The 102,639-nt window shown below is 37.5% G+C and overlaps 1 protein-coding gene across 10 annotated transcripts; it reads left to right on the top strand.

The window, feature by feature from the left end:
* The first annotated feature begins 3,339 nt into the window (after positions 1 to 3,339).
* On the top strand, positions 3,340 to 101,247 carry KLHL5 (kelch like family member 5). 10 transcript variants are annotated; one of them, XM_043553316.1, is made up of 13 exons: positions 8,448 to 8,531; positions 13,185 to 13,282; positions 27,895 to 27,993; positions 40,754 to 40,936; positions 42,343 to 42,479; positions 43,014 to 43,210; positions 52,794 to 53,006; positions 69,950 to 70,136; positions 76,863 to 77,087; positions 82,244 to 82,406; positions 91,370 to 91,582; positions 95,840 to 96,011; positions 100,106 to 101,247. In XM_043553316.1, exons 2-13 carry the CDS (start codon positions 13,233 to 13,235, stop codon positions 100,160 to 100,162), a joined length of 1,896 nt encoding a protein of 631 aa, XP_043409251.1. In that variant the 5' UTR covers positions 8,448 to 8,531; positions 13,185 to 13,232; the 3' UTR covers positions 100,163 to 101,247. The 10 variants fall into 10 exon arrangements, with proteins under 10 accessions (XP_043409262.1, XP_043409265.1, XP_043409257.1 ...); XM_043553300.1 differs by lacking the exon at positions 8,448 to 8,531 and adding an exon at positions 26,317 to 26,790; XM_043553310.1 differs by lacking the exons at positions 8,448 to 8,531; positions 100,106 to 101,247 and adding exons at positions 26,317 to 26,790; positions 98,496 to 98,966.
* The last annotated feature ends 1,392 nt before the right edge of the window (positions 101,248 to 102,639 follow it).

Genomic DNA, 102,639 nt, shown 5'->3' with positions numbered 1-102,639 from the left:
TTAAATCTTCACAAATAATGGTTTCTTTGTATGAAACCATACAAAGGTATAAAAGCGGCCTGCTTTGGTTACATCTTTGAGCCTCATATTTCTATGAGCGCTTGTATATATGAAATTAATTTTTTTTTCCTATTAATCTGTCTTGTGTCAATTTAATTATTAGAGCAGCCAAAGAATCCAGGAGGGAAAAAAAGGAAAAGTTTTCGTCCCCGCCACTCCACACAGGCTTTTTGCTGTTTTAGAAATGGAGATTACTGAGAAAGGGACTGGAAGACTGGGCCAGAGCTTGAACTAAATTGAAAAGAAATTCAGAGAGAGCCTTAGTTTAGGCAGGAGGAGACCAGACCAGAGCCTCATCCCTGCCTGCCTTCGGTGGCTGTGGTGAGACTGTTGCAAAGAAACCCAGGGCATGAGGCCACACAGGAGGTCACGTCTTCAGCAGCCAGTTCAGCCAGGTCAACCTGGAAAGTACACCCAGCCCCTCAGAGAACCAGAGAAGGTGCTCAGCATTGCTCAGACTACAGGCTATGGTTCACTAAACTGCCTTCTCTTTGTTCACCTCCCCGCTGGGGAATATCTGGTTTGATCTGCCACCACTGTGTTTAGAAAGCTGGAGACTGGGTAGAGTTCACCCGAGGCCTTCATGCACAGGCCTCCTCAGAAGTGTCTGGCCTTCTCACACCCAGCCCATACATGGCTGCTTTGCCTACACCGTTCCCACTCCCAATCACCTGTGGCAGGGAAAAGAGTCTGTTTTCACTAACAAAACCTGCTGCCCTGAGATACCAGCCTATGCTGGAAAGAACATGGTGGGGCCACTTTCCTTAAAAGGCCCATGAGGCAGGTTTGTCTGTCCCCACCAGTATGCTCAGAGAGGGCAAGCAAGAAGGGAAAACCACCCTGGAATGGATCCCTATAACCGCTGCAGTTTTTTGGCCTCCAGGAACAGTTTCTGGCAACTAATTTTGACATTGAAATGGACTCTCTTGTTAATTACACGAATAAAGAGACAGAAAAGCACAGATCGAAACATTCTTCATGATGCTAGAATACAAACAATCTTTGACTCTCTAGGAAATAGAGTGAAATCAATTGTTCAGAGTCTGAAAGTATTAGGTCCAATAGGTTCAGCCTGAGGTAAAAAGAACTGAGTGTAACAAGAGGGCATTTCAATGTCAAATTATGAATGCATTTTATTCTTTTCCTCTCCATCCACCAAGACAATCAAGAAATAGTATTACTTAGATTCAGAAGAGCCCTCTGCCTCTTCTGACCATTGACTCAAATGTCTTCGAATCTATATAGTGCATGCCTCCTTCTTTTCACCCATTCTTTTCCAGTCTCAAGTCAGCTGCTTGTTACTCAGCCAGAATCTTTCCCCGAGAATTCTGTGCTAAGTATAGTCACTGAATATAGAATGCAAGTGTGAACACAGAGGCATGTGTGCTTTTTAAAAAGATGAACAAAATGGAGGAGGAAGAGGAAGCATAATGATTGATAAGGACTTTTCAGTTTACATATCTGTCTGATTCATCTTCGTTTGTTCTCTCCCCCATAACAAGTAACACAGCGTCTCCTCTGCTGTGGGCCTCTTCATAGCTGGTGAGCGTTGCTGAAATGAATATTCTATAAGCAAACCATCAGCACGGTGATGTGGTTATGAACTTAGGATCTGAGAACATTAAAATGGAAGCCAGATTGAGTGCTTCTTGTCTGTTAGTGAATCAGGAAGTAATGTATCAAGTATGAAGATACATCCTGGAACATTTTTTAACTCATAAGAAATCAACATCAATTTGTCACCTTGCAACTGTGATTTTTTTTTAAATAAAACAAGTATATTGAAATATTGAAATAAGTATTTTAGTGTGTAAAAATAAATATAAGAACTATGTGTTCATTCCCTTGCCTTGTAAGTTTATGGAATCCTAAATTAAGGCCCTTCTAAAGTGTCATGAAACTGCTGGTAATGCTGTAAGTAATGTTAAAAATTAGAGGAAAGGTCTTGTTTGTGTATGTTCTAGAGCTCCAAGGAAACATTGGCCTTACTCTAATAAGTTGTTATTTCTCAAGGCTTCATAGACAAGTGGTAGTTTTTCATTCATTCATTCAACAAATCACTATGGCCTGCAATTATGGACTTTTAGCTAGTCAGGGAGATAGACAAGTTAGCCAATGTTCACAGCCCATCAAGTAACTGCTACACTCGAGGGCACAGTAGAGGTTTGGAAGGGGAGAAAAATATACCACCCCCAAATACACCCCTTTGGCATAAGGATTAATTTTCGCTGATTATTTTTAAGAAGCACAGACACAGGAAAAGTTCTGAAAACCAAGTAGAAGTCACCCTTTTGTAAGAAACATTTACATTCATAAGGCAAATCTCCATTTTTAAGGGTGTCTCCTCTGTACCAGGAAGAGGAAGATGACTAAATCTCTAGAAACTCTTATATATAGAGAAGGCAACTGACTTAAATCTGCACAACAACCATACCCTTGTTTAGTGTGCTTTGCCTGGCAACCTCCCATAACTGCCCTCTTCCCCACTCCAACATCTTTTGTCTTTAGCTGGAGATGATATTTAAGGTGGTGGCTTGGGTTATTTGGGGGAGTTATCCAGTTTTCCTGGGTATTTCCCATGTATTCAGAAGGTATATATATTACTAGACTTTTGTTTTTCTCCTATTAATCTGTCTTTTATTACAGAGAGTGTCTCAGCCAAGAACCTTAGAAGGGTAGAGGGAAAATTACTTTTCCTCCCCTGCAGTATTACGTGTTTTCAGAGGAAGAACACACTCAGCCTGGAGGCATCAGGATAAAGAGGTGACCCTTGAGTTGAGTCTTAAGGGAGTTAGGCAAGCAGGAATTGGAAAGGCAGGGAAGTCCAGATGGAGGAAACATATTTAAAGACATAATTGTGGGAGAAATGATACATGCTGGACACTGCAATGGGCATAGGCCTGGGGAGACAAGGGTTAAATTATGAAGGATGTTACAAACATGCAAAGATATTTGACCTTTACCTCAAAGACAATGAAAGGTCACTAAACTGTTTTAAGTAGGATACCAGGGAATGAACAGAATCAGGTTTGTGTTTTAGGTTGAGGGGACTGGCAGGAAGTGTTTAAAGTTGTTTTACAAAAACCTTTTTTCCAGTCAGAGAATGTGGCCTGATTGATTGTAGGAGGGCTACTTACGTATGGGTGGATGGAAATATGTGCATGAGAGAATGCACATTCCTTCCCCATGTCCCCAGCACTGTGAGAGCAGCTCTGGGGAATGGAGGGAGGTGGCCTGACAGGGGGCTGGAGTGACCTTCCCTCTGTGTGTAAGAAGAGTCCCACCTGAAGAAGGAGCTTATAGGTGGTGTCAGCCCCCAAGTTTTGTGGTTGAACTGGGACCATGCTGTATCTTTCTGAGCCACAGGTAGGAATTGAACAGTATAAGTGAGGCTTTTAGCCTTGGCTGTAATTGGGACAGGCTTGATGGCTCCCATGCAAAAGACAGAAAAGTGACCTACCATGTGGAGAAAGAAAGGGAGCCAAGAGGGGAGGAAACTACAGAGATTGTCTGCAAATTTACACCTGCCTTTTGGAAACAGATGTTCTTAGAAGAATGTAAACTGTGAAAGAGTCACTTGATAATGAGTGGAGTTATATATGTTGTTTACATTTTCCATAACAATTTCATTTGTATTCTCCTTTAGATTTTAGTAAAGTTCATTGTGAAAATTCTAGATGGGTTTGGTTGTGGTAAAAGAAGCCAAGGAAGCTTTTTTCCCCCCTTTTCTTTCTTTTGTTCCCTGCCCCCGCCTTTTTTGAATTTAAACCAAGTTAAAAGGGGATTAAATTACTCTGGGAAATCAAGAGAAATCAGAGTAAAAATTTGAGGTGAACTTCAAGAGGACAAAGTTTGAGTTGGGTTTACTTGGCCACCTGTCTCTGTCAACATGGAGATTCTCCTTCCAGGGGTATGATCTGCTTCTGCCTTTTGAAGCTCTGTATTTTGGGCACCTGGGTGGCTCAGCCATTAAGCATCTGACTTGGGCTCAGTTCATGATCTCACAGTTTGCAAGTTCAAGTCCCACATCGGAGGAGCATGAGCCCCACTTTGGGTGAGCCCCATTTCTCTCCCTCTCTCTCTCTCTCTGCCCCTTGCTCATTTGCGGCCTCTCTATCTCCCAAAAATAATAATAATGATAATAATAAAGCTCCGTATTTTGCTCAGGTCATGATCTTGAAGTTCATGAGTTTGAGCCTCGCATCAGGCTCAGTGCTGGCAGACCCTACTTGGGATTCTCTGTCTCCCTGTCTCTCTCTGCCCCTCCCTTCTCTCAAAATAAATAACTTAAAAAAATAAATAAGCTCTGTATTTTAATAGGAGGCTGTTTCATGCCAAAACATGGATAGCAGCAGTACTGCTGAAAAAATTCTAAATCCTCTAAAAGACATCCCATTACCAGGATCCAGATTTTGAACACAGATACTGTATATAATGATATTTAAGACTTTAATCCCCCCACCCACTCACCCAAACTGGTAATCAGGGCAGAGAATGAAAAGTCACATCATTTCTTTATTAAAAGTGTCTACACACTAGGATAAGTTCTGTTTGCTATCAGTACTAAACTTTTATTTTAAAGTTTTTATTTATTTTGAGAGAGAGAGAAAGCTCAAGTAGGGAAGGGGCAGAGAAAGAAGAGAGAGGGAGAATCCCAAGCAGGCCCTGTACCATCAGCTCAGAGCTGACGCAAGGCTCCAACTCACGAATGGAACTGTGAGATCATGATCTGAGCTGAAGTCAGACCCTTAACCGACGCAGGCACCCAAACGTCCCTATCAGTACTATGCTTTAACCAAATTAAGACAGTGTTAACTTCACCATCATGATTATCAATTAAAATTATTTATTTATTTTTTTTTTAATTTTTTTTTTCAACGTTTATTTATTTTTGGGACAGAGAGAGACAGAGCATGAACGGGGGAGGGGCAGAGAGAGAGGGAGACGCAGAATCAGAAACAGGCTCCAGGCTCTGAGCCATCAGCCCAGAGCCCGACGCGGGGCTCGAACTCACGGACCGCGAGATCGTGACCTGGCTGAAGTCGGACGCTCAACCGACTGCGCCACCCAGGCGCCCCGATTATCAATTAAAATTATTACAGCACTGACAAAGGAGTATTAATACCATCTATCAAGTTATCATTAATCAAATTTTAGGTCTAATTATTCCACTTCTGATCAGTGCTATATTATTTAATCTCATGGAAAAATATTAAGACTTTGACAGGATTTATTAATCCATCATTATTCTCTGATACCATAGACCTATTTATGGGCCATGCTGTAAAATCTCAGCATAAGTTCTTAGCTGTGAATGCTTTTTCAAATCCTGTTCCATAGTATATTGCCAGAATAGGAGATTAAAAACAGCTATTTCAAATACTAATTTTAACTAGGGTGATACTTATTTATTTTAGACCTTATTAATACATCTAAGTCCTATGAGTCAGTTGTAAGGCAAATTGCATGAAAGTCCTTTGACCATTACAAAAAGGAATACACACTATCTTTCTCACCTGAAGTCATTCATTCATTCATTCAAAAATATTTACTGAGGAGTAACAGCTATCTGCTAATTGAACAAACCCAGAATAAATGATGAATAGATATTAATGAAAAAAAAAATTGCTGAGTATCTACTATGTGACAGACTCCATAAGATAAGTAAGAGACACTGGAGATGTACATTGAACCAAACAGACAAGATTCTGTTCTCACAGAGTTCACATTCTAGTGGGAATAGAGATATATGTCACATGTACTAAGTGCTGAGAAATGAGGAGCTAGAGAGAGGGGGGAGGCACAGTTTGCAGGTTTACATAGGGTAGTCAGGAAAAGTGACATGAAGGAAAAGGGAGACAGTCACGCGATTAGCTAAAAGCCATCCAGACAAAGGGACATGTAAAAGCTTCACTGGCAAGTGCTTGATGTGTTGGCAGAAGAGAAGGAGTCCAGTGTGGGGAACAGCCTGAGAACAAGCAAGGTAGGAGCTGAGGCCAGCAGCAGGGTGCGAAACCATGAGGAATGTTTTATTTAATTTGCTTTTACTGGAGTGGTAGAGCAGATAAACTGAAAATACAGGTGAGTAAATCAAAGAGAATAGATTTTGAGATGAAAAAATATATTTGACATGAAAAAAAGGAAAGGATTTATGGGAATTCCTATGTCTTAAATTAGGATTAATTTTTACCGCAATTGCAATGTGATTTGATTGCAATGCTTTTCTAGTCTTTCTCACTATAAACCCAAATGAGAAAGACTGAATTAAAATTCCAAAACTGAACAACAAATGAGAGGGGGAAAAAAAACTATGAGAAGAATGTCATTTGCTGTTACTTGCACAAATGTTAACACTGAAAAAAAATCAAATGGGGGCTGAAAAATAGTACCAAATCCCAAAAATTCAGGCCAAAAGTTTACACAACTTGTGTACTTAAAAACAATGTTACTTGGGTGCCTGGGTGGCTCAGTTGGTTGAGCATCCAACTCTTGATCTTGGCTCAGGTCATGATCCCAGGGTTATGGGATGGAGTTCAGCATCCATCTTGGTTATGGGTGTGGAGCCTGCTTAAGATTCTCTCTTTCCCTCTCGCTCTATCCCTCTCCCCTGCTCGCTCATGCGTGCATGCGTGCGCACCTTCTCTCTCTCTCAAATAAAACAAACACAACACTACTGAAATAATTTTTGTTTGTGCATGTGGGTATGGTTGCAAAGGGATGGGAAGGGGTGGAAGTCACAAACACATGGCTCTGATAATATATATATATATATATATATATATATATATATATATCCTGAGCTTTGTGATTGGAGCCCTCACTGGTAGCTTTTGTGATGTATCTTTCCTGACTGTAACAGTTTTAAATAGGCCCATCCGCTTCCTTTTGAACTAACAGTCCATGTCAATGCTTCATTGTTTTACACTATGGTGCTTTTCCTTAACCATTTCCCCAAGAGGGAGGGTACAAAATAAATCAGCCAGCCATCCCAGGCGCTATCATATTAGGGCTATGTTGTCCTGCTAATGATTTGATCCATCAGTTTTCTAGGCCACTTGCTTGCACTGGATTTTTATTGTGGAGATATACTGAAGACCTCCTAAGGAAATGTCATTTTGTGGGGGAGAAATAACACATGAACGCATTCAGTCCTCAGGATGGCATATAGCTAGCTCAAAGTAGCAAACACTGAATCTGCAAATAATGAACATGTGCATTACTTTGAGAACTAAAAGCAGGTGAGCATTTCTTTTACACGTCACTCGGAGACAAAAGAAGAAAACTCCCTCCCTCCTTTATTCCCCCAAGAACTCCACGGAGAACAGAGACCTTAGCTGTTTTGTCCGACTGATTATGAGCTGATATATGCAAAGTCCTTTAGATTTGTGTTTGGCATATAGGCGCCGAATAAATTAGTTCTTGGTATTCTCATCACCTAGCGTATAGTTGTTGCTTAACATACGTTGCCTACAGGTATGAATAAAAAACCTACTTTTGTTGAATTCCTATTATCCCACCGTTGGAAAACAAGGATTACGGTGATAGAGTTGAGGATCATAATTGCTGTGCCACAAACCCACTGCCTGGGGCACAATAATTATCAGGTTGTTGCAAAGGGAAGAGTTACAGGACACGGAGACGAGAGGCGACTCTTGGTGAGTTCCCCCAAAACTCTAGGACAATACAGTCCTGTTCTCCAAGGAATCAAAATCCACAGGCCCGCTCTCTTCTTGCTCTGAAGAGGGGACTCTTCCTAAACTTCCAGCCCCAGGAATTCCCCTCATCCCAGCTTCAAGGGGCGGGAACAACCGGAATTTTTTGTCAGGTCCGTCGCGCCCCGCCCACTCCCCCAGAGCCCCGCCCAGCCCGGCGTCCCTCCTCCGCCCCTTCCCCCATCGCTCCCCTCCCCCAAGAGCTCCCGTCGCCAGAGCCCGCGCCTCGCCCTTCCTTCGCATCCTCCTCGGTCTCCCTCTCCCTCTCCCTCCACCTCCTTCCACCTCCTCCCTCCTCGGCCCAAGCCGTCCGCGCGCGCCGCGCTGGGGGTGGAGGGAAAGAGAAACCGCCAAGCCGCGGCGGCGGCGGCGGCGGCTGTCCCCCAGGGCTCGCGGCCCCGCGCGGAGGGGGCGGGGCCTGGCGGCAGGGGGCGGGGCTGGCAGCCGCTCGCGCCGCGTCGGGTCTGACGGGCGAGCCGGTCCGACCCCCGCTCGCTCGCCCGCTCGCTCGCCCGCCCCCTCCAGGGCTGCCCGACGAGTTCGTGCCTCCTCGGCCTAGCGCAGCCTGACGGAGGGGGAGTGGCCGGCTCCGGGCCGGCCGGCACCGGGGGTGAGGCTGCCGGGGAGGGGTTGGGGACGCCCGTGGGGCCGAGCATCCCTTTCCCCGGCCCGCTGCCCTCCGCCCCCCGCCTGCCCCCTGCCTCACTCCTGGCTGCCTCGCCCCGCCGTGACCCCCGGCCGCCTCCGGAGCCCGACGCGGTAAGTGCTCCTTCCTGCTCGGCGTCGGGGAGGGGGCCGCGGCGGGCTGGTCGCGCACGGAGGCCCGCTCCCCGCCCCCACGCGACCCTCCCTCCGGGCCGTGGTGGCCGGGGTCCCGCGGGGCCCTCCGGGGCACCTCCGAGCGGAGGAGTGGGCCGAGCGGGGCCCTGCCCCAGCCGCGCCCGGGGCTCGAACCCCGGCCCGGCCTCCCCGACGCGCAGCGGGGGGCCCGGAGCTGCGTGTGGGCCGCGCTCCGACTTGGGCGAAGTTCTGCACGCGGTGGTGCGGCCGGCCCGCCGGCCGAGGCAGGACTGCGCGGCTTCTTCCCGGCACTCTTCCACTAATAAAACCAACTGGAAACCATTTCGGATTTTTTTTTTTTCACTGTTATCCGCAGGCTATCACAATCTCAGTTTTCATCTTAAGTAATTGCCTCATCCCGGAGCGTGGAGAATCAGAAAGGGACTTTATTTCAGTAAAAGCTGGCGTGCCTCCTGGAAACTCCGTTGGGCATTTCAGTGACATACTCGGGGATCGAAAGCTGACGAGGAAAAAAGTTTGCGGTAGCAGAGAGTAAAGCCTTGCTGCCGCCTTTCCTAAAGTCCCATTTGATTTAAAAAAAAAACCATTTTGGAATAGTTGATGTATTCACAAAATTCACAAGGTACGAGAGGGATCTGTACAAATTCTCTCCACGCCCCCTCCCCCCGCCCCGCAGCCCACCAATTTTACCAGTTTCTAATTTGTCCTTTCAGAGACAGTGTATGTGCAAATACACTGAAGTGAAACGGTTGTATATTAAGTGCCTAGCAGTTACTGGTACCCAATAAATGGTAATTCTCCTTCCGTTTAGAAAACAGTTTAATGAGTCGATTTGATTATTAGACAGCTAAAAGAGCAGTAGTAACTCTTTTTTCAGGTTTTAAGCATTTGCGGATTTGCCTGTATAGTGAATGTGTATGTTCTATTGGTTTGTCGTCACTATGAATACTTTTACACAAAGGTGAATACACTGATATTTTCAGGTAATGGGGCAGGTAGGGAAAAATCAACATGAAACTAGTAAGGCAGGACTTACTATATACAATATAGAGTTGCAAAAATGATTTGAAGCCCCTTAGTCTCCATGTGGTACAAAAGGATAAAACAAAACTAAATGAGAAAATTGAGGCAGAGCAAGAAAAATAATACCAAATCAAGGAAAAAGATAATACCAAGTGCATACTGTAAGATCCTGTACTAAAAGTGAGTCACAGTTTTGGCTCTGGGCTTCATAGCAGCTAGCAAAAAAAAAAAGGGGGGGGGGGAGGGGGGACAGTAAGTTTCAGTGTGTTTCTAATTACAAGATAAAAACAGATCAGTTCTGCCTAAGCAGGATATTTTCTGGTGATGAGGCCTCAGAAGAAACATTCTCTCATGGGCCCTAATAAAAAGGGAGATGGCATGGTAAGGTTGGCAGCATCTTTAAAATATTCCTACGCAAAATAATGAATCTTAGACAGTGTTCTTCAATGAAGGACAGTAATAAAACTCTAAAGATAAGTTGCCTAAAAGCTTAACTTGAACCATTCATAACACTTAGAATTATCTAGAACAGTATTTCCCAAACTCTGTTCCAGGAAATGAGAAATCAGTAGTTTATTTCTTTGAAATAAGAGTCTGAAGTCAAATAACTTTGAAATCACTGGGTTAGTCAAATTTCAACAGTTTTTTACTCAACTTCTTGGCTAATGTTAAAGATAACCCTTTTAAAGGGGAATATATTTTGTGACCTTTTCCAAATTCATTTGTTGAGAACCACTGAACCTATAGAAATGGACAGACAGGCAATTCTTCAGGAGTATTTCTTTAAACAGAGGCTTTATAAAAATTGGGAGAGCAAAGAGTTTGAGGTTAGCCAATTTGGTAAGAACCAAAGTGAAGATCATCTAAAAGCATTTTTTTTAAGTCAGCATTTTAAAAATACTGTATGTCAAAGGAAAAGTCTAATTCCCCCTAAATTCTTTCATAGTGCCTCATAATTCTGCAAGTAATGATCTCTAGAATTTCTTCCTGTCCTGTGCTTCAGGATACTGAATTAGACTAGGTTCAGGCAAGTAGAATTGCTTAAAGAATGACATTAATTATTCTATGCCATTGACATTTTTTTTAAATCACACTTTTGATACTGTTAATTTAGTATCAAATCTTGGAATTTTACAGCTGTAAGAGACCTTAGGAAGCTTGGTACCTAGTGGAAAGAGCAAGGGATTTGAAGCCAGAAAGTCTGGGATTGTGCCACTAAAGTGTTAGGTTATTCCCAGCAAGTTTATGAACCTCCCTGACTCTTTTCCCTTGTTTGTAAAATTAGAATGATGACAGCACACAGTTCATTCAATAGATGTTGAGGGTCTCATAGGTAATGTAATAGAAAAACAGTTTTAAGGGTACAAATAAAATAATGTATCAAGAATCCTTTACTGGCTAAATTTTTTCCATTCCTGAGTTCAGGTGGCAGGAGTTTGAAAGGCAAGGAGTATCACCTCATCTAAATGTATCTGGTTCCTGAATTTCAGATAGCAGGTAGTGAGGGTTTAGAGAATGGGGGATTGGTCCAAAAATGTATCTGACTTCATTCAGTTCCTGTGTTTGGATTTTGAGAGTTTGGATAATGAGGTACACTTCTATAAGAAAGTATTCTATAAATGATGCAATGCTATACAAAATGTTACTATTCTGAAGACAGATTGAAGGCTGGAGCTATTCATTGCTTTCATTCCACTTTTGAGAGAGGTGTCTGGTGAATATATCAGGTAAATTTTGCTGTTGTAACAAAAGACCCTCACATCTTCCTGGTTTAGAAAAAGGTTTGTTTCTTAGTCACAGGGCATATCCAATTAGGGTCAGCAGAACTCTGTTACAGGTGGTCATTTGGAGCCCCAGTTTATCAGAGGCTCCATCCCAACACATGCTTCCACAATTGCTAGGGCAGGGAAAAGGAGGTGATGAATTGCACATTGGCTCTTGAAGGCTTCTACCTGGAAGTGACACATATAACTTCTGCTGCCATTTTATTGGCCCAACAAGTCATGTGGCTACACCCACCTTCAAGGAGGTTGAGAAATGCAATTCTATCATGTGCCCAGCAGGAGGAGAACTGGAATATTCTGCAGACAGTCTTAATGACTACACTATGCAGGCTTTATAGTCCTATGAGTTAACATAAAATCCAGAGAAATGAAATCCAAAATATGCTTTTCAGCATTTAGAGCATAGAAAACAGCATTTTTTTTTTTGGTGTGGGTAAAAGCATGTGTGTTTAATCATAGAATTATGCTAATGAGAATTGCAAAGAATATTTTTTATTAATTGGAAATGAAATGCTTTTGAAAAACTCCATAATTAGACATACTATTTTGACCAAGTAGATTCATTGTTTTTTAATTATATGTTCATTCAAAAAATATTTAAATGTGTTAAATGTGGTGTGTATAAGGCACTATGTTAGCTCCTGTGAGAATAAAAAGATGAATGGGAAATTTACAACCCCAAATAAAATAGCACTAATTGAGTTCTCTCTCTCCTTCTCATCAATAGATTCATCAGTAGAATCTTTCCATATGATAAAACCTGATTCTGTATACTTTGCCCCAACCACTGTTTTTGGTTTTAGGGAATTTTTGGCGACAAAATAGCTTGAGCAAAAACAGTGTTTTGTTAAAAGAAGGATATAGCTTTATGTCACAGAGTCCAAGAGCAGGGAGTGCAGCAGTCTCAGAAGCAACTGACATCAACAACAGCAAGTTAGGAGCTGGGGCTGTTTCCCCTCCAGGTCTCCAGGATACCTTGCTAGTGTCTCTGCATGTATACTTCATTCCTCGTTCTGTTGACTGGTTTTCTTTATTTTGCTTTTGAATACTGGGTGTTTTAACCTAAGAATTCACACACTGAAAGGAGACTAACTAGAGCCCTTAGCAAGTCTAGAAGAACTAAATTTTTTTCTAAGTGCCACATGTTGGTTAGTTCTCAAGTTAACCACTCTCAGAGTTTGGAAATAATGGAGTTGGCCCTAAAGTATAACAAGTTAGGGTATTTGGCAACCTGTAATAGAGGAGACAGATCTGAATAGTTTGGGATTAAAGAAAGCTGTAATACCATTGAAAATTCTGCTATACAATTAACAATCAGCTTACAGATTCCACGGGGACAGGCTGATTAGGATAATCAGGTTAAGAAGATAGAGGTGGAGCTGACTTATAGCAACACTATTCCCTCCCTGAACTACTGGTAAACCATCTCCTTTGTTATCCTTCCCTCCACCCCTTCTCCCTCTCCCAAGTTACAGATTACCAAATTGCCTAACTCTTAAAGTCCCCTGCCTTTGATGCTGATCCAGGGCTCCCTGGCTTCTCCCCATGGCTAATGATGCAGAAGGAAGGGCACATTTGATATACTGCCTGACTCTGCTCTTTTCTTCAATTGGTCTAGACACTCTCTCTGGACATTTTACACTTTAACATGCTATTGCCATATCTCTCCACCAATTTCGCCTATTTTTTATTCTTAATAAATTTCCATTCTTTTTCTGTGTATACAGTTAGCCTTTCAGCAAAGTTTCCTTGCATTCTTTACCTATGCAATATCTCCTTTCTTTCTGGTTGCAAATATCCATAGCTTCACCTCAGCAGATGGCTGAAGGAATGGACTATGGGGAGGTAGGATATGTTACCTGGAAGATGGGCTCCCCAGAAAAGGAATAACAACAAAGAAAGGTGAGTCCAAGGTGTGTATTTTATTTGTCAGGGATATATGTTAGTCTAAAAGAACAGACAGAGGGGAGGGGCTGGGGTACCGATTGTAAAACATCTGCAGTGTCATTCTGAGACGTCCTTTTACTGCCGTGCAAATGTATGGGTCTTTTTAGGTTCAGCTGAACAGTCAGAAATCTACCATAGGTGTGTTTACTTAGAAGGACATCAGACAGGAACCACAGCTTTCAAGCAAGACAGCATCCAGTGTCCCTCACCCGTGGTTGTGATCCTCACAGCAGTCCATGTGAGCAGTTCCCGTAGCCATCTGGGAGTCCCTGCTCCAAGTGAAAGCTGAAGGAGAGAAAGCTCGCAACAGGTGGACGTAGGTGGCTGCCTTGGTTTTAAACATCTCGGGTCTCACAGGAAACGATGTGCCACACCACTCCATAGACTTAGTTTCCAGGGTCCCCATGAGGGATACGCCAATTACAAGAGCTGTCACACTCAGGGAGGTCAAAGCTATGGCTACCTGTGAGGTATTTATAGTTTATTTGTAGTTCCTCTGAGTTCAGGTGCAAATTTACTCATCATTTTTACTATAAGCAGTGTTGCCTAGTGACATAGTTGGCATACCTGTGTTTATCAGATCACCAGGGAACAGAGCTAAGAGAGTTAACTGAAGGCTAAATGGAGAAGGGAAAATTTAACTCCACTCACACTTGTATTATCTGCAGTATCTTCCATAGTCCTTTTCATTTGGGAAATATTGCAATAATAACTCATTTTGCTTCCTTTGATGTAGTGTGTTTTAGCTCTTATGACAGAAAAAGTGTGAAATAGGAAGAGAGGTTGAGAGGAAGGTAAGGCTGGAAAGGTAGCAAGAACTACTAGATTGTTAGAAACACTGGTTTGCATTGTAAAGATCTTGGATTTTATTGTTCTTGTAGGTGACCGAGAACAAGTTTTAAGTAAAAGTAAGATGGTCAAGAATTACATTTTGGGAGGTTACTTTGGCTATAGTATGGAAAGTAGATGAGGAAATTTAGACTTCAGTCTGGTTGGTTCACTTTTTCTTAATATATACCTGTCTTTGGGGCGATAGTTCTCTGATAAGTAGAAAGAAGAAATACCCAGTTCTCCTGCTCCATAGTCGTTTAGAATTGGTGGACAGATTCAGCATGGTGCTTTGGAAGGGCCTGAACCAATTTGTCCTGCCCCCTTGCCCCACAGAGATGGGGAGTTGGGGAGGACTGTTCTGAACTGCCTCCTAGCAATGTTGTTAAGAATAATTCTAGCCTCCACTGGTCTCCACTGCTTGCCATTTGACTCACTTACATAACTCATTTTGCTTTTTGCTGGAACTGAATTACAGAATGAATGAATTCGAGAATAATAGAATGAATTGGTGGCTTCTTTTTAAGGTCTAGTTGTAGGGCAAGCCAGGGAGTTTCTTTATAATGGTGAACTGGTGTAACATTTGTATTGATTAACTATTTCTAATTACAAGCAGCTGAGAAACAGTGCTTCACGTTTTTCTCTGTTGCTTACATTGCCCTTTACTACCCTTTCCTTACCCAGCTTTCACTGTTCCAGCTAATATACCATCTATAAAATCTGATTGGTTCTGCAGCAGAATCAGCTGGATCTGTGATTGGCTCATTATGTATACACAGAACCCAGCCAATTTTGTTTTATTATATTTGTGTCTAGAGAGTACTGATTGATTACTTTATTTCCCTCCATCACCATAAAGCTACGTAGAAGATAGAAATGCTGAATTTGGTTCAGGTCAGTAAAAGACAAAATGATGGTTATCCAGATTATTACTTTTTATGGCACATAAGACAGTTGGGTGTCTCAGCACATGCCAACCATGAAGGATCAAGCCGGAGTTTATTGGTGGTTTGCCATTACCTTTATAGTATTATAGCTTTCATCCTTGTGCTGCAGCAAATATATACCTAAATTTATAAAATCCAAGAGTGAGTGGCAAGGAAATCTTTTCTACCTGTCATCAAGTTAAAGGGCTATTTAAAAAAAATTTTTTTTAATGTTTGTTTTTGAGAAGAGAGAGACAGAGACAGAGTGCAAACAGGGAAGGGGCAGAGAGAGGGAGACACAGAATCTGAGGTAGGCTCCAGGCTCTGAGCTGTCAGCACAGAGCCTGGCTCGGGGCTCAAACTCTAAACTCATGAGAACGGTGAGATCATGACCTGAGGCGAAGTCAGGCGCCCAACCAACTGAGCCACCCAGATGCCCCTAAAGGACTGTTTTTTTAAAAGAGAAAGAGTGAGCCAGGGAGGGGCAGAAAGCGAGGGAGACAGAGTATCCAAAGCAGGCTCTGTGGCGACAGCAGAGAGTCTGACATGGGGCTCAAACTCACAAACCATGAGATCATGACCTGAGTCAAAGTTGGATGCTTAACCAACTGAGCTCACCCTAAAGGGCTATTTTTAAAAGGAAATATTTTGCTACAATTTTACTATGGTCTTCATAGTATCAACTGTGATAACTTTTATAGATGAGTGTGGGGATAAAAACACCATATAATGTTAATTTAACTGATTTTTTAAATGTTGCTTGCTTTACTACCAGTTATTAGTACCAATAAGCAGTTGAAAGATGAAAAGGTACTTTTGATATATATTAATGTGGGTCAACATATTGTCCTGTAAGAATTTGTGACAGAAACTGGGAAGGAGTCGAGTGGGGAGAAATCTGGGAGGCTCTTGTGCTTCAGGAATTAAAGACCACTTTGGCATTTAATTGCAATTATGATAAACAGTATTTAGTTATATTAGAAGTGATACGTTCTTTAAGGACTGTTTGTTTGTTTTTTCTCTTTTTGTGCCTTATTTGCTTTTAGTTTGGTCAGATCTTACTGGTAAAGAATTTAAGTCCACTCTACTACTCCTTGATATCTAACCTACAAATCAACTACACTCTGAATCTGCTTCCTGATTTGGACAATGGGGGGAAATACCTACTCTGCCTTCTCACAAAGTAGTTATGAGTTCCAGATGAGAATATTTTATAAGCAAGCAGCAATGTGGCATATTTGAAAGTATCTGGTCTTTGTATTCACATTGAACCCTGCTACCCACATATCTTATAACCTCACTTGACTTCAGCGTCCTCATGTGTAAGGGGAGAAAGGAATGACCTGTTTGCCAGAGTGTTTGAGACAACTAAAGCCCCAGTCATTGTACAGTACTTCACATATTATCACGCACACTTACACACGTAGGAAATAGTAGCTGCTGTTAGAAATCTAGATCCTTACTCAATACTTGCACATGTTACTTACCTAATCTGATTTAACTGAAACACACACATGTACACACACACAAAACTGAAAACCAAAGAGGTGATTTGCCTAAATTATACAGCTAGCTGGTGAGTGGCTTAGTTATTGACTCAGGCTTTCTGCTATATCACTTAGGCTTATCATTAATAAGTAATAATGTGGGAAAATAACAACAGAAGCACCCTCAACTAGCTACCTCTGAACTGACTCATAGCTTTAACCTAATGCACCCTCTTCCCTCTGTCAATTGTACTTACTGATCCCCAGGGCCAATTAAACACTCTTGGCTAAATAGAATGCCCTACAGTAGGGCACAACTCCGCACAACTCTGTGCTTACCTCTTGAGTTGGATACTCACCAAAAGTTGGTTGTGTTTATTCACACACCCATTTTTAACAGTTATGCTTGTTTTAATAATTATGAAACATTTGTAAACATGTTAATTAATGAGGGTAAAGAAAAAAGTCATTCTTTGAAAATTAAGTTGAATGCTCTGGGAGATCTTAATATAAATGAGTTCTTAACAGATTGGGTATCAAATTTGACGAAGGCTGGAAAACTAAAATGACTGGGTAGGGGTGAGGGAGGGTGTGTGTGTCTGTTGGAGATCATCAAAGTCTAAAGCAGTGCCTGTCAAAGTTCATGGGCCAGCTAACTGGTTTTAGACTATTAGTAATTCTCAAGGAAATGAGCTCATGCTGAAATGTAAATTAGACACATCACTAAGCACACTGTTTTGTTCAGCTGACATTTTTTTCATGGTAACACTTTCTGCTAGAAGGAAGTACATTAATTTCATTATGGCAGAAGCTTTTTATCTCAAGGTGGACGGACCACTGGTCTAATAGATTCTGTATTTGTATTATTTTTGAAGTGCTTTTAAGTTTTCCATTTATAGAAATCATAAATGGAAATCATGGATGTTGGGTCATTGTGGACATGGCTTATACAAGAAAGAGGACACAAACTCAGCAGGGGGCCCACGTAAAATATATGCATTAACCCTATACGAAAAGATTTGTGAATGAATGTACATGTATGTGTTTCAGTTAAAATCTTTAAGGATATGTGAGTATAATTTTTACAGTTACTGACTTTTTCATTTAATGGACCAATTATGAGGTTTCATCTGACAAGGGGCTTTTAGAGAGGTCCAGCTAGATTGAAAATTTTGCTTTGACCTTAGTACCCTATGCCTGCCTCTATGTCTGTATCATGCTGTATGGAACTTTTAAAATTGAATGTCAGTTCTTGTATTTTAAGTGTCTCAAAAGTCATGGCTCTTTCTGTAACCTTAATAGAGTTTCCAGTCTAGGGAAGAAGTTATCTGAGCAAGTAGTTTGGGATAATGTATGATCATTTAGCAAGGAGACATAATTTAGTTTAAAGGTTAAAATTTACCTCACACATTTTTTTTCACCTTGATCTTATATATGTCACAGAGTGCTTTTAGGGTACACAAAGAAGTAAAATTTCTATATTAGATGGCTTTTACCATGAAGCACCTTCAGTTTTCCGTGTATTTCAGAGTTCTCAACTGCTGACCTTTCGGTTCACCGTGTAGTTTACAAAGCTAAATCTCTTGGTTTGTTACAGCTGAATTTAAATCCAATATTCATCTTTAATTTGTTGATCAAAGCAGAAATATTACCCAATTATTTTTAACAACGTGAAAGATTTAACACTGTACCAGAAACCTTATTTTGGATTTCGGATTATAGTCTAACGTTCTTCTTTTCATTACAAAAGAAATTTTGATGCCGTGTGTGTAACTAGTAGAAAGAATGAAAAGATAACAAGTGTTAACAGCCCAGGACCCCTCTATCCACACTCTAAATTTCTAATTTCCTAAATAGATTGATACTGAAGTATAAGCTGGATAAGACTCCAGACCCCTATTTCCAATACTTAATTAAAACCAAATTTATCTGAAGCTACACTCAATCCTCCTGAAGCTGTAGCCTTCTTACTTCCTTTTCTGTGTCGATGTTACCCTACTTCTTCCAGTCACCCAAGTTGGAAAATGCTATCATCTTTGACTGCTTCCTTTCCATTTGCCACAGAGCTTCCATGAGGCCTGTCTCTGTAATATCTTTAATGTCCATCCCCCTTTCAGATCTCCTTGCCTCCAGCCATGGTTAAGCTGTACCTCTTACCTTGAAGAGCTTTCTAACTGGTCTCTCTCCTGATGGTGCCTTCCCTCACAAATCCATTCTTCACTGTTGCCAAATTTTTTTGAAGCATACATCTAAATGGACTCGAGAACCTCATCCCCTCCCACATAAAGGACATATTTATTTCTTGATAATTCAGTAAGTGTTTCATTCAAAACCCTCTTCTGCTAGATTTTCAGATCTTTCCAATCAAGGTCTGGGTCATTAATTTATTCATTTATTCTTTGATTTAAATTTAGTAAAATTTGAATGCCATGCACTGTACAAGTTGTTAGGGATATGGTGGTCCCTGCCCTGAAAGATTTTATTTTCTGTGTTCTTATCTTTAAGTTTTTTCTGCATATAGCACAGAGATGTGTTGAATTTACATAAGTAGGATTTTGTTTTTACATTTATAATAATGACTTTTTATGGAGTTGGAGAAGAGGTACAGAATACCTGACATATTTCTGAAATTAAAGTTTAAATTTCACATCTTTTCTAATATGTGTAAATAATTAACTATTTTCTGCCATCATTTTTAAGTGTTAGTGGAATTATATTAGTTTTCAGATAATTAAGCCAAATTCTGATAAAAGACCTAATTTGACTAAGTTTAAAGTCTATCCTAGAACATCAAACTTTAAAGTGTTCTTTGAAATCATATGTTGTAACTCTTTATAGTTGAGGTAAAACTTGGGAAGGTGAAATGCTGCTGGGCTAGTACAGTGAAATTAATTCCTGAAGTGTTTTATGCGATCTATATTACACACTTAAAACTATAGGAATAGATTTATTACAATTGATTGCTCATAGAGCAAAGCTGTTGTCTTAAAAACTATGTGAAGAGAGGTTTGTATAATAATGATTACCCATATAACTCGGTTACTCAATAGCTGTGATTTTTATTGAGTGAAGCCATGCCTTTAAAAGTCACACTGTTGAAGTGAGCTTGTCTGCAGTCTATCTTAATGGCATTTCAGTATTCCTATTATAATACTGAATAGAGTCATCTTTTGAATTCACAAACTAACATTTGAGCAGATTTGAAGCAGAAATTGCATGTGGATTTTTTAATTACATTTTGAAAAATGTATTCATAATTGAGACTTTTCTACTTTAAGTAGTGTGAGCTGCATCTCCAGTTTAAGGAAAGGCAACTTCTTAAGAGAGAGGTACAGAATAGAATTTGATGATCAGTTTGAAGAAAATGTTGGTCACTCTAAAAAGACATCTATTTAGTCATTAGATTTCAAAGTGATAAAAAATTTCTTATGCCTAAAGAGTGAAATAGAAAAAGGAAACACTTAGGGTAATGTATTACATATTACGGTTTTTTTTCTTAAGTTGAAAAAATACTGAAAAGATTTTGTCACCAGAGATAAATGTTTTTTAATGTATTTTTACGTTTATTTATTTATTTTGAGAGAGAGAGAGAGATGTAGGAGGGGCAGAGGGAGAGGGAGAGAGAGAATCCCAAGCAGGCTTCACACTGTCAGCACAGAGCCCAATGCAGGGCTTGAACTCACGAACCGTTAGATCATGACCTGAGCCAAAATCCAGAGTGGGACACTCAACTGACTGAGCCACCAGGTGCCCCTCTAATATTTTTTAAATTAGATTCTTTATAATTTCAAAAATGTATATATTTGTATTATTGCTCTTGTAATTGTTCGATACATTCAGTCATTAGAGAAGTATTTATAGAGCACCTACTGTCTGCCAGCTACCATACTAAGTTATAAGGTTGTAGTGATTAACCAAAGCTTTACTATAGCTTACTTTGTAGTGAGGATAAAGACAATAAGTAAGGAAATAAACAGCTAGTATGCAAGGCAATGATAGGTGCTATAAAAAAAAAATTAAAGAGTTGGGGTACAGAGAATAGGAAGGGATCTAATTGATATGGAATAGTCCAGGCAGACCATTTTAATAATTTAGCAATGTAATGACTTTTAATACGTATTGATCTTGTAAGAATAATTACTTTAAGAAGTACTCCTCAACCGAGCTGGGTAAGTTTTTGAGCCAAACAGTTATATATTGTTTGGCAAAAGCTGATGAAACAGAAGAAAAGGTGTTATGTAAATATTAAATTTCATGCCACTAAAGCGTTAATTCTTAAGCTAACTACACATTTTTTAGAAAGAAAGTATTTGGCCCAAGAATTGAATTAAAGCTGGGAAATAATTTCCATAAAGCTCTTTCTAACATGGGCACTATAACAAGCTACTGTATCAATAGATAATTTTTGAATGTTTTTTGTTAGAATGAAGATTTTTCTCCAAAGTGCCCATGCTTAGACAAGCTTAACCTTAGGCAAAATTATTAAATAGAGATCTAGCTGTAAGGGATTTTGAGCAAATTCTATCTTTGAAGACTATTTTCCAACTTTGCTTGCCTAAATTCTCTCCATTTGTCAGCATTTCCCTTATTCAACTTGACATTTAAAATTTTTGTAGCCATATTAGTGTTTTTAGCTCTTTATTTAAATATTCTATTTTGTTATAACTTATTTTACCCTCTTTCTGAATTCTGATTTGTTTTTTCTTTGGTTAAATTTGCTAGAAGTAAGAGAAAATACTGGCAAATGTTTTTAGGAGCTGGATCTTTATTCTGTCATTTTATTTCTTAATTCTTCAGTGTCTCCTCTAATCTTTATTATTTCATGACTCCTTTTAGAGGGCTGATTTGATTTTCATCTTGAGTAGATTGCTTAATGCATATCTATCCTTTTAAATAATCGATGCATTTAGAAAGTTATAAATCTTACAACAGAGGAAGTATCCCTCCTCCTATGACTATCTAAGCCATCTGCTGCACTCAGGTGCCATTCTTTTCCTTTTATCAGAGTCTTCACTGTTTTTTGCTCCAGTGATTCTCCTTATAGTCATCAGTCTCTTCTTCCTACTGGATCATTCTCATCATTCCAATATGCTTCATATTTTTAAAAAGCAACAAATAAAGAAGTAAGCAAAGCCATTACTTTGATCCTTCACCTCTTCCAGCTACAATCCCATTATGCAGCCTCACTGTTCAAATTTTCTTTTTTTTTTTTTAAGTTTACTTATTTATTTATTTTGAGAGAGAGAGAACGAGCAGGGGAGGGGCAAAGAGAGAGAATCCCAAGCAAGTTCTGCACTGTCAGCACAGAGCCCTACACAGGGCTCAAACTTAACAAATTGTGAGATCATGACCTGAGCTGAAATCAAGAGTTGGTTGCTTAACCGACTGAGCCAACCAGGTGCCCCACTGTTCAGATTTTCTGAATGAGTTGTCTATACATGGCTTTGGTCCCCACTCCTGGCTTTGGTCCCCACTCCTTTACTGAGACTCCTCCTATCTTATTTGGCAAATTTTTTATGTTGCCAACTCCAGTGGACATATTTCTTTGCATATAATACTTGAGCTCTTATTTGACATTGTGACCATGCCTTTTGCCATGAAATACCTTTATCTTTTGACTTGCCTGACACCAGACCCTGTAGATTTTCTTCTTCTTCGTTGGTTATTCCTTTTCAGTCTCCTTTAGTGGCTTCTCCACTACTAGACTTCTGTTAGAGGTTTTGGAGCTTGGGTCAGAGTTCCAGAAACATTTGTCCAACTATCTGACGTCTCCACTTAGATGTCTCAAAGTACCTCTAACTTAACATAATGAAAAATGAACACCAATTTTTAAAATATAACTAATGAAGAAGTGTGATAAGATGACTAGATACAAGATAAATGTACTCAATACTTTTGTTATAATTGCAATAACCATGTGTAAATGGAACTAGAAATAAAATATTGCATTTACTACAGTGACAAGAAGAAAGAAAAGAACATGATAAAAAGTTTTGTAAGAAAGGCACAGAACCTATAGTCAAAAGATTTCAAAATCTTATTGGTGAGCATGAGCTCTGAACAAACTAAACAGCATATATGCTTAGATGTGAAGCCTTAATATCATAAAATGCCAATCATTTCAAAATTAATACACAAATTTAATGCAATTTCAATTAGAATCTCAATAGGGTTGGGGCTTTTTGTTGAGAAAAGGATTGGGTAGAATTACTTTAAAGTATATAGAGAAGGGTAAATATCTAAAATTAGCTTTAAAAATTATTCTAAAAGGATATATGTGGAGATAGGAACTTGCTTTAATGGATATTAGACATCTTATAGGTAGACTATAATTAAGACACTCTACTATTGGCATAGAAGTAGACAGTAGGGTCACCTGGGTGTCTCAGTCTTAAGCATCCAACTCTTGATTTTGGTGGGATCGAGCCCCACATTGGGCTCTGTGCTGACAGCATGGAGCCTGTCTGGGATTCTCTCCCTCTCTTTCTGCCCTTTCCCTGCGCGCGCTCTCTCTCTCTCTCTCTCTCTCTCTCTCTGTCTCTGTCTCTGTCTCAAAATAAATAAGCATTAAAAAAATAAACAAATAGAACAATTAGCATCCCCAAATTGATCTCTGTATATGTGAGATGCTAATTAATAACAAAAGTAATACCTCAATTCAGTGGAAAACGGTGGTTTACATTAAAATTATATGGATAATAGAAGACTCATATTAGAAATAAAGAGCGCCAATAAATCAAAAAGGTCAAGAGACAAACAAAGGCCCTTTCACAAAAGGATGTCCAAATGCCCAGTAAATACAAAAAGTTACCCAATAACATTAATAACGAGAAATGTAAAGTAAAATCAAATGGGATTTCACTACACACCCATCAGTATGACTAACATTAACGACTGACAATCCCAGTGTTTATGGAGTAACTGGAATCCTCATATGGTTGTAGGAGTGTAAATCAATAATAATCAAAGTTGAACATACGCATACCTTATGATGTAGCAGTTTTGTTTCTGTGTATATATACTCAATAGGAATGCATATACATGTGCACCAGATAACATGGACAGGAGTGTTCATAGCAGGGTTACTTCTAAAAATCTAAAACTAGAAACAACTAAAATGAGCAATAGAATGCATTTTTTTGGTTGTATGTTTATATAGTGAAATACTGTATAGCTATAAAAACCAACTATCAGCTGCCACAGGCAGCAACACAGATGAATTTCAAAACAATGGAGAGAAAAGAATTCTTTTATGTAAAGCTGAATGGAGATGATGGCAAGATCCTTATGCACTACTGCAGTGGCATTTCTCCATTATGAGGGTCTGTACCATGAACTGCAAGATGTTTGCCATTTTCACCCATTTCATGTCTGTAGCACTCTGTGGTCATCAAACAACTACAAATTTCCCCCTGCCCCCACGACTTCCAGAATCCCTTTTTGGGGGTGTAGGAGTGGAGGGTTGGTGCTACCTCTGTTGAGAACCACAAAGCTCGAGTAATTGGAGGAGCCTCTTGGGGCAGTAGTGCCCATGCTAACCTCAAAAGATGAGTAAGATCTTAATGTTTATGTATTTATTTTGAGAGAGAGAACGAGAGCAAGGTAGGGGCAGAGGGAGGGGGAGAGAGAGAGAATCCCAGGCAAGCCCCGTGCTGGCAGCACGGAGCCCGACGTGGGGCTCACTCATGAGCTTTGAGATCATGACCTGAGCCAAAATCAAGAGTCAGTTGCTTAGCCAACTGACCCACCCAGACACCCCAGGATGAGTAATATCTTAAGACCAGAGACCTTGGGACACAAACAGCATATAGAAGAGGGAGCAACATAATGTAGACTCTATCTCAACCAAAGAAGCAATGTGTCCTTGTTGGAAAATGGTTAGAAATAAAGGTGGATAGAGTGGAGTTATGACAGGTGAGCAGACAGAGAAAGTCATTTTACTCTCGAATGCATCCTTCATGCTACTGCCAAATTAATTTTTTAAAACAGTGCCCCGCTCAACGGTCCACTTGTTATTGCCTATGAGCCTTTACACCTTTGCTTTGTGCTCAAGGCGTTTTATCTCATCGTATTCATTCCAATTTATGTCTTTTTGCTCCTTAAAATTAATTAGGTATGTCTGGCTGGCTGGTCCATTGCTGTTTTTCCCCCTTTCTTTGTCAATATGCTCACTTCATGTTTTTATTAATATCTTCCTTCTTTAATAAAATCTATCCCCATTCTGTCTATATGGCTTACTATCCCTAGAGGCTTTCTCCCTAATGAAACTGGCCCATGCCACTCCACACCATCCCGATACCTGCTTTCTGTTTCTTACAGTATTTATGGTTTGTTCTACCATATTGAGCACAAAATTGTAGATAGCTTTTCATGCCTCTCATTCTTGTTTCTCTGAATAATTTTTATTCTTCTCGAGAGCTGTGTGAGGTTAAGATCTATACCTCCCAGTATTGTTGTAAGCCTCCAAAGCAGACTTTTTTTTTTCTGGTCAGTTGATAATAGGCATTGTCTTTCGAGTGAATAGCATTAGATGCTGAGCACCGTGAAAACTCAAATTCTCTATTTGTAGATCACAGTATATTAATATTGCAACATTGTAATGTTTCTTATATTTAAATTATCAAATGCTTTTTGTGTCAGTAACTTGATTGAGTTCTTTTTGAAGGTAGGAACCAAGATGTTATGCAACTGTGTCCCTCACAACGCTTAGTAGGGTGTCTGGCTCACGGTAACTATTCAGTATTTTAAATTTTGATTTATTTATTTGCTTTATCAGCTTGCCTTAACTGTCACCATCTTCAGACTATTTTTCTGTTTTGCTAACAACAGAGGGCACCATTAGGGTACTTGTACAGCCAAGAAGTAATCCTGTCCCAGTCCTGGGTAGCTTTCTTGAACTACACTTTCCTCCTTCTAAGTGGTGTCATAGAAATTTGGAAACTATACTAAATTAAAGCAGCCCAATCCCAACTATAGGGCAATACTGGCTTCAAGTTGTTTATTTGAAGAAAAGAGTAAGTACTGTCATATTTTGATCCTGTGTAGTTTTCAGACTTTTTCTTTCTCCTTTTTCCTATTCTTTGCTCAAATGAAATCCTACCCCAGATCTTACTGTATTAATTAAATACACTCCTTTCCAGAAGGAAGAAGATAGAAACTGAAAGCCACAAACTGGAGCCCCACCTTTTTATTCCTCCCCCTCCCTTCCCCCAAAAAAGCACAGCTTAAAAGTCATTTTTACTCATCTACTTAAACATGCTTTTTAAAAATGATTATTTTGTGATATCTCATTTAGGAATTTAGTATAAAAATAGAAACATTTTAGTTTTACAGTGATTTTTATGTACAAAGGAAAATGCTCTGGAATAAATTCCTTGTTGTAGCAATGAAAGAGTTAATACGCTAAGCAGCAGAGACTGAGATATTGCAACGGGATAGTGCTTTCAGTTTCTGTCACTTGTGGTTTAAGAAAAGAGGGGGGTGTTCTGCATTTGAAAGGACTTTAATGAATGCTGTCAGTGTTTGTGAGAGCTAATGGTCAGTATGGGAAAGGAGAAAGGGGGAAAGTGCTCTAGCTGCTTCAGGATAGGTGGATGAGAGTTTGCTCTGATTGAATGGAATGTTCCACCGTGTTTCATCGTTATTCATTCTCTTTTGTTCTTTATATTCCGCTATAGTCGTATAAAAGTTAATGTAGATATATATGTGAATGTGATTTATTTCCTTTCAATCTGTTTATTGTGCACAGCAGGGCATAGACTTCTCTTGTCTTGGTTGGATGCACAAATCTGTGTGCAGTGCTTTTTGCCCGTTGCCTAGACGATCACTTGGTTTCTCTGAGGATGTCTGGTTCTCGTAAAGAGTTTGATGTGAAGCAGATTTTGAAAATCAGATGGAGGTGGTTTAGCCATCAAGCATCATCTAATTCTACAGTTGACAGCCAGCAGGGAGAATTTTGGAATCGAGGACAGACTGGAGCAAACGGTGGGAGAAAGTTTTTAGATCCATGTAGCCTACAATTGCCTTTGGCTTCAATTGGTTACCGAAGGTCCAGCCAACTGGATTTTCAGAATTCACCTTCTTGGCCAATGGCATCCACCTCTGAAGTCCCTGCATTTGAGTTTACAGCAGAAGATTGTGGCGGTGCACACTGGCTGGATAGACCAGAAGTGGATGATGGCACTAGTGAAGAAGAAAATGAATCTGATTCCAGTTCATGCAGGTTGATTATTTTCTTACTGTTAGAAATGGGGTATGGGGGTATATTCTCTATAGTGTTAATAATTTAGTGTTATTATTTATGTATGAAATCTATATAGCACTGCATGTATACACATAATACCTTGGTATGCATATATGGTACTTTTGCTAGGGTTTATTAACATGTTCTAATACTAATTTCAATTCTGTAAATTATAAAGACAACAAGTAGCATTCATTTTGAAATATCTTGTGTTCCATATATAGATATTGTTCTGCCTGGAAAGTAATATATAGTAGCAATTTTATGCATCATTGCCTTTCAGTTTGCTTCATTCATTTACCTTCTATAGTCATATGAAAACTGTAGGAGACATGACACTTTAGTTTGCAGCACATTAGTGAGTCATGTTTTAATTTTAATGAAAATGAAAGGATTTACAAGGAGATGCACATTGTAGTTGTCAATAATTTTTTTACAGCATTGTAGTTACAATAATATTTTTCTTATGGTTATTTCTCTTTGTCCTGTCTATGTTGTAGCTCTCCAGACTAATACAGAAAATACAGTAACATGTCTCTTTCTAAGATGACAGCTACTAATTCCTGTTACCTTCACTTCACTGAAAATTGTGCTGTTTAGGGAAGTGAAGGGCATTCCTTCAGGAGAGTATAAGGGAACATAGAGGAGCTAGATGTGGTTAATGGGTGAAGGCAGAGCAAGAAGGGGAAGTGAGTTTGAGGAGAGAACATAAAGAATAAATTGGTGATTTCACAATGACTTCATTCATCTTCACCTTTGGAACCTGGCTTTATCTTTGAAATGAATTTTCTCATTAATCAGTTTAAACTACTACACTATATTATGTAATAAGTTATAGCATGAAAACCATCTTTCTGATTCAGCTTCATTCGGGAATATTTCTAAATATTTAAAGGCTATTGTTTGTCTAATTTGATTACTGGATTCTTCTTTTAAAATTTCTTTCAGGTTTTGATAACACTTGTAATTTGTATGGTGATTATTGTCAATTATAGGCATCATAAGAGATGGAGACAAAATGAGTTCATATATTCAAGTATCTATTACTTGGGGATATTTACTGCCTTCTCTTCTAACCTTCAGAACATGGAATTCTGAACTGTGGTGTTGGAATAATAATAAATATAGACCAGTCATCTATAATCATTTGTATACTGGAGAGAGGGGCATATCTTTACATAGGTAACTAGTGTATTTAATTTTTAAACAATGTAATTAGTTTGTGATTTGGCATTATCTTAAGTGAATAGGAGACACAAATAATTTTAATATGGAGAGCAGTTGAGTTAGTGTGGTTTCATGCTTTGTATTTTCTTTGGAGACTTGTTGCCATAAAGAGAATAATAATGTATATAGTAAAAGGTCCATGGTGTATCATTTTTGTGGAAAACCAAAAAATAATCATCTTTCCATTTGAAAATCAATACACTGTATCAAGAATATTTTAACAAAATCAGAAAAGCAAAGCATTTATTTATCACCATAAATTTAAAAAATTTTAACCTGTAACTACTATCTGGAGAGATTATACATATGTGAACATATACAATATATAAAGTTGGAAAGGTTATACACACCTTGGTTGCTGTAATTTACTTTCTTACAACAAAGGTTGTATGCATAACTAATGATTATTAAAATTAAGTTAATGTATTCTTTAGTATCCATATCAAAATATCATCTTAGTGGGATATTCATTATGAAAGAAAAAGGTTGCCTTTTTTTTTTTTTTTTAGTGAGAGATTATGCATAATTCAAGAATATAAAATTGACATTTTTACTTACAGGGGATATAAAAGTAAGAAAATGGTATTTTAAAAAATCTAAATGTAGTTGCTTTAAAAATGCTAATCAAGAAGATTGAGAAAGTAAGTAATAAGATGGGAGTAAATAATTTAGATTTGCAGTGACGAAACTAATCCTAACATTACAATTTCAAAAATAAAATGTACTTTTAAAAAGTCTCTGATTTTTAGATATAAGAAGGGAAATAAATGTGTCAAAGCATCTTAATATTCCCAAAGGTTCTGAAATCTCTGTCCTAACATATTACTGCAAAAAGGGAAAAAAATCCCACCATTCTGGATTTAGAATTGACATTTGTGTGTCGCTATTACTCCCCTGTTTTATACTAGATTAAATATATCTGATTCTCACATCTTCCTTCAGTCCTTTAGCTCTGAGTCTTTGATCTTTGTCATAAGGATATATGTATTTGCCCCCAGCTTTGTGATTAAGTGAGCAGTCTCTGGGTGGTTGCCCTTCTACTGTAAACAAATCAAAAGCTGTCACTGTTAATGTCAAAAGAAGCTATGCTGACATTCATCACATTTTTGTATATAACTGGGAATAATTCTTTTTTTACATAATATTTACAAAAAAACATAGTAAACATTTTATTTGAGTATATTATAGATTGGTATTTTAAAATGTCAAAGACATAACAGGGAGATACTTAGGGGTAAGGAGAGAATTTCTTTTTTAAGCATTCGTGTTACTTACATAGGTAAATCTGAGAACTTAGATTGAAATTTTGAGTTATTAGAAAGAAAGGGAAAACAGCTGAGTGGTTTTACCTGCACAAAAATGCCAGCACTTACAGTGGGTCTGCGCAATTCAAGGTAGTAGTTAAAAGCATCGTAGGTTCCCTGTGTTTGATTAGTTGTATTCTAACAAGAAGAAATGTCTGTCTCAGCCCTTAGACTTCCGCTCATTTCTCCTGCCACACATCTAAGTGATTTAAAAGTTTTTATCTTTTGACTTTGATCTTGGGTCTGTAACCTAGCCAGCATTTTCTCCGTGGGAATCATCTAAGTCATTACATTGACATTAAAATACAACACTTATTTTTTATTCCGTGAAGAATTTTAGATCCTAAGTGAGAGTTGCCACCTTTTATGTGAGTACTAGGTTCCTAAGCCCTTAATGCAGGATGAATTCTTACCAGGGCCAGCAAAGTTTACATTTTGACCTACCTTGTGACCATAGATTAATACTAACACAGTTTATACTTCACTTGATTTGCCAGCTTTGAAATTATGTCATTTTTGACATATTGGGGGAAATTTCATTATTTCCAGCTTTGTTCATAAAGTTAGACCTTAATATTTTACATGTCAGATCTCGATATCATACTTTAGGCAATATGCATAATTATTAGTGTACTTTACAAACATTCAAAACTAATAAGAGCTAATACTGACTGGCTGCTTAGTATGCACTGTTTTATGCATTTTAGTATTAAGTCATTTGGTCTTCACAACAAATTTCTGAGATAGCCACTGTTACCATTCTAATTTTATAGATGAAACCAATGAAGAACAGAAAGCCTAGATAACTTCCTCCAAGTTTGTAAGTGAAATAAAACTGCATTTAAAAAAAAATGAACTTTGTGTTTTTACAACTGTTTTAGATTTACAGGAAAGTTACAAAATAATGTAGTGAATTCCTACCCTCAGTTTTTCCTATTTTTAATATATTAGTGTGGTACATATGTTACTATTAATGAGCCAGTGTTGATACATTATTATTAATTGAAGTCCATACTTCATTCAGATTTTCTGAATTTCTACCTAATGTCCTTTTTTTATTGTGGGATCCTCTCCAGAATCCCAGGATCCCAGAATCCCATGGTATATTTAGTTAGCATGTCTCCTTAGGCTCCTCTGGGCTGTGACAGTTTCTCAGACTTTCCTTCTCTTTGATGACTTTGGCAGTTTGGGGAGTACTAGTACTGGTCAGGTGTTTTGTAGAATGTCTTACTCAATTGATATTTGTCTGATGTTTTTCTCATGATTAGAGTGGGGTTATGAGTTGTGGGGAGTAAGACCACAAAGTAAAGTATATTTTAGTCAACATCATATCAAGGATAAATACTATCAACCTCACTTACACTGTTGATATTGACCTTGATCACTTGGAAGTGGCTGCATTTTGAGCCCAAGCAATTAAGATGTAGATTTCATGCTCACATACCAGTAGGCAGTTGTCTGTGACTATTTCATCACTAAGTTCAGCTTGGATTAACATAATAGTTAATGATTCATTCTAAACCAATTTCACTTTCTCTCCTCAGCTAATTTTCTTAGCCTGGTTCTTGAAAATGCCAAGCCTGGCTGGCTAACAGGTATAGTTTCTTAACATGGCCACAACTCTTTATCCACAGTCTTCCATCTGACCCATCTTAATTGGCTGCTCATTCCTTTGTGTTTCAATTACAGATATCCTTGCTATTCTTTAACTCTTCTTGAAGCATTTAGGTCCTCCTCGAGGCTTTCCCAACAACGGGTTATCTCCACTTTTTTTTAAGCGCTAGCTACCTTCTTTTCTTAACCCTCTTTATGTTGTCTCCACATCTCCTTGTTTGAACCAGTCTATTATTTCTGGTATGGTCTGAAATTTAAATCCTCTACATTTCCACATGAAACGAATTCTGTTTCCGGGGATTGCAAAGAAGTTCAACTGTAATGTACTTGTATCTGGGAAGGTTGTATTGCATGTTCTGTCACACATATATCCCCAAATCATAGCATGGATTCCCTTGACCTAAAACTGAGGAACACGTGTGTGTGTGCACATGTAGGTGTGTATGTGTATGTGTTAAGTATTTAGTATACAGTGCAAGGAGTTCATGAACCTTCTAAAGCATCTCTGTATGCTGCATCACTGTGCCTTCTTAGTTTTAAGCAACTGAAATTGGCTGGTTTAACAGAATAGGAATTTGTTGGAATCATATGAGTTCGCAGAGCTGCTGAGAAAGCTGAAGAATCAGCCTAGGAAAAAGGATTGGTGCTACAATTGCACAACTGGCCTTTATAACTCCAAATTTTAAAGGCAGAGAAACTGCCTTTATGCCACTTATTGCTTGTTCTTTATTTTTATCCATTTGGAACTAGATAGCGAGGTTTTACAATTTTAATGTTAGGTATATTAGGCATGAAAACAATCACACCCTGCTACACACACACATATACACCCATATGCACATAGCCATATAATTTGGTCATTTAACTTTAGGGAGCATATTAGTAAGGGATAGGCTAAGATGATATAAACAAAGAGATTCAGAAGTACAGTGGCTCAAATAAAATAGAAGTTTATTTTTCTATTTCCTAACAGATAAGCAAGCAGCTCAGGGCTGATAAGTAGCTCTGCTTCACAAGTTTACACAGAGATCCAGATTTCCTTCCATATTGTTTCTCCATCCTGTAGGATGTTACCTTTTCTTCACATTCAAAGCTTACTCAACTCCTGCTCAAAGCTACTCAACTCTGCATTCTAGCCTGTGGGAAGGACCAACAAAAGAAAAGGGAAAATATTAAGCGAATAGCACAAGTTGCATGTATCAATTCTGCTCATACTCTTTTGTTGAAAACCTAGTCACGTGGCCACAGCCAGTTGCAAGGGAGGCTCAGAAATGTGATCTTTACCTGGGTAGCGATGTGTCCAGCAAAATTCACTGCTGTGGTAGAAGGAAAGAATGATTTGGGAGTTATAAACAACAGAGAGCAAGGGGTGAAGACAGCTGAATAGAGTTCTTTAGAGTTTTTTAATTAGTTTTTTCCATATTATGTAGTATTTTTACCACAGAGATATTGGAAAATAGAGATAAGTATAAACAGAAAAATAAGAATCACTATCCTGCCACCCCAGATATAACAGCCATTAAGAATTTGGAGAAGTGTTCTTCAAGTATATTTTCTATACATATTTAATAAATATATGTATTTTTCAAGTGAAAATCTGAATCTTACTGTAGATTCTATTTTGTAACCCAATTTTGCCCTGATGCAAATATTAAAATTGGGATTTTTTGTTGTTGTTGTTGTAGAAGACAGAAGCCCAGCTCAAACTGACTAAAGCAAAAAACGAGAAATTTTTGGTTCATATAAATAAATTAAAAATCCAAGGTTAAAGCTTAGTTTTATTTATGGCTGAATGCAGATACTCAAATAACACCACAAATCTTATTACTCTTCCTCTAGATTCTGTTTTCCTTTGTGACAGCATTTTCTCGGGCAGGTTCACAGTATGGTAGCAAAAAAGCCACTAGCAGCTGCATGTTTACTTTTTATCAGCTTAGCAACCTCAATGGAAAGAGAGTGACTCTTCAAAGAGTGCCAGCTAACATCTTGAAATTGACTCTTACTGGCCTTGTTTGGGTCATGGGTTCATTCAAACCAATCATAATTGCTAGGAGATGTGATACTCTTACCAGCCAGGTCCCAGTCCAACCCTGTTCAGGGGGAAGATCCATCTCTTCCCAAGCCATGTGGACTGAGATAGGGGAATGTGTGGTTTCCCAAAAGGTAGACATGGATCTGTTACCGTAAGAAGGGATCCTGGATAGGCAAAAACAACGTCCGCTAGAACAGTTTTCCATGTCGTTAACTGTTACATCTTTTTAAATGGCTGCATCATCCTCCCCTGCACAGATACACCTTTTGTTTAACCAATGTTATGTTTCTTTTTTAGAATTTGGGTTGTTTTCAGTATTTTCCTGTTAGAAACAGCCTGTGATAAACCTTCCCTGTAGCAAGATCTCTATTCATCTCTATACATACAAATGATTGTTTTCTTTGGATAAAGTCCCAAAGGTGTGCACGTTTTTAGGGTTTTTTATTTGTATTGTCAGAGTCATTTCAGGAACAATACTACTATTGTTTTTAATTTATTTCTGTTTTTGAGAGAGAGAGCACACGAGCAGGGGAGGGTCAGAGAGAGGGGGAAAGAATCTCAAGCAGGCGCTGCAGTCGGTGCAGAGCCCAACATGGGACTTGATCCCATGAATCCGGGATCATGACCTGAGCTGAAATCAAGAGTCAGACTCTAAACCGACTGAGCCACCCAGGCGTCCCAGGAACATTACTACTATTTTAATTCTCTGCAGCATTGTATAAGAGTACCCATTGGCCCTTTCCCTTCACACTGGTTATTATTTAAGACAATTTGATTCTTCTAAGACATTTAATTCTCTCCACCATAGATATTCTGGCCCTGGTACCAGGAAAAACTCCCTTAAATTCCAAAATCAAAAATATTTGTCTTGGGCGCCTGGGTAGCTCAGTTAGTTAAGTGTCCTACTCTTCAATTTCAGCTCAGGTCATGATCTCATGGTCGTGAGATCGAGACCCATGTCTGGCTCTGTGCTGGGCGTGGGACCTGCTTATGATTCTCTCTCTCCCTCTTCCTCTGCCCCTCCCCTGTGCCTTCATGCACACATGTTCTCTCTCTCTCAAATAAAAAGTATTTGTCTTGAGAAGGGAAGAGGTGAAGGTATTCTTTTGCCTTTCCTCTTGTCATTTCTTTTTATACACCTGCCTTGTCCTCCTCTTAAAGGACACAACCTCGAATCTTCTTACCTTCTTCTTCCTCACCCACTTAATTCCAAGACACATTTCAGATCTCACCTGCTACTTGTTGCCTTTCCAAACACTAGCTCATATTGATCTTTCCCTTCTCTATATTCCAATAGCACTTACACTCCAACTGGGGATATACAAAATGATCAGCTGGAGAAATGGCAAAAATAGATCTTCTATTTACATTTTATCTTATGCTTTTTTATTGAAGTGTAGTGACAAGCAATATTGTATTAGTTTCAGATCTACAACAGGGAGCATTTATATACATTATAAAGTGATCACCACAATAAATCTAGCTACCATCTGTCACCATACAGTTATTAGTACATTATTAACCACATTCCTTTATCTTACTCTTCAAAGCTCTATCTTTGCTATGTTTTAGAATATAAAAACTGTACAACGGTATCTGTATATCTTTTATAAATTAGTAAATATCCATATATTTGGGCACATGGTTAAAAGTATACTGAAAAGGACATGCATAAAAAAGATTTAGAGACTGCTAGCCTATACTAAGCAATTTACATTCTTATTTTACATTTGTGGTTTTGAATATTTGTAGAGGATGCCAAAAGATTCATGATCTAGTAATTTGCAATTTGCAAAAGCATGAATTCTGAATGCCAGAAGCTATGAGGCAGATAACTAGGAGTAAATCACAGAGAGAGCAAGCCAAGCAGACCAGTTTGAGTCTCATGTAGCTTTGTTTTCTATTCAAATCTACATACAGTGTAATTTTTATGAAGTGATTTTTTAAACTCGTTTTGAGGACTTACTCCATGAAGAAAGCCTAAAGCAAATTCTGATGATGAAAGTGAAGAAATCTAAGTAGTTTTTCAATAAAAGGCAATGTTGGTCTTGGTACGTATTTTGTACGTGTTGAGTGTCACATGTATGAAATCTGAGGAATTGCAAGGGTTAGGCAGTGTTGGCTATTTAATTTTCTTTCCAGTTCATGAAACTTTTCAAATTCCTTCACTAAAGATTCTATCTTTGTTTGCAGCCCCACAGTTTCTAACTTCTGGTGCAATATTGCCAATTAAGAGTTACTCTGGAAATAGTTGATGAGTTTATTCTGTTTAATACTTGCCTCCTTGCTATGTTTAGGCGTTTTCATGACTTATAAGTTCATTGTCTACTGCAGCGGGGCAGTAAGCTAAAAATTAAATGTTTCTTTGTAGCTTGGAAATATTCAGCAATGCATAGTTCTCCACAGTGAATATCCATTATGAAAGATTTTAATGATTTACCATTGTAGTAACATCATATAACTAAAACAAAGCAGAGATGTTAGATGTGTTTCCTCTGTTATGTGAAAGATTGTGTAGAATCTCAGAGAAATATATTTTTAATGCTCTGTAAGTGGCCTGTTCTTAAATGATTGTATTGTGGGTTTTGATGTCTACTGGGTTTACAAAAGACCATTTTAATTAGGAAGTATGAAATTTAGTTATAAAATTGATAATGCTGGGGATCATTTTTTAAAAAGACAACCAACAAACCAGCCAAACAACACTGTACAAAAACAAAAGACAGGCCTTTCCATTTGCCAGTGAAAACATAGGATCTACCAACAGTAGCTTAACTTGACTGTGTACTTTGTGCTAGAGCTATGCATTCATCATTTCATTTAATAATCCTCCCATGACAGATTCTCTAAAGAAAGTACTAGGTATTACTTATTCCTATTTCTCTATTGAAGAAGTTAATAGAACTTTCTGCATTGATGGAAATGTCCTATATCTGTACCATTCATTTTGGCAACCATTATCCCCCTGAGGTTATTGAGCATTTAAAATATGACTAGTCTATCTACTAGAACTGAATGTTTAATTAAATTTAATTGTAATTAAATTGTAGGGGCGCCTGGGTGGCTCAGTCAGTTAAGCATCTGACTTCAGCTTAGGTCATGATCTCACAGTTTGTGAGTTCAAGCCCTGCATTGGGCTCTGGTGCTGACAGCTCAGAGCCTGGAGCCTGCTTCAGATTCTGTGTCTCCTTCTCTCTCTGCCCCTCCCCCACTCACACTCTGTCTCTGTCTCTCTCTCTCTCTCTCAAAAATAAAGATTAAAAAAACATTTTTTAAAAAATTATAATAGCACTATGAGGCTAGTGGCTAATTTACTGGAAAGCACAACTCTAGAATTTTCCTAAAATGTTCACTACCCTATACCTCTCCAGTTCAACTCTCCAAACCAAAATACATAACAGGAAAAGAAATGATAAGGAAATACTAACATTATAAATTACATGGAGCCATAGTATTAAAAGCAGTCTGATTAGCCAGGGATAGAGATGTGATCTCTGTCCCATGAAAACCTAAAAGACTTTTCTCTTATACCTAGCAAAAGGGTAGTCATATAGAAGTAAACATTTGTCTAAAATTCTTAATTATATCATCTGTGAAATCACCCTCATTCATATTGTACCATCCTCCTCCTTTCATACCCTTAGAGTATATACAGGGAGCTTCATCCTTAAGGATGAAGGTAGGCAAGAATTTCCATTTCTTTGTGAGTGGTTTGGGCAACACTCAATGCTTCCTGATCCTGGCTCTGTAACCGGCTGCCTGTGTGTCTTTGGTTGATTACATTGGCCATTTTGGGCTGTGGATTTTATCTCAAAATAAGGGAATTGGATTAAATGCAACTAGATTTCTCCTAGATGTAAAAATTCTATATATAGTTTTTCTAATGGCCAAGGTCCTATAGTTGTATGGAGATGTGGTAATTTTTTTAAGTTTAATTCTTGCATTATCAAAAGTGTATATGTAAACCCCCTGATTTCTTAAAACAAGAAATGCTAGAAAGCTGTGCAGCTCTTTAAGTCTTTTGAGTAGCTGTTTCTTCCTCTTTCATGATCCTTTTGTGAATGGATGGCTTCACTTTTCCATGTATACAAATCAGAAGCCTGCACCTCTTTTGATCTTTCATTTGTAGCAGTGGATTGAAGTGATTTCTATGCCCAGAGATCTGTTATTAATTGTCATATTGAAATAATATGTTTATTTAATATGTGATGGCAGTGGAAGCCTTGAAAAGGAAATAACAAAGTTTGAAATGTTATTTTAGAAACAAAAGTAGTTGTTTGTTAATATGTATATGTATAAACGATTTTGATGTGTTACCTTTATGTTCATTTTAAAAATGACAAATATTCCATTAAGTTCAACTAGTTCATTTAAAATATTTTGGTCAAGGGCACCTGGGTGGCTCAGTCAGTTAAGTGTCCAACTTCAACTCAAGTCACGATCTCACGGTTTGTGAGTTTGAACCCCACGTGGGGCTCTGTGCTGACAGCTCAGAGCCTGGAGCCTGCTTCAGATTCTGTGTCTTCCTCTGTCTGTATCCCTTCCCCCATTCACACTCTGTCTCTTTCTCAAAAAAAAAAAAAAATTAAAAATAAAAATATTTTAGTCAAAAATTCAGTTTACACATGTTTAAAGTATCTATTGTGTAAAGTTGTAAGTTCATCACATGCTGATTTGTATAATGTATTTGTCTCTCCCTGAAGTGCACACCACTGCCCTTCAGCCTGTGATGTGTGTTCAGATCGCCTGTAGGGCTTTCAAAAAATGTGATGTTCAGGTCCTACCTCAGACCTAGTGAATCAGTCTTAGGGAATGAGGCTCTGAATACAGATGCTGAAAGGCTCCCCAAGCTATTCTTATTCATTCCAGAGGTTAAAGAACCAAACATCCTGAAAGTTCTTGACAAGGAAAGAGATGGCCTATTTATTAATTGGGCTTATACCAACGTCAAAACTAGCCTGTAATGATATTATAAAGCTCTATTGTTCTTTCAGAATTTAACATTGATTAGAATTTATGCTTGGATAATGGCAATTCATCACTCAAAAACATTCACCTAACTCATTGCCTCGCCATTACTGAGAATTTAATATAAGAAATGTGATCGGAAATGTAGGAACCCTAAGAAAGAAGCACTTCATTTATTTACTTGATCTTGTTCTTGAAATAATTTGTGGTTTATGAAAATTAAATGTTCTAATTTTCTTTCATTCTTAGATCAGTAAAACTCTTAAAATCACTTGTCAATGTTTTGACAATATAAAACTTCATTTTAGGGGCGCCTGGGTGGCGCAGTCGGTTAAGCGTCCGACTTCAGCCAGGTCACGATCTCACGGTCCGTGAGTTGGAGCCCCGCGTCGGGCTCTGGGCTGATGGCTCAGAGCCTGGAGCCTGTTTCCGATTCTGTGTCTCCCTCTCTCTCTGCCCCTCCCCCGTTCATGCTCTGTCTCTCTCTGTCCCAAAAATAAATAAACGTTGAAAAAAAAAAAAAACTTAATTTTATTGAAAAATATTTTAAATCTTCAAATCGTTATTCACCAGTTACCATCATTTGTTATTGATCATGTTTTCTCCTAGATTTTAAAATAATTTTTAATTCTCATTTATTTGTCTAAATACACATATATTTACATATTACTTTATTTTTATAATAATTATCTCAAATGTAAATTTGAGTATATTATATTGGATTTCCAAAGTCATTACACCAATATTCATAGTGTATGACACATGCATTCTAGATAATATATATTTTGCTTCTGTTATTATTATTGACAGTTTTCCTCCCAGAACATTTTTTAGGGCCCATATTTATATGCATTAAAAACGTGTTGGGCTGGGAGAATTTAGGAAAGATATGTATTAGTCAATATACTGCTACCATCTAAGACAGATAAATCTCAATACAATGTGAGAATTCTTGTGACTATAACCTATATGAATGATCTTACCTGAGTGATCTTCCATGTGTCTATACTACCTCTTCCTTGATCTAAGCCCTCAGTCCTCTCCATTCAACTCCTATAAGAGAAGGAAAGCACGAGAAAGGAACACCTGCTCTTAGCCACTTTAGCCTGGAGGTGACACAGTTCATTTCTATAATAAGACCACACCTATCTCTGACAGAGGCTGGGAGATGCAGTCTAGCTATATTCTCACAAGTAAAAGTAAAAGGGTTTTAAAGGTGAACACACAGTGGTCTCTGTGACAGGCCTGTTTCTGTCATGTATGAACTGCATGACTCCTGGTAAGGCACTTGCTCTCCTCGGCTTCAGTTCTCTTTACCTTAAACATAAAAGATACAATGACTTTTTCTTTGTTGGTAAGATTATTAGTGGTTTATATTAAGAATATTCTCTTAACGTACGATGAGAATTGAATCAACAAAGCATTTGTCAAAATCATAATTATCCCTAAAAGTAGATCTGACAAGAAATGAGAGCTAAGTTATGGCATAGTCAGTGGTTATGTAATTAATTGCATAGCCAATGGATGTTGATTATGTGATTCAAGTGATTGTGGGGGTGGTGGAGAGGGGTGGACCTAGAACTTAATTCTTGATGTTAACCTTTTTACTTTTTCACCATTTCCATCAGTAAATCATATGAAAACTCACACTTTTCAAATTATAATTCGGAAATCTCAAATAATTTTTAGATATCTGGGTTAGACCATCAAATTTCCTTTACCTATAATATAAGTTGTAGTTTACCTGGGCTTTTGAATAATGACTAGAGGGTCAAATGAATTATTTATAACATTATTTTTATGACAGTGTACAGTTGACCCTTGAACAATATGGGAATTAGGGACACCAACCACACACATTTGAAAATCCCCATATAACTTTTGATTCCCTGAAAACTTAACTATAGTCTGCTCTTGACTAGAAACCTTAAAAATAACAGTCAATTAACATATATTTTGTATATTATATATATTATATACTGTATTCTTATAGTAAAGTAAACTAGAGAGTAAAGAAAATGTTATTAATATCATAAGGAATAGGGGCACCTGGGTGGCTCAGTTGGTTGAGTGTAGACTTCAGCTCAGGTCATGATCTCACAGTTTTTCAGTTCAGGCCCCACACAGCAGAGCTATTACCTCTGTGCCCTCTCTCTGCCCCTCCCCTGCATGCGCTCTCTCTCAAAAAAAAAAAAAAAATATATATATATATATCATAAGGAGAAAATACATTTTTAGTACTGTACTATGTGTACTGAAAAAAATCCACGTGTAAGTGGACCCACACAATTCAAACCTGGATTAGTCACAGGTCAACTATGTTTTATATTCTAAACAGTTACCCTATGAAATGAACTGTGGAATATAACCCATTTTTAAGTAAAGGGTGGCTTGGATTTATATCTCTAAAATAGTTTCATTGCCTTCCTGCCTTCAAAGAATAATGTCTTACACCCTGAAATATAATGTTAGGAGATACAACTATCATTATGAATATAACTTGGCTCTTTTTCAACAGAGATATTATGTTGACCAGTAAAAAGATCTCAAAAACAGACACCACAAAGAGTATGTATAGTTACTAATAGGTGTCACATTCACTCACAATGTTTACAAGACACATGCATTTTTTGAGCCATCATTGAATTTAAAAGGCAAAAATGAATCATTACACGTTACTGTTGACTGATAGCATCAATTACTTCTATTACATTTAAAGGGTTTTAAAGGACATGATAGAAAATATATTTTCAATGTGATAGTAATATTTCAAAAGGTGTGTTCTCTTTCTTTTCAGGACTTCCAATAGTAGTCAGACATTATCATCCTGCCATACTATGGAGCCATGTTCATCAGATGAATTTTTCCAAGCCCTTAATCATGCGGAGCAAACATTTAAAAAGATGGAAAACTATTTGAGACATAAACAGTTATGTGATGTAATTCTAGTTGCTGGTGATCGCAGAATTCCAGCTCACAGGTAAATTGTTTTCTAAGTCTCTATATGTGAGAAGTATTTCCTTGCTAACTTAGTGATGTATGTTGAGATAATTTGTTCCAACTAACTATTAGGATAGGATGCTTTTGGGAAAGGGTATCTTTCATGGAATTTCTACAAAGAAAACAGTGCATGTGAAATTATTACACATTAAATGACCCCAGAAGGGTCACTTTCCCTCTGCAGAACGACAAAAACAAAGCACACTAGCCTCAGATTGGTCAGTATTGGTGGTTCAGTCGGTTAAGCGTCTAACTTCCACTCAGGTCATGAGCTCACAGGTCATGAGCTCAAGTTCATGAGTTCATGACTGCTGACAGCTCAGAGCCTGGAGCCTGCTTCAGATTCTGTGTCTCCCTCTCTCTCTGCCCCTTCCCCACTCACGCTCTGTCTCTCTTTCAAAAATAAAATAAGCATTAAAAAAAATTTTTTTTAAACAACAGTGAGATGCCCCTTAACACCTTGCACATGGCCCCCAAATTTAACATCTGACAATGTTGTGGGAAAATGTTCTCTTTCATACAGTGCTGGTGGGGGTCTAAATTGGGATAGCACCTTGGAGAGCAATCTGGTAAACCTGTGACTTAGCACTGCACACCTGGGGAGGGAGGAGAGTGGAAGTAGAGGGGAACACAGAGGGAGTTTCAACTATTATCTGTTAATATTTCTTCAAAAAAAAAATAAATAAATCTATATAAGTGTGCTGACATGGCAGTGTCTCCAAGACATCAAATAAAAAATGCACATTTCAAAATATATATGTATAACCTATTTTTCTTCATACATGACTATCAAAAATCTGATCAGATATAGATAATATATAATAATGTACTATTACAAAAATATTATAGTTTTATAGTATTACAACAAATACTATAATAACAAAATATGAACATCATAATATACAGTAATAAAAAATCACAAAAGTTAAAAATAACCTGCTAAAACCATTCTCAAATGTCTCCCATATATTTACTATTTCTACAATTAAATTTAAAAAAACACACACACAAAACCTTAGGTTATTTCCAAAAGTGATAAACAGAAAATAAACTCTACACTTTTTTTCTTTTTTTATATGGTCAATTTCATGCTGTGGGCTTTAGCTTTTCTTCTGGATGTTTTAAAGTGATATTTGAGTAATGAATGGGTAAATCATTTACCTCAGCAGAAAATTTTCAGTAATGGTAATTTATTATTCCAAGAAAGGAACTAGAGCATAAAGCAATTTGTCAAACTTAAAATGCATTTCCCAGTACCATGCACTTTCTATGGGTAATAAATTAAAAAAAAAAGAAGGAAAGAGAAAGAGAAGAAGCAGCATTTATTGATGAACATCAACTTTATAATGTGGTCACTGATTTTTTCTTCTTCTGATATGTTCTCAGATTGGTGCTCTCCTCTGTCTCTGATTATTTTGCTGCCATGTTTACTAATGATGTCAGGGAAGCAAGACAAGAGGAAATAAAAATGGAAGGTGTTGAACCTAATTCACTATGGTCCTTGATTCAGTATGCGTATACAGGTAATAAGTCTGAAAATGTAAATTTAAAACCTCTTAAGGTTATGTTATATTCTTAGATTTCAGATTTCTGCTTCTAGCAAAGCCTGCCACAGCTAACAGTTAATTCTGTTGTTGTCATCACCCCTAATGATACTTCGTAAGTTAAAATCTTTATATTAGAATCTTTAAAGTGGTTATCATAACTAAGCTTATGATTGGTATTTTTAAATGTTAATATAATAATTAGATGAATTATGTAATGTTTATAAATTATTTGCATTTAAAATTAGATATGCTACCTAAAGCATCATTTAAAAATTCTGAAAAAAAAAATTCTGAAAATAAACCATTAGTTTTTTATTTTAATAGTCAAAGAGCTAATGATTTTTTTTTTTTTTGTATTTAGTACTTTTCTTTTTGGACTATCTTAAACCATCTAGGTCTGGAATTCATGTAATGAACTCTTGTTTAGAATTATTACTATTAACATTGATTATTTTATAAATTAAGGTTAATATAGCTCTATAGTTAACGGAATTTCTTTTTATCATTAAGGCCGCCTTGAATTAAAAGAAGATAATATTGAGTGCCTGCTATCTACAGCTTGCCTTCTTCAGCTTTCACAGGTTGTAGAAGCTTGCTGTAAGTTTTTAATGAAACAGCTTCACCCATCCAACTGTCTTGGAATCCGTTCTTTTGCTGATGCCCAAGGTTGTACAGATTTGCATAAAGTGGCTCACAATTATACTATGGTATGTATTTTCTGAAAAGCAGAAAGGCATATATGCTCTTTACCCCATTCCTTATTGTTGTGGGCTTATCTACATGTTGCTGTTTCCCCATGGCTCTGCCATATGTTGTGAGGTCCAGGTTTACTGTCTAATGCAAAATATTTTCATTGAGTTATGAGGGGAATCACCAAGTAATATTTCTCCTGGATATATGAGTCAAGCCTGAAGTTATTGTAGTTGCTGAGAAGCAGAGCAGTGGCCTGGGACTGTTGTATTCAAGGTTTTCAGATCTGCCACTTTTTAAAGCAGGATTTCCCCTACATTTTCCTTTGTAGCACCTGGGTGTATTTCAGAATTGCCTACATATTCACTGATGGAAATTGGTGATGGTGACTGTGGGGTATTGGTACAGTACTAGTACAGATGATAGAATGAAAGGGAGGCTTTTTATTAAAGATAAATCTGGTTATATATAAGAAGGGTTTTTAGCTATGTAGAAAGATGTTCTTGTTAACTGTAGCAAATTATGTGCACAAAGTAAATTGCAGAGGAGGTTCTCATTCAGAAACCTGGAGGATAATGGGTACAGATTGCTCTAGGATACCAAGAAAAGAAGGGCATGTTGAAGGCATATTGTTAGGACCAGGTCCCACAGTCTTCATAGTAGGAAGGTTTGTGCAAAGGAGGATATTTGGATTTTTAAGGAATGACCATCTTGTCACACCAAGGCAGTTAGGTCTCCACAGCTGGGCCAAGATTGCTCGACCTGCTACAATCAGGACAGTACAGCTTCTGAGAGAAGAGAGAGTGTGAACATTCACACACATTTATACCAGTTATCAATACTACTATTTTATCAACATTCAGGAGATGTTTTTGTCTACCTTGTCTTCCATCCCCCATCCTTCCACTGAATTGGTTTGTCTGTGAAGGGATTGACAGGTACTTTAAGAATCTTTCACTACAGAAACAGAGATTTGGAAAGAATTGTGAGAACAGATGTTTGCAACAACTGGGAAGAATAATTCCACCAACTTCATAAGCTTGATGTGAGGATTAAATGAGTTAATAGCAGTTTAGTGCTTAAAATTGACACATAGTATACCCAGTCAATAAATGGTGTCATCATCGTTACCATCATTATAGAGATTTACTCTATTTGACACAGTAGGGATTGATGTGAGGGAATACAAGCACTCATACAGAAGTACAACCTTTATGATTCATTTTTCCCCTGTGGTGTCGTCACTTCTCGGAAATGTTGCTTGTTTATAATGGCTATAGTGCTTCGAGTAAAAAGCTAGAGATTGTATGACAGGGCAAAACCATACAGATCTAGTGTCTTCTAAATTAAATCCCAGGGGAGATTTTTTTCCCCCGTCTCAGTCTTTATCTTTCCCTGCAGATTTCTCATTTTGATCTTAAACCTCAGTTTCAAATAATTTGGGGAGTAAGATGAATATAAATAAAGTAAAGCTGGTTTTCTTTTCTTCATAATCCGTTCATAGTTTAAGTAATACCTCTTTCTTAGGAAGGAATGCACTGGGGTCACGCCTGTTGTTTACAGTAGAGGCACAGTGGCTGCTTAGACATAATGGCTTAGACTTTAATTAAATTGGCTTATTTTTTATTAAAGTAGAGTTGGCTTGCAGTGTTTCGTTTCAGGTATACAATGTAGGGATTCAACAATACTATACATTATGCCATGCTTACCGTGATAAGTGTAGTTACTTTCTATAGCCATACAGAGTTATTACAATATTATTGATTCAGGTCAATGTTTTTAAAAAAATTTTTTTTTTCAAAGTTTATTCATTTTTGGGACAGAGAGAGAGGCAGAACATGAACGGGGGAGGGGCAGAGAGAGAGGGAGACACAGAATCGGAAACAGGCTCCAGGCTCTGAGCCATCAGCCCAGAGCCCGATGCGGGGCTCGAACTCACAGACCGCGAGATCGTGACCTGGCTGAAGTCGGACGCTTAACCGACTGCGCCACCCAGGCGCCCCTCAGGTCAATGTTTTTAAAACTATTTTCATATCCAATTAGTTGGGTATTTTTTTTTCTCAAGACCTTTATTTGACATTATTCAGTTTGAACAGAGACGTGAAATTTAAGTCTCTAACAACAGTAAGTCATTTAGAGGAAGATTGTTTGACTTGAATTGTTGCTATGGGAACTCGATGAAAATGTATCACAAAATTCAATCTTCAATTTAAACAAATCCCTCAGTAATTTCATTTGCTTAAAACCTAATTCCAAAAGGAGGAAAGGCATAATGCTAGCAAGTGTTTGGTAGCATGATAGCTATTTATATTACAAAATAGATTTTAAGGTTTTATTTTAATTCCAGTGAGTTAACATACAGTGTTATATTAGCTTCAAGGTACACAATATAGTGATTCAACACTTCCATAAAACACCTGGTGCTCATCACAACAACACAAAAGAGAGTAAGCATACTACCACATAGTGAATTCAGTTGTTACAGTCAGTAAATGATGCATGTATTGGGGATGTTTACTCGTCCTCTGTGAGCACAGGTAGGAGAGGATGAAGAGTTCCTTCTTTTTATCCTGAAATCTGGAAACTGGTGCTCATTCTGGCTGCCACTGAATGTGACCTGGCACAAGTTATTTAACCTCCACCAAAAAGTCTAAGACTGGGTATATTATTACAAATATCTAATGACATTATGGATTTATGAAATAAATACAAGCATTTAATTTTAAATTTTGTTTCTTGATCTAGAAAACCTTGAAAAAAACATTGAATTCTGTTAAAACCCCTGCTTTAAAACCAAATAATACTTTTGAAAAGCACTTTGTGTTTAACCTTGAGTTCAGTAGTCTTTCTGTAAGTTGTTGAGAGACTTGATTTTCACTTAAAATGAATTAGAATGGAATGGACAGCATTCTGAAATAGGTATATCAAAAAATAAATAATAAAATGTATATTGTTATATAATAGTCCTTTTCTAATTGATGAATTAATCCCATTGCATTGGTAATGCCACTAATACCATTTGAAAGGAAACCAATAGTTAACAGCAGTATGGTGTGAATGATGATTATACTATACACTACCTTTGAGCAATTACAAATGTATATTACTAGAGAACTCACTAAATCCCTAAAAAGGAATAACATCAGAATCATAGAGATCCCAGAAGATGAAGAGAGAGAAAAGGGGTAGAAGGTTTATGTGAGCAAATGATAGCACAAAACTTTCCTAACCTGGGAAAAGACATAACACGGACATCAAAATCCAGGAAGCACAGAGAACTCCCATTAGATTCAACAAAAACCAACCATCAACAAAGCATTATCAGTCACATTCACAAAGTACACAGAAAATGAAAGAATCATGAAAGCAGCAAGGGAAAAAAGCCCTTAACCTGCAAAGGAAGACAGATCAGGTTTGAGCAGACCTATCCACAGAAACTTGGGCCAGAAAAGAGTGGCAGGATATACTCAATGTGCTGAATCAGAAAAATAGGCAACCAAGAATTCTTTATCCAGCAAGGCTGTCATTCAAAATAGAAGGAGAGAGAAAAAGTTTCCCACTGGAGAGTGTGATGCTAAGTGAAATAAGCCATACAGAGAAAGACAGATACCATATGTTTTCACTCTTATGTGGGATCCTGAGAAACTTAACAGAAACCCATGGGGGAGGGGAAGGAAAAAAAAAAAAAAAAAGAGGTTAGAGTGGCAGAGAGCCAAAGCATAAAATACTCTTAAAAACTGAGAACGAACTGAGGGTTAATGGAGGGTGGGAGGGAGAGGAGGGTAGGTGATGGGTATTGAAGAGGGCATCTTTTGGAATGAGCACTGGGTGTTGTATGGAAACCAATTTGATAATAAATTTCATATATTAAAAAAAATAATAAATAATAAAATTAAAAAAAAAAGTTTCCCAGACAAACAAAAACTAAAGGAGTTCATGACAACTAAACCAGCCCTGCAAGAAATTTTAAGGGGGACTCTCTGAGGGGAGAAAAGACAAGGAAAAAAAAAACCAAAAAAGACCAAAAGCAACAAAAACTAGAAAGGACCAGAGAACAACTCTACAGGCAACATAATGGTAATAAATTCTTATCTTTCAGTACTCACTCTAAATGTCAGTGGACTAAACGCTCCAATCAAAAGACATAGGATAACAGAATGGATAAGAAAACAAGATCCATCTATATGCTGTTTACAAGAGACCCATTTTAAACCTAAAGACACATTCAGATTGAAAATAAGGGGATGGAGAAACATCTGTCATGCTAATTAATGGTCACCAAAAGAAAGCCAGAGTAGCCATACTTATATCAGGCAATCTAGATTTTAAAATAAAGGCTCTAACAAGGGATGAAGAAGGGCATTATATCATAATTAAGAGGTATGTTGACCAAGAAGACCTAACAGTTGTAAACATCTGTGCCCCAAATGTGCAAGCATCCAAATAATTAAATCAATCACAAACCTAAAGAAGCTCATTGATAATAATACCATAGTAGTAGGGGACTTCAACACCCCACTTACAACAATGTAAAGATCATCTAAACAGAAAATCAACAAGGAAACAATGGCTTTGAATGACACACTAGACAAGATGGACTTATGAGATATACAGAACATTTCATCCTAAGGCAGCAGAATACACATTCTTCTCCAGTGCACATGGAACAGTCCTCAGAATAGATCATATACTGGGACACAAATCAGCCCTCAGCAAGTACAAAAAGATCGAGATCATACTGTGCATGTTTTCAGACCACAACACTATGAAACTCAAAATCAACCACAAGAAAAATTTGGAAAGATAACAAATACTTGGAGACTAAAGAACATCCTACCAAAGAATGAATGGGCTAACCAAGAAGTTAAAGAGGAAATTAAAAAGTACATGGAAGCCAATGAAAATGATAACACCACAGCCCAAAACCTCTGGGATGCAGCAAAAGTGGTCATAAGAGGGAAGCATATAGCAATCCAGGCCTTCCTAAAGAAGGAAGAAAGTCTCAGATACACAACCTAATCTTACACCAAAAAAAAAAAATAAAAAAAAAAAAAAAAAAAAAAAAAACTAAAGAGCTGGAAAAAGAAGAGCAAATAAAACCCCAAAACAGCAGAAGGTAGGAAATAATAAAGATTAGAGCAGAAATCAATGCTATAGAAACAAAAACAAACAAACAAACAAAAACAATAGAACAGATCAATGAAACCAGAAGCTGGTTCTTTGAAAGAATTAACAAAATTGATAAACACACTAGCCAGTTTGATCAAAAAGAAAAAGGAAAGGACCCAAATAAATAAAATCAAGAATGAAAGAGGAGAGATCACAACCAACACAGCAGAAATACAAACAATAATAAGAGAATATTATGAGCAATTATACACCAATAAAATGGGCAATCTGGAAGAAATGGACAAATTCCTAGAAACATATACACTACCAAAACTGAAACAGGAAGAAATAGAAAATTTGAACAGACCCATAACCAGTAAAGAAATTGAGTTAGAAATAAGAATCTCCCAAAAAACAAGACTCCAGGGCCAGGTTGCTTTCCAGGGGAAACCTACCAAAACATTTAAAGAAAGAGTTAACACCTATTTTTTGAAGCTATTTCAAAAAATAGAAATGGAAGGAAAACTTCCAAACTCATTTCTATGAAGCCAGCATTACCTTGATTCCAAAACCAGACAAAGACCCCACTAAAAAGGAGAACTATAGACCAATTTCCCTGATGAACATGGATGCAAAAAATCCTCAACAAGATACTAGCCAACTGGATCCAACAATACATTAAAAAAATTATTCACCACGACCAAGTGGGATTTATACCTGCGATATAGGGCTGGTTCAATACCTGCAAAACAATCAATGCAATACATCACATTAATAAAAGAAAGGACAAGAACCAAATGATCCTCTCAATAGATGCAGAGAAAGCATTTGACAAAATACAGCATCCTTTCTTGATAAAAACCCTCAAGAAAGTAGGGATAGAAGGATCATACCTCAAGATCATAAAAGCCATATATGAAAGACCCACCACTAATATCATCCTCAATGGGGAAAAACTGAGAGCTTTTCCCCTAAGGTCGGGAACAAAACAGGCATGTCCACTCTTGCCACTGTTACTCAGCATAGTATTGGAAGCCTTAGCCTGAGCAATCAGACAACACAAAGAAATAAAAGGCATCCAACTTGGGCAGGAGGAGGTCAACTTTCACTCTTTGCAGATGGCATGATACTCTATATGGAAAACCCAAAAGATTCCACCAAAAAACTGCCAGAACTGATCCATGAATTTAGCAATGTCGCAGGATATAAAGTCAATGTACAGAAATAGGTTGTATTCCTGTACACCAATAATGAAGCAACAGAAAGAGAAATCACAGAAGTGATCCCATTTACAATTGCACCAAAAACCATAAAATACCTAGGAATAAATCTAACCAAAAAGGTGAAAAATCTATACACTGAAAACTATAGAAAGCTTATGAAAGAAATTGAAGAAGACAGAAAAAAAATGGGAAAAGATTCATGCTCCTGGATAGGAGGAACAGATACTGTTAAAAATGTAAATACTACCCAAAGCAATCTACATAGTCAATGCAATCCCTATCAAAATAACAACAGCATTCTTCACAGAGCTAGAACAAACAATCCTAAAATTTGTATGGAACCAGAAAAGACCTGGAATAACCAAAAGCAATCTTGAAAAAGAAAACCAAAGCTGGAGGCATCACAATCCTGGACTTCAAGATGTTTTACAAAGCTGTAATCATCAAGACAGTATAGTACTGGCAGAAGAACAGACACTCAGATCAATGGAACAGAATAGAGAACCCAGAAACGGACCCACAAACATATGGCCAACTGATCTTTGACAAAGCAGGAAAGAATATCCAATGGAATAAAGACAGTCTCTTCAGCAAGTGGTGCTGGGAAAACTGGACAGGACCACTTTCTTACACCACACACAAAAATAAACTCAAAGTGGATAAAAGACCTAAACGTAAGACAGCAAGCCATCAAATCCTTGAGGAGAAAGCAGGCAAAAACCTCTTTGACCTTGGCCACATCAACTTCTTACTCAACGTGTCTCCTGAGGCAAGGGAAACCAAAACAAAAATGAACTATTGGGATCTCATCAAAATAAAAAGCTTCTGCACAGTGAAGGAAACAGTCAGCAAAACTAAAAGACAGCCAATAGAATGGGAGAAGATATTTGCAAATGACAATCAGATAAAGGGTTAGTATCCAAAATCTATAAAGAACTGATCAAACTCAACACCCAAAAAACAAATAATGCAGTGAAGAAATGGGCCAAAGACATGAATAGACACTTCTCCAAAGAAGACATCCAAATGGCTGACAGACGCATTAAAAAAATGCTCCACATCACTCATCATCAGGGAAATACAAATCAAAACCACAATGAGATACCACCTTACACCTGTCAGAATGGCTCACATTGACAACTCAGGCAACAACAGATGTTGGTGAGGATGCAGAGACAGAGGATCTCTTTTGCACTGGTGGTGGGAATGCAAACTGGTGCAGCCACTCTGGAAAACAGCATGGAGGTTCCTCAAAAAATTAAAAATAGAACTGCCCTACGACCCAGCAATTGCCCTACTAGGTACTTATCCAAGGGAATTGGGTGTGCTGTTTCGAATGGGCGCATGCACCCCAATGTTTATAGCAGTGTTATCAACAATAGCCAAAGTATGGAAAGAGCAAATGTCCATCGATGGATGAATGGATAAAGAAGATGTATATGTATGTGTGTGTGTATGTGTGTGTGTATGTGTGTGTGAGTGTGTGTATATGTATATGCATTATATGCTAACTAACTTGGATGTAAATTTAAAAATTAATTAATCACATATCTGCTATAACTAAATGACTAAACAATTAAAGTTGAAAAAAAGAAATTTTGATTTCTTGAGAATCTTTCCTAATACTATGTAATAAATATGTTTCCATGTATCTGTATGATATTTGTTTTTGAAATTTTTAATACCTGCTTAATAGTTCATTGAGTTACAAACCCCTATAGCCGGACCTTTAGGCTAATTCCTATTTTGTACTATTATAAATAATAATTCAGAGAAGCATCATTAGAGAAGCATCAGCTTTTTTTTTCCCTTGTGAATTATTTATAAAGTATTAAACTGCTAGTGGGGTAACTAGGTTGAGAGCTTAAGCATTTTTATAGCTCTTGCTATGTGTTACCAAATCATTTTATAATGTCAGTATATAATTGGGTTCAACAGTTTGCTTGAAGCCAACATCAAGGTTTTATTAAAATACATTTCTGAAAATGATAATCAGTCATTTAAAATAGATACATTTGGGCATCTTTAACAAATCATGATGAATTGAGGCAATTGAATTTAGTTAATTATTCATGTATGGTTTCCTATTTAAGAATTTCTAAGAAAGGAATGTCAACCCAAGATATATTTTAGATTAGTACCTAATTTGGGTTACTGCAAGCTATGTGGAACATATAATTCTCATTTTAATATAGAAGATAGTCACCAGTCCTTATCTCTAGCTCTAATTTAAACAGCCCTAGCTATTTCACTAGAACTGTGTATGCTGAGACAGCCCTGGCAAACTAGGAAATGTACGAAAAACATTAAGGGACAATATACGTAGCTTTTGCATTTATTTTATAGTTATGTAAACAGTCCATGCATTAAGACTTGTAACCTTGCACACCAGAAAGTAAATTTCCCGTCTCTTCAGACTGTTTAGCATAATAACCTAGCAAAAGTCATTATCTTGCAGCTAAAGTCATTTCTATCTCCCATTTCAAATTATAAGGAGCCTGATTCTAATATGTGACTGAAAATGAATGATCTTTGGTGCAAGGGCTTAGGGTCCCAGTGCATTCTATGTCAACACTCTTGCTTTGGCTCTTTTTCTTTGAGACCAAAAGAACTTCATACATAAATCAGATTAGAAGTTTTTAAAACAGATCTAAAATCCTGGGTGGTCTTATAAATTACATTAAAACACTAGTATAGGCTAATCAGGTTCTCATATAGCCCTAAGGACATACAGTCTTCACTGGGCAGAGTCTGAGAAGACTTCTGTGGTCTTGGGAATGGTCTTGAGCGATCTAGCCAGCCAGACAGCCCTTTCTGGGTAAGAGAAATAACTTCATCGCTCACCCAAGTGTTTAGCTGTACTGTTAACCAAATTCTTCGGCAACCACAAATGTAAACCAAATTTGATGTTAAGAGTATCCTACATCTCAGAGTCTAATTCATTTTTTCTACCTTCTACCTCTTGAAAGACTTGCCAGAACTATGCCCTAACTTGACCAAAGCAATACGTACCAATCCCAGGTCCATTTTGAAAATGTACCAAATGGTAGAATTTAATTCTACTGATATAGAGACTTAAAATGTAACAACATAATTGCAGTTTAAATGTTATTTTCTACTGTGTTTCTTTCCTAGTGATACTATTGTAAGGAAGGTACAAACTGTACAAACTGTATTTTGGCATCTAATTCAGAATTTTTTATTTTATCTTAAATAAACCGATGGACAGGAGGAGCAGTGTTGTTTATGTGCTATTTATTCCCTCTAGGAACATTTCATGGAAGTAATTCGAAACCAGGAATTTGTACTATTACCAGCCAGCGAAATTGCGAAGCTCTTGGCCAGTGATGACATGAACATTCCTAATGAAGAGACGATACTGAATGCACTTCTAACTTGGGTCCGTCATGATTTGGAACAGAGACGGAAAGATCTCAGTAAACTTTTGGCTTATATTAGGCTACCTCTTCTTGCACCACAGGTAAACTATTTTTGATTATTTAATCAGCATCATAATTTCAACAACATTTGAGTATTTACTTCATGCTAATTATGTTAATATGTACATGTCTGTAAGTTTTTCCTTTGATTATTCTATCTGATAAGGTCGTTTTACATATACTCCTATGAAATGCATAGTTGAAACGATACTTAGGTAAAAAAATTTCTGCTTATGTTTTCTTTTTTTAAGCTTATTTATTTTGAGAGAGAATACATGTGCATGCACACACATGGGAGGTGGGAAGAGAGAGAATCCTAAGCAGGCTCTGGGCTGTGAGCACAAAGCCCAGCCTGGGGCTCAATCTCATGAACTGTGAGACCATAACCTGAGCTAAAATCAAGAGTTGGATGCTTAACCAACTGAGCCACCCAGGTGCCCCTCCGCATATATATATTCAACCCAGAAGGTCTGGCTACCTAAATTGCATGAATTAAATAACATTTTCACTTAGGGGTTAGTAATTTTATTTGACTCAACTAGAAACCTATCCTAGCAATTGAGAATTAGTAAAGCTGCTAATGCAAGTAGCAATGGACACTAGGAACCAGAAAAATTCGATTAATTCATTTGCTACATGTTTCCTAAGTATCCACTAAATGCTGGATTCTGGTGATATATAAACTGAGACATGGTAAAGAGTTCCAGCTCTGACATTTTAAAATTCTGTATCTGGGCATCTTCACACACCTCAGTCTCTTAGTCTATCAGATGGAGATAACATTCTCTTTGACTGCCTCACAGGATTACTATAAAGATGAGAAAAGGGCTCTGTGAAACCAAATGTGCTATAAATAATCATGGTAGGATTATCAGCATCATTTTAGAATTGAGAGACATCTAGTTAGTGTATTCAAGGTGATCAGTCATAACATATTTACATGCATAGTTCCCCCTTTGTACAGTTCTGACTGGAATGTGCAGCAGTCTCCCCTTATCAGCAGTTTGGTTTTGTGGTGTCAGTTACCCACAGTCAGCCATGGTCAGAAAGCAAATGATCCTCCTTCTGACGTCTTGTCAGATCATTAGTTAGCCTAACACTACATCGCGGTGCCTATGTTATCCACCTTACTTCAGGTCATCACGCAGGCATTTTATCATCTTCTGTCATCACAAGAGAAAGAAGGGCACGTACAGTACAATAAGATATTTAGAGACAAAGGCTGAATTCACGTAACTTGTATTACAGTATTATAATTGTTCTATTTTATTATTTGGTATTGTTGTTAATCTCTTACTGTGCCTCGTTTTTAAATTAAACTTTTTCATAGGTATGTATGTATAGGGACAAAACATAGTGTACACAGGGTTCGGTACTATTTGCAGCTTCAGGCATCCACTGAGGGTCTTGGAACATATCCCCCATGGTTAGGAGGGGGGACTTCTATACAGTAATTTCTACTGCCTATTTTGCTGCTTATCTTGAAGGCTTGAATAGAGAAAGAGGCCTTGAAAGTGAAGAAAGAATGAGCTGTTACTACTCGAGATCAGATTTTTGTTGTTTCAAGTGCCATCAGTTTTATCTTACCTGCATTTATCTTGGGCATTATGTAGTATTTCCAGCCATTGTTAGCAAAAGTTACTGTTTGCTGTCTACCTTATAGAGACAAAAATTAGCGCTGATACTTTATAAGAAAGATCTTCTCTTTGGAAGGAAGAATTTTCTACGAATTCATAGGAATGAAACTGAATGAATTTATGACAATTCAGGAAAAATAACATTGTAAAACATGTCCTTTGAAATCAGGTTTTAAAAAGAGAGTTATAGGGGCGCCTGGGTGGCGCAGTCGGTTAAGCGTCCGACTTCAGCCAGGCCACGATCTCGCAGTCCGGGAGTTCGAGCCCCACGTCAGGCTCTGGGCTGATGGCTCCGAGCCTGGAGCCTGTTTCCGATTCTGTGTCTCCCTCTCTCTCTGCCCCTCCCCGGTTCATACTCTGTCTCTCTCTGTCCCAAAAATAAATAAACGTTGAAAAAAAAATTTTTTTTTTAAAAAAAGAGAGTTATATTTTACTGATACTTTGCAGAATTTTTTTTCTTATCCTTTTCTAGATTACAGAAAATAAAATGTGAAAAATCCTAGTAGACTTTGAAAAAAATCTGTGCAATTAAGTAACCTGATAATTGACTTCAGTGCTGCAGTTTCAAATATTTATGATACTGTATTTGCATGACTCTTTAAAATTTCTGTTATCCACGGTACTGCTGATAATCATAGGCATAAGATCTTAGAGTTAAAAGGCAGCCATTTAGTCTAACACCTGTTGTACAAATGAAGTAACAGACTAAAAAAGTAAAACCATATGCTCAAAATCATAAAGTGATTGCATAAATTCCTGTCCTTCTCCATTGTAGTTCTGTTTGCCTTTGCTACTTGACTAACATAGAGCTAATAAAAGATGGAGGTAGAACTGGAACCCAAGTTAAGTTCTGTGCCATTCTCACAGAACCATTATGCCTCTTGAATGTACTATATGTAAAATTGCTGGGTGAGAAGAAGCATATCAAGTTGAGGAAGAAATAGATTAAAACATAAATTTGTAATTACAATATAATGAGAGGTAGGCTGTGATAGATACATGAACATGGCATTATGGAAATAATCCGAGTAGCTACCCAGAAGAGGGGGCAGGATAGCCCAGGAGAGATAGGAGATTATACCTAGTTATGGAGTCATGAGCAATGCATCATGCCCTGGAATTTGAAGAGTGCTTGCATGGCTTGAGAGCAGAAATAAAAGGTGTGGAGAAACAGAGAATCTCTAGTTATGCCAAAGAGTTTGTGTTTTATCCCAGAAGCATTGAGGAAGCACTAAAGTTTAAACAGAGAATGGCATAATTAACATTTTATTTAGGAAGATCCTCTAACAGTGTTGCAGAGATTGGATTGGAATGGTCAAAGTAGAAATCCATTACGAAGACTATTAGATTCAGGCAAGTGAATTAAGCCCTCTCTGGCAGTGGAGGTAGAGAAATTACCAGGCTCAAGAGCTATTTAGGAATTAGAATTGATACAAGTTAATGATCAGTTGAAAGGGGAGGGTACAAATAAAAGAGGGCTCCAAAATGATTCTGATTTGTCCAAGTAGGTTAAGGAAGGTGCTGTCAATTAAGACAAGGAATTGAGGATGAAGAGCTGATTTTGAAGGTGAGAAGAAAGTGGAAGAATCATGTTCCCAGAGCTTCTTGTACCTTTAATCCTCTTGGAGTCTAGGAAGGAGTTTTGAAAATTTATTATTAGGTTGTTGAAGCCAAAAGGAAGAGAATGACATGACCAAAGAGAACACAAGGGCACTAGGAGTGGAACCCTAGGAAATAGTAGGATTTAGTGGTAGTTCCTAAACCTGCCTAAATAACTGGAGTGCTGTTAAAAACAGATTCAAGTCTGGGGCGCCTGGGTGGCTCAGTCGGTTGAGTGTCTGACTTTGGCTCAGGTCATGAGCTCATGGTTTGTGAGTTCGAGCCCCACGTCGGGCTCTGTGCTGACAGCTCAGAGCCTGGAGCCTGCTTCAGATTCTGTGTCTCCCTCTCTCTCTCTCTCTCAAAAATAAATAAAGATTAAAAAGAGATTCCAGTCTAAGAAGGAGGAAATTTTAACATTATCAGATATTATGATCTTGTTCAAAGAGACAAGATAATGACAGAAAATCCATTGGATTAGCCCATTTGTTTCAAATTGTGGTCTCCAAGTATAGGATCAGCACCACCTGGGAAGTTGTTTAAAATACAAATTATGGGGAGGGACCAAGATGGCAGAGCAGCATGGAAGTTTCTTGTGTCTCTTGTCCCTGAAATGCAGCTAGAACAACACCAAACCATCTTGCACACCTAAAATATTGATCTGAGGGTTAACTCAGCAATCTGTGTAACTTGAACCAAGAACTCAGCAGGAATTCACCCCAAAAGAAAGAACATGAAGAAACGACAGCCAGGGACTTAATCAACCCAGATACAAGCAAGATGTCTGAACCAGAATTTAGAATATGATAATAAGATTACTAACTGGGGTTGAAAAAAAGCATAGAATCCCTTTCTGTGGAGATAAAAGTAGTAAAATGTAGTCAGGACGAAATTAAAAATGGTATAACTGAGATGCAGTCTTGAATGGATGCCACAGCGGTAAGGATGGATGAAGCAAGGCAGCAACTCAGCGATATAGAGGACAAACTTATGGAGAAGAATGAAGCATAAAAAAAGAGGGAAACCAAGGCAAAAGAATATAAGAATATATTCTTATATATAAGATATATATAATATAAAATATAAGAATTAGAGAACTCGGTGACTCATTAAAAAGAAATAACATCTGGATTATAGGGGTCCCAGAGGGTGAAGAGAGAGAAAAAGGGGTAGAAGGTTTATGTGAGCAAATGATAGCACAAAACTTTCCTAACCTGGGAAAAGATACAGTCATCAAAATCCAGGAAGCACAGAGAACTCCCATTAGAGTCAACAAAAACCATCAACAAGGCATATCAGTCAAATTCACAGAATACACAGACAAGGAAAGAATCATGAAAGCAGCAAGGGAAAAAAAGTCCTAATCTACAAGGGAAGACAGATCAGGTTCGCAGCTGACCTATCCACAGAAACTTGGCAGGCCAGAAAAGAGTGGCAGGATATATTCAATATGCTGAATCGGAAAAATATGCAGTGAAGAATTCTTTATCCAGCAAGGCTGTCATTCAAAATAGAAGGAGAGAGAAAAAGTTTCCCACACAAAGAAAAAGTCAGAGTTAGTGACCACTAAACCAGCCCGGCAAGAAATTTTAAGGGGGACTCTCTGAGGAGAGAAAGGACAAAACAAAACAAAAAAGACCAAAAGCAACAAAGGCTAGAAAGGACCAGAGAACACCACCAGAAATGCCAACTTTACAGGCAACACACAATGGTAATAAATTCATATCTTTCAGTACTCACTCTAAATGTCAATGGACTAAATGCTCCATTCAAAAGACATAGGGTAACAGAATGGATAAGAAAACAAGACCCATCTACCTAATGTTTACAAGAGACCCATTTTAGACCTAACAACACCTTCAAATTGAAAATAAGGGGATGGAGAAACATCTATCATGCTAATGGTCGCCAAGAGAAAGCCAGAGTGGCCATACTTATATCAGGCAATCTAGATTTTAAAATGAAAAGTCTAATAAGAGATGAAGAAGGGCATTATATCATAACTAAGGGGTCTATTGACCAAGAAGACCTAACAGTTGTAAACATCTATGCCCCAAACGTAGAAGAATCCAAATACATAAATTAATTAATCACAAATATACAGAAACTCATTGATAATAATACCAAAATAGTAGGGGATTTCAACACCCCACTTACAACAATGGAAAGATCATCTAAACAAAATCAATAAGGAAACAATGGCTTTGAATGACACACTGGACCAGATGGACTTAACAGATATATACAGAACATTTCATCCTAAAGCAGCAAAGTACACATTCCTCTCAAGTGCACATGGAACATTCTCCAGAATAGATCACATAATGGGACACAAATCAGTCCTCAACAAGTACAAAAAGGTCGAGATCATACCTTGCATATTTTTAGTTCACAATGCTATGAAACTGAAAATCAACCACAAGAAAAAAGTTGGGAAGACAACAAATACTTGGGAGACTAAAGAACATCCTACTAAAGAATGAATGGGCAGACAACACAAAGAAATAAAAGGCATCCAAATGGGCCAGAAGGAGGTCAAACTTTCACTCTTTGCAGATGACATGATACTCTATATGGAAAACCCAAAAGATTCCACCAAAAAACTGCTAGAACTGATTCATGAATTCAGCAAAGTTGCAGGATATAAAATCAATGCACAGAAATCGGTTACATTCCTAAACACCAACAATGAAGCAACAGAAAGAGAAATCAAGGAATCGATCCCATTTACAGTTGCACCAAAAACCATAAAATACCTAGGAATAAATCTAACCAAGAGGTGAAAAATCTATACGCTGAAAAGTATAGAAAGCTTATGAAAGAAATTGAAGAAGACACAAAAAAATGGAAAAAGATTCCATGCTCCTAGATAGGAAGAACAAATACTGTTAAAATGTTGATACTACCCAAAGCAATCTACATATTCAGTGCAATCCCTATCAAAATAACAACAGCATTCTTCACAGATCTAGAACAAATAATCCTAAAAATTTGTATGGAACCAGAAAAGACCCCGAATAGCCAAAGCAATCTTGAAAACAAAACCAAAGCTGGAGGCATCACACACAATCCCAGATGTCAAGCTATATTACAAAGCTGTAATCATCAAGACAGTATGGTACTGGCAGAAGAACAGACACTCAGATCAATGGAACAGAATAGAGAACCCAGAAATGGACCCAAACATGTATGGCCAGCTAATCTTTGACAAAGCAGGAAAGAATATCCAATGGAATAAAGACAGTCTCTTCAGCAAGTGGTGCTGGGAAAACCGGACAGCAACATGCAGAAGAATGAACCTGGATCACTTTCTTACACCATACACACACACACACACACACACACACACACACACAGGATGAAAGACCTCAATGTAAGACAGGAAGCCATCAAAATCCTCGAGGAGAAAGCAGGCAAAAACCTCTTTGATCTTGGCCACAACAACTTCTTACTCAACACGTCTCTGGAGGCAAAGGAAACAAAAGCAAAAATGAACTCATCAAAATAAAAGCTTCTGCACAGCAAAGGAAACAATCAGCAAAACTAAAAGGCAACCGACAGAATGGGAGAAGATATTTGCAAATGACATATCAGGTAAAGAGTTAGTATCCAAAATCTATAAAGAACTGATCAAACTCAACACCCAAAAAAACAAATAATGCAGTGAAGAAATGGGCAAAAGACATGAATAGACACTTCTCCAAAGAAGACATCCATGGCTGACAGACACGAAAAATGCTGTCATCACTCTTCATCAGGGAAATAGAAATCAAAGCCACAATGAGATACCACCTTACACCTGTCAGAATGGCTCACATTAACAACTCAGGCAACAACAGATGTTGGCGAAGATGCGGAGAAAGAGGATCTCTTTTGCATTATTGGTGGCAATGCAAGCTGGTGTAGCCACTCTGGAAAACAGTATGGAGGTTCCTCAAAAAACTAAAAATAGAACTACCCTACAACCCAGCAATTGCACTACTAGGCACTTATCCACGGGATACAGGTGTGCTGTTTTGAAGGGACACATACACACACCCCCGTGTTTATAGCAGCACTATCAACAATAGCCAAAGTATGGAACGAGACCAAATGTCCATCGATGGATGAATGGATAAAGAAGATGTGGTATATATATATACAATGGAGGATTACTCGGCAATCAAAAAGAATGAAATCATGCCATTTGCAACTATGTGGATGGAACTGGAGGGTATTATGCTAAGTGAAATTAGTCAGAGAAAGACAAAAATCATATGACTTCACTCATATGAGGACTTTAAGAGACAAAACAGATGTGCATAAGGGAAGAGAAACAAAAATAATATAAAAACAGGGAGGGGGACAAAATAGAAGACACTCATAAATATGGAGAACAAACTGAGGGTTGCTGGACAGGTTGTGGGGGGGATGGGCTAAATGGGTAAGGGGCATTAAGGAATCTACTCCTCCTGTTCACTATATGCTTACTAATTTGGATGTAAATTTTAAAAAATAAATAAAATTTAAAAAAAAAAAAGAATGAATGGACTAACCAAGAAGTTAGAGGAAATTAAAAAGTACATGGAAGCCAATGAAAATGATAACACCACAGCCCAAAACCTCTGCGATGCAGCAAAGGTGGTCATAAGAGGGAAGTATATAGCAATCCAAGTCTTTCTAAAGAAGGAAGAAAGTCTCAGATACACAACTTAAAATGCAAATTATTAGGCCCCATTCTATACCTGAAAAATCTGAAACTCTGGGGATGGGGCCTAGTAGGTTGTATTTTAATTTGCCTTCATGTGGATTTGAAGCACACTCTAGTTTGACAATCAATGTCTTAGCAGATGAATAGTGATGACTGATGGAAACTACATTGCCCTGTATGATATAAATAAGTTACTTCACCTTTCTGAGCAATGTTTTTCTTTTCTACATTAATAATACTATGTTGTACTATTGTGACACTTAGAAATACTAGCAGGGTTTTTTTGTTTTTTTTTTCTTTCCTTGCAAGTTTGCAAAATTATGGTTATCAAGTGATGAAGGTCTTTTTTTTTTAAGTTTATGTATTTATTTTTGAGAGAGAGAGGAGAGTGTGCAGGGGAAGGGCAGAGAAAGAGAGGAAGAGAGAGAATCCCAAGTACGCTTTGTGCTATAGCCAGATGTAGGGCTCCATCCCATGAACTGTGACATCATGACCTGAGCTGAAATCAAGAGTCAGAAGCTTAACTGACTGAGCCACCCAGGCACCCCTAAGCAATGGAAGTTTGGAAGAGGACTCTAAAACCATCAAGAAAATGTTGGATTTTATTCTGTATGTTTTATTTTAAAAGATAGGAAAATATTACAATTATTTAAATTGTCTAGTGCATATCAAATAATAGTGACTAATATTAAAAAATTGCCATAAGGGGCGCCTGGGTGGCGCAGTCGGTTAAGCGTCCGACTTCAGCCAGGTCACAATCTCGCGGTCCGTGAGTTCGAGCCCCACGTCAGGCTCTGGGCTGATGGCTCAGAGCCTGGAGCCTGTTTCCGATTCTGTGTCTCCCTCTCTCTCTGCCCCTCCCCTGTTCATGCTCTGTCTCTCTCTGTCTCAAAAATAAATAAATGTTAAAAAAAAAAAAATTAAAAAAAAAAAATTGCCATGAGGGGGGCACCTGGGTGGCTCAGTCAGTTGAGCGTCCGACTTTAGCTCAGGTCATGATCTCGTGGTCTGTGTGTTTGAGCCCCATGACAGGCTCTGTGCTGACAGCTCAGAGCCTGGAGCCTGCTTCGGATTCTGTGTCTCCTTCTCTCTCTGCCCCTCCCCTGTTCACGCTCTGTCTCTGTCTCAAGAATAAATAAACATTAAAAAAAAAAAATTTTTTTTAATTGCCATTAGGTCCAGTTACCTAAAAAATTTACTTTTGGGGCGCCTGGGTGGCGCAGTCGGTTAAGCGTCCGACTTCAGCCAGGTCATGATCTCGCCGTCCGGGAGTTTGAGCCCCACGTCAGGCTCTGGGCTGATGGCTCAGAGCCTGGAGCCTGTTTCTGATTCTGTGTCTCCCTCTCTCTCTGCCCCTCCCCCGTTCATGCTCTGTCTCTCTCTGTCCCAAAAATAAATAAACGTTGAAAAAAAAAATTTTTTTTTAATTTACTTTTGTAAATAGGTGAAGGGGATTAAGAGTACACTTATGATGAGCACTGAATAATTTATAGGATTGTTAAATCACTATATTGTACACCTGAAACTAATATAACACTGTATGTCAACTATGCTGGAATTAAAATAAAATAAATAAAAATTTAAAAAATAATAAAGTTAAAAGAAAGAATTTACTTCTGTAAAATCGTTCCTTTCTCGATGAACTTTTACCCTACTCTATTAATATGAAACACTATTGAGTCTAGTGAGAAGGGATGCTTTTACATATAGTAATTCTAGTGTAGTGTCGCTCACAGTAGATCCCTAAAATGACCTAGGAAATAATTGTATGTATGTGTATAATTGTATGTAATTGTAATCCTCTACCAAATGATCATTTTCGTGTGACTTACTGTGTATTTTTTAACTGTGAATAATCTAGAAGATACATATTTGTGTTTTTTTGTTTTATCCTTGAATATATTACAAGCTTTTCTATTTGATCAAATTTTAAACAATGTGGATAGAAATACTAGGACAGATGTACATTATTTAAAATATTTTGACATGTACATTCTCAGAGTTTCCAGTGGTTAGCCTGTAGTACAAGTATCTTGGTCTTCACAATTCTGTTCTTAATTCTTATTATTGTTTTCTACTAAAAGTAAAAAAACATAAAATGAGCCAGTACTTACCTTTTCTATTCTTTTGATTTACACATTTTTTATACCAAAACATCTTTTAAAGCCTATAGAATTGAGAAATCATTCACATTGTATTTTTTTACTTTAAGTAGTATTGGAGGGGGCTGTTTTAGAAAAATAGTCATATGAGATCAAGTGTGAGAGTGAAGATAAAAATTTACACATTAAAAATATTTCTATTTCCTTAATGCCTTCATTTAAGTAATTTGTCATTCTCTAGTGGCAGGGAAGACACATGTGTTCACCTAACATGCAGAGTATACAAGAGTGGTTTTTAGTTCTCTCTCAGCGCCTCCTGAATGATTTTCTAAATGATTCCTGGTACCTTCCGTTTGATTAATCTGATGCTTGGATTAATGGCTTTCATCTCTCTACTTATTCATAGAGAGACTGTTAGCATGTTTAAAAATATATTTTACTTCAAATTGCAGTAACTTTTAAGTTTCCCAAGACTTTACTTCCTACGGTTTTGTTTTTTGTCTTTTTAAGTTCATTTATTTATTTTGAGAGAGTGCAAATGGGAGAGGGGCAGAAAGAAAATCCCAAGCAGCCCCCACCCTCTCACTGCTGTCAGTGCAAAGCCCAATGCAGGGCTCGAACCAAGGAACCATAAGATCATGACCTGAGCTAAAACCAAGAGTTGGATACCTAACTAACTGAGCCACTCAGGAGCCCCTATTTTCTACATTTTTTTCACATTAGTTTTTATTTAGAAAGGACTGAAGTAATTCTGTATAACAGAAGTAATATGAACATTAAGGTCAATCTAAATGAGCCAACTCAGTGCATATTCGGTAATGGTTTCTGTAGCAAGTATAATTATATTTTGTGTGCATAGAAAAATATGGAATAATTAATACCATAATTTATACTCTGGCAGAGGTCCTGAGACTTATGTCTTAATTTGGCTTTTTTTCCATTAGCATACTCTACTCAGTTTCCAAATGCCACAAACGTTTTTACAGTGACTTTTGTTAGAGACTCTTCCTTTATCAAAATAGGAACATATTCTCAACATTATTATTCATTTGTATTTGCAAAGTAAAGCTGTATTTCCCACCCACTCAAATGGCTAAAATAAAAGGAAATAGTAACAGTTGTTGGTGTGAATGTGGACAAACAGGAACCCTCATATATTGCCTGTGGGAACATAAAATGATGCAGCTACTTGAAAAATGGTTTGGCAGTTTCTTTAAAAGTTAACATGTATTTACCACATGGCCCAGCAATTCTACATCTAGGTATCTACCCAAGAGAAATGAAAGCATTTACCTACATAAAGACTTGCATGCAAATGTTCTTAGCAGCTTTATTCATGATAGCCGAAAACTAGAAATAATCTGTGTCCATCAACTGTGAACAGATAGACAAAATGTGGTACATCAATCAATGGAATATTATTCAGCAATAAAAAGAAATGAAGTACCAAGGAACCCTTGTGCACTGTTGGTAGGAATGTAAATTGGCATAGCCACTATGGAAAAATAGTATGGAGGTTCTTCAAAAAATTAAAAATAGAACTACCCTATGGCCCAACAATTCCACTACTGGGTATTTACCCAAAGAAAACAAAGACACTAATTCAAAAAGATATATACACCCCTGTGTTTATTGCAGCTTTACTTACAATAGCTAAGATATGGAAGCAACCCATCTCTAGATGAATGGATAAAGAAAATGTGGTCTACACACACACACACACACACACACACACACACACACACAGAGGCACATGTACTGCAATACTACTCAGCCATAAAAAAAGGATGAGATCTTGCCATTTGTGACAACATGGATAGGCCTAGAAGGTATTATGCTAAGTGAAAGAAGTCAGAGAAAGACAAATACCAAGTGATTTAACTTATATGTGGAATCTAAAAACAAAACAAACAAACAAAAATCCAGACCCTGGGTGGGTGTGGGTGGCTCAGTCCATCAGGCATCCGACGTCACTTCAAGTCATGATCTCACAGTTCATGGGTTCAAGCCCCAAATTGGGCTCAGTGCTGTCAGCACAGAGCCCACTTCAGATCCTCTGTCCCCCTCTCTTTCTGCCCTCTCCCTGTCTCTCTCAAAAATAAATACATATTTTAAAAATTAAAAAAAAAATAGAAAGAAAGAAACAGATCCATAAATACAGAGAACAAAGTGATGGTTGCCAGAGCAGTGAGGGTGGGGAAATGGGTAAAATGGGTGAAGGGAAGTGGGAGATACAGGCTTCCTGATATGGAATAGATAAGTCATAGTTGTAAAAGATACAGCATAGGAAATATAGTCAATGATATTGTAATAGTGTTGTACAGTGATAGATGGTGAGCATACATTTGTGGTGAACATAGCATAACGTATAGAGTTATTGAATCACTATGTTGTACACCTGAAACTAATGTAACATTGTGTGTCGACTGCAATAAAAAAATTTTTGGGGCGCCTGGGTGGCGCAGTCGGTTAAGCGTCCGACTTCAGCCAGGTCACGATCTCGCGGCCCGTGAGTTCGAGCCCCGCGTCAGGCTCTGGGCTGATGGCTCAGAGCCTGGAGCCTGTTTCTGATTCTGTGTCTCCCTCTCTCTCTGCCCCTCCCCCGTTCATGCTCTGTCTCTCTCTGTCCCAAAAATAAATAAATGTTGAAAAAAAAAATTTAAAAAAAAAAATTTTTTTTGTATAAAAGAAATTAAGTACTAATACATGCTACACATGGCTGAACCTCAAAAACACACTAAATGTAAAAAAGGAAGACACAAGATACCACACAGTATATGACTTTATATGAAACATAAAAAAAAAAAAAACCTTCAAATCTATAGAGACAGATTGGCACATGAAATAGGAGATGAGAACAGAGATTAAACAGCAAACAGGTATGCAGGGTCTAAGTAGGGTGATCAAAATGCTCCAAAATGGTTTATGGTAATGGCTGCACAAGTTGGCAGGTTTACTAAAATATATTTAGTAAAATATACCTTATATTATCAAATGCATTCCTGCAGTGTGTCAAAAGGATGATACACTATGACCAGGAAAGTCTTGTTCCAGAAATATAAGAATGATTGAGTTTCAGGAAATCTGTCAAAATAATTATTATGTCAGTAACTTAAAGGTGAAAAAGCCTGGGGCGCCTGGGTGGCGCAGTCGGTTAAGCGTCCGACTTCAGCCAGGTCATGATCTCACGGTCCGTGAGTTCGAGCCCTGCGTCGGGCTCTGGGCTGATGGCTCAGAGCCTGGAGCCTGTTTCCGATTCCATGTCTCCCTCTCTCTTTGCCCCTCCCCCGTTCATGCTCTGTCTCTCTCTGTCCCAAAAATAAATAAAAAATGTTGAAAAAAAAAAATTAAAAAAAAAAAAAAAGGTGAAAAAGCCATATGATCATGTCAATGGATGTATAAAGGGCATTCAGAAAGAATGTAGGAACCATTCTTAGTTTTAAAATGATGACGTAAAATAGGAAGAGATGAAAACAGCCTAAATATAATAAAATTACTAGATGCTGTATTGACTTTCATCCTTAATAGTCATACACTATAACTGTATCAGTTCAAACCAGAAACGGGTACTCTGTTTCATCCTAATTATTTAACATTGCTTTGAACGTTTTAGCAATTGTAATAATAAAATAAAAATGAAGTAATTGGCATACATATTAGAAATGTCCACTATCCCTGTTTGGTGATGATTATGCTAATGATATTATGCCTAATAACTAGAGTGATATACAGGAATGTTGTAAAATAGTAGATTATAAACAAATATACAATAACCAAAGATTTGTGTCTCCTCTTGCAAAATATATGCAAAATGAAAATTTAAAAATCCCTTCCCAGTAGCAATAAAAATCAATTATGTAATATGTATATTAAATACGTGTATTTAATAAAAGAAAGGCATAAGACCTATATGAAGAAAGGTATACAACAAATGGTAAGGCTTCCTAAATGGAAAGACTTGATGTCATAAAAATGTAAATTCTTCCAAAATTAATAAATAATTTAATGAAGTTCATAATAGAATTCCAACAGGATCGAGATGGTGAAGGGGAATTAGATAAATATATCTTAAGCTTATATGAAAAGTAAAGACTCAAAAACAGTCAAGAAAACTATGAAAATGAACAGTAGTGGTATATTTATTTATTTATTTTTTAATATATTGTTGTTGTTGTTTTAACATTTATTTATTTTTGAGACAGGGAGAGACAGAGCATGAACGGGGGAGGGTCAGAAAGAGAGGGAGACACAGAATCCGAAACAGGTCCCAGGCTCTGAGCTGTCAGCACAGAGCCTGATGCGGGGCTCGAACTCACCAACCACAAGATCATGACCTGAGCCAAAGTCGGATGCTTAACCGACTGAGCCACCCAGGCGCCCCAGTAGTGGTATATTTAAATAAAAAAATCAGAATATGTCATAAAGACACTAAAAAATTATGGTATCAGAATAGTAATAGATCAATGGAAAAGACTAAAGATTCAGAAAACAGGTCTCATATATCCTGAGATGTATTTTTGAGAATGTAATGTATAACCAAGTTTCTATTTACTTGGAAATGGAGGGGATTGTTTAATAAATGGTGCTAGTACTGAATTGGCCATCCACCTGGAAGGAGATTAAAATATTCCTCAACTCGTACTCTATATAAAAATTAATTTCACATGGATCAATAGCCCAAGTGAAAGAAATACAGTAACATAGGGGTAGGGAGGTGGATGTAGAAACAAGCACAAAAAGAAAAGAAATGCATTTTTTAAAAGGCAGGATGAAACCATATCTATACCTTTGCATAAAATTACATAAGTTAAAAAAATGGGATTTAGTGAAGCACAAGGGATTTAAATTCCTTTAGGATAATCACCATTTAGAGTTCTCTTCCACCTAAGAAATTGGTAAGTTGTTTTTGCTCTTGTTCTTTGAGCACTGTATAGGTAGTTCAGGTAAACGCAGTCATTAGTCAACTTCTATTTATAATTATTCTTCTTCAGTTAAAATTATTTCTTTTTTTTTAATGTTTATTGATTTTTGAGACAGAGAGAGACAGAGCATGAATGGGGGAGGGTCAGAGAGAGGGAGACACAGAATCTGAAACAGGCTCCAGGCTCTGAGCTGTCAGCACAGAGCCCGACGCAGGGCTCGAACTCACAGACCGCGAGATCATGACCTGAGCTGAAGTCGGCCGCTTAACCGACTGAGCCACCCAGGTGCCCCAAAATTATTTCTAATTGAAGAAGTAATGGCACAGAAACAGACACTCAGATCAATGGAACAGAATAGAGAAAGAACCCAGAAATGGACCCACAAATGTATGGCCAACTAATCTTTGACAAAGCAGGAAAGAATATCCAATAGAATAAAGACAGTCTCTTCAGCAAGTGGTGCTGGGAAAACCGGACAGCGACATATAGAAAAATGAACCTGGATCACTTTCTTACCCCATACACAAAAATAAACTCAAAATGGAAGAAAGACCTCAATGTAAGACAGGAAGCCATCAAAATCCCCGAGGAGAAAGCAGGCAAAAACCTCTTTGACCTTGGCCACAGCAACTTCTTACTCAACATGTCTCCGGAGGCAAGGGAAACAAAAGCAAAAATGAACTATTGGGATCTCATCAAAATAAAAAGCTTCTGCACAGCAAAGGAAACAATCAGCAAAACTAAAAGGAAGCCAATAGAATAGGAGAAGATAGTTGCAAATAACAATCAGATAAAGGGTTAGTATCCAAAATCTATAAAGAGCTGATCAAACTCAACACCCAAAAAACAAATAATGCAGTGAAGAAATGGGCAAAAGACGTGAGTAGACACTTCTCCAAAGAAGACATCCAAATGTCTGACAGACACATGAAAAAATGCTCCACATCATTCATCATCAGAGAAATACAAATCAAAACCACAATGAGATACCACCTCACACCTATCAGCATGACTAACATTAACAACTCAGGCAACAACAGATGTTGATGAGGATGCTGAGAAAGAGGATCTCTTTTGCATTGCTGGTGGCAATGCAAGCTGATGCAGCCACTCTGTAAAACAGTATGGATGTTCCTCAAAAAATTAAAAATAGAACTACCCACGACCCAGCAATTGCCCTACTTGGCATTTATCCAAGGGATAGAGGTATGCTCTTTTGAAGGGGCACAAGCACCCCAATGTTTATAGCAGCATTATCAACAATAGCCAAAGTATGGAAAGAGCCCAAATGTCCATCGATGGATGAACGGATAAAGAAGATGTGGTATATATATGCAATGGAGTATTACTCGGCAATCAAAAAGAATGAAATCTTGCCATTTGCAACTACGTGGATGGAACTGGAGGGTATTATGCTAAGCAAAATTAGTCCAAGAAAGACAAAAATCATATGACTTCACTCATATGAGGACTTTAAGAGACAAAACAGATGAACATAAGGGAAGCAAAAATAATATAAAAACAGGGAGGTGGACAAAACATAAGAGACTCTTAAATATGGAGAACAAACAGAGGGTTTCTGGAGGGGTTGTGGGAGAGGGGATGGGCTAAATGGGTAAGGGGCATTAAAGAATCTACTCCTGAAATCATTGTTGCACTATATGCTAACTAACTTGGATGTAAATAAAAAAATAAATTAAAGAAAAAGAAAAAGTAAAATGATTTATTTTAGAAAATCTAAACAATATAGAAAAGCAGTAAAAAAGTTTATTTAGGAAGCAGCAGTTTTCCCACTACCCGGAGATAAGCACCACTCAGGTTTTAGAGCATACCAGTTATCCGGTCAGTTTATGTTTTTCAATGAAATTTAAAATGTAAATCCTGTAAATATTGCAGATTTTAGTTAAAAATAGATGTCCACACATGGATTTTTTTTTCTCAATGAGATAATTCCCATTTGTGAACTATATAGGTTATTCTTTTCATTACTATTTTCTTGGTCACTCGGTGTACATACTCCCTATTCTTTTCTAGTTCCTGGCAGATATGGAAAATAATGCACTTTTCCGGGATGATATAGAATGTCAGAAACTTATTATGGAAGCGATGAAGTACCACTTATTACCAGAGAGACGACCCATGTTACAAAGCCCTCGGACAAAACCTAGAAAGTCAACGGTTGGAACACTCTTTGCAGTTGGAGGAATGGATTCAACAAAAGGTATTAAATCATTTTTCATTTGGGGGAAGAGGGGAAAAAAGAACTGTAATTAGTAATACATATGGCCAATGAGCTTTTTTAGAGAAATGGCTGTTTCCAGGACTGGAAAAAGACAAGATAAACCCAGCACATCTTGTAGTGCCAGAAAGTAAAGAAGTGGTCAAAGAATAATGGAGACAGTCAAGGGACAGAAGAGGCCATTTGTAGAGCTACTACTGTCCAAATCTAGGATAATTTCAGCATCAAAATAGATAATGATGATAAAAGATTATCATTTAGTAAATCAGTAAGGATGCATGAGCCCACTCTTACACAAATAAAGATTGGAGAAGGGAAAGGTTTTCTTTGAATGCCAACTAATAAATACAGAAGGAAAGATGGGACTAGAAAAAGTACCATTTGGCAACCACCTTAATGATAACTAGTTCAGTCAAGAATCATTCATAGATGCTGCAATCAGTAGGTGAAGGTTTGAGAACAGGATAATTAGCCTCCAAGTATCTTCCAACCACTTGCTTAGTAGTTACAAAGGGTGAAATAGTATCTTTACAGTGGAGAAACGTGGCAGACAGCACCTTAACCAAATGATCGATGTCTTATTGCCAGTAACGAGACTAATCAGTAGTATGTTCCTCTTGTGGGAGACAGTAAGAAGAACTCAGCTGTACATCTGTAGTTACGCTTGCCAAAAGTGTATAATCCAAACTTAATCATGAGGAAAGAAACAAACAAATCCAAGTTGAGAGACATTCTACAAAATAACTAGTCTGTCTGTAGTTTTCCAAAATGCTAATATCATGAAATACAGAAAAGATTCAGGAATTATTCCACATTTCAGGAGACTGAAGAAATATGACAACTATTATAATGCATCATCTTGAATTTCTTTTGCTATAAGGGACATAATTGGAACAAATGATAAGATCCAAATTAAGTCTGTAGATTAGATGACAGCATTGTATAAATGTTAATTTCCAGATTTTGATCATTGTATTGTGGTTTTGTGATAGGGTTTCTTGTCTTGAGGAAGACACACTGAAGTATTTAGGGTTCAAGGTATCATTTCTACAACTTAAACAGTTCAGGAAAAAAAAAATTCTACATACCCGTATATAGTGAGAGCAAATATAAAACCTCAATATTTGGGAAATCTGTACCAAAGGTATCTGGGAATTCTTTGTGTTGTTCTTGTAACAGTTTTTACTAATAGTAACAATAATAGTAACAAATACCTCATATAGTGCCTACCCAATGTCAGGTATTGTGCTAGAAGCTTTCTGTGTATTATCTCTCAGTGTACATTGATCTCCCTCTGATTTCCTAGTACTAATAGCTACCTGAAATTCCCTGACAACACCTGTCTGACTTTAGACTACCTTTCTGAGCTCAGCTCATTCATTCCACTTCTCCACTCTTTTGTGTTCTAGCCCCGCTGGCCTCCCTGTTCACGTAACAAGCCAAACATTATCCCACACTGGGGATATTAGCTGTTCCCTCTCACTGGAATGCTATGTGCTCTGATGTTGGAATGCCTCGCAGAATTTATTCACTTAGATTCCCAGACATCAATTTACCAAAGAAGACTTCCATGGCCAGTCATCACCTGTTCATCACTCTCTAATCTTTGGCCTACCTCTTTCTGTCTTGTTCCTCTACTTATGTTTCTTCATAGCACCTGATCCATTGATTTATCGTCTACCTCTTACCCACAAGTAAGCTCTGGAAAGCAAGAAACTTGGTTTTTTTGTTTTTTGCTTTTTGTTTTTTTCAAGAATATATCCCACAGAGCCTAGATCAGTGCCTTGCCCATAGATAGCATCAATAAATATTTGCCAGATGAATGAAGGTTGTCCTTTGCCATCTCTTGAATTATTTGTATGACTTAAGCCCTTGATGCATTATTCACATTCAAAGACTTCTTTTCTACCTGATATCTTTAAAGAATATAAAACTATGAGCTCTAATCGAAAGTCTTTTATTGTGATTTAACTTTTAGCCTCATGTTAACAAAGATATAGCTGTAGATATTATCCCACAGAACATAATAGAGTCCTATGTATTTATAGATGCTGAAGTTCTAAATATAGGCTTCATCACTGAATGCTACAGAAATACATAAAGTTAGATAACTGATGAGAGTTATAGTATAAATATTTGGCATTTTTGGAGCACTCTACAGTCCAGGCAATCAATCTGCAAATACTTATTAAGTGTTTACTATATGCTTGGAACTGGTGCTCAGCTTTGTAGTCGTTACTGGCACTTCTTCCTCTCCATCTTTCCCTCTCTTTTTCAAGGCTTTAACGGTTATTTCTATGTTGCTTATACCATTGTGTTGCTTTTATGCTCATATTTCCAACTTGTATAAAATATGTTTGTTCTCCAACTTTCATCTCAAATTTTGTGTGTTCTGACCCATGTCTCCCAGACTCGAGGACTCGGAACTGTAATTCAGTGTCTTTCAATGGATACCAACTCTGGCTCATTTAAGCAGATAAAGAAGGCTGTTGAGAAATGGGCAGGAACTATATCCACTGCACCTTCTTTATAATGCCTGCCTTAGATTTTAAATCCTAGGTTTAAGCATCCATTTTTACCAGCTTCCTGGGCCCTAAGCCTCCAAGGACAATGAGGATCAATATCTGTCTTTTCAGCTTCATGGTAGATGGGTTTCTGCCTCTCATCAAAGCTCTTTCCTACGGTGGAAAATTCCCCTTGCATGAGAAGGAACTCAGATACTAAGTACCCAAAGTGAATAATATATCTCTCTCTTTCTTTCTTTTCCATCCCTCCCTCCCTTTCCTCTAAATCATACCTTCTGACAGTCACCAAATAGTCTTTGAAAGGGGTCTGTTCTTCTAAATTTCCATTGCTACTTTCTAGTACCAGGTAGCCCCCTATCAGCCTACATCTTTTGATCACATTCATTTAACATAGGAATAGCATTCATTGTGCTCATCGTGTTGTTAGTATGTGCTAAGCATTATGTTAAGTGCTTCACCTATCATTTTTAATTTCATGTTCATAACAACTGTAAGAGTTGAATGTTGCTATTGCTCTAGGATACCTGGACTTAGAAAAGTTAACTACCTTTCCCCAGAATACACAGCTAATTAGGGATGGAATCAGGATTCAGATCAGGCATTGATGTGGGAGACTATACCCTCTGTTTCATTATTCCTTCTGTTTATATGCCATTACTCTGCTAAAAATTATAATAGTCTTTACTTCTTACCACATAAGACATAAATTCCTCTTTTTAGGTTTGAAGACTCTGTAATCTGGCCCTTACTACTTGACCAACTTTATTTCTGAGTCTTTGCTAGACATCAGTTACTCTTACCTTCTGTCCTATTCAAGCTATCTTCCCTGGCCTCAACTTATTTTGTACCCAGTGTCTTTATAATGGAGAGCAATTTGCATTAATTGGAGGGCAATCTGATCACTGGGTTCTTGGTCCCTACATATAACTTAGTGTAGAGCCTAACACATAAACTGGTAATGTTTCTAAATAACCACTAAGAAAATGTTAGCATATATTTCTGCTTACTTTTTTAAAGGCTAATCTTTAAGTATAAGTCAAGGACGTTTTAAGCTTCTACACAGAATTTTGTAATTATTAGGAATTTGTTATTTGGGGATATTTGTTTTTGTTTTTGTTTTAAGAATTATGTTTGGTGTTAGCAAAGGAAATTTTACTTAGCAGTTCGTAGGACTGTGATACTGCCTAGTGAGCTAGAAGTAAAAGAAAGAACTTAAAATGAAAGAAATATTCCTTAACTTCATAAGTGAGGAAAGATGACTACCATTGCCTTTTTAATGGAATGAAGACATTTTTTGAGATCAAATTCAGAGTGATGAATAAAGTATACTATTACATAAAATAATCTGAGTGTATGAATAAAATCTCGTTATAGCTAAAAATTATAAAGAAAGATTATTCAAGCTCAAAAAATATTTTTGAACAGCTACTACATACAAGAAACTCTGTTGCTGTGAAGAATACAGAGATGATGGGTCACCTGGCTGGCTTGGTCAGTAGCCTGTGGCTCTTGATCTCAGGGTTGTAAGTTTGAGTCCTATGTTGGGTGTAAAAATAAAATCTTTAAAAAAAAAAAAAGAATACAGAGATGGAAAAAGACTTGTAATCTATCCCAAATAACTTAAGAATTTCATAGGTTAAATTCATAAAATAAAAACTATAATGTATGAGAAGAAATACATATATTATATATACAGTATTCTAAATAGATTATATAATATTATATGTATAATATATATAACAAAACTCTTTCTAAATTTTAGGAGATTCCAGTAGTACTAGTGCTCTGATGAAGTAATTATAACAAATACTTCAGAATAAATATTTGTTATGATTTTAATTCTATAAAGAGCTCTGATTGCACATGATATTCAACACTTAGAATTAAAATAGATTCTTTTTTTTTTTTAAATTTTTTTTTTTAACGTTTATTCATTTTTGATAGAGAGAGAGACAGAGCATGAACGGGGGAGGGGCAGAGAGAGAGGGAGACACAGAATCGGAAGCAGGCTCCAGGCTCTGAGCCATCAGCCCAGAGCCCGACGCGGGGCTCGAACTCACGGACCGCGAGATCGTGACCTGAGCTGAAGTCGGACGCTTAACCGACTGCGCCACCCAGGCGCCCCGAATTAAAATAGATTCTAATTGAACTCTTCATAACTGGAAGTTGGATTTTTTTAGAGGGGTGGCACTTTTAAATTTTTTTCTCATTTCATAAAGCAAACAAAAGTTCCTGGAATCTTCCAGTTCTTAAAAAAAAAAAAAAAAAAAAAAAAAAATATATATATATATATATATATATGTATGTATGTATATGTATAAAGAGAGAGAGAGAGACAGACAGACAGACAGCCAGGACCAGGCAGTTATCCCCAGACTTCTCACACTGACAGTTTCCAAAATCCATGATGTTCACTTAGGCTCTTGTCCTTCCAGGTCGCAGGAGAATGTATATCCCTTCCCTCCTCTTAGGAAAGCCAGCCCCACATCTGTGCTCTGACATTGCCCTTTCTTGATTCCTCAGGAACCTCACCGTTAAGTAGGATCCCTTCTCTCCTGTATTTACAGCTTCTTTCCTCACAAGTAGATCCTTCCCATGAGCATTTAAGCAAACTCAAGTTTATCCAGCTTTAAAAACAAAATAAAACCTCTCTCAACTGATCTAGTAATTCCTATCTCTCTCCCTTTTATAGCCAAACTTTGTGCTCTGTTTTCTCATTTGTCTAAGTCTCTGTGCCTATTTCTCTGGAAAGTCAGCTATGTCTCCTGTTCTTGAGAGTAATGGCTTTAAAAAGAAGAGATCTTACAGTACCCTGCAGTGTAGTATCTCCTGTTCCCCAGGGCCTGGTACTTCCAGGAGTGTGTCCAGTGTGTGCTGCGTGTGCTTTTGTTGCTGTGTCCTGGCCACTTTATCCTTCATACCAATTGTCTGCAGAAACTCTCTTTGCTTGTTAGGGCAGTGTTTGGTCCCTGACCTGAATGTAGTGCATTTTAACTAGATGTGCTCTGGTTTGCTTGTGAAAAGAGACCTGTCACCACCACCACTGGAATTGAGGCCTCACAAAACTCCTCAGTCAGCAGATGCAGAGTTGGCAGGAGTTTGGGCTGGTCTTCTGGAGAAAGGGGTCCCCTGTGCTGGGATGAAGGCAAGTGTGACTGGGAAGGGCAGTTCCACTGGAGTTTGGGGGGTGCTGGGCTGGATGTAAGCAACGTAGGTGGTGAGTGTTGGCACTGTGCTGGTTCCTGCAGGTGGCTCTGTGCTTATGATGAGGGATGGGGAGAGAGAAATAGCACCTGCCAGTTTCTTTGTTACTAGAGAGGTCTCTCCATGAATGCTGCCCCCCCGGGACACACTCCAATATAAGCAACTAACCTCTCCACTGTGTCTCCAGGTGCTCTTCAGATCGCTGTTTCTGTGCTGTATGTCAGCTTGCAGATATGCTTTTCTCTAAGAGCAGTCCCAATGTTCTTCAAAGTCTCCAAGAGCCAAGCATGCTGACTTTTAAAACCCCAAGTTCTAAGCCCCACTGGTTGCAAGAACTCATGAAATTCATGCCCTCTCATTTTCCAAGCCCAGTTGCTAAGGGGATTCATTTTCCCCATGCAGTTCCCTGTGTGCTGGTTTGTCTCTCACCCTTCTCTAATACCATGACTCCCTCCTCACTGCATTGACCATGATCCATTTCTCTCCCAAGTCGTGTCTCCATACTTCCTACCATCTTTGATGTGGCCTTTTTCCTACCCTTAGATGTGGAGTTTGTTCTGCCAGTCTTTGTACCGATTTCTCATGTATTGAGTATCTGATAATTATCTAGTTGTATTCATGAGATGAGGCAAGTCTAGGGTTGTCCTATTTTGCCACCATCTTCCTTCAAAACTACCTGCTACAATTTTTTTTATTTTGGGTTCCATGACACTAAACTTCCCTGCTTTTCCTGCCACTTCTAGCTGTTACAAGTAATCCTTTCTCACTTGACCTTTTAATGTAGAGCCTTGTGTATGCCCTGGAGAATAGTAGGAGATGAGGTCAGAGACATAAGCAGGGGCCTGACCATGCAGGAGCTCAATGAAATATAATAAAAGTATTATTGTCAATGCTAATAAATTATACTTTTATGTGTATAAAATCATAAAGTACTCAAATGTGAAATTCTTTTATGTAACATCTATATATTACTGTGAAGGAGCAACAAGCATTGAAAAGTATGATCTTCGTACAAATATGTGGACTCCTGTAGCAAATATGAATGGGAGGAGGCTGCAGTTTGGTGTTGCAGTGTTAGATGACAAACTGTATGTGGTTGGAGGAAGAGATGGACTGAAGACTTTGAACACTGTAGAATGCTACAACCCCAAAACAAAAACCTGGAGTGTGATGCCTCCTATGTCCACCCACAGGCATGGCCTTGGTGAGTATAACCATGCACGTTCATTCATGATATCATCATTAAGCTTCCACAGCATTTTTACATTCTGTACCAGGCAGAAGAAAACCAATGTGGGAGCTGCTGAGTCAGCAGCAATCAGTCACCAAGCATTCCTTCACATGCTCTTTAACTGAGAAGTAGAATATACATGAATGTAACAGCAACTAGCACAAGTAAAAACATGGATATTTAAGGATTCTAGTGTAACATGTTTTAAAATGTGTGTTCTGTCAATCAGTGTTAATCTAACCTGATTGAAATGTTTATTTAAAAATATTTAGCATTATTGTTTTTCATCTATATCCCCTGTTTTTTAAGCAGAAATGAGTAAAAACCCAGAGAAATCTTGAGCTGGCACAGAGAATATAATGATAGAGACTTTTCACTCTTTCATTCAATAAAACACTAAACTGACATTGATGAGCATGTACTATGTGCCATCATGCTCTTTGTTCTGTAGATGTACAAAGATGAAGAAGACACTATCTTTACTCTGAAGGAACTGATGGCTCACTCTGAGCTGATAGAAGATAACTTAGGGCCTTATATCAGATGATCTATCTTTTCTGATAGGAGAAAGAATTGATGAAATAAAAAGAATTGTTAGATGACTGAAGCAGATGGACACACAATTAGATGGGGCTTGAAATGAATCTGTATCACCCAGCTTTTGCTGCATAACTCGAAAGGTCAAAGGTTTAAAACAACAACCATATATTTAGCTGTTGGAACTGTGGGTCAGCTGAGGCATTTTTCTGGTCTGGCATGCTTGCCTTAGATGATTTCTGCTAGATGTTTTTAATGGATCTCTGGTGGGCTCACAGGTCAGCTAGATGATCTAGGATAGCCTCATTTACATGTGTAATGGTAGGTAGATTGTTGAGGTAGAGACAACTGGGCCACATGCCTGTAATCATTCACCAGGCTAGCCAGGCTTCTTCACATGGTGCCAGTCACAGGGTTTCAAAAGCAGCAAGAGAAGGCAAGCCACAGTGCACAAAGAATTTTCAAGCTTCTGCTAGCATTGTACTTGCTAATGTTGCACTGGCCAAAACAAGTCACATGGGCAAGCCCAGATACAAAGAGTAGAGATCAAGACTACTCTTCTTATTTATATATGTATGTATGTATTTATATTAATATTTATTTGAGTCTAGTTGACACACCATGTCACATTGGCTTCAGGTATACAGCTTAATGATTTGACAAGTTTATACATTCTGCTGTGTTCACCATAAGTATAGCTACTATCTGTCCTGTTATACATCCCTATTTCAGTACCATTGACTATATTCCTTATGCTCTGCCTTTTATTCCCATGACTTACTCATTCAATAACTGGAGGCCTATGTTTCCCTCTCCACCCATTTTTCCCAGCCCTCCATCTCCCTCCCCTCTGGCAACTATCAGTTCATTCTCTGTATTTATAGTTCTTTTTTAAAAAATTTTTAATGTTTATTTATTTTTGAGAGAGAGAGAGACAGTCTGACCAGGGGAAGGACAGAGAGAGGGAAACACAGAATTCAAAGTGGGCTCCAGGCTCTGAGCCATCAGCACAGAACCCAACGCAGGGTTGAACTCATGAACCATGAGATGTCGGACACTTAACTGAGTGAGCCACCCAGGCACCCCTGTATTTATAATTCTGATGCTGCTCTTTTTTTGTTTATTCATTTCTTAGATTTGCCTTTCTGAGTCTCACTTATTTCACTTAGCATAATACCCTCTAGGTCCATGCATGTCTCATATGGGATGACCTCATCATTTTTATGGCTGTGTGTGTGTGTGTGTGTGTGTGTGTGTGTACCATTCATCTATTCATTTATTGATGGACACTGTTCTTTATGGGAGGCGCTACAGCGTCACATTGAAAATAGGCATGCATTCAGCGGTAAGACAAATTTGTGGCTATATTGTCAATGTATCACAGTTTGGAAAAGGTTTAAATTAATTGCAATAAAGAATTTGATAGGTCATCATAAAAGATGAATTAAAAGATGGATGAGCGGCAATGAAGGCATCATTCAGTCTAGATAGTATAGCTTTGTACTACATTCAATTTATTAATGCTGAGCACCAGAGCAGAGGCTGCCAAAAAAAGCCAGTATCAGTAATATAAATTATCTAGGCATGAAGATTGGTGTGATAGTTGGACAACAAAAAAATCAAAGAAATACGTGCTTCTACTTTTTGTGATTAGGTTTCAATTAAAGTTGATCTTAAGTTTCAAGTTTGATAAAACAGTAAAACCAGAGGATTAAGGGCACGGTATTGAGAGGGGAGCTAAAAATTAACTATATGAAATTTAATTAAGGAAACCATAAAATATTAATCTTTAGTCCATAAAATCAACTTATTACATAGGCACAGAATGGGAATGTATCTTAAAAGCAGCATGAATGAGACTTATAACCTTGAGTTGACCATAAAATCCAGGCTCAATAGTGTGTGATTCAAATGCATACTTTTCCCCACCATGGAGAAAAGAAATTTAATTTTAACTTAAGGTAGATTCTTAGGGTACACAGAATGAGAATGCCCATGATCCAGCTGTGTTTTGTGCAGATCAGATTGTGCATAGAATACTATCGTTCATTCTAGGTACCATATAAGGTTTTATTGAAGCAAGTTCAGAGAAGAATAATCCTATAGTTCAAATGTCTTGTTTTTTTTTTTTGAGATCTTTCATTCAAAACAGCCTTGTTCTTACTAATTTATCCTATAATAAATCAATTTGACCTTATAAAAGAAATTCTTACATAGGAAATGCTCCTTTTATCTCTTTTATATGTGAGAATTACCTAAAGACTTCATTTGGAAGAAATGGTTCTGCTCCTAGAATTTATTTTCAAAGATACTGTTAAAGAAGTTGAATTAGACCCATTATTGTTTCTTCCAGCCCTTTAGTTAACTTTGCACACATACATATACACATATAATTGGATATATTTTATATATATTTGGAGCTGTGTGTGTGTGTGTTTGTGTGTGTGTGTGTGTGTGTATGTGTAGTTTGTACATACTGTTCCCTTTACCTCACCATCTCTTCTCTCAGTTGTCTCTCTGTCTGGTTTCCTAACTTCATTTGTGTTTTTGTTCAGATGTAATTTTATGTAAGAGGTCTTCCCTGACCCTCTCTACCCTTTTACTCAGTTCCATTTTTCTTATTAGCACTTACCAATACCTGAGATATATTTTGCCTGTTTCCTTATTAAAATATTAGGTCCATGATGGCAGGGCCCTTATCTAATAGATATTTGTTGAATAAGGGAACAAATGAATCTGGCTTGGTTCCCTGATGATGAATCACACCAATGATTGTGGTATCACCTCTAACTACAGTAAAATGTCATGAATTTGAATTAATAGGGGGAAAGGAATAAAAATGATTTTTCAAACATATCTTAAATCTGAATTATGGAAAAATCTTTTATTTTTAAAAATTTTTTATAAGGAGGATTTATTGGGTGCCTGGGTAGCTCAGTTGGTTAAGTGTTGGACTTCAGCTCAGGTCATGATCTTATGGTCTGTGAGTTCAAGCCCCACGTCAGGCTCTATGCCAACAGCTCAGAGCCTGGAGCCTGTTTTGAATTCTGTGTCTCCCTCTCTCTCTGCCCCACTCACACTCTGTCTCTGTCTCTCAAAAATGAATAAATGTTTTTTAAAAAATTTTAAATGAGGATTTATTTTTTAACGTTATTGAAGTTTATTTATTTATTTTGAGAGAGAGCACAAGCAGGTGAGGGGCAGAGAGAAGGAGAGACAGAATCCCAAGTAGGCTCCATGCCATCAGCACAGAGCCAGATGTAAGGCTTGAACTCACAAACAGTGAGATCATGACCCAAGCTGAGATCAAGAGTTAGATGCTTAACTGATTGAGCCACCCACGTGTCCCTATTTTTTTAAATTTTTAAAAAATGTTTATTTATTTTTGAGAGAAAGAGAGAACAGAGGAGGGGCAGAGAGAGAGATAGAGGATCTAAAGCGAGCTCTGTGTTGAAGTCTGATGCTGGCCTTGAACCCATGAGTTGCAAAATCATGTCCTGAGCCAAAGTCAGTTGCTTAACCAACTTAGCCACCCAGACACCCCAAAAAATCTTTTAAATATGGCAATGTATGCATCTTATATAGTTTTAAATAGGTTTCCACTGTTGGACCTCAAGATACTGCCTCTAAAACTTATAAGACCAGGAGCACCTGGGTGGCTCAGTTGGTTGAGTGTCCAACTCTCGATTTTGGCTGAGGTCATATAGTTCGTGGGTTTGAGCCCAGAGTTGGGCTCCACACTGACACCACAGAGCCTGCTTGGGATTCTCAGTCTGTCCCTCTGTCTCTACCCCTGCCCCACTCATGCTTGTTCGCTCTCTCACTCTATTTCTCTTTCTCTCTCTCTCTCTCTCTCTCTCTCTCAAAAATAAATAAACATAAAAAAAAAAATCTTACAAGACCAGGGCTATATTGCTATTTTTCCCCCTCACCTACCCCCCTACCACCAAGAAGAGCTGTGTGGCAACCAGATACCTTTATTATAAATGTTTCCTTAGTTAAATTTGTATGTTTAAGGTTTGTTGTACCACCCAAAGGAGTCTACCAATTCAATAAAATCCCTTTCAAAATTGCAATGACATTTTTCAAAGAAATAGAACAAATAATTCTAAAATTTGGATGGAACCACACAAAAATACAGAATAGCCAAAACAAACTTGACGGAGGACAAAGCAGAGGCATCACGCCCCCTGATTTCAAACTATACTACAAAGTTATAGCAATGAAGACATAATGGTATTTGGCTTAAAAATAGACACATAGATCAGTGGACCAGAAATAAACCCATGCATGTGTGCTCAACTAATTTACAACAAAGGAGCCAAGAATATACAATGGGGAAAGGACAGTCTTCAATAAATGGTGCTGGGAAAACTGTATAGTCACATACAAAAGAATGCAAGTGGGCCATTATCCTAGAGCAAACATGAATAAACTCAAAATGGACTAAAGACTTGAGCATAAGACCTGGAGCCATAAAACTCATAGAAGAAATCATAGGCAGTAAACTGTGTATTTATATTTCAGTTAAAATGTGATCTTTAAGGTAGTGGTAAATCTTAAGTCATTGCTTCTTTCCTGTCCCCGTGTAGGTGTGGCTGTATTGGAAGGTCCCATGTATGCAGTAGGAGGACATGATGGCTGGAGCTATCTGAATACAGTGGAAAGATGGGACCCTCAGGCTCGCCAGTGGAATTTTGTTGCCACTATGTCCACCCCCAGAAGCACAGTAGGTGTGGCTGTACTAAGTGGAAAGTAAGGAAATATTTAAAATTCCATTTAAAACACAATAAACCAAATTTATTGAGCTACATCATTTTTATGTATAAAAATACATTTTATGTATAAAAAATACATTTTTATGAATAAAAATATTCGTAAATAAATCACAAAAGAGAAATACTTTCTTTGAGTGATGCAAACTGTTAAATCTTTTTTTATTACGTTTCTTTATTTTTGAGAGGCAAAGAGAGACAGAACATGAGTGGGAGAGGATCAGAGAGAAAGGGAGACACAGAATCCAAAGTGGGCTCCAGGCTCTGAGCTGTCAGCCCAGAGCCTGACGGGGGGCTCGAACCCACGAACCATGAGATCATGACCTGAGCTGAAGTCAGACACTCAACCAACTGAGCCACCCAGGCACCCCCCCCCCTTTTTTTAATGTTTATTTATTTTGAGAGAGCGAAAGGAGAGAGCAGGAGCAGGGGAGGGCAGAGAGAGAGGGAGACACAGAATCTGAAGCAGACTCCAGGCTCTGAGCTGTCAGCACAGAGCCCGACGCGGAGCTCAAACTCATGAACCTCGAGATCATGACCTTAGCCAAAATTGGATGCTTAACCGACTGAGCCACCCAGACGCCCCTAGTGATGCAAACTTTTAAAATAGTCTCAGGGCTCCTGGGTGGCTCAGTCGGTTAAGCGTCCGACTTCAGCTCAGGTCATGATTTCACAGTTTGTGGGTTTGAGCCCCGTGTCAGGCTCTGTGCTGACAGCTCAGAGCCTGGAGCCTGCTTTGGTTTCTGTGTCTCCCTCTCTTTCTGCTCCTCTCCCATTCGTGCCTTCTCTCTCTCTCTCTCTCTCTCTCTCTCTCTCTCTCTCTCTCAAAAATAAATAAAAATAATTTTTTTAAATAGTCTCTTTTTATCATAGTTCTAAATATAAATAACTCAGTGTTAGGCTTTCATTTTAATGTACAGATATTGTAAATTTCAAATTATTTTACATGAAGAAACTTTATATAAATATTCAATATAGTAAAAATCTGGTAGTTTGTATAGCTTTAAAAGTATATAGTGTTTTAAATTAGTTTTATTTTTGAGACAGCACAAGTGGGAAGGGGCAGAGAAAGAGAGGAGACAGAGGATCTGAAGCAGGCTCTGCAATGAAAGCAGTGAGCCTGATGTGGGCCTTGAATTCATGAACAGTGAGACGCTCAACTGACTGAGCCACCCAAGTGCCCCAAAAGTATATAGTGTTTTAAGCATAGTATGGGCCCTCTCAGTGTTTTTCTAAATAATTCCTTCCATCTCTTCTACTGACTTATCTTTATTTTTACTTCTTTCTTATCATGGTAAAACTGCTGAAAACTGAAATGGATTTAGAAAGGTGTAGTCTTGGCTCTAGTCTGCTCTCACTAGAGTAAACAGATTTGGACAGCCATCACCAATAGCTCTTGGTAACTCAGAGACTAAATACATATCAAAGACCTTTCTTCCATAAAATGAAGCTCTGCATGGTTATTAAATAAAAGTTGTTTGTTGCATACCTTTACTCATTTAAAATGCTTTATCATCACTTCCATGAAGGGGAAGGAATCAAAGTTAAAATATAGAAACCAAGAATTATTTGTAGAATTGTGTTACTGATCGATTGGCAAAACAAAAATGAGAAAATATTAGTAAAATGTTTATAATTTATGACCTAAGTGTCGTAGACTCTTAAGTCTAAAGTTCTTTCTTGTCTAGCAAGAAAGCGGGACACGGGATTGAAATGCAACAGATGGCTAATGTCCAGGAAAAGACCAGAGTCCTGAATAAGGGTCCTTGCCCCATATTTATTAAGATCAGAAGGCTTACAAACGTGATGGGCATCCACAAAGAGACAATGCATCGGTGAACATTAACTTATGAGCATGAGGGAAAGGGGGTTTAGAAGATATACGGTGTTTGTGGTTTGGGTCAATAGAAGAATCCTGGCACAGGGCAGATGGGCAGATGGTTGTTAATGGCAGACAGGAGGTGCCAGTTATCTGTTGATCTTAGCTCGCCTAGGGGATAAGGCAGATAAGTCAAACAACCTCAAGGTTAATGAGGCACCTTTTCATTTGCTAATCAGCTCTGCTCTGGGCAGCTTCACCTGCAGTTCAGAGGTCCACAGCTCTATTTACCTGTTTACCTAACTTGGTCCTTCCCTCCTGTAAAAGCAGCTTTCTGCCATAGTACTAAATTGAGGGGCGGTGGGGTGGGGGGTTCACCTGAATGCCTAATCTTGCTTACCTCATATACCCATGTATTGGGGGCCTTTGCCTCCCTCTCTATTCTGGGACCTTTGCCCCTTCCTCTCTATTCTGGGGGCCTAGGCCCCTCCCTACTTTATTCTGGGAGTCTCACCTTGTTTACCCAAGCTTGGGTGAGAGCACCCTATGGCTTTGTAATTCTTTATGCCTCATTAACCCATTGGTGCAAGCCCAGGGAATTCCTAAACTTATTCCCCACACCTAAGGTCTTATTTCCTCAGGACATGTTAGTTATGTCCTACTTTTTAAAATGTATGTGATCTCCACACCCCTCTCTTCATTTGTTTTAACTAAAGAAAGAACTTCAGAATTTATCCTTCCTAATTCTTTGGTAGCAGAGTTAGCCACCAAAGAATCTAGTGAATGAGAAAAAAGAGAAAACTAACAGTATCTTTTCAGTTTTGACCCTTCAGTTAAAACTTTTGGGAGGGATGCTTGGGTGTCTCAGTCAGTTAAGTGTCTGACTTCGGCTCAGGTCATGATCTCACAGCTGATGGGTTCGATGTGCTGACAGCTCAGAGCCTGGAGCCTGCTTCAGATTCTTTATCTCCCTCTCTCTCTCTGCCCCTTCCCCACTCACACTCTGTCTCTCCATCTTTTAAAAAATAAAGAAACATTAAAGAAAAATTTTTTTAACTTCTGGGATTATTTCATTGAACTAATTCTTGTTCACTGACATTTTTCTTAGCCCTTATCTCTGGCTAGAAATATTTCTTTCTGACAGTACAAAAGAAAAACAACTTTACCTAAAATCTTATTCCTAGACCTACAGCAGCTTTGACTCCTAGACAGAGATATCTTTCTTGCCCCTGTCCACCCCTCTCCACCTCTCTCTCCTCTACCCATGCATATTACACCCCAGCAAAACTAACTTATTTGTGAAAAATGTATTTTGTTTCACACTCACATTGTCTTTTGACCCATCCCATCTGTCTTAGAGTGTTGTTTCCCTGGCTTCATACCTGGCAAATTCAGCATCCTTGAAACATACTCAACTGTCATCTCTGGAAAACTGTCCCCACTTTCCACTTCCATCTCCTCAGTGCCCCTCACCATATTAATTGTCCATTCTAGCCTCTGCATTTTTACTGTGCATAATATGTGTATGATTGTATCATAGCAGGTACCAATCTATTGTTGTTGTTATTTACTCATCAGTCTCCTATAGTATATCATAGTCTTGAGTGACCTGGCCTAACTTTTTGTTCCTGACACCTAGCATGGTACCTGGAACATAACCTGAAGTGTGTGACCTTATTGAAGAATGTTCTGGTACCACTTAGATGACATGGTACTTTAATCACAGCTAATCTATCAACTAACATTTTTCTAAGCATGCTTTAAAACAAAGTAGCAATATTTTATTTTTTTTAATACGTGAAATTTATTGTCAAATTGGTTTCCATACAACACCCAGTGCTCATCCCAAAAGATGCCCTCTTCAATGCCCATCACCTACCCTTCCCTCCCTCCCACCCCTCCATCAACCCTCAGTTCTCAGTTTTTAAGAGTCTCTTATGCTTTGGCTCTTTCCCACTCTAACCTCATTTTTTTTCCTTCCCCTCCCCCATGGGTTTTTGTTAAGTTTCTCAGGATCCACATAAGAGTGAAAACATATGATATCTGTCTTTCTCTGTATGGCTTATTTCACTTAGCATCACACTCTCCAGTTCCATCCACGTTGCTAAAGTAGCAATATTTTAAAAGATTTTGTTGGTTTCCATTTTTTAAGTTTCTTTGTTTATTTTGGGAGAGAAGGTGGGGGGAGGCAGAGAGAGAGGGAGAGAGATAATCCCAAGCAGGCTCTGCACTGACAACAGGGGCTCAAACCCACAAACTGTGAGTTCATGACTTGATCTGAAATCAAGGCGGAGGCTTAACTGACTGAGCCTCCCAGGTGCCCCTGTTCTCCATTTTTAGGTACATATCCAGAATCTGGAAAAAATAGAAATTGTGTTGTTTTTTTAAAAAGATTGAAAAAAATTATGCATCTTTTCTCACTACTCCTTGTGATTTAGAACAAATCATTTCCCTGTGCCTCGGTTTTTTTATCTACATAATGAAAAGCCTAAATTAATTACTATTTTTGTTATTTTGAACTTAATTTTACAATGCTTCCTGATGCAAAATATAATTGTTTCTTAAATGTATATATATGTGCATTATATGCACATGATGTGTGTAATTGTTTCTTTAGAAAAGAACTGTTTGAATGTTTTTTTATGAGTTGTATCCTGTCAGTATATCTTGAAACTGTCAAAAGTTAAAATTTCACTTTCCACCATGTTTGAGAGAAAAAAGCTTTATTTAGAATTCTAATTGCTCAGGCTACTTTTAAGCCACTGACTGGCAAATATATTTTGGTAGTAGAATCTCTCTTTCAAATGAAACCTTATAAAAATCTCAATACTTAAGGTAAATTGAAGTTTAAGCCTATAACATATACTTATTATAAAAATCAATGTAGAAGAACAACTCTGTTTTTAAAAACACCCAGATTATTTCTATGTTTGGTTTTTGTTGTTGTTCAGTATAAGAAAATCCTCATTCACAGATCAGTAGCTGAAAATGATAACAGTTATTTTAACTAATAGAGCAATTTAATTGGAATCTCAGGAAACTTTTCAGTTAAACTGTATTGTAGATTAAAAGTAGTAGAATTTTTTTTCTGTTAAATCTCAGTATCCACCAGCCCGTTGCATTCTTGATCCTAATTTTAAAAGTCAGAAAAGACTAAGTCTTATTTTGAAGCATATAGTACAATACAATTGGGCACAATTTCATAATTTGACATAATGTTTATACTGTAATAGATACTGTCATGGGAAAGAAAGATGAGTTGCGAATCTTTCATGGCCTTTAATTGAGCCAAGTGACATTTTTGAAAATTATTAAAACTTAAATTTCAAATGCACTGTTTTTGGGACCTCCTCAAGTCCTCCACAGAATTCTGTTCTTAGAAAACAATTTGAAAGCCATTGCTTGAGATCATGTTTCTTCAGAAAGTATTATTGGTACATTTTAGCCCTTAACATTAACTGAGTGTAAACATTGTTTGGACACTTAAGATCTAAAAATGCCATTTTCCTCAGTTTGTTAAGTGTCCACCTCTTGATTTCAGCTCAGGTCAATATCTTGGCGGCTTGTGACATGGAGCTCCACATCAGTTACTGCACAGACAGCCCAGAGCCTGCTTGGGATTCTCTCTTTCCCTGTCTCTCTGCCCCTCCCCTGCTTACACTCACTCATGCAGTATCTCTCTCTCTCTCTCTCTCTCTCTCTCTCTCTCTCTCTCTCTCTCAAAAAATGTTTAAAATTATTTTTTAAATAAAAATGCCATTTTCTAAAAGAATACAAATAGAAATAGAATTTATTTTTCCCCTTAAACACTTAAACCATTGTAAGGCACTATTCAAGGTATATTAAATTTGATCACCAATAATCCTTTGAGACAGGGTTTAGAGGTGTTTTGGATGATGAAATTCAGGCAGGTGGAGGTTAAATAACTTGTCCACAGTCAGAGCTAGTAAGTGTTAGAACCAAGCTTCAAATCCAGAGTCTGGCTCCAGAGTTCATCTCTTAATCCCTATACTACACCACTTTTCATAGTCAAGACCCATGAGTTCACTGTGAAGAGGGGGTGGTGCCTTGAATCCTGTTTTGTGTTTCTGTGTGTGTGTACATGGCTTTTTAAATTTTTTTAACATTTATTATTGAGAGACAGAGAGAGACAGAGCATGAGCATGGGAGGGGCAGAGAGAGGGGCAGACACCAAATCAGAAGCAGGCTCCAGGCTCTAAGCTGTCAGCACAGAGCCTGATGTGGGACTCAAAGTCACAAACCGTGAGATCATTACCTGAGCCGAAGTTGGACACTTAAAGGACTGAGCCACCCAGGTGCCCCTGTACATGGTTTTTTTAATTATGAATAGTTTCTAATTGTTGGTGTCCTCTAATATTCTGTGATCCCATATTCAGACAAATATTCTACAAGTATTAGTTAAAAATAAGAATAGTTTAACATTAAGAATGATAACACAAGAAAGTAGTTTTTAAGAGATAAATTTTTTAACAAAGTTTCAAATAAATTTCACTTTCCATACTATTAATATAAAGTTTAGATAGAATAAGATATTGCTACAGCCACATGTTGCTATTTAAGATATGATCATCTTCTCAGTTAAGAACCAGTTTGAATCAATGATCATTGGGGGAATACAAATAAAAACTACAATGAGGTATCATCTCAAGCCTGTCAGAATGGCTAAAATTAATAACACAGGAAACAACAGATGTTGGCAAAGATGCAGAGAAAAGAGAACCCTCTTTCACTGTTGGTGGGAATGCAAACTGCTGCAGCCAATCTGGAAAACAGTATGGAGGTTCCTCAGAAAGTTAAAAACAGAACTACCCTATGATCCAGCAATTGTACTACTAGATATTTACCCAAAGGATACAGGAATACTGATTCTAAGGGGTACATGCACCCCAATGTTTCTAGCAGCATTATCAACAGTAGCCAAATTATGGAAAGAGCCCAGATGTCCATCAACTGCTGAATGGGTAAAGAAGATGTGCATGCGCGTGCGCACACACACACACACACGAATATTACTCAGCCTTCAAAAAGAACAAAATCTTGTCATTTGCAATGACATGCTTGGAGCTGGAGAGTATTATGCTAAGCGAAATAAATCAGAGAAAGACAAATCAGTCAGATTTCACTGGCGTGGAATTTAAGAAACAAAATAGATGAACATAGTGGGGAGAAAAAGAGGCAAACCATGAAACAGATTCTTAACTGTAGAGAACAAACTGAGGATTGCTGAGCAGGAGGGTAGAGGGGTTAAATGGCTGATGGGTACTAAGGAGGGCATTTGCTGTGACGAGCACTGGATGTTGTATGTAAGTGGTGAAAACACTAAATTCTATACTTGAAACTAATATTACACTATATGTTAACTGACTAGAATTTAACGAAAAATTTGAAGATAAAAAAGAAAAAGAACCAGTTTAAGTGGCATAGTGTACTTTACATTATGAATTAAAATTTAACAAATGTCTTGGGGTGCCTGTGTGGCTCAGCCGGTTAAGCATTGACTCTTGGTTTTGGCTCAGGTCATGATCTCACGGTTCATGAGTTCAAACCCCACATTGAGGTCTGGGCTGACAGTGTGGAGCCTGCTTGATATTCTCTCTGCCCCTCCCACACATGCTCTCTCTCTCAAAATAAATAAATAAACACTAAGAAAAAGTCTTTAAATACACACACACACACACACACACACATATATACACCTCAGTATAATAACTTAGAGTTTTAATTGGCAGACATTTGGTATAGTTCAAATATTATTTCTTGAGGTAAGAAAAATAGTTAAATATTAACTGAGGCATCTGTAAATTCAAAATGTGAGGACTTTTATATAAGCAATGAACTGATTTTTTTTACTCTTTTGAAAAAAAGATTAGGAAAATATCTATAAAGAGCTTCCCAAGTGAATAGTAAGTACAAGAAGATTTTGTGCTTAATAAAAATATTCAAATGCTCAAATATTTAAAATATTTTTTATATATTTTAAGTTCAGAGTAAAAGACTTAAATTAATGAAATATATTGACTGATAATTAAAATTTATCTACTAGGCAGCACTTACGACATTAACATACCATATTCATTTTCAATAACTTACAGTATTCTCTGCAGTAATTTGAATTAATGAAGGATACTGTTCACATGTAATAAATATTAATTTATATACCACTGTTTCAAGCAATCCTTTTATCCTCCTATTTCACTATTACAAGAGCATCCCAGGCGACTGCTCACCATACAACTGCTCGTTATTATAACTGCCCTGGTTCTGCTTCTGACCCTGTATTAGCCTCTTAATCTTCATGAGCCTGTTTCTTCACCCATGAAACAGGAATATAAATGGTTTCTCATAGCATCATTGATATGATTAAATTAATACAGGTAAAATGTCTAGCCTGTGGTAGGTGCAGAGAAGGTTCGTTTCTTTCCTTTATAATCCAGTCCTATCTTAGCTATTTAAGAAATAAGTCATGGTGTATTTATACACCACATTTCATTTATTCTAAGACACATCTTGTACCTCTAAATTGTAATGCATTGTAAAATCCGTGGTGACCTGCCAAACAGATGGCAGCTGTGAAATAGTGGTCATTGCTTTCATGTCACTTTCTCTTTTTTTAATGTTTATTCATTTTGAGAGAGAGAAACAGAGTGCACATGCAAGCAGAGGAGGGGCAGAGAGAGAGAGAATCCCAAGCAGGCTCCATGCTGTCAGTTCAGAGCCTGACATGGGGCTCGAACCCATGAATCTTGAGATCACAACTTGAGCCAGAACCAAGAGTCAGATGCTTAACCAACTGAGCCACCCAGGCACCCCTCTTCTATTTTATGCAGGATGATATCTATATATATAGATATGTATCTATCTATCTATGTATCTATATACATGATGTATGTATGTATATATAGTGTATGTGTGTGTGTGTGTGTATATATATATATATACACACATATGTTACACACATATGTCATATAATGGTAGCATATCTTCTTTCTTGATGGCACATAAATTGAAAGTTTGTCTTATAATCTGTAGCATCTTAAATTCAATGAAATACCATAAGAATTACCTCTGTGTCTTAATCATAATGATGCCACTGTTTTTTACAGACTTTATGCAGTTGGCGGTCGTGATGGAAGTTCTTGCCTCAAATCAGTAGAATGTTTTGATCCTCATACTAATAAATGGACACTCTGTGCGCAAATGTCCAAAAGGAGAGGGGGAGTCGGAGTAACTACCTGGAATGGATTGCTGTATGCTATTGGAGGACACGATGCTCCTGCATCCAACTTGACATCCAGACTCTCAGACTGTGTGGAAAGGTAATTTCCTGTGAAGGAAAAGTTTGTCTGACACTTGCAGACAAATTAATGACTCTTTAGTGAACATCTACCATATGCGAAGCAGTTCCTTCAGAGCTTTGTAAATGTTGAGTTGCCCATCTCTCAGTCTGTCTCCTAATGCCTACTCAGATTCTTCTCTCATTGTATTACTGCCTACTGAAAATGTACCTTAGATGGGAATGCAAACTGGTGCAGCCTCTCTGGAAAACGGTGTGGAGGTTCCTCAAAAAATTAAAAATAGATCTACCCTATGACCCAGCAATAGCACTGCTAGGAATTTACCCAAGGGATACAGGAGTGCTGATGCCTAGGGGCACTTGTACCCCAATGTTTATAGCAGCACTTCCAACAATAGCCAAATTATGGAAAGAGCCTAAATGTCCATCAACTGACGAATGGATAAAGAAATTGTTGTTTATATATACAATGAAATACTACTTGGCAATGAGAGAGAATGAAATATGGCCTTTTGTAGCAATGTGGATGGAACTGGAGAGTGTTAATGCTAAGTGAAATAAGTCATACAGAGAAAGACAGATACCATATGTTTTCACTCTTATGTGGATCTTGAGAAACTTAACAGAATACCATGGGGGAGGGGAAGGGGGAAAAAAAGTTAGAGAGGGAGGGAGGCAAACCATAAGAGACTCTTAAAAACTGAGAATAAACTGAGGGTTGATGGGGGGGTGGGAGGGAAGGGAGGGTGGGTGATGGGCATTGAGGAGGGCACCTGTTGTGATGAGCACTGGGTGTTGTATGGAAACCAATTTGACAATAAATTTCATATTAAAAAAAAAAGAAAACGTACCTTAGAATTGATTATACAATTCATTTTTTTTTATTTTTTTTTCAACGTTTTTATTTATTTTTGGGACAGAGAGAGACAGAGCATGAACGGGGGAGGGGCAGAGAGAGAGGGAGACACAGAATCGGAAACAGGCTCCAGGCTCGGAGCCATCAGCCCAGAGCCTGACGCGGGGCTCGAACTCACGGACCGTGAGATCGTGACCTGGCTGAAGTCGGACGCTTAACCGACTGCGCCACCCAGGCGCCCCGATTATACAATTTATTAATTGAGTCAAATGACAAACATTTCTTATGTACGTATTTTGTGCTGGACACTGTACCTGACAAGAAAAGGAAAGGAGGTTGATGAATTTCAAAGAGAAGGAATAGGGGCTGGAGGCTAAATAAGTAAAAAGGAGAGGAACGTTACTAACACATTTTCGTATAAAATGAAATAACATGAAATAATAGCAGACTAAAAGGCTAAACAAGTCATCCAAACTGGCCTCGTGAAACTCAAGTATGGGCCAGGTAAAGAGCCTAACATCAATGGACGATTTGGACAATAGTTCAGGCTCCCATCTGTTACTATTAGTCTAATTTAAGGAATGGAGAGAATTGAACGGATTTAGGAGGTAGAATCAAAGGGAACATTACAAACACTCCTAAGCAGAAAGGAATATGATTCATTCGGAAAGCTGAAAGGTAGACACTATGACTGGAGAACAAAGAATGAGGGAGACAGTGTCAGGAAAGGAGGCGGACTAGAGTGGAGGTAGGGGCAAATCACGTTGAGTCTTTAAGGCCTTATCAAAGAGTCTAGATTTTAATGAGCAACTGGAAGTTAGTGTGTGTGTGTGTGTGTGTGTGTGTGTGTGTGTGTGTGTGTGTATTATTTATACATGATTGGAAGAAGGATAAAAAGTGAAATGCAGGTTTGATGGCAATGAGTGCTTTCTGTGAAATAATACGGAAGGTTGGTTTGTTGTCTTTTGAGAAAGCAGGAGAGTTACACCTGCATTTCCCCTGTATTAGGGAAAGTAATCCAGACTATGCTTGTTGCATGTTACATTTCAGGAAAGGAATATGGAAGCCTTTGTATACTTTATACATTACAAGCTCACTGCAGTACCGCACCTGATGAAAAATTGTTCATTGATGCAAGAGGTATTACAAGCAGTATAGGTCATTGTAGCATGATGTATCTGCTCTTAGACAACTTTGGGCTGTTCTAGGTAATGTATTTCATGAAAGGAATGAGACGTTTCAAAAATGGACAGCTATAATGATTGAGTGTGTAAGCCATCTTACACAGAGCTTCATGTATTGATTTCCTCAGATTTTCAGTGGACAATCAAAACCCATAAAGCAGTTTCAGTATTTACTTTAGCTCTTTTGGATAGTTTAAGTGTCATGGATTTACTAAATGAAGCTATAATACTGTAAGTTAAAAGTTTTCAGGGAAATACTGATTTTTTCTAAAAATATGTCCAAATGTACTTTAGATAGCAGTAATAAGACAAGGGGTAGGCTTAAAGAACTAAACTATTTTTATTTTTTTTCATGAAAAAACTTTTAATGTTACACATGGAAAGAAAAAGTAAATTGAATTAAAAACATGTTCTGAAATAGACATCTGGGTCCTCAGAATAAAAAGTGAAATATTTAGAAGATCAAATACTAACTAAATTGTTAAGAGTCGTTACCACTTGACTCTGTAATTAAAGTTGGAATGAAAAAAGGCTAGCTATTGCTTTTTTACATATTTTTGTATTCTTTGAATTTTTGTTACAAGATTGTATTCCTTGCTAATAGGAAACAAGTGTAATAAATGAACCCATCTTTAAGATGACATGTATCAAATGCTTACTATGCATTCTCTCATTTAATTTTCAATGCTATGTGGTGAGCAATATTTACCAGTAAAGAAACTATGATTTAAAGATTTTAAGTAAGTTTACAATACCACAGAGCTAATAATTGGAAGGATAAGGACTTAAGATTGTTCAGCCCAAATCCAAAGCGCGTTCTCTAACCACTTTGCTATACTGCCTCTCCCAGGTGTTTCTGGATATGTAGGTATTCTTTTATGGAGGTGTAATTGTCATATTAGTCTCAGGTGTATAACAATGATTTGACATTTGTATATATTGAGAAATGATCACAATAAGCCTAGTTAACATCCATCACCATATATAGTTACAAATTTTTTTCTTGTGATGAGAACTTTTTACCCTTAGCAACTTTCAAATAGAAAGCACAGTATTATTAACTGTATCACCATGCTGTGCATTATATCCCCATGATTCATGTATTTTATAACTATAGAAATTTGTACCTTTTGATCCCCCTCCCTCATTTCACCCATTCCTCCCCCTCCCCCCCCCCACCTCGTGCCCTACTTCTGGCACCCTATGAGTGCCAGGTTTTTTGTTTTGTTTTGTTTTAGGGTCCACATGTGAAGTGAGATAATAGGTATTTGTTTTCTCTGACTTATTTCACTTAGTATAATGCCCTCAAGGTTCATCCATGTGTTTGAAATAGCAAGATTTCATTCTTTTTTAGGGCCAAATAATATTACACTGTGTGTGTGTGTGTGTGTGTGTGTGTGTGTGTGTGTGTTCTAGATGTATTACATCTTTATCCATTCATCCATTGATGAACACTTAGGTTGTTTCCATGTCTTGGCTACTGTAAATAATGCTGCAGTGAACATGAGGGTGCATATATCTTTTCAAATTAGTGCTTTCCTTTTCTTTGGATAAAAACCTAGAAGTAGAATGGATCATACGTTATTTCTATTTTAAGTTTTTTGAGGACTCTCCATATTGTTTTCTATAGCAATTGCACTAACTTACATTCCCACCAACAGTACACAAGTGTTTTTTCCCTTTCCTCCACATCCTCACATACACTGTTATTATCTTTTTTGCTAACAGCCATTGTAGTTTTGATTTACATTTTCCTGATGATTAGTGATGTTAAGCACCTTTTCATGTACCTATTGGCGATGTAGATGTCTTCTTTGGAAAAATGCCTATTCAGACCCTCTGCTCATTTTTAATTGGTTTCTTTGGGTTTTTTGGTTATTGAGTTGTATGATTCTTTATATCTTCTAGATATTAACTTCTTATCAGATACATAATTTGGAAGCATTCTTTCCCATTCTATAGGTTGCCTTTTCATTTTGTTGATGGTTTCCTTTGCCATGCAGAAGGTTCTTAGTTTGACATGGTCATTTGTGTTTATTTTTACTTTTGTTGCCTTTGCTTTTTGGTGTCAAATCCAGAAAATCATTGCCAAGACCAATGTCAAGGATCTTCCCCCCATGTTTTCTTCTAGGAGTTTTATGGTATCAGGTCTTATATGCAAGTCTTTCATCCATAAACAATTTTTACATAAAAATGTGGTGAGGACAATGTCAGCTCCAGTTCTAAAATTTTCTTTCAGATATGATCCCAAAACAGATATGTGGACTGCAGTGGCATCTATGAGCATCAGCAGAGATGCAGTAGGGGTCTGTTTACTTGGTGATAAATTATATGCTGTTGGAGGGTATGATGGACAGACTTACCTTAATACAGTGGAGGCTTATGATCCCCAGACAAATGAGTGGACCCAGGTATGGCATTTCATTTTTCATTATTACACTTCTCTGTTTTTATTAAAACAATTTGTTTGGTAAAACTGATTCTTTAAATTTTATCCAATATCAAAATATATAGCATAAGCATGATAAGGTCATCTCTGAATTAAATATATGAAAACAAGAAGGACTGTTTAATTTTATAACATAATTAAAATCCAAAATTACCTTTGAAGTAGAAGTTAATACTCAAGGAAATTATTAATAGTTTTGATCTGCCACCATTGGCTTGCTGGGAATTGATGAGATATTCTAGTATTGGTAAAGCAGATAGGACTACAGGAGAGCTATGGGAAAAAGAGAGGGAGATGGTGGAAAATAAGAAAAAAGATAGAAATCAGAAAAATTTGAACCAATTATCCATACATGAGCAATAATTTTTAAATACTCAAGCTATTGATATCTGGAAGCAGATAAAATGTCTGGTCATCACCTAATAAAGATAGCAATCTTAAATTATATTAACAAGTCTTGACCTGGCAAGCTTATTAGCAGAATTCCAACCATGTCTATTTCTGGAGGGTTTCATACTTCTAAGAATGATCTTCTGAGATCCTTGTTTCCATCATTACCAAGAAGAGAATTAGAAATTTTGTGACCCAATTTAGTATCTGGTACTGAAAGATGCTCAAATGTTTAATTGAGCCAAGGTTTTCCTACATACAAGGAGCAGTAGTAAGTACTGTCAAGAAAACAAAATTTAAAAGCATCCCCACTGTCATACAACTTAGCTACTTAAATAGGTATGATCTGCATGTGTAAGGGGAGAACCCACAATGTAGAACAGTTGGTAGGGAAGTGTCCCATGGTATAGGTATTGTGTGGTATATGAAGTCAAAGAAAAAATAAAATGGTTGTTGAGAGGGCTTTAGTGAGGAGAAGCTGGATTTAAGTTAAGCCTTAAATGAATTGATCCAATTCAAAAAGGTAGAAAGAAATGGGAAGCTGTGTGAAAAAACACAAAAGAAATGTCACTGAAGCAGAAATATGCAAGATAATTGAGGAAGGGTGGCTGGTTATATGGATCCATGCTTAGCAAGAGTAAGAGTTCCTATTAGAGAGCAAGGTTGGGGTCAGGATGGAGGTCTATGAAGGCCATGGGTAAAGAGTTTGGTAGTGGGAAGCCAGTGGAGACTTTTAACCAGGAGAGTGATACAGTAATAGGAAGTTCATGTGGCAGTTGGGGACAGGAGCAGGGGAAGCGAAGGCTGGATAAAAATGAAACATCTAGAAGATTGCTTCACTTGTAAGGCTTGAGCTGTCAACTCTATAGATGGATTCAAGAGATATTACCAAGTCCTATCTATTCTTTCTTTTTACACTTACTGGGTTGGATTGAAGGTGAAGAAAACAGCAAATGAATGACCAGACAATGTCTTAGATAAGATAATGTAATAGAGCAATTTTTTTTAATTAAATGTTTATTTATTTATTTTGAGACAGATCACAATGTAAAAAGTAAAGAGAAAAATAAACGCAGGAGCTAGAGGGGCATACAATTTTCAAATAATGATGATGATAGAAAGTTAACATTTATTAAACACATTTTATGTACCAGGCTCTACTGGATGAGGAATCTGAGACACAGAGAGGTTAAATAGTTGACCCAAGTCACACAGCAAATAAATGGAGTTAGAATTTGAGCCGTGGGTCTTTTTCAAAATAGAGGTGAAAACAAGAGTAGAGATTCCAGATGCTAGAAAGAGAGAGTAACATTGAAGGGCACTTTACTGAAAGAAGGGCAGGAAGCAGAATTGAGAAAAAAGGGTTTTTAAATGAAAAAGACAGAAAAAGGGACTGAGCGTGTGACCTTGATCTTGTTTCTTAAGTTTAAGTAGGATTATTTGGTAGAGGGAAGAAGAGATAATTTGAGGGCTTGAGTCAGAGCTACAGAAATTCATTAGAAATGAAATCAGTCTCCCACCATAGCAATATGAATGATAACGAAGGAGCCCAAAATGAGATGTAAAAATCTCTTTTTCTAAGATATATTTGATTTATGCTGTTAGACTAGTTATAAGGAAATCTATTGGCCAGTGTTTAAGACTTGTTATTGGGACGCCGGGTAGCTCAGTCAGTTGAGCATCCACCTTCAGCTTAGGTCATGATCTCACTTGTGTATTCAAGCCCCGTGTCAGGCTCTGTGCTGACAGTTCAGGGCCTGGAGCCTGCTTCAGATTCTGTGCCTCCCTTTCTCTTTGCCCCTCCCCTGCTTGTGCGCTTCCTCTCTCTCTCTCTCTCTCTCTCTCTCTCTCTCTCAAAAATAAACATTAAAAAATATTTTTAAAACATTTGTTATTACAGGTAATTAATACTTTATGCTGAATTACTCTCTTATCAAAATTAACAATCTGTGACTACATAGCTTTTTTGTTTGCATGCCACCTCTATTACTATTTTAAAGCACCTAAATTTGAACTTATAGCCACAGAATCTGAAAAACAAATGTTTTCCATTTAGTGTTCCAACAAATGGACAAGAGGACATTTGGTCAGGGAATGAAATGAGATTATAAAGTCTGAAGTCATCACCCACCCTACAACCCACCTTGACCCAAAGCAGGAGGTGACTGCACTGTATTGAAGAAATACTCTAAGCTGACCTTTCTCCCTGGTTGTTATGGCAACATCAACTCTTTACAGTGTAAAGACTTCAGGTCATGGGTGTTTTGAGAAAAGCTCCTAATTACAAACAGACACTTGTGATTGAAATGACCCAGAGGTTACTCCTAGAATACTGTGAATAGATTTGGCTTTAAAGCAGGTGATTTGATTGTTCAGGGAGATAGAACAGTGATCAAAACAATAGATTCAAATTGAGAACAACTGAGAATTCTCTTACAGTGTGTTCTTAAAATCCAGTCATTCAACTGGAAAGGTTGGGAAAGAGGCCAAACTGATTGGAAAGTCATTTTGATTTCGTGTATTTGACGAAAACATTTCATTAACGTACGCCTACATACATAAGTACAAAACACATTTTCTTAGTACTTTGTATTAGTCACTCCTTCCCTAAATACTGTTGTTTTAATTCTTGGGTCTTAATGTGCTCAAAGTAGCCCTTCTTTAAAAACTATCCTTGGGGTGCCTGGGTGGCTCAGTCAGTTAAGCGTCCAACTTCAGCTCGGGTCATGATCTCACAGTTCATGGGTTCGAGCCCCACCAGGCTCTGTGCTGGCAGCTCGGAGCCTGGAGCCTGCTTGGGATTCTGTGTGTGTCTCTCTCTGCCCCTCCTCCGCTTGTGCTCTGTCTCTGTCTCTCAAAAATAAATAAAATGTTTAAAAAAATTTAAAAACTATCCTTGTCTACACTTTTATTTTCACTATGAATTGCCCAGTGTCTAGGCTACTTAAAAAAATAATAATAAAAGAGTAAGTGAAAGATTTAAGAATTATTCCTTATCTATAAACTGAGATCGTATCTCTTTCCCTAGCACCCTGCACTTCTGTCCCATTGTCATAGAGTTTATTTATTGTCACAGATTTGTTTCAATTCCTCAGGAGCTGGAGGAATACTATTTATTATTTATATACTCTGCTAAAAATTAGTCGAATGGGTTTAGACCTTTCCACCATGCACAGAGAAGGCAGTCAGTAAATGTGAAATTACTGGTTCTCCTGGAATAAGCAGACCCCAGGCACGCAGTGTGTTTGGTGTGCTCTGAGACAGCACATCTGGTAAAGGGCTTTTCGAGATAATACTTGATATTTTGTCCGCATTGGCCACAGAGTTAAAGTTCAGCATTTCCTCATTATCCATATCGTGCATCATTTTGGCCAAAACAAAGGGTCAGGTAGAAAAATCTTGAGCAGTTTTTTTTTAGAATTACCTTTAAAGAGAAGCGAATACTGCATAATAATGCGATACACCCTAAACGACTTAATCTGTGAAACTCTGGCAGCAGGAGGGATTCGGGGGAAGGAACCAGGCCCACAGCAAGGCTGGGGCGGCAGGGTTTGGCAGAGCTCCTTGACAAAAACAGACTATTTCAGTACTTTTCAAACTGGGTATGGTTTTCTCAACTTTTGTACCTGCCAATCCAACAAATACATTTTTTTGTTTCTCTTTTAGGTTGCTCCACTGTGTCTAGGAAGAGCTGGGGCTTGCGTTGTAACTGTCAAATTATAATGTAGTGCTTTGTTTTCTAAGTGAAGAAGATATCCTCTTCCTTATGAATTTAGGAAAATTATCCTACCACCACTGGACACATTTTTTAGCAAATTCACAATGCCACATACCTGAGCACAAAGTGCCCAGTCTCAACGTGAAGATGATAAAACAAGGGAGGAAGGAATGGATGAACCAGGATTAAATCCTGCATTTCTTAGTAAGTCATTTCTTAGCAAATCATAACTACAGCTGGTGGGTGGTGAACATACGTTCCGGGTTTAACATATGCAGACAAATGCAGTCCTCCTAAATACAACACAACTGGGAATTTCATTTATTAATAACCACACTTTACTCCATTATCCAATTTCCTTTATTATAGTGCACATACACCAGATAAAACTTTTAACATTTGCTTTGTAACTTTATTCTACATTAGTTGCACTAATTTGTATTTGTTTAACCACAACCACTATTTTAATGACACACTAAAGACGATGCTAATACTTAGTTTTTTTCAGAAATAGCTGTATTATATAAGCTTTGATGATGTATTTTATTTCTAAATCGGTTTAGTCTAATGAGTGAAGAAAAACGTTAGAGCATTAAAACAATAATGAGCGGATGAAAACAAAATGATCTTTGGGTTCTTTTAAAATATTCAACCTATTATTATATTTAGATTCACTAAGAACCACGTGTTATGATATTCTCAAATTGGAATAATTGACACATGGTGTTTTGTATTAAATTTAAGACATGCAAATTTATGTAGAGAAAATAAATGTTATATTCACTACAATGTTCTTTCACCTGAGTAGTATTTAATTCTATGGATTTGTTTTCTTTTATGTTATAAAAGATGTTTTGCTTTTGTCTTTTGATATGGACAGGTACTGTTTGGATATTATGTTCTCAAGTCTGTAGTTACCATCCTTGCTTTTGTTGCTCACATTTTGCCACAGGTGGTAACCCTTTGTGCTTCTTTGTAATCAAACCGTTTGAGGGGAATGAGCTTATCGGATGTTGAAAAATAAGTTTGAACTCTTTATTACCCAAAGTTTTGTACATTTGTAAACTCCAGTTACACATGTGAATGTTAATACTCTCAGTGAATTGTTTACTGTTTGCAAAAATGCACTGGGCAGTAACATTTTATGATAAACCCTTTAAGATATACAAGTCATTAACTTATGTCTTAATATAAAAATGAGTATCAACTAAATTCCCATCTTTTAAAATACAATGCTGTGATTAATGTGTTTTTACATTTTATATCAAGGTAGATTGATTTTAGTTGCCTTCTTTAAAAATTAAACCAATCTCTTTTTTTTTTTTCTCTTTTTTTGAGCCGGTTTTAAATGTTCTTGAAATGTTAAGAACCAAGAAACTGAATACTTCCATTCCCAAAGCAAATCTTGTGGTCGTTATTGGTGGGGCCACAAAGCAAATAATAATGATAGTGAAAAACACATTAATGTTTATGTAATCATTATATTATAGACATGAATTCATTATTTTCATGATAAGGAGGGATCAGCCTTAGAGTGTATTTATGTATTTAAGGGAAGAGAGAGGAAAAGGTATAAGAAACAAAACAAAAAGCCAAAAGCAGAAATGTGTTAGTTACATCCTCACCTTGTTGAGGAAGCCTAGGCCTGTGATTTGAAAGGAAGTACTTCTACACGTGATTATCTCTTTGAACACTCACCATCCACTCTCTGATTTCCTATGTCCCACAGTGGAGGCCAGACTCATGTTAAAGTAAAGGAACGGATTCTTCTCTATGAGGGCTTTGCTTTCCTTTATGGGATTCATGCACAGTCCCTTTGGTTTTTCCACCCTGATAGAGGGCCTCTCTAATGCAGTTTTGTATAGTTGACTCTTGAACAACACGGGGGTCAGGGGTGCCAACTCCCCACACAGTAAAAGATGTGTGTATAACTTTCGACTCCCCCAAAACTTAACTACTGCTAGCCTACTGTTGACCAGAAGCCTTACCAGTAATGTAAACAGTTGATTTACAAATATTTTGTATTTTGTATGTGTTATATACTGTATTCTTACAATAAAGTAAGCTACAGAAAAGAAAATGTTATTTAAAAAATCATAAGGAAGAGAAAATCCATGCACAGGGCTCTATTGTATTTATCGAAAAAAAATCCTCATATAAGTGGACCCATACTGTTCAAACCTGTATTGCTCAAGGGTCAACTGTACTCAGTAGGACCTGCTTTCTTGAATACTAATAAAAAGAACCGATTTCTTTTCTAGGGACAGAACACTTACCAAAATATTCATTCTTCTTCTCCCAATCTGGGGTCTTACAAACCTAGAGGAAAATATGGCTCTTTTTGTATCCATACAACATTGCTGCCTTGACTTTTACAATTAGTTTGTTCATTGAAGATGTCTAGATGCTCTTTATTTTAACCTCATTTGGTGACACTTTATAAAAATAATATTTGTTAATAATTACAAATGCTTATTATGAA

The sequence above is a fragment of the Prionailurus bengalensis genome, chromosome B1 (genome assembly GCF_016509475.1).
Source record: "Prionailurus bengalensis isolate Pbe53 chromosome B1, Fcat_Pben_1.1_paternal_pri, whole genome shotgun sequence".
NCBI classification, from domain to species: Eukaryota; Metazoa; Chordata; class Mammalia; order Carnivora; family Felidae; genus Prionailurus; species Prionailurus bengalensis.
This window is presented reverse-complemented; position numbering and strand designations above follow the sequence as displayed.

Coding starts and splice junctions, on each gene's coding strand:
- KLHL5 (XM_043553300.1), top strand. CDS start 26,411: ATGTCTGGTTCTCGTAAAGAGTTTGATGTGAAGCAGATTTTGAAAATC. Junction 27,994..40,753: donor AGGGGCATATCTTTACATAG/GTAACTAGTGTA, acceptor CTTTCTTTTCAG/GACTTCCAATAGTAGTCAGA. Junction 82,407..91,369: donor GTGGCTGTACTAAGTGGAAA/GTAAGGAAATAT, acceptor TGTTTTTTACAG/ACTTTATGCAGTTGGCGGTC.